This window comes from Thunnus maccoyii, chromosome 2 (genome assembly GCF_910596095.1).
Source record: "Thunnus maccoyii chromosome 2, fThuMac1.1, whole genome shotgun sequence".
Lineage (NCBI taxonomy): Eukaryota > Metazoa > Chordata > Actinopteri > Scombriformes > Scombridae > Thunnus > Thunnus maccoyii.
Window position 1 is genome coordinate 12,571,952 of NC_056534.1, and position 121,896 is coordinate 12,693,847.

The following is a 121,896-nucleotide window of genomic DNA, read 5'->3' on the forward strand; positions in this document are numbered from 1 at the left end:
AGAATAAAAAATATATATATTTTATATATAGTGCAAGGTTAAAAACCCAAAGACATTCTTAGGACAAATGTTTCCACTATTGTGTCTTAAAGTAATTGCAATTCCAGTCTCCGTTTAATAAGGAAATATGGACCATTTAACCGCCTATAAAATAAATCTCCCCTAAGAAAAGCCCCTCATTTTTTCCATCCCTTGGTGACTGGTATTGGACATCAAAGCTAAATCCAATTAAGAACTGTTGGATGAATTAAATACCATTACTTTCTTCTTCTGCCTCTCTCCCTTAATTCATACCTCTTCAGGCCTGTTTTTGAAGTTGCTCTCTTATGTCGTACTCAACTTCCAGCTTAGCTGAAGTTTCACACAACGCTAAACTTTTGCCATTTGTTCTGTTGTGGGTCTGACTTTGGCAGTACAACAACACACTTGAAACTGTTGACAGACATCGTAACTAGATGCACTACGAGAATAATACAGAAATAGTTAATCATTTGATATCTGATAGAAGACACATGCATATCCAACAAGAATAGAGCCATGAGTCCAGGTTCCCCTGACACATGCACTCCTAAAACACACTGACCCTCTGCATGCCCTGTCGCCCTTTCATTAAACTGGGCAATTGCTCTTCAATTGGCAAACGCATTATTGACAAAACTAGTGAGCCGTGCTTAATGGATAATCAGGACACCAAACCATGTGAGAAGTAATGTATAAAAGCTTTTTTGGATTTGACATCAAAGATGGAAAAATGGCGAGTAAAGGTAAGACAGTTGACTTTGTAAAATGCAACTGCTTTACAGTTAGCACAACATTAATTCCACAAAGCATTAGGCTATATGGGAAGTGTTCAATCTAATTTGAATTAACACTTGAACTAACTAACTTGATTATTTGACAGTTCAAATTTTTTGTTTATTTTTGGTTGGCCTAAAAGCAGTCAAATTTTTAAAAAATGATTTTAAAAATACTGAAATCAGTGTATAATATACCCGCCAGGTGTACATTCTTTTCAGTAACGGACAATCTCTTCCCTCTGCCTTTATATCTCTATGGGTGAATGTCTGCTATTTCTATTTCTCTTCATCACTTCTTCTTTCCCATGCCGTCAACATGCCGTTATTCACAATTCCAACCTTTTAAATATTGCTGTAATCATGTCTCTCAGACCGACGAACACAACCCCTTAAGACATTAACACAACGCATTACATGGTGGTGGCACGTAAGGTGTTTAAATTAAGAGGTTGTGGTCATTTCACATATTTCTGTGAGTTTTGGCTGGGGCCTACGCTTGGGAAACATGCATTATATAAATGGAGTCTAATTGCCAAAAATCTTTTTCTGTTGCTAACCTCAATAAATATCACTTCTTCACACTTCCAAATGATGTCTCCTTATTGAAATGTAGCTTGTGATTCTCTTTGCAGTGGTGGATTGTACTTATCTACAAAGTTGGGTTACTTACACTTTACATGAGCACTTCAGTTTCATACTGCTTTATACTCCTACTTCACTACATTTCAGTAGGAAATATTGTATTTTTATACTCTACTACATTTATTTTACAGCTTTAGATAGTAGTTACTTTTCAGATTAAGATTTTACATATAAAACATATGATGCACCCAAAAAACCTGATGCACTGTTATAGATCAAACCACCCAAGAGGATATAAAATAGCTAAAATTAGCTCCCCATCAACCAGCTGCAACAGTAAAATGTTAGTTAGACATTAATGCATCAGCAATAATAATCCAGTAAAATATAATAAAACTCACAGGGGCCATTTTTATGGATAATGAGTACTGTTGATACTTTAAGTACCTTTTTCTAATAATACATTAATATATACAATAATACATTTTACTTGTAATGGAGTGTTTTTATTTTGCAGTGTTGCTACATTAAGGATGTGAGTACTTCCTCCACTACTGTGCCCTAGGTTGCTAAAAACCACCAAATTTACAGACAAAATTTCAAGGACAAAATCTTATTTTCCAGAATGGCAGCTACGACCCTGAACATGAGGGAAACAAGGATCTTGGGGGGAAAAAATCACATACAGTATATTGTACAAATAGGAACCCATGGAAGTGGCTAGGTCGAACAGAGCATTGTGCTTAAATGTAAAAGACATCACGAAGGTGTGATAAGAGTGCACAACTCAGTACTCCACATTCTCTGACCTTGGCATGTGGTTAGTACCCTGTTACTCCCCTCTGAAAGCTTTACAGCCTTCATAGTGAAAGACAATGACATTATCAAAGTTTTATTTCACCGTAAGCAGCCCCCAGTTCTGCCTCATCTCTCCCAGTTTAACAGTACTGAAGAGACACGTTGATAAAGACTGGATTAAAAAATGTCAACAGCTGCTCATAGATGTATTACTACTGAAGGGTTTCAGCTGTATTTCAGGCCACTATATATGTTACAGTGTAGATCAGTGTAGTCTTAGGAGAGTTTTTTAATGTTAATAACTTTATGATTTTATGATTTTTTTTAACATTCCATTTCAAGTAAATGAGGCAGTGCATAAATAAAATATAGTGTACTGTCTTTACTCTCAAAGACCTCCATATTCTCTCTGTGTAACCACTGCTCAGATCACAAGCTTTAACTCTTCAATGAAAAGTAAGATCTTGAGATTTGAAGACTGGTTCATGACGTAATTTTTCTAGTTTTTTAACTTATGAATAATTCCACAGGCACAACACACAGCATAGACCACTCCTTTGTCTTTATCTATCACTGTTTACAGTGGATTTTATATCATCATCAGATCATTTGGTTGAACATTCTACTCTGCAAGGGTACACACTGAGAGAAGAACTGAGGATTTTGCAGCCATTTTTATGTGTGCGAGTTGTGGGTTTCCACTCTGACAGGGCTGCACAACTCTCCCTGGAATCTCATGAATATATTTGGGACTATTAAACCATTTTTAAAAAGCTATTTTGCATGCATACAGTCTAATCATTACAATGCAAATGAGACCAGTGGGATGGTAAATAAGGTGTGAATGAGAAAATGGAAAATGGATAAGAAAAACCACTTGGATGCACATCTGTGGGGGCAGCCATATTAGTTTGGATGCCCATTACAGTCAACCTTTGTTTGTGGTTTTGTTGTTTTGATATGAAGCTGCATATAGAGGCCCTTATCACAAGGCGTTGTAATTTTCTATAATAATGCAACTTACCTGTATATAAGTTCCTGTCACATACTGAACACTGTTGCTGACTGTCTTTGGCAAGATGCTCTGCATTTGCTATTAGCTCTATTTAAGTCTGTCATTTAGATATATTCCAATGGTTTTATGTACAAAATCAACGACTGTGGAAACGAGAAACATCCTATTAGACATCCGAGGTGACACATCTCACTGCAGCAGTCTGTGATAGCAATCTGCTGGGAGGTAAGACGGGTCTGTGAAGCGACACCTCAACTCGTCATCCTTATAAACCATCAGGGGTCCTGCCACACAACCTACACACTCAAAGAAAGATGAAGAGCTGCGAGCAAATCTTGTCATCCATCAGATTTTACAAACACGATCCACGTGTGTGTGTGGGGGGGGGGGGGGCTGCTGTGAGAATTTACAGTGCAGTTAAAAAGATGCGTGGGTGGTGTTTTATAGATGTATATGCTAATAAATTAGAATTATAGACCAATAAAACTCACAAGTAAACATCATGCAAAATATGGTGGCAATAAAGACTGAAGGGCTTTGTTATAAATTAAGTTATTTCAGCTTCCTGGTGGCACAGGTCTTTGGCTTAAATCCAGCCAGGGCCGAAGCCACTAATGACACTGAGGTCATGTCTTCTGTTTTCTTTCTGGGAATTTGGGTATTTTACTGGTTGATTCCTCTGTATGTTAAGACATTATATACTTAAAGCTGCTATAATCAACATTTATACATTAAGAATGAACCAAGTGGTTATGTGTGATGTGAAACGAGTCACTCGTAATGGTGAAATCACAAAAAATTTTCACCTGACTCTTGTTCTTTTAACTCATTGTTTTGGGTTTCTGCGCCGCAACTTTACTGTCTTGGTTCAGTCTCACCGCACTCACAAGCATCATTTTCAATGTTACAAAGCCGGAAAAATCCACAGTAAGCTACCTGTCCAGCACCAAATGGCAGACAAACAAAGTTAACGACTAACATATTGAAGCATTTAGTCGCTAGGGGTAGTAGAGGTAGTAGGGGCAGATGAAAAAATAAACACACATTTTATCCTCTGCAATTCTCAATCAATTTACAAATGACAAAAAAATATTTTTGAAGATAACAAAAACAAGAACTCGACTGTGTGTCGAAACAATAGTTTACAGTCTACTGTTTCATTTCCAAAACCCTGAGAGCTAAAAAGAGAGTTAACACTAGACTTACATTTGCAAGGTGAACAGAAACACAACTCGAAATGCAAAATACAATTGTGCTCTGTAAGTAACAAACTATTAGCACATTATCCACACCATCTAAAGGTGATAACAGGTGCTTGCTAGGAGGTTTTGAATGCTTCATTGCTGCTGTTTCTCAGTTCATTCCAGTGTGTTTAAACACTGTATTTCATTTTCTCTTTTATTGTAATTTCATTCATGATTTTATTATTTTATATCGACTAACAAGAGGTTGTGATATATCTGTCTGTATTACTTGTTATGTTGTTTGTCTGAAACTTTATGTTGCTGCCTGTCTTGGCCAGGACACTCTTGCAAAAGAGATATTAAATTTCCTTGTAAAAAAAAAAAAAAAAAAAGTCAATGATGTGTATCGACATTGATTTACAGCTTGTTGCCCCCAAGTGTCCAAAAACTAAATTAATGCAGCTTTAAATTGGGCTACTTTCAGCCAAACAAAAAAGAAAGAATGAAAGAACTAGAGCTGATATTGGTGCATATAAAGTAATAATTTACTTTTGGTGATAATTTGTGTTAAATAAAAAGCTTTGCATAATAAAATAAATAAATGTAGTCCAAAGCTAGAAATGTCTCCCGCTTCAAATCATACTTTACATTTTTCCATACACAATGCTACAGACACATTTGTACTCAGAATGTATTGAGGTTTGATACTCAGCACTGTGAAGGACTCCATATCTGTCCAGCAGAATTTTATTCCTGTTGACCTTCACATTGAGACCTTCATGGTGGGAAGTTAAAAATACAGAAAATATAACGGAACAGGTAACTGAATAAATAAAACATGAAAAATCCAAGCAGTGAAAAACAAAGTAGGGTGGGGGCTGCATTGGAGGGACATGGACTCATGACCAGTGAATTGCCCTGAATCCTTCCTGGAACAATAGTCAGAATACAACAAAATCAATATAACAATATAACTCTCTCAACTGTTCAGTGTTTATCAAACAGACAAGCCATCAATGTTAAATAGTGTAAAAGTTGGATGGGTAATACTTGGTTCTTTGTTCAAGACGTCATCCTGCTTGGAATAGAAATGGCATTGCTTGGCATTCATAACAGGAAGCTATACCCTTAGATCAGTGATATATCATATGTCAGATTGGGAACAGATACTAGTGATAACTCAGGGTGGCAAATGTTTCCAGTTCCACACGCCCAGTATGCCATTAATTAACACTCTTTTGCGTTACATCAAGCCAATGATCTTAACCTTCTTTTTTGAACACCTATTTTAATCAAGAGAGCTACTGCTGTGTGTGGAGATTAGTCACTTCACTTCCGCAACCTCTTCCATCTGTCTTACTCTATACATTGGGAGTAATTACACTGTGTTTTGGTCCATTTGTTATGATCATATTGTAAATGCCATCATCTCTCCACACTTGGACGTGTCTGTCTTTAATTTATGAACGTTTGTTCTGTTTGTTCATTTTTTAGCGTTTAACACATTGTACTGCTGTCCCATTTAATAAACCTCAGCTCATCCCATTCTTTCTTTGCAAACCGAGTTAGAAATATGTAAATGTAACCTGCGTTGTGTAGACAAGCACAGTCCCCCTTGACTCGTGACCTCGGACATGGGAGGCGGGCATGCTAGCAAGGAGTCTAAAACTCATGGGGCTCTAGCATCTGTCGGCAGCACGTCTTTAAAGGTGTCGGGGAGTGGAGTTTACTCACAGCACAGCAATGTACCCGCTGGCTACCATTACATAAACACTGTAATAAGTACATGATATTTTGCTTTTTTTTCATCTTATGAAAACCTCCAGACACATAGAGATTACCAAGATTTTTTTCAGCAGTTTAAATCATATAATGAACAATATAATAATAATAATATTATCAAAAAGAGTTTAGATTTGAACCAAGGATCTTCCTGCTGTGAGATGAGAGCAGGTCTTGTGCAGTTTTGCTGGATGTTTTGTTAATTATTTTACATGTACGCTAATTTAGCCCTTTGTACAAAGGTATGATCAGTAATTCTAAAAACATGTTAAAGCTATAATATGTAACTGTTCCACATAAAAATGTCTAAAAACGACTAGACCTATGTTACATATATTTTTTGAGTTGTGTACTTACTTTATTCCAAATGTTTGGTCAATGGTGTCATACCCCTCTACCAAATGCATCAGCGTTGTGGTTGTCCGCCACAATGGCGTCTACCAAACCATAAATAATAATAGGTCGTGTATGCATTGTGGTTGTTCACCAGAAACTGTTATAAATGGACTTTTATTCAGTTTTAAGCCACATATTAACGATGAACTGCTCAGAGTTCGGTCATTGTTAAGTTTTAACTGGGTGAAGGATTTTAGTCATCGGACATCTAGCTCTTAAGTTATCAGACAAACAAGCTGAGCAAACGTTAGCAGCAGCTCAGCTCACAACCCCTGATGTCCTATGTCTGCAAATTAGCGTTGGAGAAACACTGATTTTATACATGAAACTGCTTTATTCAGTGTTTTTACTGGTTTTAATCACCAGGTCCATTTGTTTTGGAGAGGAAAAGACCTCTGCAGATAATTCAGCTCCCAGTTAAAACCTCCTTAACGATGAACACTGAAGGAATCCCAGCCAGGAGAAGCTGGTTGTTTAACAGTGAAGACAACCCCCATGATCCCACACTATTTCACAACATCATCAAACTCCGTCTTGTTATTGTTTTGACTGAGAGACCCCTGGCAGCAGAAATTACATATTGTGCGTTTAACAAACAATCATTTAAAAATGTAATTATTTCCTTTCGTTCTGCAACAGTAAAAATGGTATTGGGTTGATTTGTAACAAGTCAGATTTCTCATTGTACTTTAAAGAGGACATATCATGCACATTTCCAGGTTTATATTTATATTCTAGGGCTGTACTGGAATATGTTTGCATGATCTACAGTTCAAAAGACTCCGTATTTAACTTATACTGGTCCTTTATGCAGCCTCTGCCTGAAACAGGTCATTTTAGCTCCTGTCTCTTTAAGGCCTCCTCCCAATTAACCCACTCTGTCCTGATTGGTTAGCTTCCAGAAGCTCCTCAGCAGACTTCCCTCAGCTCCTGAGGTTACATAAACAAACAATAGATTGATTTTGTTTCTTTTTCCTGCTCTTTACTCAAAATATAAACTTCTTGAATACATCCATACATGTTCAAGCCTGAATCGAATCTGTAATATGAGAGTGGACAACGTGAACAACTCATGGAAAAACCTTAGCAACAAACGCTACCTGAGGACATCTGTTTGTGGGCATGTGCAAACAATCTGACATCAGTTTGATGGAGAAGCATTACAAACAGTAGGTAACATTGCAAACAAAGCATTCATGGCAGACTGAAGACCTGGTTTTTGACTTGAAGGTGGCCTTTTTACATACATTCACCTCAAGTTTTTGACCATGTTTAACATAGACAACCAACATTATAAACATATAAAAAAAGTTTTGTTATAATTTAAGTTTCTAATGGTTTTCCTGAAAGGGGTCTTTAGGTAATTTAGTACTGCATGAAAGATTAAACAAAGAATGGTTAAATCGAATCACCAGAGGATCAGAGAGCAATTTCCGGACTTTTGGTTGCTATTATGAGTCAATCTCCAAAAACACTAGATTCTAAACTTTCCATATTGCAACTCATCAGGGTTTCCTGTTAGACCCTCCCTGACTGGTAAACATCCAGAGTTTTTGGAAGTCCACACCCCCATTTTCTAACACAGGCTTTCTGTTATAAATATGTTGTCTCCAAACCCAAACTGAGATAAAACCGATGAGATCACCAGGATTATTATTTCAGACTACACAAAACTCCCCCAGAGAGCAACAGAAGACATTATACAGCTGTTTTTACAGGCTGAGTAGTACTCCCCGTGATGAGTAAACCAAATTTGATGAGTAAAATCTGTGGATTGCCCTTTGATGTCCTGTGCTGCTAGTCAGCATGGTCAACCCATGGATGTATTGTAAACTGTAGCACAAAAACTGCAGTCTGAGTTTTGGGTGTGCAAGGAGTCAGAACTATGATAATTCTGGAGTCTTTATACAATTATTTGGTTTCCAGCACCTGGTAACACTGTTCTTGTGTCATTAACCACAAAGTTTTCCCAGAACAAAACAACCCATGAGGGTAGAGGCTTTGTTTTGTTTTTCCTCTCCTCCTGCAGACAGATCTCAGAGAAATGTAAAGTGTATAAATAAAACAAACAGGTAACATCCTAATGAGCTGAAACAATCATCAACTCTGTGTGAAAACAAAATCTTGTCTCCTGAAATTCATAAAATGACCCAGTGTTTCATTATGTCTCTGTATTTTCTTGTCCTTCATCACTCATTTTCTGTAGATGGACTGAATGATTATTTGAGCATTAGTAGACATGCTGAGTGATCAAACAATGTGCCGTGATGGATGTTTTCTTAGGTGTCATCCAGTTATTTTCAGACTTTATGCTCAGCTCTGAAAGGCTGTCTGATTCTCTGGGTGCACTGGGCCTGTTAGCCTGCATTAACGCATCATGTTATGGAAAAATACAAAGACAGAAATTCACTCGTTCCCACATATATCCAGGCTCTTCCCTCTCCCACACTCAGAAATGATTCCTTGTCTCTCTCCTTCAGGTCCAGCCCTCTTTAACATCTCTTCACACCAAGCAGAGCAAAATTCCTGAAATGATTTGGCCCGATCAAAGAGTTAGAATTATTCACTCTGCATCTGTAAGATTGTTCTGCATATGAGATTCACAGCGTGACTGAATTTTCCACCTACACACTCGCCTCCTCTCTAATGTCACTCACACCTCACTAAAGCAACACTGTCATCGTCTGTTAGCCAGCTCAATACTCCCCTAGAGCAGGGGTGTGAGGAAAAAAAAAACAAGGCAGGTAATATTCTCCTTGTTATTTTCTGCCAGCAGGGAAGAAAATAACAAAGCAGGGTTTTGTTTTGTTGACAGAAATACTGAGAGGCCTTTCTCTGCAGGGAGTCGACTGTCATAGCATTTTGATACAGGTACAGTCACATTACAGAGCACCATACCAAACTGTTAGCAATCATCAATTACGGTGCATCTCTCAACAACACCAGAGGCTTATTCACTCTCCTGGGAGCACTCAAAAAGAAGTGCTTGTTCAGTTAGGGTTGTTCTCTAACGACTGTACCTCCAACACATAGTTTTCTCTCTCTGACTGTGGAGTGTGGTTAAGTGTGTTTGTGTGTCTGTGCGTGGGAGGAGGTAATATGACACAAACACAGTGTTTTTAATAAAAGAGAAGTTCAAATCTATTCCAAAGACCCACCCAAGATTTATCCATTCACCTTCTCAATCCTGGCTTTAAATTCAGTCAACTACTTAGCATTTCTTGTGCACGCCATACCCTCCCCCCTTTTTTTTAAGGATTTTAATATTTTATAACTGTCCACACACACACATACACACAACTATACACATTTCAAGCATAGATTTGCAGAGATGTTCACATGTAAACATGTAATTTAACTTCATTTATATGGTACTTCAAAACAAGGTTGCAAAAGTACTTTACAAAACACAAAGCCTGGAACAAGCAAATAGACACAATGAGACACAGAAAGCATCACAACAGAAGCAGAATACACATAAAGACTTAATAAGGTAGAGTAACATAAATTAATGTGGTAAAATCATTTATTAGTTGAGAAATGCCCTGATCTCCACAGGTAGGTCCTTCCAGAGTCCAGCAACGACAAGATCACCTTTGTTGCTAAATCTTGACCTTGGAACGACCCAGAGGAAAACATCTGTAGACCTAAATAGTGTGTTGTCATAAGGGGTTAACAGCTCAGCAATATAACTGGGCATAAGTCCCAGCAGAGCTTTAAAAGTTATAATCATTTCTAAAGGCAGAATTGTAAGTCCATAGGGAAGCAAGGATCTGTCAAATATGATGTATTTTCTTTGCTAGCTATTCAAATCTTGGCAATTTAATTTTGCAAAAGCTGCAGATAGGAAAAACATTTTTTTACTAATGCCAGTGAACAACATTTTACAGTAACCAAACCCTATAGCAAGCCAACATTTACAGGAAAAACCAAGGCTTATATTACAATACCTGCCAAGCACCAAACAGCAGATTAAGTTAGCTACCAGCTGGTGAAGAACGTCAAACATATTTTTGTCAGGAGTTGACAGAGACAAAACTACAGCTAAAAGAAGAGTGAATAGTGCACTGAGATTTAACTGGTGGCCATAAAAATGGCTGCAAATGAATGATGATGTTGCTCTGTGTTTGCTCGATGTGCAATTATTTGCATGTTTGCTAATTGTAGGTGGCACTGTAATTTCTTTGGCTGTATATATAACATGCTTTTTGTTCCACATTACTGTGTAGGTGAGCTTGAAAATTTCAGTGTGCCAATAACCTCTTCTTTTTCTTTGTTTGCTGTTTTTTGTCCTGCACTTCAATTAAACTGGGGTTGGATGTGCTCACTATCCACCGTTTTTGCTTTAACGTGTAACTGTGTCTGCAGAGACAGGGTAACGAGCTTAGACATCCAGAAGGAAATCAGAGAAGAACTGCTGCTCGTTTCCATTGAAAGGAGCCAGTTGAGGTGGTTCACATGTCTGATAAAGATGCCTCAAGGAAACGTTGCTTTAGAGGTTTTCTAGGCACGTCCAACTGGGAGGAGACCTCCGGGCAGACCCAGAACATGCTGGAGGGACTACATATCCTATCGGGCCTTTGGGATCTCCCAGGAGCAGCAACTAGAGAGGGACGTCCGGGCTACCTTGTTTAACCTGCAGTTACTGTACCCCTTGCCCAGCCAAGCACCAGAGGAATGTCTCAAAATGGAAGGATGAATGGATGCGTCTGTCAGTTTCTTTTTACATTTTTTCTGCCCCGTAATGGCCAGAAAATTATTAATGCGGCTTTAAATCCTAAAAAAATCACTTGAACACCCTGGTATCCTTGTTACATCACTATATGTGTAACGTAATAATGAAGAAATTAAACAAAAATAATGATCCCAGTACAAATAAATGCTTATTTGTACAGATTATTTTTAATAGGATGTGGCTCAGACGCCTTTAATGAAATTGAACAAACACTGTTTTGAATTCAGAGCTTTTTCTTAAGGAAAGGAGTTGATACAGTGAATGTTATCAGCAGCGTTTGAACAAGTCTTTGACCTAACTTAGGGCTGTTTGGCTTTGCACCTGCAGGTTTGTCACATCTTCAAAAGGTGCCATACTGCTTCGTGTTCATAAAACACTGGCTCGAGTTTAACGTGCTCTTTGAGGGATAATACCAAGCGACGGAGAGGGCAGGGGAAATATTTCATACACACCTCAGTGCACATGCTCTTACTCTTTCACTTATGTAAAACTTTCTTTTGTTCTCTTCCTCTCTGACTCTACGCCTCTCAGCCCCTTCTGTCCTCAGCCATTTCTCTCTAGTGCTTTACTACAAACACATTTATACTTTATCTCTGTCCTCTTTACTTATTCTCACTGTCACCGTTGCCTCCTCTTCCTTTTTCTTCTTCTTCTTCTTCCTCTTCCTTCCCTCTCTCATCTCTCATCTGTGTCTGTCTAATGCCTTGCCAATCAAAGCAGCACCATCAGCATACTGAGAGGGTTCGTGAGAGACAGGAGGGAGACAAGACAAGACAGATCCAGGGAGACGCAGAAGACACGAGAAGGCAGAGGACATCTGGAGCCTGGTTGCTAATTCATTCACAGATGATAAATGAGCCATTTTGTGCTTGCTAATGGGCAAGAGAGGTGGAGACAAACAATAAATAGATTTACTAAAATACATTTAGAAAGATGGAGTGAAATCTTTCTCTGCCCTCTGAGACATTTGATCTCAAGATTGAGTTTAAAAATCACTAAGTGATTGAGGTGAATCAGAGGCTGATTCAGACTGACTGACTGAGCTAAACTTGGAGTTGGAGGAACAGTTCAATAATGTGGGGGAAAATACACTTAGAGAGTTAGAGTTAGATAAAAAAAAAAGACTACCATAGGTCTCATGTCTGTGTGTTTGTATGAAGCCAGGAGATTTAGCTTAACCTAAGCACTGAAAGCAAGTGGAAACTTCTAGCCTGGGTCTGTCCAAACTTCAAAAATCTGCCTACCAACACCTCTAAAGCTCAATAATTAACACATTGTATCTGTTTGATTTAATCTGTACAAAGACAGTATTGTTTAAATCAAAAGCTTGTAGTTTTAGGGAGAGTTCTGTGCTGTAACAATTTCTCTCCGATATTAGTAACTCATTGTCACAGGCAACCAGCAGAAACAGTAGATGGATAAACTATTGTTCATCAAGAAGTACTTACACCATGCATCACTCTCCTCCCCCTCTCTAAAACCACAAATTACTGTACCAAGAGAGGCTAATCACCTCCTGAGAAGATCAATACCACTCAACATTTTTCCTCATTCAATGTAAGGCTACAGCCAGCAGCCAGTTAGCTTAGCTTAGCATAAAGACTGGAAATCATGGATGTATAAAGAGAACTGGATATAGTGTTGGAGGCGGGACCCCCTTCTTTCCCATGAAAGTTGCTCAGTGGTGCATGAAGCCAAAAAAGCAACTTCCTGAAAACATACTGCACATCCTCTATGGGCCCAATGCGCCCATGGAGCATGCTCCCCCAGTTGAGATGGCTAGCTTCCAGTTTAGCCCTCGGGCTCACTTGAAAGGGGATAAAAGGACTGAATCGAAATGTGATCAGACCGAATGGATTCTGATTGTGAAAGCAGTCATTTTGCAGGGGTTGTGATGCTCAAAAAAAATATCAGCTGATTTACAGATGTCTCTTTCACAGTGTAAGTACATGAGAAAAAGTCATCACATGGCGTTGTAATTACGCATTGTCAAATTGCCTTCAAAGCCGGGCGCTGTTCCTGGGGGGTTGCTGGAAACGGGGGGAAACAGCTATCCTAGGTTTAGAGCCAGGGGAGCTGTTTCTCCTTTGCTTCCTGTCTTTATGCTAAGTTATGCAAACTGGCTGCTGGATGTATACTTAAAGAATATTAAACAGACAAAAGAAGGAGTGGTATCAATTTTGTCATCTAACTCTTGGCAAGACTAAGTGAATAAGCGTATTTTTCCCAAAATGTGGAACTATTCCTTTACGCACAACATGACCATGGTTTTGATTTTCACCTCTAAATCTTAGAAAGAAAAAAAAATAGGAATATTTACTAAATGTTAAGATAAGATTTTTCTGGGGCTCATCACAAAAGAAAGATCCCCTAGCGGACAATAAAGTATATCTTATCTTATTTTATCTTATCTTAAAAATTTAAGATAGTTGAACTATGACTACAAATTAAATTTTCTTCTTGCAGCTTGAAAAATAAAGACATGATTTCAGTTGTGACACCTTAAGGTCTTATACAGTTAAAAGATGTGATTCAAAATCACTTATGCTGCAAAAAACGACTCAATGTTTCAGTATGACATGTTCCATATTGATGTAAGCTTTGCTACAATCTACCACAGAGAGAAATCTTTCCTTTTAAATGCAGCAGACTTGAAGTTGTAAAGAGCAAGAAACTGCAAGGAGTATGTTACCAACTTGTGGCCCGTGTCATGCTGTCTTGCCTCAGTGGATGGTAATGGAAAATATGCCCTGCATCATAATCACCAGTGACCCTCATTCTAAGACTTGATTGGCTGCTCCGTGGCCCCATGGGTGTCCTCTGAGCAAGGTCCTGACCGGCCACTGGTCTGAACCTGATGAGAATATTCATGACTGTGTATGTTTGAAGGCTCGGAGGCTTACATTGATTTGTCTAAAATAACCTGGGGTGTGCTGCCAGGGGTTTATGCTAGGATGGAGTGAAGATATCTGATGAATGGAACATGGACTGTGACTTCTATGTGTATGTTTGAGCCTTGTTTCAAAGTCACGATCTATTGATAAACTGAGAAACTGTGAATGAAGCTTTGGTAAAAATTCAAGAAGGAAGATCTCCTCCCTCACATTATGTTTACAGTATATTCCACAATGTATGAATGTCTATTTCCCCCTGCTCTATAAATCTCTGTTATTCCACTTTCCCAATGTTGTTAAAATCCCTTCATTCACAATTCTGACGTCACCATACCTGACCAATGATCCTTCTGCCCACGTTCCTGAAGCCAATCAGTCCCCAGATGCCATTTTTTAAATATCGCTGCAATTCCGCCATTCTGCGCAATCCACCTCCACCCCATCACCACCATGACTTCCATGGTATCCAGGAAGACTCATCCAAAGGTTTTCATCAACCACCTGCTAGCTCTGATCTACCACCACTAGCATCTAGACTTCGGGGGAGGGGGTTTCCTGTTCTATCTCCTATTTTCACATAGGCTCAGGCTTTATGAACATTCTTCACATTAGTAAAGTCTAATTGCCAAAACTCTTTCTGTCACTAACATCAATACATATGTCATACCCCTCCAATTGATCCCTCCTTATTGAACTGCCATTTGTTTAACACTGTAACCCTTACCGAAGGACAGACAAATTCAGGTGAGCTACAGTTTCAATGTAAAGCTGTTTCGACCAAGATAACCTTTAAAGCTTTGTGATACTGCTGATATAATGACACCATGGTGTTGAAATGATTTGTGTAAACAGAGCCATATGGTTCTGCACACCTCCTCTTTCTGTCAGCTTGTCAGTGCCAATGAGAGTCCACCCCTACTCATCTAATAAGCTTATGTTTTGCCATTGTTCTGAATGGTGGCAAAATGACAAGCACGTATGGTAATATCACACCACCTGTGAGACGGGAAGGTTAATTGTTTTGGAGGAAAATGCTCAAAGCTCATTTTATATATTATGTTTGCTTTTTATTATGCGTCTGTTTATTAGTCGATTCGAGTAATTCATGGTATTTAAGTATGCTAATAGCAGGCAATTCATGCTGAAATAATTGTTTGTGTGTGTGTGTGTGTGACTGTAAATGTGTTTTTTCATCTATCTGTGTATTTATAACATTTATTAAGACACTCATTAATATTTCATATTGAATATGGGTCATGATCATATTTTTTAGTTGCTGATTATTTATCTCTCTTCTAATAAACATAATAGCAAGTCGCATTATTCAATATTTCTGGAGTTAAATGCAGCACCGCCATTATGAAATTCCCAGAACCACATTTGCTGCCCTGTGATGAATACAAATGTGGTGTGTCTGGTACCCATGGAGATGCTGTGAACCGTAGTATGAATCTCACATTGAAACTGCATCTGAATTTGTGTCTCTCTTTAAATTCAGAATACCAACTCAGGATCCTTTTCTATACTACAGCTTTTTAACTATGCAGGAAAGCAAGAACCACCAATATGTGTTGATTGATATAAAATCTTTAAAGAACCAATCCTCAGTGGGTCATACGTATCTTGTAATACTAAAACAGGTACCCCTTAAAAATACAGTATAAATGATTTTTAAGTTCCCAGATGGCTAATTATTTTTGTTAATTAATTATAATTAGGCTGTATGCTACGGGCTGTAACCAGCATTATCCCTGATCCTTATCAAGTGATTAAAGCTGCACTTATCAATATTTTGATGATTCAAATTACTATCGACCCTGCTATTTCCCAGCATCGATCTCAAAAAAGCAGCAATGTCATTACATTTGCTCTGCACTTTGGTACATTCCAGCTACTGTACCATGACTACTTCTTCTGTCTGTGCCATGTATCCAGTTTGTGCTACCGGTGTCGACTTACACATGTCAAACAATGTAATGCTCTGTGACCCTGGATGTATCGAGACAGCTGGATACGGCACCGCTACTAAGCCTTGCTGACAATTTTTCACACTCACGGTATTGCAGCGAAAAAAATCCCCTGTGGCCCAAAAAGCATTTTCCCCATAGACCACGGTTATAAAAGAGACGGTACATCTCGAACTGCAAACAAGGTTAATTATTACTCATTGCATTTCGACTTTTTAATCCATTAAGGTTTTATATTTGTAAAACTTTCCCAGAGCCTGGAAAAGTTTTTAAGTTTGTGTCATCCCAATGTAAAGTCTATGGGCTGAGAGGGAACAGAGCGGACAGAGCCAGAGAAACACTATTGTGCTTATTCAGGTGGCAAACCCAGAAGCTAGAAAACTCTTTTGGCTCATGCACCAGGGGAGCAATTTTGATTCGAGTGAATAGGCGCCATCTTTGAGTCCAGTATCCAGTTCCTATAATACATCCATGTCTGTGATACAGTCAGTGTGTGTTGCATTCTGACTCTGCAGTTCCCCTTAGCTTTATAGAGCCTTTTAATTCATTTTGGACTTTTTTTTGTTTTGTTTTCCAGCCTGCAAACTCCACTGTCATCAAAAAAGTTCTGATACACCCACTGTGCGCTACCTAACTAGCACCAAATGGCAGACAAAGTTAGAGACAAGCTGGTGAACACTTTGGAGCATTTAGCAGCTAAAGAGCCAGATATTTCCCTTAGGTGTTAATGGAGGCCAAAACAGAGCTAATAGGAGAGTGAATATTGGATTTACATTCATGGAGTGGCTCGAAACCTGGCTCCAAATGATTGTTAATGTTGTTCTGTGTCTGCTAGATGTGCAAAATAGGCAAACATTTGCTAACACTGTCATCACGCCAACTTTATAAGATGTCCCCACATGGCCAAAATGTCACTTAATGAAGTTTTAAATGAAAGTCAAAACTTTCTTTACTATTTTAACCTCACTTCTCAGAGATTGACCAGTCTTCATATGGACTTGCTGCCATTGTTTCACACAACAATAATGGGTGTTTAGCATCTCCAGTATATATTACCAACAGTTCACATCACATGTCAACTTCAGTAATTTTGATCAGGTATGTCATGTGGACAAGAATTGACATACCAGGAAGTGAAGTGAGGAGGGTTGTGTCTAAACAGCTCTGCTAAGCTTGTAGTGTTTTTTGTTTTTTAGTATTGTCCTCAATTATGATATTAAGCGAAATCACATCAGCATGAGATATAGATTTGTTAAGAGATGATATTTATTCATGTCAAAGGCAAAATCATTTGAAGCTCAAGCAAGCTGTAATAAACAAAAGCATGTCTGATAGTCTCACACATCATTAACTCCTGGTTACATCTACTGTGGATACAGTGTGTGCGTTAACTGTTTCAAGCTTGAAATGTAGTAATAATGGGTTTAAATGTAACACAGAATCCCAGAGGAAACCTGCCTTTCCTCTAGCAAGTGTTTCATCAAACATGCATCTTGATGAGCAACCATTGAAAGTTTATGTTATCATTAGAATTTGTATTTTCTTCAGTATATTCATGTAAATTATGTTTCAGATGTATTAAAAACTGGTAGGGTGTCACCAAGGGGTACAGGAATACGGAATACTATGCTTCACTCACTCAATTTTCTCGACGCCTCCAATGCAAATGAGTGCATTTGATCTAGTGGCTGTTGTTTAGAAGACACTGTAGAGGCAAGGAGATTGGCTACTGAGGTTGATAATTAAAAAAAAGGGAGCATCTTGCTTCTGCTTTCTACATTTATAAGCAAGAGAACAATTTTTTTTCCTTGCAAGAAATTATCTGAGCTGGCAGACAGACAGATGAGTAATGTCTGGTAGTTGAGAGGGAAAGCAACCATGCGTCGGTTCAATGTGTGTCAGAACAAGATGGTGGCTTTCTGCAAGCCTCCATTACAAGGCTTTACTAATCCAAACATGCAAATCTGTGTCTAAAAAGCGCCTTTTGTGCATAATCCTAACACAATTTCTATAGGATTAAGATGGGGTTAGAAGAAAAGGACTGGTTGCCAATATCAGTAAGTGAGCTCTGTATTTAAACACACTGTAGCAGATTTGAATTTAGTGCATGTTGTGTTGATTTAAGCTTAAAAATATGAGGTGGAAAAATTCACCTCATGGTTTTCTGAACATTATTTTAACAATCCAAGTGTACCAAACAGTTTCTAATTAGAAAATTGCCCAGGAAAAAAGTAATATTGTATTTTCACAATGATTTGATGAACATTTGGATCATTATCATAGTAAATCTCACAACTCCTGGCACGGAAAATGGTGGTTAATAAGTTCAAGAAATCTGCAAGGAATTCTGCATTGATTTTCCACTTGAACTGTGTCAGTGTAGCTGATTATTTTCGAAAAGCAGTATGTCTGATCGAGAGAACATGACATTGCCCACTCTCATCAATACTCCAGTCTTCTTTAACGAACATGCAGGAGCCTTGATTTAACCAATGAGTTCAACAGGCATCATTCATGATGATTAAAGTGAAAGTCTATGAGGTAAGGTAAGGCTTGGCAGGTTTATTTGTATAGCACATTTCATACATAAAAGCAGTTCAAGAGGTTTACATAATGCGTTAACACACAAGAAATATTGGATGCAACCAATAACCAAACTTACTGGTTTTGCCAGATTGTTTTGACAGATTGCGAGTTAACCCCAAAAACCCACAACACTAAACACAAGTAGCACCAAATGCTTTTGATTCAAGAAAGAAAAAAAATCCCTCTTTGTGTCTCGATGGGCTGTGTTTTCCTGTTCAGCTGCAGAGGAAAGATAGCAACAGAAAGAAGCAATTTGGCACTAAAAAGACTGTAACTTTGAAAGATATTGAGTTGATTTTACTAATTACGACTGCTTAAGCTTCATATTATCTTCAAATAAACTTTTAAATACATTTTTGCACAGAAGGAGGGCTGTGGATTTCGTTCCCCATCGCTTACATTGTAAGTGAATTATGAAGAGATCTCTTAATGACCAGTATGAACAGGAGGAATGATTACAGCAAGAAAAACACGTGTCAATGTTCATCTGGGCACCTGAAAAACATGACAGACATGAAAAATAGTGAACCTCTCTCTTGCTAATTCTGTCTCAAACAAATTATATTTCATTTGCAACATCACCAAATGGTAAAATTTAGTCCCAATGCAAGAAGTAATGTGACATTAATTTACCGCAGAGAAAACTAAAGGTCTGCTCGGGTGGCGGGTGGTTGTACAAAGTGTTTCAACACTTCAAGTCAATTTCAATATTTTATCGTAACTGCACCTCTAACAAATGGTTTCACTGCCTGAACATAACCATGAACATGAATATGAACTTATGAGGAATATTGTAGTGTGCCATGATTCACTTTTGATTTTGTGGCTATTTGGTGGTATATATATCATCAGCACACTGGAAGGTATTCTTGTAAATGTTTTGCAGGAAGCAATCCTGCTATTTTGTAAATTCCATAATTACTATCATGCTTGTTTGCTGTTTAATGTTTTTAATGTGAAGCACTTTGTAACATGTTTTGAAAAGTGCCATTTAAATAAAGCTTTACTTACTTACTTACTTACTTTTTTGATTAAACATAAATACCTTTATTATGCTGTGTATATATATACAGCAATATATCGGCAGAAATATTTTGCCTGTATGCACAAAATTTATATTTGACAATGCACCAAAACATTCAGCTCAGAAGAACATAAAATATTGCCTGTCTATTCAGTGCATCTTATTCTTCCTAATACATATTGCAAATGTATAAACAGAAGGCTTTATCATGAGTATTGGCGAGGGACAACAGATGAAAATTAACCTCTTGGCTAACACGAGGCACATTACAGTACAGTGATGTTGATTAATGTACATTGTCCTTGTAATAACAAATAAAGCCAAAAATGTGCATTGAATGTGCTATAAGAATATAACATTTCAAACTTAAGTTCCATTTTCATTATCATTGACAACTTTATCAAATAACACTGACATTTCCAAAGATAAATGTGAGCCAACAGCACACCACCCTTGTTTATGTGTTCGAATCTGTGTGTGTGTGTGTTTGTTTATATGATTCATTTAGATTTGTTAAAACAATCATTTACTTCCCAGAGAGCGGGAGAGGTTGTAGGGAGGTTTATGTGTGTATGTGTGCGCATTGGAAAGCAAAGCACCGACACCACCATGGTATGAACAGACCCACTGCAATATGTTAGGGAGAATACCTCGCAGAGTGCACAGCAGACAACAGTTCATTATTGCATGATTACCATATGCTTGTGAGACTGTGGGTTCAAACCTGGTTCAGATCCAGCTGGTGATTCATGTCCTATCTTCTTCCATCTTCTCTCACTTTAGTGTGTACTGTATACAGTACAGTGTCTTTAATTAAAGAGACACAGTATCTTTAAATCTTACACATTATTCAGGATGAATGATGCTGCAAAATATCCTTTCTCTGCACTGGTAATTTTTGGACCAGATTCAAAGATATGATGGACTCCTGCCAGTTTGTAACAGGTGATATCAAATTGAGTGACTCCTTTCTGTTAGAGAGACGAGAGGAAAACAAGAGGCCATATGTGCTCATGGAGGTTCAGAAGGAAATGAAACACAAGCTTACAAATCTTATTTTGTACAGATGTACGCGCGTGTGTGTGTGTGTGTGTGTGATTGTATGCATCCTAAGTATTTGCTAACAGGCAGTGATTCACCGATAAAAGCCTACCGAGATGTGCAGACACTAAAAGATTAACAGCGTGTCAGTGTCATATGATTCAAATTTCTCTGCATTATAAATGTAAGGATGAGTTTAAAAATACACAGGATTGTGAATTATTCAGCCGGTGCTTCATACTCTGAGAGGCTTTTCGACTTGATGCCACACAGCCACTGTGTGTAATAACAAAAAAAAATAACAGAAGAAATATAACAGAGGCCCATCAGAACAAATACAAGAAGCCCCTAAGTGACATTAGATATTGGAGGTGAAATGTCTGATGTGAAGCAGCATTTATATTATGCTCCAGTACTACAAAACTCTCAAGCTCTCTGCACAATTTAATTCAAAACAAAAAAGGTGCAATTAGTTAATTAAGAACAGTTGAATAATTAGGGGAGAGAATATACCACCCATGGAGTGTGTAAATATGGCAGTTAATTTGCTACCACGCAGCTAAACTCACGCTTTGCTGTCAGTTTCTCTTCTTAAAATGGCAGCAAATGTCTTAAAATGTGTTAATAAAGAAAAGCATACTCTCCTGTATACCATTTAAAATGAATTAATACCATCATTTCATGTTATTCTTTTGAATTAGATCCACTTCTTGTTAACAGAAACACTCTGAAGGCAAAATAAAATCTTACAAACTATCTCCTCAGTTCATCTAAATCATACATCTATGCATGACTCAAAAATATCTAATCTTGATTCATTATGGGAGGCTACCTAAAATTCATAAATTCATATTAGGAAAGTGCGATCAGTGGAGATCATGTCATGCTGGGCTTTAGGTGGCTTGTGTTTGATGCGCAGAGCTGTGTGTGTGTATACTGCCACCCAGTGATGATGAGCAAAACTACAAGATGAGTCATTCATGCAGCCTGACTGCCTTCCTGCCCTGCTGCAGAGGGACCCGGGTTGGGTAATAAATTAGTCTCTTTTAACATTCACAACTCAAGGAAGGCAATCTCAAGGTCTGTGAAGATGGGGTTGAAAGGACTGTGTAGACGGTGAGCACTGAGTGAAGAGACAGGAGGGAGGTGGGGGGGGGGAGTGACAGAAGGAGTGAAGCAGGGATTTGGGGTGCTCTGAAGCGAGAACGAGACTGCGTGAGCCAACAGTGCAGAGCCACAGACAGCAAGCGTTAACCACATGCTTGTCATCATTTTCAACTTGGAAAAATACATGCCTGCAACAATGCCACAGTGTTATTTCTAGCCATAAAGAAAAATTTTACCAAAAAAAAAGTTTATTTTCAGTGGCTTGCAAAATTACTGGTTTCAGAAAGTTTATAATTAGATAAAAGCCACTGTATTTTTTGAAAATCTTGGCACTAAACACAGTCATCAAGGGCAGCCGGCTGTAAAAGACTGTAACATCTCTTATTTCCTCTATAACCTTGATGAGTAACATATGTTTAAAAGAGGTCACTGATAGCATGATGGTTTATGTTTTTGGAGTCTTTATGATACAATTTCGCAGTCACAGACAGCATATTTGTAATTTCAACACATTCAGATCACACTTTGCATTATTTAGTATTCAGCACAATATTTCAAGTACATTTAGATCAAGAACATGTAAATGGATTCACACATATTTTTTAACTGTAATTCATTATATGATCAAGTCAGTATAAATTAAGCTGTATGTTTTGAAGTACCCCCTCCACTCAAAGATATGTTTTTCATCTTGTTCCTACTCTTGGATGTTTGAGCTTCACTGTGCAGAATGATGTATGTGCAGAGTTTGACACTAGAAGGCTGTTTTCACATTCATCTGCTGATGGAAGAAGGTTTCTCAGTGAAAATTTGATTTTTATCGGTGGGCGTACGAGCATGACTTGTGACATCACAACTAGTTTGGAAGTCAGTCCGTGTCCAAGCCTGCAGTGCACATATATTGAGAATAGACTTTACAGTGAAGAAGGAGACATCTTGTGTCCAACGGTTAAACTTCTAAAATGAAATATAATTGCATATTCATAGATTCTGGATTTTCCTAACAAGGGAGAAGGAGTAGATGCCATTTTAAGGATTTCAAAGTGGTAATTATACTTAAAAACCACATCAGACACTCAGCGTTGTTCCAAACAGAGTATTTTTATAAATCTTAATACATGTCTGGAGTGGATCTTTAAAGCTAACTTAGTCAAGTGAATTCACAACTAAAGTTATGGGTTAACGTGCATCTACAGTATTAAAGAAAGATTTTGAACCGAGATTTTGCTGAAAGGAAATGTCCAAGGTGTTTATCCATTCACTGAACGCCTCTCTTCCATAACCTGCAGTGAGATTGCCGCAAGACCTCTAAATGACTGTAGACTGTAGTCAATTTCCAGACCCAGAGCTCCATGAAGTCAAGTAATACGGCAGTCCAGTCCCCCATGAAAAGCATTACGGCAGGCGCTCTATTCATCTGAGGATAAATAGCTCTCCTTGCACTTCTCGAGTTAATCTTTTTAATTGTGTGTCTTTTGTTAATAAATGTTTTGTCGCCCTTCATTTAATAATACAAAAATAAATGTGCATGTTAGACACTTCCTTTTAAAAAGACCCTCACTTTTCACCCTGTGTTCAATCACAACCTGAGATGCAATATTCCATCACATAATTACCATGTGACAGGTAATTTTAGCCAAGTGAAAGTTTAATACATTGCAGAAACCTTCATTATATTATTCAAAAACTGCCATCAAGGGATGATAAATACAATTTAATAACTATCATTAAGCTCTTACATAGACCTTTATGTGCTGCTGTGATTTATTCCACACTTTATCTAAATATTGTCATCCATTTTAGTTACATTAATGAAGAACTATACATTACATACACTGAATGGCTTAAATAGGCCATACATTTAAATTCTGCACCTGTCCAACAACTCACTCTCCTCTCCAGTGTCACTCTCAGGAAATTACATCATTACACCATTTTTAACTAAGCAGCCCCAGGACACTGAGCTACTTGATCCATCTTCATCTGTCTCGCTTTCTCACATGTCGTCCACATCATAAACTTTGGCAGTCTGTACAAACACACACCATGAAAGCGGAGGAAACACATCATGAAGGAGCGGTGACATTGACAGAGTGAGAGTGCGGCCGTAGTGCAATGTAACAGCATGTCGCCACTCATGAAAACACCTGCTCCACACTGTCAGCAACTTAACCTTCTATCACCTAAATCCCCACTGGAGGATTACATGTGACAGATGTAGGACAGGAGGGGGTCAGTGGGGTGGGGGTGACAGGGGTGAGGTGGAGGGTGGGGTGACAGAAGCAACTTCATAAGTAAAAGTCTTTTAGAGAAGGGTGGAAATAGAAAGACAGCTGAAAGACACATGAGGGAATAATCAGAAAGATACAAGTTTGTGAGAGAAGTAATTGGAAAAGGCGTGAGGAGGAGAAATGAGAGTCTTCATTAGTTGCAATATAACATGAATGAGCCATTTAATATTGTGCCTTGTGTGTGATGCCAATTAAAGTCGCCTACTGTGTCTTTTTGTGTAAGTATATGCTACCTGACACCAATATGTTACCTTAATTAATGCTTTTTGTATGATTTGCATGTAATAACAAGACTAAAGCCTTGCGGGCAGCTGTGACGCAGGAGGTGAAGTGGGTTGTCCACTAATCACAGGGTTAGTGTTCCATGTGTAGACGTGTGCTTGAGCAAAACACCGAACCTCGGGTTGCTCCCGATGGTCATGTCAGCACCTTGCATGTTGTCTGAGTCTGTGTAGGTAAATGAGTGAATGAGAGGCAGAAACTGTAAAGCATTTTGTCCATTAAGGTAGAAAAACACCACATAAGTGTGTCTAAAATGTAATGGCAATCCAGAAATCCATTTGGTTGTTTTAATTATGGGATTTAATGTTTGAAAGGGGCCTTGTGAGGTTTTCTGTGAGGCAAATCTGAGGACGCCTCTGATTACAGGTAGCAACTAAGTACACCTGTTGGTAATAACTTGATTAACACTTACACATAGATGAAATGTCTGTGCATTTTTCCCCCGTGCTTGTATTGGGGAATTCAAATGAAATAAAAAAAATAATCTAATTGATTTGGGTGTGTGAACCCCCTTTTGTGCTTTGGACTCTTTGGTTACCCCAGCTCCCGAGTGTCAAGCACAATGTTTTTCACTTCAACTATGGAAATCCATCCAACTAAATTCATTAGGATTCATCCTCTTGGGACCATGAATGTCTTTACAAAATTTCATTGCAATCCATCCAATATTTGTCAAGGTTTTTCATTCTGGATAAAGTGGTGGATTAACAGACATTGCTGATCTTGTGGCTAAAAATAAGCTACTTCAAATAAAAGATCAAACTGCACTTTTTTATCATTTGTGATCCTGATTTAGGGACAAAAACAAACAAGAAGAAGATTTCACCCCAAAGAAGGAGTTTATTCCTTGTCAACACTGTTGTAGGTTTTGTACAGTATATATAAAGGATGATAAATGTGCTTTTTCACAGTTGAAAGGCAGCTAATGGAGCAGGCAGACTTGTTAGACAAAAGGCACTTTAACAAGGACATGAAAGACACAAAGGACATAGGAGTGTTCCTGAATTAACTCATCCTTCACCAGATGACAGATCTAATATTTAAACTGTCAGAGGTGTCGTACTGTTAGATTATTTGCATAAGTTTGTCTAAACGTTATGGGGAGCATTTGCAGTCACTCCATCAAAGCTTTGTGATGGCAAAGCACATGTTCTGTACAGATGACAGGAGCTGTTTTTCACTACTTATAAGAAAATTTTCCGAGGTGTCATTTTGGTTGGAATTTGTTTTAGGATGTCATTTCCACTGGTACCTTAATTTTGAATACCTAAACAATAAGCTATTTGAATATCAGCTTTGTTGCTACTGTTTTGAAGCATTGAAGCATTAAGATGTCATGTTGTTGTATTAAAGGCCTGAAATATTGGTTGCATGTCATTTTTGTTGTTATTTTTATACTGAGAGCCTGAAGTAGCACGCACAGTGCGTTACCAATTTGCTTGTCCTCGCTTGACGCTGTCTTCCTTCAGCTCTTTTTAGGTTCTTATGGGCTTAACCACTCAGCTTTTTCTGTACAAGTTATGACTGTTTAATCCTGTCAACAACAGGGATTGCTGTCAGAGTATCATTGAATTTGACAAATGACAGAACGAGTACGACTGGGATTCACTTCAGGGTAAAATGTTTCATGATTCATGACTTTAGAAACCTGACTGACTAACTTTCTTAAAGCTTACAGGACTTTTATTCTGACTAGATTAATCTTCTGCTCTCTGAACCAAACTTTTTCAAGCACAGTAACACCAGGACTCTCTCTGAGGTATTCGAGTAGTTTCTCTCCAGCATCAGTTAAGACATGGTGAGGCTGACTGGTTCCAAAGGGTTTGGGCAGCCTTCATCAGTTTTTACCACTTTTTTCTCTGCTGGATGATAAAGTTCTTACCACTTTGGTCTTACTGCAGCGGGCAGATAACACGTACTCTGTCTAATTTATTTTGCTTCTTGACAGTGTCCACAAATGATTTATTACCTCCTGTCACAGGCTCCTGATTGGGCCAATCCTGTTAAATGAGGTGACATTAACATAAACAGTTATACGAGGACGCCATCCTTCAGGTCACGCTCCACCTGCCTACCTTACTAGCTGATTGGTGTGAATATTTTTGCCTTTGACGGAAGGGTCTCCAGGGTTTAACTCAAAGAACATTTAACTTATGTGTGTGTGTGTGTGTTGGGGGGCGGGCAAGAAGTGACAACTGCCACTCCTTTAGACCTTGACCTTGATCCTGGTATATAGGAGGAAATGACAAAATGTCGATGATTTATGATCTGCCATGATTAAATCTGAAATATGACGCAAGTCTCAGTACATGATATTCAATCATGTCAGAATGATTATCCTCTTGTAGTTCATTTGACCGGATATTAGTCTAGTATGGAAATTTAAAAAACACCCAGGTTCATATTAGGACAAATCCTAAAGAGCTGTGAGAAAATAATATGGGTATGACAGTCTAAGCTATAATAAAATATTTTCACAGACAAAACACAAACACAAAGACAATATATTTTTGTGTTATTCTGATATATTTTCTTATTATTACCAAACACCAGATTATTCTGAAGATACTTTGCCATCCCAAGCATGAAATAAAAGTTACTCAAGCCATAAAAAACAATAATTCTCACTTTTTCTAGCTGATATAGGCTACAATATAGCCTGTTTAGGCACTGAGTGGATCTTTTTCTAACATATGGAAGTTTCTTGTTATAACACTTTATCATGTTATAACGACAAAAGTTTGTTTTAATGAAATCTGTTAATTTTGTGAAATAATGAAAAAGTTTTGTGATATAACAAGATAAAGTGGTATGTTGTTATTAGAAGAAAAGTTTCTTGTTAAAACAGAATAATTTAGTATCCAGTATCAAACATGACAATGCTCTTGTCATAACAAGAAACTGAGCAAATGTTTTTGTCATGGTGGTAGCAATACAGTGCTATACATATAGAGATATCCCAACAAAAGTCTGTTCAAAACCTGCGAAGAAGTAATTTATATATATGACAATAACTCAAGAACACAAACTGTGGTACCTATGGGAAATTAAATGATGTGAATTATACTGTATATTATGTGCTGGGGACACTAGTAATTCATATGGACAGGGAAGGACTAATGTTAGATGTGTGTTCTACTGTACATACACACTGAGTGATCAAAAATTACACTGTAATGCAGTCCAATACAATGCAATAGTCCTGATATAAAAAAGAACCTGTGTTAAACATATAATTTTTATTTTAATGTCTTTAAAACTTTTGTACTTTTTGAGGCACAATCCACTGTCAAAACAATCCCAGTTTTTGGTAATAGGTATATAACATTTCCTGACAGCCTGCAGTCAGATACAGGAAAACTAATGTTACTGTCTACGGCAGGTAAGAAAAAATGTATTTACTTGTGCAAACTTTGTGAGGCCTTTTCTTGGGGAAACTGAATTCAGTACTTTTTAGGTTTTTTCAAGACCTGCAGATACCCTGTATACCCTGTGAATACATGATTAATTTTGCACATTGTCCTCTTGGAAGGAAAATGTTACTCACTTCATAGTGACTAACCCACAGAGAATTATCACCTGGCTCTTCCCTCGGCCCTATGGAGCTTTTTAGCGTCTTTCAGCTCTTTGTTTTGGTTGCACACCTGCAACTTTATTGTTTTGGTTCACTCTCACAGCTCTCATCAGCCAGATATTTACCTCAGAAGTTAGTAGAGACCAAAACAGAGCTAAAAGGAGTGTGAATATTGGACTTAAAATCAAGTGGATTGAAAAATGACTCCAAATGAATGATAATGTCTGCTCGATGTGTAAATAAGCAATGGTTTGCTAACACGTTCACTATTATCAAATGTATAAAGTGATAATATAAGTTGTGTTTACAGCTAAAGCTAGCAATTTCCATTATTTCCATTATTATTAATTATCCCATTACATTGCCCCTCAAGTGACAAGAAAAAACAGCTAATACAGGTTATAATATCTGCTTTTTCAAAGCTGTCAGCAAGACACACACCAGAAAAATCTAAATTTGTTTTTGGACATTAACACTTCCTGGAAAACAATAAGTTCAATATAGTTCTTGAGGAGTTCGGCTCGGACTTTGAATGTGCCTCTGCGGCCACCGTACTTGTTTTTACAGGGAAACACAACTTCACTCAGTGCTAACCGCTAGCTTAGGTAAAGAAATGGCTGAATATTCTCACGTAAAATCATCCAAGCTGGTTTTGAAAGGTCTAAACAAAGGGTAAGTCTGTCTCTAACGTAGTAGGACTAATCACCCTTTCACCTAGGGTATTATTCACTGTTTCTGTAACCTGTGCTAAATGTAGCTGAGGCTAAAAGTGTTAGCGTTCAGTGAAACGTTTGCAACAACGATATTGTACCATGCAAAGCTTCTATTTTTGATTTATCCACCCCCTAAATCTTTAAACTTACTATCAACACAGTGACCGGGATATCCAGAAACCTTCCCGTACCATCGTATCGGCCGTGTTCCCTTCCTTCGTTAATTAATAAGGCTCTACTTTACTTCTAAAAGTAGTTTTAGCAGTAACATTAGCACACACGTTAGATAAAATAAGTATCTTGTCCTATAAAGTGTAAAACATATCATGTCAAATATCCATTACAAGATGACAGAGGCCAAAGTGATGTCTTAGAGATGCTTACTATGCTTGATCAACAGAGAAATGCATATTATTCAGCTCTTAATTATGTTAAATGGAGAAAACAAGCATAACAGTTACTGTTGCATTTATAAAAGTTAAAATCCAGCACAGTCACACAACGATTTATGACATGTTTATTAGAGCCGCATTGATTAGTCGATTAAGAGATTAGTCAATCAACAGAAATATCTGTCCATCTATCAAATATTTATCTGCAACTATTTTGATTATCGAATAATCGTTTACTAATTTTTCATGCTAAAATCCCAATCATTGGCTGCTTTCAGCTTCACCAATGTCAAAACTTCCTGCCTTTCTCTTTTTATATGATTGTAAACTGAATATCTTTGGGTTTTGGACTGTTGGTAGGTATTTTTACCTAGTATCTGCCATTTTTAGACAAAGCAATTAATCAAGACAATAACTGGCAGATGAATTAATAATGAAAAAAATCATTAGATGCAGCCCTAACATTTGTATATTTTATATAATGAAAACAACCTCCATCTTCCTCCATCAAAATCTGCAATGTCAACATGGGATCGTCAGCATATGACTCAGCGTCCAGCCGTGGCAAACTATTGATTACGGTACCAGTCAAAAGTGTGGACATACCTACTCAGTCAAGGGTTTTTCCTTGTTTTTACTTTTTTCTACATTATACAATACTGAAAACATCAAAACTATAAAATAATACATGGAATCATGTAGTAAACAAAACAGTTTTAAACAAACCAAAATATCTTTTCATATTTTAACTTCCTCAAAGTAGCCACCCTTTGTTTTAATGACTGTTTGCATTTTCTAACATGACTCCATATGTGTTATTTTTTAGTTTTGATGGTATTGTTCTACCATGTAGAAAACAGTAAAGAAAAACCCTTGAATGAGAAGGTGTGTCCAAACTTGTGACTCTTACTGTATATGTATAAAGACATAATCTATTTTTTGACAGGGTTTATCAAACAAGACCTCATGAAGTCCAAGAAACTGACAAGAACTGCCTGGAAAACACAATCAATAGAGTGTAGAAATTGCACAGGATTACTGAAAACTCTGTTATTGTGAAATGGAAAAATATATGTGGAATCTTTCTGGGCAACCGTTGATGAAGATAGAAGATAATAATGAGCCACTCAGACAGAGATACCAAACCTCAGTCCTTGTATATTATTTTTTTGTTTTTGTGTTTCATATCTATGGGTTTGCAAATAACTAAACTAACTAAACTGAAAACACTTGAATATGCTGTTAACAATATATATATATATATAGTTGTTACATAATATTTATTCTGATGTTTTTACAGGAAAAAGAAGAAAAATAAAGATAAGAAGAGAAAGGCGGCAGATGATGAAGAAAAACCTGATGTCGTTGGTATGTGTATCTGCTGTATTTCCACATTAGAAGCCAACTAAAGAAAGTTTAGATCATATCAATGTGTCCATTTAGCAGCATGTTCTATGTTGTTAAAATAATTGGAGCAAATTAGTCTAGAGGTTTAAAGGGTAATCTGATTTCATTCTTTTTTTTCTGACCATAAAAAGTTGAGATATATTTCCATTCATAATTGAAGAGATTTAATTGTTGATAGAGAATTGGCACTTCTATATCTGCAACGATGAGTTGATTAATCATTTACTCAATCAACAGAAAATTAAACGCCAAATATTTTGATAAGCAATTAATCATTTTGAGTAATTTTGAAAAGAAAAAATGCTAAAAATTATCTGGTTACAACTTCTTAAATGTGAATTTAATTATTTGATGCTGTACGGCAGTAACATCATGTGTCCAAGGCAAATTTCCCTCTGGGACAATAAAGTCTTATCTTAATATTTTCTGGCTTTTTTAGTCCTCAGTGATAGTAAATTTAATTGGGTTGTAGACTGTTGGTTGGGATAAAACAAGACATTTTTGGTTGCACCTTGGGCTTTGGGAAGCTGTGATTGACATTTTTCACCATTTTCTGACATTTTGAAGACCAAATGACGATTATTTTCTCGATTAATTGAGAAAATAATCAAAAGATAAACCGCGTTAATACATTTTTGATTTAAGCAAACCTTTCACAACTTTAGAAAACATTAATTACTGAGATGTAGTTGTTGTCAAGGATTAGTTGTGGATTAAAAGGTCAGTCAATCAATTTCAGAGTGAGAGCAAGTTCCGTTTTTCTATCTTTTTGCACATCTGGATAAAAACAGGAGTTGCCCTTAAGAATCAATGAGTAAGTTAACATAATACCATTAGTAGTCCTAATATCCTAGCACATTTTTTATCTACCGTTTACAAAAATGTCACCAGACTGAAGCTACACTGTATCTTTTTAATGTTGCTGGATAAAAAGCACAGACCTTTTGATGTGAATTTTTCTGCTCACCAGGTGGTTGGTGGTCTGTCAGTAGCTTTGGGGAAATGACTGGAACAGTTGCCATAGAGATGCAGAACAACTCGTACATCCATGCCCTGGATACTGGTCTCTTCACACTTGGTGCTCCACACAAAGGTGAGAATATGTACTAAAGTCACTTCAGAATTTGACCAAATCATTTTGGAGGAATCAGGTTTTTGTTTTTTTTTAATGCAAGATTTTTTTTTTTTTCACATGACAAATATACACTCACCGACCACTTTATTAGGAACACCTTTGCAATCTAATGCAATCCAGTATAACAGCTCTGCCACGTGTGTTTGAAAAGTGTTATTGAAAAGCGTTCCTAATATTTTGCCCCCTTCCTATATGTTAATAGGTGGACAAAATATTAGGGACACCAATCAGTATAATGCACCCAAGTACACCACCACCACCTACTACAACCTCAATAATAAATATAAAGTAGAATTATCACCTTTCTGACAATATCAGCAAAAACTGAGAATGTATAAGCTTCATAAATATAGAATTTATGGCAGAGCTGTTGTATTGGATCGCATTAGATTGCACAGGTGTACCTAATGAAGTGGCCCTTGAGTGTATATGTAGCACAGAAGAAGAGAGTTGTACTCTTCTCCTCAGAGAAATTATCAGGATTCTTATTCAAAAATAACACCATGTAAGATGTAAGCTGCTCTGTATTTCATTTTCTACTTCTCTTCATTTCAAATTGAGATGCAAATTGTTACAACAGTTCACTTATCCCACAGTTCTACACACTTGAAAACTCAATTTTGACGTTTCATTTACTGTAGGCTCCAGGCGTTTGGGGGGGGGGGGGGGGGGGGGACATTTGCCTTCAGCCCATAAAGCAGCAAGTATTTAAGTAGTAATCCAGACACCAGGCTGAAAAAGGCTGAACAGGGGTTGAGTTGAGGGGAAAGACAGAGTTAACTCCGTGTTTCCACTCACTTGTGCCTTCGGGCAGTTCTGAGGGAGTGGTTCTCGTTGAAAGAGTCTGCCCAGAAAGAGACACTTCTAGCAATGAATTCAGCCCACGTTTTGTAAGAACCAGTGAAAATAGCTGGGAGATTGAAACATCCCAATTCCCTGAGTGGGTCCTCATCCTCTGCATGCACATAAGCTCATTTCTAGGAGATGAAAGAGGATGTGAGCTTGCAGTATAGAAAGAGAGACTACAGATTTTCTTCTCTTTACTGGATTTTCTGCACAGGCAACACACTCTTCATGACACAGCCTTTTAGAAATCTGCTGAAAAATGTTCACATTCACCTGCAGGTCAGAGTAAATATGCTGATGTTCTGATAACCAACTCGGAGGGTTACAGTCTGACATATTCCAAATATAATCAGCCTTTTGAAAAAGCACCTAACGTCACATTTTCCTCTGCGTTATTAATGCTTTCCTCGTTAACGTCTACTAAGCTCTGCTCTTCCTTGACCAGATGTCTGCATGACGCACTACAAATTGCACAAAGCTTTGATTTATTGTAAAGGTCAGCAAGTGGCCCAAACACTGGGAAGTCACAGTTGTATGAAATCACGAGGAGCCCAGGAGACCTCAGTATGAAATAAAACATTTAAATGCAACACAACAGTTCTTTCCATATCTTATTCCAAATGTCTCAGTGCTGGTGAGCTGGACCCACATCAGCCCAGAACTGCGTAGCCAGAGGGTCTGCATTATTAATTACAAGAATGCATAAGTAACACACGAGGCAGGACTCATAGATAAACTTGGCATGAGAGAAAATTATGCACATTTTAATAAAAACACATGATTATTACTTATGAAACACCAAACAATTCTTTCTGCAAAAGCAAAAGCTTTTGTTCTGTTTCCTTTTGTTCTGTTTCCAAAATTTGGTTATGGGTCAAAGATCTTGTATCACAGAATATTCTGACTTGGCTGCAACATTTTGTTTGAATTGAGCCTCATTTAAAAACAATGGGCAAATTAAAGAAACAAAATAATACTCTATAAAGACTAATTTGAAGTCATTTAACAAGTCAATATAAGCAACATTAACATAATTTGAACCTTAATTTGAGCATAATTTGAACATTAACATAATTTGAACCTCGTTTAAAACGGTATGTTTCAGATGATGAAGGACCAGACCCTCCAGAGCAGTTTACCGCCATCAAGCTCTCAGACACAAGGTGAGTATACAAAGACAAACTGCACAACGTATTTGCTTCCACAGATCATCGTTCACAAACAGATTTAATTCCCCCTTCTGCATATTACATGAAGGGTTTATATTGTCTAGATGCACAACAGCAATTTATCTTTATGTTAGAAATCCTTCCTTGAGTAAGAAATGTCCCATGTGAAGATTTTCAGTTGCAGATCTCAGATTCATACTGATATAACTGTATCAAACATTATACTGTCATTAAGAAAGACATGAGGGAACGCCAGGAGAGAAAACAATATGTGCTGAACATTAGATTAGTTTTTTTTAGATTAGTAGTTTTTAGCTCGGGTGGTAGCGGAGGTCCCAAACTGCTCTTGGTTGTGTGTGTGGGGGGAAAAAATGTAAGTCGCTTTGAACAAAAGTGAAGGAAACTGATGCTGTTATGTAATTCTAACGATAATGTAGAATTTCATTTGATCATTTTGCTGTTGCAGGATAGCCTTGAAGTCCGGATATGGCAAGTACATCGGTATCAACTCGGACGGTCTGGTGGTGGGGCGGTCCGATGCTATTGGCTCCAGGGAACAATGGGAACCCGTTTTTCAGGATGTGAGTGAATCTTCTAAAGTTTCTCCTCTTAATCTTGGTGCATTTTTATCTAGATTTAACCCTGCTGGCTAACAGGTCATTAATAGTGAGTTGGGGTACTGTTGGAATCTTTTATTTTTAAGTCTGTAATGGAGGGTGATGCAAAAAAGAAATTTTCTTCCCATTTCATCCAACTTTATGTTACCTTCCCGGCCCTGTGACCTATATTGTTGCCGGTGCCCTCTCATTTTGATCCTGTTCTTTTTCCAGCTCCAAGTAATTATTTCCTATGTTCAATACTGTAAAGCTTTTACCCAAAGAACATGGTAGGTCTAAATTAAAAAAGTGTTTTTAAATGTGAAGTGCCTTTATTGGACCGAAACAGGTCAGTATATTCCATCCACAGTGCTTGTCAGATGGTTGAATAGCTTGGCCTCCCCACACCTTTACGACCTCTGATTAGGGGGGCTGTTTAGGGCCATTTTTATAACTTTCCAAAACAGACAATCTGACCTTCACACCCTTAGTGCCTCACGCCTGATTGGTCAGCTGTGCGGCGGTAATAAAGGAGCCAGGATTTGAACTTCTCTCCCTTGTTCTGGTTTGCCTTTGTTACTCAACTATTTCTGTCACTTCTAATGTGAACAACCAAGTGCAACACTATGAATGTCTTCCAGGGGGAGACTGTCTGAAAATATGCTCTGTTATCCCTTTATTTAAACAATATCACGCCCCCCCCCCCCCCCCCCCCCCCCCCCCTCTCTCTATGATGGCCGTCTTTTCACTCTGCCTTTCTAGCCATTCTGAACAACTATAAACACTTTTGATTTCTGACGTGACAAAACATGTCGTACAAACAACTTCTGAACAAGTATAAGCCGACCCTTCAAGGCATTTGATAGGATGTGAACCAATCTAACTACTGCATTCCTTCTTGATTAAAGTGACCAATTATATTTATAGATTTGCTTTTAATTACTTTTAGCTTTTAATTACCTTCAGCCCCTCCGGCAATTGTTTAATGTTGTTCTTATTTAACCAATGAAATCCTCTGGTTAAATTTGTTTTGAACAAGGTGCTGACAGAAAGGATTTTTTTTTCTTTAAGAGTAGCGGCCAAAGGCAGCAACATAACAAATCTAATGACACCACCGCAGTGAGGATTTTTATGTAATTAAAGTATATTTTAAAGTGTCAAAATTGATATTTATCTGTACATTTTTACACATCATGTAAAAAAAAAACCCCACTTTTCTACCGCTGTCCCCTGCCCTTCATGCTTTGCCTCATGGCTGATTGGAATTTAGCCCATGAGAGATAACATTTAGAGGTAGTCATGAACAACTCATTCATTATGCGGAGTGCATCTACCTTATCACAGCAGCGCACTACTCGCCTTAATGCTTTGTTGAACCTATAAACAACCTGCCCAGCACAACCTTGAGACTCTTTTACATGAAATATCAGGCAACCTTTCGCGCTTGTCACAACAACCAGTCCCACTGCAATTCTATCTAATCTACTGCCTCCTCATCTGTTTTCTTTCTGTTATGCTTCAGGGCAAAATGGCTCTCCTGGCAGCAAATAGCTGTTTCATCTCCTACAGTGACAGCGGGGACATCGAGGCCAAGAGCAAGACAGCAGGGGACGGCGAGATGGTGAAGGTGAGGTGTAAATTGTGTTCTTCCACAAGGTTGCATGTTAATCCTTTCATTTTAAGCATGCAGTCTCTGTGGGGACCTGACTGTTGAGATGGGAGGGGGGGGGGCAATGTTTGTGACCTCACTTCGAGGGGGGGGGTTCAAGGTGTTGATGTTTAATCCAGAACTTCTCGCTCTGTTTTTTCCCTCCTGAATGATGAACAGATCAGATCATGTGCGGAACGAGAGGTCAAGCGTAAAGATGACATTGCAGATGAAGACCGGGGCAACGTGAAGTCCTGTGAGGTCAATTATGTGTACGTAATTTCCATTTTGTAATGTATACTGCTGATTTAATATATCAAAAACATTTGAAGGAAGCACCGTGTTGGATTCTCTCTGCTAGGTTCAGTTCACTGCTTTGTGCTGGATTTAATGTGCAATTTTAGAGCCAGTCAGAAGTTATTTTGCTCATGTACTCACAAGTTGGAGCACTGTGAGCAGGTGGCTGCCGTTGTAAGTTAGTTTTCATGCATGTTAAAAGGGAAGTTTGACATTTTGGGAAATCCGCATATTTGCTTTCCTTCAAGGAGTTAGATGAGAGGATTGATACCATTCTCATTCTGTACGTTACATATTAAGTTATGTTAGCATAAAGACTGGAAAAAGCTGGAAACAGCTAACATGGCTCTACCCAAAGGTACCAGCAGCTCTAAAGCGCTCTAATTAACTTGTTATATCTCGTTTGTTTAATCCGTATAATAAAAAACACTAACGTTTTACGAGGGGTTGTGTGCCAGACTATATCTTGGCTCTAAGCAGTTGCCAGTTGGTTTTTGTACAGATTGAACAAATGAGATATAACGTCATGTTAATTAGTGAGCTTTAGGTGCTGGTAAGCTCGGGGGGGGGTTTACCGTTGGACAGAGCTAGGCTAGCAGTTTCTCTCTGTTTTTAGTCGTAAGGCTGATTTATCAGGTTGCTCAACAGAAATTACATATTTTCAACAAAAAAAAGTGTCACTCGACATTTTCCTTACATGTCGCTCACCTGGAGAATTTTGTTATGTCGTAGACACTGCCATATTTTGTTGCACAATCTGATTGGATAGTGTTACTTACGTTGCCATGGAGATTGTAGTTTTTGCTGAATTTCCTGACTGATATTTTGGTCTGTAACTTGTAATGTTCTTGTTTAATTAGTCCCAGTTAGGTGGATATAATGTAACTATACAAGCCGGCTGGAGGATAGTGTCAGGTTACCATGGAGACAACTGAAACCGTTCATAAATTGAAAACATTGCGCATCTTTTTAATTTCTGTTGAGTGACACTTATTAAAAGTGAAAAGAGATCTACCATAAATCAGCCATTAGTGCTAAGCTAAGCTAAGAGGCTGCTGGCTGTAACAGACCGATATGAGAGAGATATCGGTCCTCTTATCTAACTCGTCAGAAAGTGAATAAGCATATTTCACAACATGTCAAATTATTCCTTTAAACACAGAGTGACCAGGAAAATGGAACAATTCTGTACATCATGTTACAATCAAGTACCAGTCCCATAATAAATACTGTCTTTGTATAACTCCTCCATATGTGTAAATGATGTGGACAAAATATTAGAAACACCCTATAGCAGTAGTTCCAAACCTGAGAGAGTAAATCTAAGGGGTTGCAACATGACAGATAACAGGAAAAAATACTGATTTCTACTACACAAAATTGCAGCATTTTTATATTTTCAGACTTTCTTCAAATCTTTGCTTTTTCCCTTTCCCTTCCTGGGTGATTTAACCTTCCGAGTCTTATACAAATCATTTTGGTCCAAGTCGATATACAGGTTATTACCAGTTATAGTGGCAAGTAGACTTTGCTTTGTTTTTAAGGGTCACAAGCCTAAAAAAAAGTTTGAACCACTGCCAGAGCGTAAACAACTCCTCACCGACACAGTGTCAATATTCTAGGACTGTTGTACTGGATTGGATTGTTAAGAGGTTTCTGTTTTTCTGGCCACTCTGTGTACGCAATTTCTGTGAATTGTTCAGTCTGACCTCTGATAACACATTCACATTATTGCCTCAAAAAATCTATCTAGTGATTTAGATGTTTCTTAATGTATTCGTGTCCATGCACATTTATTTACACTAAAAATCATTTTCACATACTTGAAAATGTCATCTGGTGTCAGTGTGGGACATATTGCATCTCTTGGCTTTCTTGATTCTCTTGTTTCAGACTCTGAAAGTGACTTCTTTAGTGGATTATGTCTTTAAGTTTTTGTCACATTGTATCAGTAATGATACTTTAATAATGATATGTGTTTCATATCAGTTTTACAGCAATAAACCTTGCATCCTAAAACACTTGATAATGATGGAAGTAAAAGCTTTGTGTACTAATCTTTGCAGTCATTTCTTTCCAATTATCCTCGCATCCTGTTAGTGTGCTCCGACAAGATTTTGACAGCAAAATCGCATCCCTGAGTGTGAGATCAGGCCTTTTAGCTACCGCCTCATCAATCTCACATAGACATAGTTGATTGTGTGCTGTTTGGATGGGACGGGAAAGCACGGCAACACCACACTTTAGCTTCCGACATTTTATACGGCCCGTCTGTGGCCTATTAAGTTCCAGGCAATATGTCTGAAGCTGTGTTTTTTTTTTTTTGCTTGGCGTGCTTCGGCTTGTGTTCCCACTCTATTATTTGTTAGATGAATGCTGGGGAAATGGACTCATCATGTTGACATGTTGATAATGGCTGCCCTTGAGCTTGTGTCTTGATGTAGTGCTTAGCGTCTCAAATGCCTTTCAGGTGGGAGTGCAACTAGGGAATCATAAAACACGGCCTGAGCAAAGAGAAACGAAATATCAGTAGTTTCTGACAAGATGCTTTGTTTGTTTATTGCGCTTTTGTGCTAGAAATTTTTACACTGAAATGACAGATTATTTTAGGCTGTTCCAGGCACATTTATGAGGGAAAATATGCACGAGAGGATAGTTTAAGTCCCTGCAGTGCAGTGGTACCTTGATGCATTTCTGGCGGAGCTTATTTAGATGCATGTATAAAATCAGGATCTAAAAAAAGATCTTCCTCCTCAATTAGCATATTCCACTGTTATCCCCAGTAAAACTTCCTAACTTGGCTGAGCTTGCTGACAACATTTAAATACTCTGCTATAGTTAATACATGGACTCATTATCTGGATTTAATAAGGATTTAGCTCCTTAGAGCCTCAGTGTCAGCTCACAAAAGAGGATACATTGTGAAAATGACTGTAATTTTGAGGGCCAGTCTGTTTATGCGTGTCTTTTGTAATAGTCTTAATGATATTTTTGTGCGAATTACAGGAAGAAGTTTCAGAGTTTTCAAGATCGGCGGCTCAGGGTTAATGAGGACGACCCCACCAAGCTAAAGAAGGCCAGAACAGAGGGAAAGTTTCATGAAGCTTTGCTTGACAGGTATGAAAATAAGCTCATATTCTGTATATATTTTATAATCACACTACTCCAGGTGTTATTTTTACTCAAAGGAAGTAGCCGAATGTAATAAAATTGAAATTTAAATGTTGTCGTACATATTCACTTGGATTTTAGCTCATTTGCCTGTGAAATCAAAAAGCTTTATATCACTGGGGCTTCATCATAATTTATAGCTTTGAATGTGCTTTCAAATGCATCAGCTTCTTTTAATACATTTCAAAAGGGTTGTGAAATACACACGGGGAATTCAAGGCCAAGAACATGTTAAAGCAGCATGCTATGATTTCATTGACTTCCACAGTAAAGACATGACGGGCATGAAGATCACTAAAAGTTTTTATATACAATAACAGAGAAATGAGTATATCTCTATCTTGCCCTATCTTAAGGGTTATGTATTGATTTAACATTGATCTAAAGCAAAAACTGAACATCACATCCTTTAAGATACTGTCAGAAAATATTACAATGATTTTAGAAAGAAGAGCTATTTAAAATGTCAAAACTACATCTAAAATGTACAAATAAAGTTTACAGTACCAGTCAAAAGTTTAGACACACCTTCCCATTCCCTTGAATGAGAATGTGTGTTCAAACTCTTGACTGGTACTGTAGTTGACATTTGAATGCACATATATTTTAAAATGAGGTTTTGCTGCTACTAGAATATTTTACCCCAAGATAAACTTCCTGAATTCCCTTCCTACATTGATTTATAGTCAAACATGTTACATAAATCCATATTGAAATAATGTGGCACAAGAAAATGTATGAGTGCTTTTTATTTGCATATATATATATATATATATATATATATATATATATATATATATATATATATATATATACACAATATATAAAAAATGTAAAATATATCGATATTACTTTATATTGTTGTGATGCCTATCTAACTGGACATTTCTGGTTATTTACATCTTCATCCAACTAATAATAACAAGCAAGCTATGCAGGAAGGAGTTCTGTCACCTTTCACATCACATATCGCATGTGTGTCAACAGAAGCAGTAAACAGAGCTGCATATCCACTAATGTTGACTGTCAAAGTGAAAAAAAAACAAAAAAGATTTTGTTGTCTTGTTATTTACACTAGTATGATGCAATATAATAATGTAATGCAAGAAATATCTGCCACCGTTCCTTTATGGTTGGTTTTAAATTTGTGACAATAAACAATGTGTGGCGTCGACTTCCAAATTAATAAAACACATTAATGAAGCTGTTTCATCTTCTTCTGATATTACATGAAGGCAGCAGACGACCAGTAGTTTGAAACAAACAAGTAAATGAGATCAACAAAGCCATTCGACATCAAGGACAAATTTTCAAAAAAAAAAAAAGAAAAAGGCTGAAAATAACCAAAGTACCTGTGCACTGAAGTAACACTGAGTGTAACATGTTGTCAATCTCTCTTCATTACAGGAGGAGCAAAATGAAAGCAGACAGGTACTGCAAGTGAAGATCCAATTTTTGTAGATTACTGGCATGTCTTTGTAAATGTCTTGGTTCTAAAGATTTGGCCGTTTGATGTACTTTTTAGTTTGTTTTTATATTTTGAATAAACATGACGTGGTCAAATCACTTTGGTTGGTTTATTTTTTTATCTTTGTGGGGACATTTATAGAATTCGGTTTAAGTGTAAATAATTAACCATCGTTTCACTCTGCTGTGGAGCAACTGTTTGGTAAACTGTTTTAGGTTATAGCATGTCCTATGTCTGGAAATTACTCTCTCACATTTTGTAGATGTATGCAGTAAAGTAGCAGTCAGTAAAATGTTATATAAACTATAATTGAGTAGTTAATACTCATAAATAAAACAACCCCAAAAACCATCCTTTAACTAACATTTACCAAAAGATCAGAATGTATGATTTATTAAACTGTGACTTACATCAGTTTGAAATTATTTGATTAACACCGCCTGAATTTTACCCTCCACTCCTTCCTCCATCCCCCATCCAATGGATGTAACTATGTGAACACAACAGTACACCCAAATAGGATTTTTGACCATCTTATTCCAATCACTAGTTATTATAATGCTGCTCTAACAGCCTCGACTCATTTGGGAAGTCTTTTCTACAAGATGTTGGAAACCTGACTGTAAGGATTAGCTCACATCCAGCTATCAAAGCATTTGTAAGGTCGGCCACTGATGTCTGGCGATGAGGTCTGACGCACAGTTGGTGTTCCAGTTTATCCCAAAAGTATTGGATGGGGTTGAGGTCAGCGCTCTCTGCAGGTCATTCAGGTTCTTCAAATAATTTTTTAATGGACCTTGCATTGTCATGTTAATAAAGGAAAAGGTTTTCCCCAAACTGTTGCCATATAGTAAAGAATATTAAGGGCCCAAACACATGAAAAACAGCACCAGATCACAAAAGTATGAAGTAATAATTATTTGTCATTTTTTTCTAGCAAGGGTGCCAGACATTCTCTAGTTCCTGCTTCTCAGCTGTGAGGATTTGCTGCAATTTTTTTGTCTTACGACATTGTAAACTGTTGTAAACTCACTGTCTGGGTTTCGGACTGTTGGTCAATCAACACAGGCAGTCTGAAGATGTCACCCTGGGCTTTGGGAAATTGTGCCATTCATTACTGATTTGTAGACATTTTATGGAACAAATGGTTAATTAGTTGATGAAGAAAGTTATCAGATTAATTGTCAATAAAATGGTTATGAGCTGCAAGTACAAATGCATGTTTGTATATGTGCTACTGTAGGTATGTGAGTATATAAGGTATCTGGCTGGCCACATTGAGTTGTTATACCTCCAACATCAATGATTTATGTGATTTAAGGCTGCAACTAACGATTATTAACTAATCTGACAGTCATTTTCTTGATAAATCGATTAATGTTTTGTCTATAAAATATCAGACAATAGTGAAAAACACTAGTTATAATTTCTTAGAGCCCAATGTGACGTCTTTGAATGTCTTGTTTTGTCTGATCAACAGTCCAAAATCCAAAGATATTCAGTTCACTATCATGTATGACACAAACAAATCTCAAATCTTTTTTTTCCTTTGAAAAAAGGACAGTTGCCGATTCATTCTGTGTGATCAACTAATCGATGAATTGACTAATTGTTGCAGCACTTATGTGATTAGGACATTATAGCTTTATATTGTTCATCTGTTCTGTTGGCTGCTGTTTATTTTAGAAATAAAACCGAGAAGAGCATAATGTGAGACACTGGAACCAGAGAATTTCAGCATTTTTATGTGATTAGTCTATTACAGTTTCCATTATGTACAGTATATCCTTTTTTAATACAATGTGTGGGTACATCATGTATTTAAGAGCTGTAACTTCGCATCTCTTGAGTGTAAAATCCTTATAAAATAGTGTATTGAATACATTATGTAAAGTTACCCGGTGAAGCAAAACGCTGTTCCAATCGATATGTCTATATTAACACTTTTTTAAAATGGATGTAGCAGGTGTCACGGGGAGAAATAGTCAATCAACCATATGAGTAATCATGTAATTTATTCTCACTTCCCTGTGGAAACAACCACTGGTTCGTCCTGACTGTTTACAGGGGTGTTCTGTATCACTTCTATCTTTATTTTATATTACTATTGCTGTCTTTATCAAAAGCAGAAGAAGCTGAATCCATCATTTCCTAATAACATTGAAAACATGTGATTTATTACTCGTTTTTATATGCAAATGGAGTTTCATGACCTTGTGAGAACTTCCTGTTCCCCCTCTGTTGCATAAAGTCCGCTCGCTGTCACGAGGTAAACAGTAGCAGCTTCCGCAGTAAACTTTATGTAGTAAATAGGCACTGGACGGAGATCATTTTGTTTGTTGTCCTGCGAAAATGGGTCACTTTGTTTTTCTCATTTTAGCGGTTTTATTTTCCGTCACATCGACTCAGTTTATACCTCCGGTAAGCCATATTTCTGCTCCGTCATTGTGCTGTTAAACACATTATACTGACATAGTTTGAGCTGTATTAATGTTTCTACTCTGCAGTCACTTCAAAGTCTTAAACTCTGTGATTTACTGCATTGAATACACATTTGTTTACAGTATACAGAAGACTGTCGGACAGGCATGTATCCTCCAAATGGTCCCACGTAAGTATCATAAATCTGTAGTGTTGTTATTGTCAGAGAAGAAAACATTGTGACAACTAACAGTCAAAGAAACTCCGTTCATTAAATCAGCTTTGTCATCGGTGTGTTTTGTAACGCCTGTCATATCTGAGGTTACTTCACTTGTTCCTCGTAAATCTTACTATCTAAATTCTCAAATTGAAGCTTGTAGCCTAACTTCTTAATCTCAATAAATGGACTTTGTAGCTTTATTTACTTATTTTTTCTGTTTTGTAGGGCTGCACCAAATGATTACTTTCAATTTCATTATCATGTATTCATTAAAAAAATGACTCAAAACAAATCGATTATCAAAATAGTTGGCGATTACTTTTCTGTCGATCGACTAATCGTTGCAGCTCTACTGCTTTGTTCACAGCTTGTAATATATGATGCAGCAGCACAATGTTGAAAAGAAAATGTACACCAGACATTGATTGATGACATTTTAATGAATCATTTTGTTTTGCACATCCTCTGTAGAATAAATAGCTGAGTTTGTGGTATTAGGCTCTCTAAAGTGAAATCAGTACATGGAGTACCAGGAAAAGATTTGCCAGAATGATAAAAGGCGAACCAGTAACCTGACCCATAAATTGGCCTGGCAGATATATGATATAATATGATATGATGTTACTTATAATTACCAAGACATTGTCAAGTAATTTAGAAACAGTTTGACCAACATAGAGGACTTTAGTGTTTGTTTATGTCATGTGTTTGTGTTGAAATATACACATACCATTATCCAGTTTTGATAATGGTATGTGTGCCTTGAAAAGGTGTGATCTTTTTTAATTTATAGGTTCTCAAAAAGTGACCTCAGTAGTTAGGGTATGTTGCTTAAGAAATTTGTTGCAAGACCAGAAAAAAAGACAAACAGCTGTGCACGTCCATGCAAATTAGGAGGATTTGGGAGAAGGCTTAATAATCTATATGAAAGGAGAAATGTATTAATGAATATATTATTTACAATTAATGGATTTCCCCTTTAACTTCTTGTTTCATAGAAAATGACCACTCTCCTTGTTTTTTGTCTTTCCACTTGAAGGCAGCAAACCATTAAGAACATTGATTTTAAAAAGGGGGGGGGGGGGGGGGGGGGCTGCATATCTGAATGATATGATGAATCTCTGTTATTTTTAATTGATCGCTTTATTGTTCAGTCAGAAAAATGTCAGAAGACAGTGTAGAATGTGTACAGCTGACTTCTTTAAACTGCTTATTTGTCGAACCAATCGTCCAAAACACAAAGATAATCAGTTTACATAGAAATAAAACAGAGAGGCAGAAAATTCTCACATCTGAGAAGCCAGAGCTAGAAAATTTTGGTGATTTTTGCTTGATAAATGATTTCACTTATCAAAATGGTTGGCAAATATTTTGGAAATGAATTATGAATTGTTTCTGCCGTAGGTCAGATAGAATTAGTCAGCATGGCTTCAGCTGCTACATCTGAACTCCAGATGCATGAAATTTCAAGTTAATTCAAAACAGATTTTAAAAGGCATAACACAAAAATGTCCAAACGATGATGGTGTGAACGGGATGTTGTATCATTTGCATTATTATGCTTCAGTAGTTTCACAACTTTACTTTTCTAATCAGGTTCAAAGGATCTGTCCCTTGGTACACGGTGGATCTCGACTTACCGCCCAGCAAGAGATGGTCGGCTCTGATTACTGACAAAAAAACAGACGTAAGAACGTTGTCAAGTGCTTTTTTTTTTTAGCTAATTATCCAACTCTCACAGAAATATCATGTCTTTACTCATTAACTCTTTTCTTTACAGCTGGTCAACATGATCCAGGCCATCAAAGACTTGGCTAATGCTTTTGTGCCAAGTGGGAAGCTGATAGAGATGGTTGACGTTACACTGGTGAGTGTCATTTCTCTCACTTGGTTCCACTTTCCTTAAATCAACTAACTTAAAATAATTTCGATGAAAGGTTTTATGACTGCAGTGTGTTTGTTAATGTTGTTCTGCAGCCTTTGATGGTGGAAACGCTGCCGTACCCGTTCAGTGATGAAATCAAAGGAATTGCAGCTGTTTCAGGCGTTCCTCTTGGTAAGAAAACCAAAAAGGTTGTAACCCCTCAATTCTGCGATCATTTGTAAAAATAGAGGGTTGTAATTGTGTGCACATCCCGGCCTTTATTTAGGCAAGATGCGGGATCATGGGGGCCCAAAAGTGACACAGGAAATAAATAAATGACTGTATAAATTAAATGTGGGGAAAAAAGGAAATAAATAAATGAAAAAATGCAGAAAAATATATTATTATTCATTTATTGCACATTTGTGTATTTATTTGTCAACATTTTGATTTATTTATTATTTTTTAATGAATGAATTATGGTTATTTATTTCTTTTCTTTGTCACTCTTGGGCCCTCATGCAGGATAACGGATTCAGTAAAAAAAGAAAACGGGGTGGGACGTGATAGAAAACATAAAACAACAACATAATCGAACATGTAAATTGTTGCAAAAACAGTTGTAGGAATCACATGAATTATACATATTTGAATATATTGGGGTACAGCATAAAATTCAATCGACCCCACAGACTGAACACAATATTATTTTTGTCTTTTTATATTTTTATAATCCAGGTGAAGTTGTCTTGTTCAACATCTTCTATGAGGTTTTCACTGTGTGCACCTCGGTTGTTGCAGAAGACTCTAAAGGTGGGTAGGCATGCTGTAGTCTGGTCCAGAATTAATTAATTTATCAAAAAAATGATTAAAAAAATGAATACTGAAATGCTTTTGGGCTTTGCACTCTTGCAGGTAACCTCTTTCATGGTAGAAATCTGGATTTTGGATTATTTATGGGGTAAGAACATCACTTTTATTTTTAGGTTTGATGGTCTTGGCTCAGATCTAGTAAAATAACACCTCATGAGACGGACTTGTCCCTCTTCGCAGCTGGGATGCCAAAAACAAGTCATGGATCATTAGTGAGAAGCTGAAGCCTCTGGTGGTCAACACCGAGTTCAAGAGAAATAACCAGACAGTCTTCAAATCTACAAACTTTGCTGGATATGTTGGCATGCTGACTGGCATCAAGCCTGTAAGTAATTTAGTATCATAAGTGAAGACTCCATCAGCATAAAAGATAACTGAACATCAGTGACAGACGTTGTTTTGTGTACTTCTTCCAGAGTCTTTGATGTAAGAAAGATTAACCAAAGTTTCCTTGTTTTCCCCCTCAGCACATATTCACTCTGACTATGAATGAGCGCTTCAGCCTCGATGGAGGATACATTGGTGAGTGATGAGCTGTTTTGCTCAGTACTGCTTATACAGTTAGAGAGCGTGTTAGAGAGATTATGTATATTTCATGATCTCTCACCCTGCAGGAATCTTGGAGTGGATCCTGGGAAAGAGAGATGGGATGTGGATGAGCTTTCTCACTCGCTCTGTCCTAGAAAATGCAACCAGGTAGTCTTTCTCTCTAATATTTAAAGATACACTGTGTAGTTTTTGACCACTGTTGGCGCTGTAGAGCAGCGTCACTGTATGTTTTTTATATCTGGTGATCAAGCAGCACGTACATAAGGACACACATGCATGCCATAAGCACGGTGGTGATGTGATACCCATTTCTGTTGGATGGCAGTGCACCAGTATAAGAAGAAGAAAAAGGCCATAAGCTGATGTACAGAATACACGTTTCACATCATTTAAAACAGGCTTTGCAAATGTTTGAGTGGGGTAGAAAATTCACTCAACCAGGGCTGCAACTAACTGTTATTTTTGTTATTAATTAATCTGTAGATTTTATCAGATTTTATTAATCTGCTATTTTCAATTAATGGTTTGTGTCAGAAAATAGTGAAAATGACTGTTAGAGTAAAAGATGACTTATTTAAATGTCTTATTTTGTTCAAACAGCAGTCCAAAACCCAAATATATTCAGTTTACTATTATGCATGACGATGAAAAGCATTAAACAATCACATCTGAGATGCTGCAAGCTGCAAATTTTGGGCATATTTGCCTTAAAAGTGACTAAAACTAATTATTTGATTATTAAAATACTTGCAGGCTATTTTTCTGTCAATCAATTTATTGTTGGAGCTCAACAAAAGCTCCGCAGGGTACCGTATTTTTTAACATCCTGAAAAATTGCTCTAATCTGTTTCAAAAAAGTAAAATGAAGACAGGATTTTCTGTCCAAACAATGACTTTAATCATGTTGTCATCAGCTACGAGGAGGCCAAAAATCAGCTGGCTCAGACCAAGCTGCTCGCTCCAGCCTACTTCATCCTCGGGGGAAACAGCACAGGCCAGGGCTGCATCATCACCCGGTCCAGACTGCTCAGTATCGATGTCTTGGAGTAAGTACTGAATTATTTTTTGAGAGCATTAGATGTGTGAATTGAATACATTTGCATTCCTGTGTAGCATAATGTATGGAGAGTTGTGTTTCTAAATGAAGCACAGGGGATCTGTGTGTCCGGATGGAGGCAAAATGATTCAGCACTTTGAGTTGTGCATGAATTTGACTTGTTATTGTGGAATGTTGGTGTGTCCTTTTGTGCTCATAGCTTAAAACAATACTAACATGCCCATATGTACATTTAAAATGGATATATATTGCTTCAGCAGTCTGAGTTAGACAAACAAGTGGGTAACTACCTAGTTTAGTCTAAATAGTACCTGATTCATTTTTTGTTTTTGTTACTATCCTTCTGCTGCAGCTCAGTAAGGAAACAGTCTGTGAAAACAATTTCTCACCACTAATTTGATTTGTTTAACTCAGACTGCTGAAGCCTAATATTATCTTCAACTGAACTTTAAATGTCATTTTTGCACAGAATAAGGACTGTGAATTTTGTCCCCCCATCACATACATTGACATCATTTTAGGAAGGTATTTCTTTGTGCTCATTGGAAAAATTACAGCGACCAATAATCCTTTAAAATATACATGTAGACGTGCCAATATTGTTTTAAGAAAGACTTAAACTTGTGAACCTATCCTTAAAAGTCACAATGACACTGCCTTTCTTGTGAAACCATTGCCTTGCGAAACAATTACCTCTTTCTCAACTAATGGAGGAACTGGTGACAGCTTTAGTTTCATATCACCTGATATGACTGTGTTTCACAAATCAGTTGCTTAGTGTTGCTTAGTGATCACGAGTTCTTATTTAATTCTTGTTTTTCAGGATTGACCTGAAGCTGGGCCGGTGGTATGTCCTGGAGACAAACTATGACCACTGGAAGGAGCCTCTTTTCCTAGATGATCGCAGAACTCCGGGCATGAAGTGTATGAACCAGACCACACAGACTGTGAGTACAGATGTCCAGAACTGGACTCATTTCTATCTGAAAAAGAAGATGTCAATATTTGCAGATGTAGTTAAAGCTCTGTTGTGTCCGTCATGTGATTCTACGGTCTGGAGTACAACTCTGACATGTTGCATTCCTGTTTTATTGAATTGGTAAAGACACCTTTGATCTGTCATTCCTTCACAGAACGTCTCACTGAAGACCTTGTACGACGTGCTATCGACTAAACCAGTGCTGAACAAGGTGAGCTTTTTTATGGATTGTTGCTGTATATATTTGTTTTAGATCAGTTCATTGTAAATTACCTTTTTTCTCCTTTCTTATGTGCTTCTTGCAGTTGACCACGTACACAACACTGATGCAAGTGTCCAAAGGCAAACTGGAATCGTATATCCGTGACTGCCCAAACCCCTGCATGCCCTGGTGATCCTCTAAGCACTGAATCCTGATCAAAACCTGTGGCTGTTCCTTGAAATGTTTGCCCAGCAACGACTTAAATCACCTAAACCAAAGCTTGTCTCAACCATGATGTCAGTGTGACGTTTCTGTTGCATTTTTCAAACGATTAACGAATACCTAAAGCTTTGATCGAAATACTAAACACCTTTGTTGTGAGGGGAAATTGGTACAGAAGTGAATCAGCCTTTCACTTCTTCTTTTTGTTTTTACTGTAAATATGATTGTATGAGTTACAGGATGAGTCCATCAGTGGTTCTCAACATGGGCTTAGGGACCCCTGATATGAATTCTGATGTGTTTCAGTTTATGCTAAATATTGTTTCAGCACGTTTGTTAAGTTTCTAAAAATCAGAAGCCATTCTGTGCCTGCACACTGTGACACTGTTGGGTTTAGTTTGGTTCTTGTTTCTAACCAGGGTTACAAGTCAAAAAAGTTGGTTATTTAGGTTATTGGCCATCACCATGACTACTGACCATTTCACACAGTAACACTGACCAATGTACCGCATAGCTGACTGCTTCCTTTTTTTTTTTTTTTTTTAAAGATGGTTAATAAAATGATTCCCTAATTGAGTTTCTACTTTGTGTTTCTGTAATTTGCAGTGTGATCTATGTGAAACTGGTTATATTTGAATGAGATTGTGCTAGATTTCTCAAGTATTGTGCAGAAGTGTTAACTACAGTGCATGATAGTAACATTCAGTTTACAGTAGTGTAGGTTTGTCGGTGCAACACACTGGAAAGTAGCTGGAGATGAATGACACAGATTTACAAAATTTGTCAACAGCCATTTTTGAGAGTTCCAGCATTTTATTATTTAAAACTTATTACCGTAGTCAACATTTTAATTACATGAAAATCATGGGAAACTAACCGTTAACAGAACAGAACAGTATATAAAGGTGTGTCTGAGGGGATAAAAGTTAAGTCTGAGCATGGAGCTTTACGGTATATAAAGGAAAGTGTTCAAGCTGGAGAGACAATTAGCTAAAGTCAGCCAGCTACAACTAAACTTCCATTCTACTGTAATCTCTTTATAATTAGGAATCAAGTGCAGGAAAGATGAGCTGTACAACAGTAAGGCCAAGACAAATAAAACATTAAAAATCACAACTCATGTCAAACTGATCCCAGAACCAAGACTAAGGCGGATCTCAACAGGAGTTTCAGTACTTAAGATTCAAACAGGCTTAACTGTCAGTGATCAGCAGCATAGAGATAACCCCACACCACATAACACATTCAGGAAATAAAATGAGCTAAGTGTTAATTATGTGTAGAGGTTTAGTTTTTATCTGTTTTGTGTGTGTGTGTGTGCGAGAGTCACTGCTAACATGTGACCAAATTTTATGAGGCTTTACCCTTTTAAACTAACAGATTAAGAATCAACAATCATACATCCAGAACAGATTTTAGGGTGGAAAGCATAGTGTTGCTAAAAAACAGTAGATTTGGAGACGACGTCGGTATAGTTCTTCACACACTCTGGGCACCAACATTTTCTGAAAAAGACAAAAGAAAAAAAAAACAAAATTTACTCGAAAAGGGTAAAACTTTTATATATTGATGTATCCAGGCTAACATTGCCAAGGTGTTTTGGCAACTACACAAACAAAACTGTAATCCTAAATGACAAGGATTGTAATCCATACCTGGTTCCTTCAGTGCCTGCGCATTTCCAACCAGCCCAGTCAGCGATTCAGTGTTCCCATTGAGGATTTCAACAGACAGGTTGTTATTCTGCTGCTCCTCCACAATTCTCTTCTGTAGTTCCTCCTAAAGTTACAGCACATACAGTAAGTATATTGTTAGATAAAGATCTTCTCACAGGGATTTTACACCTTGACTTCTGTTTAAGTTTAGTCTTTATTGTTACCTCACACATGACTGTAAGCTGCAACGGCAAGTCGTCCACCTTGACAAAGTCTTCCTCATCGGACTTCTGGCTGGTGTTACCTGAGCCCACCTCCTGCATCAATAAAGTTTAAGGTGTTAATTCCACTGAAAAGTACAACTATTTTTGTTAAAATCTTGATAATAGGATGAATACGCTTTTTGTTAAACCAGTATCTTCAGCCTTGGACTTACATCTACATTGATCATGACGGGAGAGTCCGTGTCAGGGCTGCTAGTGGTGTTTGACTCCTTGGTGAAGTTCTGAGAGGCTTCAGTGCTTTCCTCTGAGGCAGCAACTTTACTCTCCTTCTCGGGGACCTGGTCCTCCACCGTTGCATGTTCTTCTTCTGTGGAATCCACAATCCCAGTTGACTTGTTGTTGGTCTCCGCTACACAAGGGGAAAGAAAAGTTTATGTGAGAGGACAAAGGAATAAAAGACGTACAGAGAGGCTGAAAATACCAAAAAAGTCCCTCACCATCATCTTTCTCAGACCTCTGTTCACTTTGAGTCTCCTGGATTTCATTTGTTGATGTCACCTAAAGGAGGACATAATAACACAGGTCAGACTAAATAAAAAGGTGTTTATGTAAGCGATGACTTTTCACGGAATACATCTTTCACTCTGACCTCCTGCTCCACCTGTCCGTCAGCAGTAGCCTGTAAGGAGGTTTGGACATCTACAGGTCCAGCCTCAAACTCCTCCATCTCTTCCTCCTCGTTTTCATCCTCCCCACTGCCGTAGTTTGTCAGGGCTTGAGTCTCTGCTTTGGAAAGGCCTGAAAGAAAGACAACAGGCAAGAATGAGATGTACAAGCATGTTACATAACATGCATGTATAAATAAATCTCATTTAGGCAGAACAAACACGTAGATAGGTAAAGATACATATTTTCATTTAACAGTCACTTTTTGTGTCTTATTTCCTGCATTACTGGTCATATTCTTTTTTTTTTTAATGATGCATTTGTCATTTTCTCCCGGCCTCTTCTGTTTTTCAAAGTCAATATTTTCAAATAAAAATGTCTCACTCTGACAAGGTAAAGCACTTTCTGTGAAGAATATGTTTTGTTTTAGAAAGAAAATGTGGAAACCCGGCAGGCAGAAAACAGTAATATGTCACCCTTCATGTCTCGCCTCACCTCTTGCACTGTGCATAAACATGAAATATGACTTTTATATGTCTTCTTATAAGTGAATTGTTTGATATTACATCTCAGTTTTACATCCTGACACAACTTTGCAAAACAGAATTGCCAGCTTCATGTTGACAGGGATCGACTGTCCAATCAACTCAACTAGATGTCTGCCAAAAATATGATGTCCTGACAGTACTATACATTTTTCTTTGGAACGGAGTGATGATGACAGAGGCAAGGATTTTCACTTACTGATCGACAGAGGGATTCCCTGTCCATCCCCTTCATCCTCATCTTCCTCTTCAGCCTCTGAAGCATCACTGCTCCTGCGGTTCTTCGTCTCTGTCTGCAGGTAAATCTCCTGGAAAGCAGAATCACCGTCCTGCTCGGCCTCGTCTTGGTCCTGTAAGGGAGAGAGAGAGAGACATTAATGTAACACTGATTACTGATGTAGTGAGTTGTATTGACTGTTTTATTATCAATATCAAAATTACTGACGACCTTGTCTTCATCTGAGTAGGCTGGAGAAATTGATTCATCGCCCCCGGCTTTTAGATTTTCCTAATGGGGGGCATAAACAGAGATTCAAATAAGTCTGATTAACTCATACATACTTTAACTATATTACCAAAAACACAAGCAACTAACCTTTAGACTGTGTTTGGCTTTACTAGATTGCTCAGCCTTCTTCTTGTTTTTGTGTTTGGCTGCCAAAGAGACACTGCTGCTATTGTCCAAGTCTTGCATAAGCCTAAAAAAAGCCAATTCATTGAAGAGGATCTCCGAGATCTCCACCAGGAGGTCTTCCCCACAGTCCTTCAGAGTACGGCCCACAAATTTACTGAGAGATTCCTGGAGCAAGAAAAGAGTGAGAGTCAGACATCAGATCATTTGCTGCTGATCATTTGAACTCGTTTCACCTGCATTTGAGGAAACTGCGATCGGCAGAGTTCATACCTGCAGTATGCCTCCCAGCTGTCTGTGAAAGAAGCGGACAAACTCCTTGCTCTCGTCATTCTGCTGGGTGAGAGTGAGGACCATGCGCCGCACAGATGTCAGCAGCTGGAGGGAACACACCTCGTCCATGTTCTCCTAATTAAGGGGAACATGAAAAAAGTGATTTAGCTGTTAAGGTGATGGTGCACCTATCACTGAGGGGCACCTACCTAAAAGAAATAAAATCCAATACAAGACAACTCATTTCAACATCATATTAAAGCTTAAGATTTTTCTGCTGGCACAAATGCATCACCATATCCGCCCTAGAGCTCCCTGTGTTAGTTATCATACCTTAAGGAAGGGAATGACTTCTGTCATGATATCTTTGATCTGACGATCCAACTGCTGGGTGTCAATCTGAGGGCAGCGCACATCACCGGCCGCACCTGCTGCTCACAGACAAACACAAACAACGACGTCATTTTAATCAGACATTCCGCTAAACGAAAAACAGCAAAGTGGAGGGCGGTGATCGTGTTGCTACAGGACTCAGGCGGGGTCATGTGATTGGGTACCTTCCACTGGTTCAGCAGCGTTAGCAGAAGGATGTTCAGCATTTGAGACTTCAGAGCCACCTGCACCTGCAGTGCTGGCGTTGCAGGGGTTAAACTCAACTTTAAGCTTCATGCGCTCATACTCCCTAATCCTGGCCAGAGCTTTGTCTAAATGAATCACCGTGTTGCCTATTAGAGCAGCACAGAAAGGAGAGCGAGGGGAGTCAAAAGGAGACAGAGATGGGGATACAAAAAAGTTAAAAAATCAATGAAGCAAGAGAGTGAAGACTATAATGGATATTAATGCATCTGCAACCAGGTTTACACAACAGGATCAAACAAAAGTACGCCAGGCCTCACATCTAATCTCTCACTGAAGTTCCCCAAATATGAGAAATATGAGAGACCATCTGTTCATTGCTTAACAGTCCTGAAAATATTATTTCGTTTGTCCATGCGGTATTGATCCTATGGTGTAAACCGGCTAGTAAACCAAGACAAGCCCTGTGCAGCCCTGAGTAGCTCTGCTGTAGTTAAAGGCATCAAGCAAAGCATTTCAGTTGAATACTGGGATGTGGGGAAAGGTTTCAGATGCAGTTTTTAAAAGCTTCAGCCCCTCCTTTTCCCCCCCAAAATCAAATAGTTTATACATGCATAACTAGCATGCATTACCGAGATCATCCTTAGCGAACGGATCCAGGTTGGAGGAGGTCGACACGGTGCTTTCATTGCCCACAGATTCTGCATCATCCCTCTTCTTCATTGTGTCCTGTGTGAGCCTCAAGTTCTTCTCCACCACCTCCTGAAAAAGGTGGAGATTCTGTTGTGAGGCAAACACACAGCGTGTATCTTACATTTCCTAAACCAAAGGATGTCCTAATTATAGGAGGAGATTCATCACAGATCGCATGTGAAAATAACAACAGCATAACATAGAAAATTAGACATTTCATCCATCACTCTTGAACAAAGGCATTATTTAGACATAAAAAAGGCCACAGAAGACCTTGGCCTAGAACAAAGAACACATGTCTGATCTGGAAGAAGAGACGTGGAGAGACGGGGGTCATTTCTTACAGAGAGGCGTCTGAAGTCTTGCTGTCAAGTTAAATTCAAAGACAATGAAGATGGGGAAAGGAAAAATTAAAAGCAGAATAAAGAGAGACGTGAAGCGATGAAAAGAGACAAGGCAGGGGAAGATGAAAGGAGATAAGGGTAAGAGACAAAGTGATGAAAGATGTATTGAAATGTAAAAGAGGAAAGTAAAACTGAATGAAGATGGAAAGGATGACAAGAGGGACTGAGAGAAAGACTTCATTCAGGACTTCAATACAAAAATGAGAGAAAAGAGAACAAACAAGGATGGGCAGCGTGAGAATTCCACGCTGGGAAGCAATAATGTGCCTCTTACTGCATCACTGGTAGCCAGACTCTCACTGGGTGTGAGCTCAGACTGAGAGCCTGCAGCCCACGCCACAGGGCCAAGCGGAGGCAACTGGTCCTCAGCTGCACTCTTCTCTGCCAGATGCCTGGTCACTATGTCCTGGCAGAGACAAAAAGAGAGCCTATTGTGCCACGGACTGATGTTGTCAAGGCAACATGCCATTTATATCAAAGGCCGGGCTCTTTTTTTCCCCCCCTTTTTTAATTCCCACTTGAAATCAAATTGCATCATATACATAATGTTTCACATAATATCTGCCCTCAAATCACAAACACAGATTAGAAAATAATGCTGAATCACAGACTTTAGCTCCACTAGCTTTTGCGGCTGCCATTTCCAAAGTCCCTTCTTTTCCTCCTCTTCAGCTGATTTGTCTTTTATTGTCTACTGCAGGTCTGGTCTGCTCAGAAAGCAGTGACATTCGGATTCAGATTCTTGCAAATATCAAGCAAGTCTAAAATTATCGAGGCGGCCGCTATTGTGTGTAGAAATGTACTGAGAAGTCTGAAAACCTGTCACATTACCATATTGTTCTGTCCTGAGCATTGATATGGTAGGAAATATATCAAGTAAACATAACTCGGGGGCCACTAAGGAAGTTCATAATTAACGATGTGGGAAACATATTGAATAGTCTAAATCTATGGAGAGTTTTAGGGTGCTACTGTATATGAAACTTCAGCTATAAGAAGAAAAATATGGTGTATTTTTGTTATCTCCAGGCCTAATATACAATTGCTGTGCGCTGGAAAAATGCAATTGTGATTTGAGTCTGACCAAATTGTACATTATTAGTAGTTTTCTTCTTTTCCTTTTTCGTTCTGTTTGTGTTTTTAATTTATTTTTCATTATTTTTTGTTTCTCTCCTCAATGATTATTGTGTTTTGCATGTTTGACATATATATACATAAATATAATGGTTAAAGAGGGGCAAAGCAGCATGAATATCTATTGTAAACTGAGCCTGACATAAAGGGCATAAACATATTTGATCCAGACAGCAGTGGTCACTAAGCCAGTTACATGAATCTGTATTTACCTGTAGGGAATACAGCGCTCTCTGGCGTAAGTAGTCTGTATTGAGCAGCTGCAGCTCATGGAAGAGCTCGATGAGAAAGTGGGGTCGGGACTCATTCTGGGAGATCAAAGTCGCCACCTCAGAGTAAATGGTTTCCCTCAGCGCCTCAAACAGAGAGAAGTCGCTGCTTGCATCTGCAGTTTCAAGATTTGACAGGAAGAGATTTGGATGGATACTTGCATCGTGTCATTTGTGAGTAAAAACAACACAGTAACAGATAATAATATTCAAAGCAACCGTTACGCAGGTCAGTTTTGGAAGTTTTGGGTTTAAGTTCAATAACCAACAATTGTCCATGCGTGGGATGCTTAGGTGATGTCAGAACAACCAAATGATGCTGGGATTTGCATGGTGAGTTTACCTGGTGCTTCTGTGCATGCAATTCTGTTAGAGAGGAAGGGTGTTCTCCAAGCATAGGCTGTGAGTAAGATAAATTAAAGTGACAACAAATTAAATTAACCCAAAATTAAAACATGTGGTCATGCAATATGTGCAAAAAAAAAAAAAAGAAGAAAAATCATATAAAAAGGAGATATTATATTTATGGTTAAAATATTCTGAAAAAATAAGTCAGTTGAAGTTTAATAAATGTTTAAAAAAAACAACAACATACAACAGGGTGGAGGTGGGTGCTAAAACTTTCACAAAAAGTAGTTTTAGCCGTACCAGAGGAGAGATCATTTCGTTTGTTCCCAAGCTTAGTTTTGCTGTCTAGTTTCTCTTGAGTCAACTTGTCCAACAGACTCTGATTCTGATCCTTCTGACGAGGCGGGGCTGCCCTCTCCTGGACAAAGTCTGCAGTGCTGCTAACACTGTCGCTCTCATGGCCTGAGGAATGCACCAAAAAAATAAGAATAAAAACACTAGTAGGAATTTTCTCATTAATTTGGTTAGAGTAAATACTTGGAAGGACACCAAAAAATAAACGTGTGCAATCCAATACAATCTAATACTGCCAAGCCACAAATACTACCTTTGGGTAACTAGTAAATCTTTGATGAGACAGTCAGAGAAATGTTGATTAAACTCTGCTTTTAATACCTTCACTGTTCTTGTTGTGCCCTTTGCTCCTCCTGCGGCGACTCTTGCTTGGTGTCTTGCTTCGGGAGGCCAGGTTGGCTTGAGCGGAGGCCTTGCGTCCAGCCTTGAAAGTCTTTGTGATGGTGGTGGGATCAACAGGATCAGGCATGCTGCTGAAGCTTTCTTGTGAGGCCTGGTCAAAGTCTTGAGGTCGTGAGCGGCGGCGGGCCAGGGTGGGGGAGGAAGTCGGAGACTCTTCCTCTGTTTTAGACAGGTGATGCAGGACGGTGTTGTTTGTGTAGGAGGTGTTGAGCCAGCCAGCTGTTCTGAAGGGGTCATAGGGGAAATAAATACGCAGTATGAACGGCAATGTTGACAAGAATAAATACAAATGTCTTTTTAGGGAAAAAATGATGACATACCCTCTGTCTGTAGCTGAGTTAAGAGGAGAGCGCTGCAGTGGAGGAGGGAAACTCATGTACTCTGTTTTGATAGAAGCGTTTGGGTCTAAATGCTGCTTCTGGTGGTCAGGGGTAGCCTGAGCTGCCGCGCCCTGAGGGAACTCGCCCATGGCAGTAGGGAAGAGTGGAAATAAGTTAAAGCCTGCAGAGTGAGAGAAAGAAAAAAATAATATTTCCTTAAGTTAGTGTGTTAATAGGAAAAAAAAAAATCAATTAAATCATGAAACAGCAGGGCTGTGCTCCCTTTTCTGGATGAAACTCTCCATCTTTTATACAACGAGCTACTATATCAGGTCAATGCCTTCTACTGACCAAAATGAGTGGATTTAAGATTCTGTACTTCATTACTTTGGTCCAGCCTGCCTGCGCAGCAGATAGTCTTAAAGCCACATTCATATTCATAACATATCCTATATTACTATTAGAAATGAGTTATTAGTTTGAAAAATATTAACGCAAAATTGAGAATTATTACTCATACCAGTAATAGCAGCACAGTTAAGCTACAGTAATTTTTTATTGCAGAGGATTTTTGTCAGGATTTTTAAAATCCAATGAATATATGTACCTTTATTGATTTTAGAATAACTGAGAAGGTTTTTTGCACACTACATCACATCATAATCAGAGAATGCATTTATCATTTCTTATTTAGATGTTTTAGCTCCCTGTTGCTTCTAATGCCTGCAATTCCTGACATTTTCTGTGTGAAAATCAAGCCTAAGGGCTGATAAATATGCACGTCATACTGGGAGCGAACGGGGATAAGGCAGCAGTTGACATGTTGTTGGTTGGAGGATGCAGAGTAGAGGAGAAGGGGAGGAAGACACCAGGAGAGACTGAGGGACAGGAGCTGGATTCCTGGGATGAGCCCTGGTTCTGTGTCTGCCAACCTGCTGTTGAAGATGAAGGCTGCTGCTGCTGCTGCTGCTGCTGCTGCTGTTGCTGCTGCTGCTGCTGGCGGAGGAGCTCATTCAGGACCTGTTTTAGTCTGGAAGACAGGTGTGACAGAATACAGAACATTTAAAAAAAGATGAACCACATCATAGAAAAAAGTGGTGTACTTTTTTATACTACTGCTTTCACCTTTGTACGTTGTTTTGCTGCCAAGCCAGCTGGGTGTAACACTGGTTGAGCTGGTGCATGACCAGGTGGACCTGTGGTGACGACACATTGTTGGGTAACACACTGTACTGACCCGTCAGCAGGGTTTGCAACATATAAGACAGCGTCTGTGGAAGGAGGGAGAGAGGAGAGGAATGATATTTATTGAGGCATTTGTCAATTACGACTGTCATTCAGTGTCTGTGCGTGCATGTGTTCGGTAAACCAACCTGCTGGTCCTGCAGGAGTGTCTGACACATGCTGGTGCTGAAGTCCAGCTGTCTCTGCAGCTGGCTGACCTGCTCCTGCCAGTGGCATGAACCCTCAGTGAAGGAGAGCTCAGAAGCCCAGCGCAGGTTCTCTTGCCGCCTTGTACCTCCATGTTGGCTCACGGACTGGTTCAAACTTCTGGACTGCTGCTGCTGCTGCTGTTTGGTCTTCGCCTTAGTATGAGGAGAGGGATGCCCACTACTCTCACATGAGAAGGCTGGTGGAGGCTTCAGGTTGCTGGAGACACAGACAAGTGAGCATATCATTTTAAAAGACAGATTACAGATATCAGTAATGGATATTTAGGAAAATCATTCTGCAGTCTGACCATGCTTGATTCTTCCTGTTACTGTAGGGCCGCTGGTTCCTGCTGGATGAGTAGATGTGGATGTCATCGTCAGAGCTGCTCTCTGCACAGTCGTCCTGTTCATCTTCCTCCTCTGCACCCATTTCTGAGCGATATTCTTCCTCATCGTCATCGTCCTCGTCATCAACGTCATCAAGGTGGCAGGGAGTGGAACCCCAAGTAGCCATTGTCCTAATGACAAATCAGCAAAATGGTTTAAAATTGAGCTGCTTGTGGAATAATTATTAATATGTGTATATAACTTGGACCTTCATGAGACAAGCCCCTGGAGCAATAGGTCTCCTACCTTTCATCCCTACTGACAGACTGTGAGGGTGTAGCAAGTCCCTCTTGGTCTTCAAGCCTGTCACAGAGACCACTACGCCTCTGGTGTTCAGCCATCAAGGACTCTAAGTGCTTTCTGCGCTGACGCAGTTCTTCCCGCAGGATCTGGTGGCGACGCATCTCTGACCAAAGCTGCTGGTAATGGAAGAACAGAGGGGTAGGTTAACAGATCTATGGGGTTCTCAACGCAGAGGTTTTGTTTTGATCTTGTTTATTTTGACATGTGTCACCTCGTTGTCAGTGACTGAAGAAGTAGCTGCTTCTGGAGCAGTGGGTTTGAGCACAGGTGAATTGGTTTTGTGTCCAGAGGAAGAAGACACCTGGACGGTAGCCGGAGTGGAAGCTGCAACTGGAACCTTCCTTAGCAAACCCTGCTGACTCACTGTGCTCGACACAGATGACTAGAATAGACACCGCAAGAGATAAAATGGTATATTTCAGATACATACATCTAACCATTTAAAGAAATAGCTGCTGTATATAGTTTTAATTCTTTCCTTGCACAGTTGAGACAGCCTCAACAATCGACTGTTTTAGAATGAATGCAGTGTTTGTAAAGTGGAACCTTGAGTGGATTCAAATATATTGTAATATAGCTAAAACAGAACAGCAAAGGCCAAAGACCATTACTGTATATCATAAATATTTATATTTAGTAGCATTTGGCAGCTTGCAGGGGCTATTGGGAGACCTGTTGTGCAATTTGTGTGTATTTGTGTGCATGGGTAGACTTAGATATCACTATTTTTTGTGCATACTCTGTGTTTGTGTTTTTGTGTGTGAAATACCTGCAGGTCAGGGCAAGCCCACTGCAGGTCCTGGATCTTGCCCTGGATTTCCATGAGTCTCTGGCGTTCTTCATGGAGTTGCTTCAGCTCCTGTTTCTGCTGACGCAGCTTCTCTTCATACAGCTTCTCCCTGTAAATCAACCCAGGACATAAAGATGAAAACAAGAAGATAACAAAATATTCAGAATACACTGAAAAACAAGTTTTTTGAAAAAACTTTAAATTTTGTCAGGCAGGATTTTCAGATCTTTCATACACCATACCTAGCCTTGCTAGAGAGTGTGAGGTCTCTGGGATTCTGTTTAGATCCAGTCCCCAGTGGCCCTGCCACGGTAGCTCTAGTATTATTTGGCTGTTGGTGTAAAGCTTCGTCCTCATTTGCTGTTGTGCCATCTGTGTCGTCACTCTGCAAACAGACACACACTGTTCAGCTTAAGATTGAGTCAATAGGCCTTAACCACAAAAAAGGTGCTATTCTGGATGCAGAAGGATAGACAGTGCTTCAGTTGTTAAACCAAGAATAGACCTGAAAACACTTTAATGCAGTTCAAGGGCATCTGCAGTCATGGGCCCATTTTTGTTTGTTTTTGTTTTTCTTACTCCCACAAATAAAATCACCAAACATGACGCAAGATGTTAGATCCAACAAGTGAAGTCATATTAAAGAAAATCATCATTCAGTCATCTGCCTCACCTGAACCATGGCCACCAGCTCCTGCAGCTGCCGTAGTTTCTGCTTCGCTGTCTGCCGATGAACCTTCTGGGCAAAACCTGCTTCATTCCCAAGGCTGCTTCTCCGGCTAGACCCCGAAGCCTCGCTGTCTGGAGCTACAGCCTGTGCCCCTTGATCATTATTCAGACCGTCCTCATCCTCATCATCATCCTTCACCTGATTATAGGGGGTGTCCCTATTATACTGGCACTCTAAATGGGAGCAAAGTTATAGGATTATCATCTACGTTTCGTAAAACACTCTGTAATATTATGTCATTGAAAAGTGGGTCTCTTGCCTACTGTAAACTAGATTAGACTAGATTGACTGAGATTGAATGTTGCCAAGTTTGAAAAGAATATTTGAAACCCATTTAACTTTCAAGGAAAAATTCAGTTATACAATGTGAAAACTCAAGAGAACTGTTACAATCAGGTGTAACGGTGAGCTGTTATGAGTGTGTGCATGAGTGTACCTATGGCTGAGGGGATGTTAAGGCTGCGGAGGTTGGCTGCTGACCGGTTGTTGATCTCACACTCAGTGTTGAGTCTGCCATCCCGGTTATTAGTGGCACTACTCCTGACACTGCGCCCATTGGTCAGGCTGTTCAAGTCTGTCCAGTTTCCACTGCGCTGTGGGTTTCTGAACAGATCGGCTGACTGTTACGCATACATCACAAAAGCCAGTAGTTGAATTACACACACATAATCTAATGCTGAACTTGAGCCCAAAGACGACACAGCTTTCCCCTATTTGCCCTCCCACTGACAGTGTTTCAGTATAGTTTCGCCATTTTAACAAAATCTGTTCAATCTAAATATGATTAACCTCTTGATAAAAGTCCAATCAATCCATTATTTGTTCAGAAAAACTGTCATTTTATGTATTTACACACCCACCTGATGTTAGTTACAGGCTGGCGATTCTCCTGCTCAGAGTCAAACATGGCCTCAAACATAGAGCCGTCCTCTGTCTCATCCTCCTCCTCCTCCTCATCGTCATCCTCCTTCACATTTTCATTGACTGCATCCACCATCATATCAGAAGTCTGCTCATAGTACTGAACCAACTCACGCAGCTCATTCAGACGCTTGTGAACCTCCTTTAGCTTCCTGTAGGGTGACAAAGGGAGAGTGTACAAATGTGTGAATGAAATATGAATACTCACTGGAGTTAATAATTAAAAAGGTTATGTGACACGCCAGGACACTGTCTTTCCAATTCCCCCTTCTATTAAAAGTCAAAGTGCAAGGTCACCTACAGAAAAGCACCCTTAAAACGGGTGGAGACAGGTGTTCATGAACACTTCAGCAAAGACTGATTTTAGTCCACAGAGGGATTTGTAGTAGATTTTCCTGCTGTAAAGTTATACTACACCACTCCCACTCTATTCTACAATACTCTGCTGCTGAAATCTGATCCGCCTGTTCAACTGGTTGGTGTTTTGTGTTTTTTTTGTGTACCTGAGCTTGTCTGTGGAGTTGGAACTGTCCTGGTGTTGTGTGAGAGAGGGATGAAAGGAAGTAGAGGCTGAGGCCCCATTAGAGCAGAGAGCAGATGGACAATCTGAGGATCCTCCCATACTCAGACTGCACTGTGTTGACAAGCCACGACCTGAGGGTAACCACATACAGTTTTAAAAAAAAAAAAAAAAAAACACACACACACACACAGAATATTGTAAAACAATGCATGAGAAATATTCTTACAAGAGTTATTGTTGAGTGTCTGGTCTCTGAGTGAATGTAGCTCCTGCAGGATCTTGTCCATAGTTTGCTTCTTGTCTTGGAGTTCTTGGAGCTTTGTGAGTTTGGCACTGGCAGCTGTTGCCCCAGTGTCTAGGCCAGAGTGGGGACCAGATGCAGAGTGAAGAAGGGGCCTGTGTGGAGGTGGACCAACAGCCTGGGGAGCCCTGGACCAACACACTTCTCTGGAGAGGGAAAGGCTCTCTGCCTGACGACGGTTGTCTGGCACTGCCTTAGTCTGCAGGGCATAAACAGTGGCAGCTTGAACTGAAACTTTGTTAATACATTCAACTGTTTAGATACATTTCTTGATAAAAAATAAAAAAAAGTTAATGTTGCATGTCAGATGAGTGACAAATTAGGGCTGAACATGTCAACATTATCACTTAGTCTCTCCATTTAATTGTATTGTGACAAAATTCTCACAGAGATATTGTGGTTCACAGTTTTTACATCTACATAAATTTAAAGTTACATTTTTTAGATGTCACAGCATGATATCTTAAATACTTGAGAACATACAGTAGGGTCCAAAAGTCTGAGATCAGTGGTCTCAGACTTTTGGACCCTACTGTATATTTTAAAGATTAGAAGATTTTATTTACAGTAAAACACCAAATAACATTTGATTCCATGAGACAATTCTGAGTAACATGCAATTCTTTATATTTTTAACAAAATATAACATACCAACAGTGACATTATGACACGCTTTAATAATTATTATTTATTATTATTAATTAACTGGAGTACATAAGTCAGTAGCCAGTTCATTAAAGGAAATATTCCAAAATGACATAATGTTATTATTTAAGAAGACAATGCAGATGCAGGGACTACTGTACCTGAGAGTCATGTAGCTGGTTGTGGAACCGCTGGATCAAATCGTTCAATTCATCATTCAGCTCTGATGTAATGCTCAGGCCTGACACACTGCCTGTGGTTTCTGTGACAACTAATGCAACACCAAATGCCAAAGGAATTAAACATAGTGGAGGGTTTGTTAATGTGTTTTAATCATTAAATTAAAAAATTATACATTTACCAGAAATAATTATTAACAGTTCTGTCAATTAAAAATTTTGTGAGTGACTTACCTTAAATCCACACAAAAAATACTAGTATGTGAACATGTCTGTGACTGTGTGTGTGTGTGTGTGTTTCTCACCAGTGTCCTCAATCACAGCAAGTGCCTGTTCTGCACTGTGCTGCATGGCCATCAGTGCTTCCTGTCGGCCCTGCAGGGCCCTGAGCTGTTCCTGCTGCTCCAGCATCTTCTTCAGTAGCTCGTGCTGCTTACGCAGGTTCTCCAGCTCTTCCTTCTGGTCAGCTCTCACAGTTTCTGGCCTGCCGCCCTACAGAATACACACCCACATTCCATTACCAAGACTGACTCTACCAAGACACAGCAACATCAATACTACACTGTTACTCAGCAGCAATGGTAGAAGAGGCTTGTCAGGTACTGACAAAGCAAATAAAGAATAACCTACAATGATTTTTTAAAAAAACGAAAATTGCTTAGTTTAAAGACAAAATAACATCATGATACCAATAACACTGGATACATGCAAATCAACAGAAAGCATGAACAAGGGTAAAAAGTGGCAGATTTTTTTTAAAACAGTCCTCAATAAATGTACAAACCGTTGCATTGGAGGTATCTGAAGAGCGCACCTCAATGTTAAGAGAAGTGCTCTCTGCCAATGAACCTGAGCCCACTGCAGAGTCCAGGGTCCCCACATCATCCTCCTCGGTATCCCGTGCCTATGGAAACAGTGGAGTGACATATAGGTAGCCAAATGTAAAGAAGTATGAAAAGTAGATGAAAAAAATTTGCTCATCAACTGTTTGCCATTATGAAAAGTAACAACAACAACAAGTTACTGAAAACTATTCAAAAGACAATATGCTCCCCCAGATGCTCCATACATGAGAATGCATGCACACATCAACTAATGAAATACAGAGTACAAAAACCCATCTGTTCAATAAATATTTATATTTCTTGCAAATATGACTAAATAAATGAAGGCACAATAATTCCAAAGAGAATTACACAGGAAAGGAAGGTAGCATGCTATGTCCTAATTTTATGAGAAGATGAAAGCAGATGAAACATGACCTGACTGTTGAAGTGTTTCGAGACACACAGAAAGACAGCAATTAATAATATATGTGCGGCACGCTGCCAAGATAAAAAGGCAAACAGGTTCCTTTTCAACTATGTATAAGCTAAGAAACAACCTTATATATGAAAGAACACATTTTACTGAAATTGTAAACATTTGTCTGACACAATAGGAAAAAAACAGTACTAGAAGATTAAAGAGAAGCTAAAGAAACAAATGACAGACTAACCAGCATTTTCTGCAGGAACCGTAAATAGGACTTCTCCTGCTCTTTGAGGTGGTCGATGAGATGGGAGAGGCGCTCCACGTTTGCCGGCACGTCATTCTTCTCCACCAGGTCATCCCGCATGGAGCTCGCCTTACTGATGTACTCCCGGATCTGTACTAGTTTGCTCACCACCTGAGACCATACAAAGAGAGAGGGGGGGGGTGGGATGGTGGTGTGAGGGTTTGAGTATCAGAGGTGTAAACCAAAGAGAAGACAGAGAGAGACTAAAGGAAAGGAAAGGTAAGCGAGCATCTGAAGCGATGGCTCAGACTGGGCTAAACAAGGGCAGAAAGGGGGTTGGGCGCAAAACTCACCGGGCACCAAGGGTGGCATATTTATAAATTGCCCTAAATACAGCCTAGTTTTAGCTGCACTAGCTCTCCCTCACTTTCATCCTAGTTTTGGTTTCTCAGAGCAGTCTGGAGTGCAGTGATACGTACATATGCTATGTACATACGACCAGGGAGGCAAGCTTGAAATTAAATGTAAAAAATAATCTCCAAAGCAGGGTTGTTAACTACAAAATGAAATTTAATGAAAACATTAAAAGCAATAAACACCAATATTATACTGGGTTTTTGCACAAAGTAACCAGAATATTTCAAAGGGGGTGTGCCAGTGTTGCTTATCAGTGCTTATTACTGCTGTTACATCAAGCCTTACTAACAGGCAGGCTAGTTTTCTTTGTGTATTTGCTGGTAACGCTTGTGAGAAACCACAGTATGGAATTTGCTTTTTTAAAAAGGTTGTGGAAGAGACATGTTTGCCAGTGTTGTAGTTCCCCGTGCCTTCCAAGAGATGTTACTTTTAACTTTACTGACTTCACCTTAAAATTTGTAAAAAGTAATCCCTCAAAAACAAAGTTAAGTAAAAAGATATGAGATAACGTTCAGTGCCTATTGTCTCTGTAATTTGGATGTGTTGAACAGGACTATCAATTCAATATCAAAACATATTCGAGTTCTATGCAGTTATTCATACAGCAACTTCTTTTTTAAAAAGCTGATAAAGTTATTTTCTATATTCTTTTTCGAAAAAAAAACTCTTGTCATGTACTGATTTAGCAGGGATTGGTTTACTGCAATTGAGCTCACTGCTAATTCAAGTATAGCAGAATCATTGTCATATAAGAATGACATTGTACAGAGACAACGAAGTATAGTTAAGTCTTAATTCTGACCAAAAAAACATTTACTTACAGTAACAGTCGAAAGTTTGGACACACCTTCCCATTCACTTCAATGAGAAAGTGTGTCCAAACTTTTGATTGGTACTGTACAAACCTAGGCTTCAACAGTTCAACAGACACAAAACATTAAAATATTTTATTTCTCATATGACTTGCTGTGTGTTTTCCAGAGCAAGACCTCAGACTACATGGCATCAAGTGTATGCTCAATCATGAAACAAAGGTAAAAGCTGAGAAAAACATATTGCCAATGAAACTAAACATTACCTGGCTGCTGTCTATTCTGGGATCTCCTCTCCCATATTCTCTGTGCGCCGAGGGCCCTCTCTCAATGCCACCACGGCTGAGCCTTGACGATTCCTTGGTAGGAACTACAGGGGTTAATGTATCCCTGAATCCTGGGCTCTGTTTCTTAGTTTCCTTGGCAATAGCTGGGGTGGCTGGGGCAGAGGAGGAGGGAGGGAGCAGCTCCTTGCTTTTGTTAGTATTTACATGAAGAGGTAGGAAGTTGTAGGGCTTCTTGTTCTCTCCAGCTAACTGGCGCTGGTTGTTGGCAGCTGTGACACGCCCCTGGGAGTCACTGCCGATGCTCCTCTAAGGAAAAAGAAGATGCAAGTCAGACAAATCACCACTCTAGACTTTTATTTTTAAAACTTAAGACACTGTAAGCATTGAGGTTTTAATTACTGTCCAGCCTAGAGAGGTGGAATTTTCATTGTAGAAAAACATTTTTTTTTCTGACCAAAACACATTGTATACATCCACATAAGGAGTTATTACCACCTGTGCTACACAAGTAAATGTGACAGTAGTCCAGTAAAAACTATGCCCCATCTACACTGGTACAACATCTTCTCTCTGACTTCAGCTTTGTCCACCAAGGAAGTGCCTCACCAATACAATACCAACCTTGCTTTCTCTTTACACTGTTCTCACTTTCTTCTCCTGTTTCCATGTACAGCTCTGCTATTCTATCTCCTTCAGCTCCGCTGCAGACCAAGGCCGGCCAAACAACTCCATACCAAACTATGAAAAATATTCTGCAGTTGCTTCCTCTGCTGGCTGCTGGAGCAGCACAGCAGTGCACTGGCATTTTATCGCTGAACAAGAACTGCAATTTTTTACTTTGTTTGACAGCATAATAAACCTTAAGCAGTGTTTCCCCTATAATTGTACAGGCCTGGTGGGCCACCGGGCCAACGAGAGGCCCCTCTGGGCCAAAAAATCTTTTCTCTGATGCCAAAAATAAGGCCAAATATCAAATCATTTGGAAATCAATAATCATTTGCAGTTGGGAGCCTCTGTGCGGCACTGTTCTGAAACGTGAGTCAACCTCTGCGTCATTGCCTGGGAAACTCTTGACGTGATGTGAGTGCCTCGTCTCTTTAGGGTTTTTTCGGTGTGTACCGCTGGGCCTGAAAAAATTCTAGGGGAAACACTGCTTAAGATTTTTATTTCACGTCTATGAGATTCTAAAAATGACACTAGTAAAAAGTGAGACTTAATTTCTACTGATCTGCAATCAGTAGAAATTAACATCATGCCAATGCAGTGCTTGTGTTTCCTCATACTTATGTTGGCAGGAGACTTACAATACTGCTCATCAAAACATTGCTCTATAGCACTAGTAGTGGTAAAAACTCCACAGTGTACCTTTAAAGTCAAATTTTACATCCAATGAGATCATACTAGGAGCACTACAGAGACACTACCCACTATGTGGTGTATTGTGTAACAGATCAGCAAGCCAACAACTTGTCAAACAGAAATGAACAGCACCAAATGGGACGTGTTAACAAAAACATTTAAAAACCACAAGATGAGACTTGACAAGTAGGGCCATCTGCAGTTACTAGTATATTACTGATACACTGGCAATACACTAAAGATGTTGCCTTGGCTATGGGTGGTTATTTCTCTTGAGTGTCTGACAAACCATCAGCTTTTTCAGATATCTTTGTCCACAGAAGGAGCTACTGTCTCCTCCATATCACTACCAGTTAGTCACTCAAGCCATGTTAAAAAAAATCTAGCCCTCTTCTCTTGGAACATGCATTAAGAACAACATATTGATCACATGAAACACATGGAACAATAAATGTTTCTAATGGAGCACAGCAGCTTTTCACCTCATCCAGGTCTGTGAAATTGATCCTCTGACGCAGCTTGTCCAATTCAGCCTGGTCTGGGACAGACATCTGGGTGGTGTATTTGATGTGAGGAAAGGAATGAGGAGTGCGGGCCCTCCTGCGACCAGCCCCAGGGGTTGACTCTGGAGAAATATCATTAGTCAGGCGGCTCTCCACCACCGCAGCTGACAGTTTCTTCTTGTTTTTCTCTGAGGATCGGTTGGCTTTCTTCTGCTGCACACCCCAGTCCTGATAAACAACAAAACATTTGAACTGTTAGTTATTATGTGTGCTTACTTTCGTGGGGCCAGATAAACTACTACTGTACATATCAGACATATGGTGACAAAAATAAGGTCATTTGCTATGCTTTTCACCTAGAAAGAGAGGTTTATTTTGTTGAACAGTGCATACTTTATAGTTTTAAGAGTGTCAATTACAGAATTATGGTGAAATTGGTTGTATATCATATATGCAGGAAGTGTTGCGAAGCCCCTTCAAATATAACACTATGAACAACTGTCATATTCAGCTATTCTGACCAGCCCATACCATGTTATTGAGTCTATCTTCCAGACTGCCATTTGTTACAGTCCAGTTGTGCAGCTCTTCTGCACTGTCATCAAAAGGAGTGCCTCCAGTTGCCATGTCACCCACTTGCAGCTTGCTGGAATTCACAACAAAATTCATACTGGTCATCACACAGATAGCACAACAACAAGCAAGTTACACAAGTCTTGCTACATTAAAAAAAAAAAAAAAAACATGCTACAGTTGAGGAGAATTTTAAGTTTCTTGCTAACGTTACTTTAGATATTCTTAGTCACTTGACACTGTAACGTTAGCTAGAAAGCAAACTTGACATAGTAATACATGTCTTATTTAAGCTAGTTCATCAAATTTCTCCCAGTATCTTCCTTGGCATGTTATTACTTAGCTATTAACGGTAATTCTCTGTTAATAACGCTGCTCACTTATCACTGATAACACAGATACGTTTTCAGAACCTACTGTATAGCTAACATGAAAGCATCAAATGCGTCATTTCTTACCAACAGCACGTTTAGTGAGCAGTTAACTTTAGCTAACGTTAACTTATCCAAGTCACGAACAGCTCGACAACATCAGTGCGTTGATCGTGTACCGGCTAGTGATTCTGCCCCTGTCCGTTAACGTTAGCTGCCGTTGGACTCTTGTTTACGGCCCGCTCGGATTCCCGGGGAAAAACAATGAGACCTTCCCTCCACCACGCAGCGAGTTAGCGCGATCCTTCTGTAACTACTCCCCGCAGGGACCGCAGCTTGCGTTAGCTTGGCAGGCAAAGTGTGAAGCTATAATCATTATTACAGTGCTTGTAGTCAGCTCAAACAAACGTTGATTGTCAGTGTGTGTAGCTTGTTTCTTGGTGAACTTTACTAGCTTACCATTTGTGACCTAGTTCCGTCCCAGAATCGCCATGGCAACCCCGATCTGCACCGTTAAGTTAGCTAACACGCTGAATGTCAAAAGAACATCACCTTTACATTTATTTGTGTCTATCATAAAGGCGAACAAAGCCCGATTTCAAAGAGTCACCGAGCTTGCACAGGTTGCTGGCTAATGCTATGTAGCTTGCTAACAGCGGAGCTAACTTTTAAATGCCTCGACACAAAAGTTGAAACAAACAAGCGTCTTAGCTCATGTTAACCAAGCTCAACTTCAATCAGGCATCGAGAATTGAAGCTCGGGTTTGTAAACTGACAAGTCTAGCTTACATTAACAGAAGACAGCTAACGAAATATCTGGCATTTGGGCATATTAATTAAAATGGTACTAGCCAAGTTAGTTTGCAGTTTAATACAGTGAACGTTGATGTTACCGTTCAAAGTGAAACTGAAACAGCCGTCCTAACCGAGCACTTCATATGTTGCAGATTGCTTTACAGATTCTCTAGGAGTCTGGTTAAAGCCATGTGAGAAATGATAATGTCTTGTCGGTCCCAGAAAATGCAGCAAGCCTCTTTTCACCAACAACTCCTTGAATGGACGTGACCCTGGCCTGATATAAACACTCCCGTACAGCAGGAGGCAGTATACATTTCCTAGTATTGGACCATAGGAAGTGCTTTCAAAGACGCAGTATCGTGTTGTCGTTCGCTGTTCGTTTGAGGACCTGGTCGTGTTCCTAAACTTGGCAATGATGGCTGTACTGACTTAAAGAAAACCAACAGCTTGGCTTTTTTTTATACATCTTCACCTATCGTCGGTTAATGTGGGATTTCGAGTTCAAGTCTTCATTTTTGTGTCTGCACTGAGTGAGTTAAGCCGTCCGTTAGCCACCTAGCACTGAAGCTAATGTGGGCCAGCTAACGTTTGTTAGCGAAGACAAGCTATATTCCTTCCCATTAATCCCATCCAAGAGACTGTGTGAGCGAATATATTTTAACGTTTTTGAGTTGATACCGTTGTAACCAGCCGAGGGAAACAATGGGTTCGTCCAAGAAGCATAAGGAAAAAAGCCGCGACAAGGACACGGAGGAGCGCCGTCGCGAACATAAGAAACATCGCCACAAGGACCGAGAAAGAGATGCTTCTGACCGGGATGGGACTCGGACTAAAGAGAAACGAAAACGCTCCGGGTCCAGGGAAAGGAGCGGACGAGAGGGCCGCAGCAAAGGCGAAAGGAGCAGTGGGGAGCCACGGGTGAAGAAAGAGAAAGTTGATCTCGGATATGAGGAAGGCAATACAGAGGTGGAACCTCAGTCTGCAAGCGGAGATGTATCGCTCAGCATTGAGGAGACAAACAAACTTAGAGCCAAGCTGGGTCTGAAGCCCCTGGAATTAAATGAGAACAAAAAGGAGCTTGGCACCAAAGAGGACCCAGTGGTGGCTGAGACCATCAACCCAGTTCTCATCCAGAAGCAGAAAGATATGAGAGAGAAGCTTGCAGCTATGAAAGAGAAACGCATCCAGAACCAGAAATTGGGAAAAGTCAAGTCCCTAGCAGATGATGATTGGCTGGATGACACCGCTGCTTGGGTGGAAAAAAGCAGGAAAATGGCTAAAGAAAAAGAAATGGCAGAGAAAAGAGCCAAGCTTCTGGAAGAGATGGATGAGGAGTTTGGTGTCAGCAGTCTGGTTGAGGAGGAGTTTGGACAAAGCAGGAAGGATGCCTATACATCTGGAGATCTAAAGGGACTCAAAGTACAGCACAAGGTGGAATCCTTCAATGAGGGCCAGACTGTCATCCTGACACTGCAAGACAAAGGTGTGCTTGAGGAGGAGGAAGATGTTCTTGTAAATGTGGGACTGGTGGACAAGGAAAAAGCAGAAAAGAATGTGGAGTTAAAAAAGAAAAAGCCAGATTACAAGCCCTATGAAGAAGAGGAGAGTGTGGATGACATGGTTACGTTTAAGTCCCACTCTGTACTGTCAAAGTATGATGAGGAGATTGAGGGCGAAAAGAAAAAGAGCTTCCGGCTGAATACAGGGGGCTTCGCTGATGGAGAGCGGGAGCGGGAGCTCCAGGCCATAAAAGAGGCTCTACGAAATCAGGCTCAGTCTTTGGAAATGCCCTCTCTCACTATTGCATCAGAGTACTACACGCCTGAGGAAATGGTCGGCTTTAAAAAAACAAAACGCCGTGTGAAGAAGATCAGAAAGAAGGAGAAGCAGACAGTTGGAGTTGAACATCTTGATGACACTCGGAGTTCTGATTTTGGCTCCAGGTCACGTGGCCGAGGCCGCAGACCGGTGGACGAGGACGGTGAGGAAGTTAAAGAGGAGGAGGAGAGCAGAATACCAAATGTTGTCCCCCAAATGTCTGATGACATCAGGATGGCAGAAATGGACATAAGTGAAGACGAAGACTTTACACCCCCTGAGCCTGCTGTAATTGAGGAGGACGAGGCAGAGCAGGAGCTGCAGAAACAACTGGAGAAGCAGAGGAAGCTAAAGCAAAAGCAGCTTCTCAAAGACTCTGGGGAGAAGGTGGCAGAGCAGATTAAAGTGCTTGGTAAAGATGACCATGACAATGATCCTGAGAAGAGGAACAACATCGTTTTCAACGCGACCTCTGAGTTTTGCAGAACTCTGGGTGACATTCCAACTTATGGCCTGTCAGGCAACAGAGAGGACCAAGAGGATATTATGGATTTTGAACAGGAGGAAGAGAAAGATGATGCTGGAAATTCAGATTCAGATATGGACGAGAATGTTGGGTGGAGCACAGTTAACTTGGATGAAGAGCAGAAACAACCAGACTTCTCCACAGCCTCTGCCACCATTTTGGATGAAGAGCCCATTGTCAACTCTGGGCTTGCTGCTGCCTTGCTGTTGTGCAAAAACAAAGGTCTTTTGGACACTCAAATGCAGAAGGTCGCCCGTGTCAGAGCACCAAAAGGCGCCCTGCCCAACGACAACTACTGCATCGAGGACAAGATGGGCTTCGATGACAAGTACAGTCGCCGAGAAGAATACAGAGGCTTCACCCAAGATTTCAAGGAGAAGGATAGCTATAAACCTGACGTCAAAATTGAGTATGTGGATGAGTCTGGGCGGAAGCTGACCCCAAAAGAAGCTTTCAGGCAGCTTTCACATCGCTTCCATGGGAAGGGCTCTGGAAAGATGAAAACTGAGAGGAGGATGAAAAAGCTTGAGGAGGAGGCGCTGCTGAAGAAGATGAGCAGCAGTGATACTCCTCTTGGGACGGTGGCTTTGCTTCAAGAGAAGCAGAAATCCCAGAAAACACCATATATTGTGCTTAGTGGGAGTGGGAAAAGTATGAATGCAAACACCATTACTAAATAAGTTTTGGGGAGGAATGAATCATCTGTAACACAAAAATACACATGCACAGATACACACACACACATACATACATTTAAAGGCTGTTTTAAGTATAAAAAGTACCTGCTATAATTTCATGCATAATTCATACAAGCTTCATTGTTGTAATAAAGAATTGTTCAATAAAATGAATACAAATTAGAGAAATGTTTTTTTTGCTTTTTTTTTTGTTGCAAATTTGTGAAGTGGAGAGTAACTCAAGGAAACTATCTTCAGGATTAAAAATATTGTTTTAATGTGAAATTAAATTTGTGGTTGTCAATTTTTAATGTCTTTGTTTAGCTTCATGACAGCTGTTGAATAGTTTGCAGCAAGAGGTCAGAAATGGGTCTAGTGCTAGTGAACAAGGGGAGGAGGTATTTATCAAAAGGATTTCAAACGCATTTGGGTTCTGATTTTAAGTGGCAAAACCAGAGAGAAAGCTCAGACTCAGCTTTTTTTTTTAAGTTGAATGTGGTTTACAACAGAACTAAAATGACAATAAATAAAACAATGCAACAGTTTAAACACTAATAAAGCTGTATAGAATTTTACATAAATTATTTTTATGAAAACAGAGCGAAGCAACATACTTACACAATGTGGAGGATGTTGTTTTCACAGAAAGTGGACAAGCAGTCCTGTGTTACAAATTCAAGTAATTCTCGGCCTTTGAATTTGGTTAACTTAACAGAAAATTAAACGGACTATAACCATTATATGACAATATAACTATGTATTCCACAAATGTTTACATTAAATACTGTTCAAAAACAGGTGAATTTTTACCCAATAGATGGCAGCCTTGTAAGGGTTTGTCAAAAGGCACATGACACTGGTGGGTGGTTGCCTACGGGGCGTCGCTCTCATTTTTGTTAATTATATTATAATTAAGTTATAGTTCAAACAAAAGCAGAGATTTACTTTGTCTTTCAGAAAAGTGTTGATATCGCGCATGCAACTGTTTGAAACTCTTAGACGTTTTAAGATTATTTTAATACCGCCAAAGAAATTCACACACTCGTCCAGATTACCAAATAACTATTATGACGCATAATATGAGAATGACTACAAATTATAAATCAGGTATTATCAGGTTATATATTATATTTTTGATACATAGCTACAGTACAGTGTGCCGCCTCTCCTCAGCGGAACTAACGTTCACGGTTAAGGAACTACTCGAACACTATTGGGTGCACAACCTGTAGCAAAGTAGCTTTGCTAACACTAGTGAGCTAACATCGCTTATCCGACACGACATGAACACTATTGATGGCAAAAGCCTTACACGGTAACGGTAAGTGTCATGAAAATAAGAACCTATAATGTCAACAATTATATTTAACACAGAAACGCAGAGAGAGTTGCACAGTTAAAATAATTGTAAACATCGTCTACGACGCGTCAGCTTGTTTGACAGCTTCCTGTTGTTTAAGTTAGCTAGCGAGCTTAGTGACGGACAGTTAGCTTTGATGCTTGGAAACGGTATCGTGTTCCTCGAAGTACTTCTCAGAATCCTTTACTTGGCACCTGTATGTTATCCTGGCAAAGAACTGGTGGGTTAAGATGACTTTTCAATAGCGAGCTGTGTTTTTTAGTTTCCGATAGAACGTAGTAAATGTTAGCTAAACAGATTATCAGGAGTCATGTCAGCACTCAATTATTTGTTGCTGTGTGTTATATCTTGTAGATTTCACGTTAAAGTAAATTTCAAGCTGCAAGCTAGTAAGAGGGACATGATGGAAACAGATCTTCGTGCTAATCGCCTTCCTTTACTTAGCGTTCATAGCTGTTGTCAAGTGTGGATCATCCGGCATCCATTCATATCACGGTACATTCGACCAATTTCAGCCATGATTTTGTAGGTATTTTTATGTCTGATTTCATTATAAATCATCACAAAGGATACGCAGTAGGCTGGTATCATACACTGTACACAATATTTAATTATACCTGAGGCCAAGGATTTATAAACTGAACGGTGTCATTATAGAATGACATAAAACAGTTTTGACTCTTCAGTAGTTAATAAGCGGTGACACACCAGTTTACTCTGTAATGCAAATGTCTGTAGTCACAAGACCAGTTTATTTGCTCACTTCACGTGTCATATGTACATTGAGCAGACTTAGTTTGCCCAACTATGAAGTGTCTGTGTTAATCATAATTAGATTTGTTATGTCCACAGGCTCTAACTTCACCCAGTGAGACCACAGGCTGTTGTGATGTCAGAGCCTAAGCCCCCTACTCCAACCGCTGGAGACACATACAAAGGTTGGCTCTTCAAATGGACCAACTACATAAAAGGTTACCAGAGACGCTGGTTTGTTCTAAGCAATGGACTGCTGTCTTATTACAGGTAAGTCATGTTGCATATTGGGGCTGCAAGTAATGATTATTTTTAGATTAGATTAATCTGTCTGTTATTTTTATAATTAACTGATTAATCGCCTAGTCTTAAAAATGTCTGGAAATAGTGAAAAATGCACATCACAATTATCCAGAACCTGAGGTGTCATGTTTTGTCTGACCACATGTCTTGTGCAGATTCTTTAGGCTTTTTGAAGGCCATTTTACAGAGCAGTAAATAGTTCTTAATTAAAGAACACTACTTGCATCATTATGAAAAAATAAACAGTAGCCTTACAAGAAAAAAGTTAAATGGTTAGATAATATTTCTTATAGGGCTGCAACTAATGATTGTTTTCATTATTGATTAATCTGTCAGTGATTTTCTTGATTAGTCATTTGGTTTACCAAATGTCAGAAAATGGTGAAAAATGATGATTATTGTTTCCCAAAGTGCAACCTCAAACCCCCGCAAGATATTCAGTTTACCATCATTAAGGACTAAAGAAACCAGAAAATATTCACATTTAAGAAGTTGGAACCAGGGCATTTTAGAATTTTTTCTTACAAAAATGATTAGTCAATAATCAAAATAGTTGGCAATTCATTTTCTCTTGATCAACTAATTGATTAATTGATTAATTATTGCAGTTCTAATTTCTTACTTCACAAAACAGTGATTTAGAAACTCAACATTTGACTGTCCTTCATTCTCTCTGTCTGCCTATAGGACCCAGGCAGAGATGGGTCACACATGCCGAGGCACCATCAACTTGGCCACGGCCAACATTGCCGTGGAGGACTCATGCAATTTTGTCATTTCAAATGGAGGGGCACAAACCTACCATCTGAAGGCCAACTCAGAGGTAGAGCGCCAGCGCTGGATCACTGCTCTGGAGCTCGCCAAGGCAAAGGCCGTCCACATGCAGGCCGAATCAGGTGAGCGGGTAGAAATGTTGGTAGGAGAATTCAGGAGACATAATATCAATATCCATAAAAAAGCCTAAATACCACCACCAGCAGCAGCTATGCCAGGCACAGATGTGTGTCTTTTTATATGTGCAAAGCATTTCCCTGTGACATTTTTTTGCTTTTTGGTTATCAAAAACATGTATGTTAGGTTAATTCTCCTGTCAACACCCTTGACCAACGGCACTGGCACAGAACTGCAGTTGGTCCCTGGGTGCTGCACAGTGTCTTCCCACTTTTCCTAATAGTTAGGATGGGTTAAATGCAGAAATTGAATTTCATTGTACAACTATATGTGCATCAAATAAAGTATTTTTACCTACCTTACCTTAAATTATCTTCCCTTCCCTCTCTCAGATGACTCGGGTGATGATTGTCCTGCCGTGCCCCCCACCCCAGGACAGGGTGGAGGCCGTAACTCAGAAGTCCAGACCACACTACGCACACTAAGCAGCAAGGTGGAGGACCTCAATACCTGCAATGATCTCATTGTCAAGCATGGGTCTGCCCTTCAAAGGTATCTATTATTAGATTGAGCAGTTTGACTACTCTAGAAAAAACATTATTATCCAAGAAAAAGAAGGGTGGTGGTGTTTGTTTATTTATTTGTTCCCTTATTCATTGATCCCTTTACTCCACATACAGATCTTTGTCAGAACTGGAGGGGATTCGTGTCGGAGGGGACATGGGGGAAAAGATCAGACAAGTTACAGAGAGGGCAACACTGTTCCGGATCACCTCTAATGCCATGATCAATGTAAGTCACCCACATGTCAATCATTGAGAAACGCATTATATGAACTAATGATTTATTTGCTGATTTGTTGCTCCTGTGTTTGCATGCTCCCCAAGGCATGTAGAGACTTCCTCTCCCTGGCTCAGAGCCACAGTAAGCGCTGGCAGAAGGCCTTACAGGTTGAACGAGACCAGAGGATAAGGTTGGAGGAGACTCTGGAGCAGCTGGCAAAACAACACAACCACTTGGAAAGAGCTTTCAGAGGAGCAACAGTTCTCCCTCCTTCATTCAGCAATGCTTCCTTAGGTAACAAAGGTACAGCTCTCATCCCCAAATGAGCTTTTGTCTTTGGAGCCTAGACTTTACTCAAAGCATATACGCCAAGCTACATACCAGTGCCAGTTAATTGAGGCCAGATCAAGCAGAAGCCTGCTCCAATTTACCATTTATTCTTCCACTGTCTCTCTTCGCTTTAGGTGGTGCTTCAGGAAAAGGTGATGCCAGTGATGAGGATGATGAAAATGAGTTCTTTGATGCTATGGAAGACCCAGCAGAGTTTATTACTGTCCCCGCTGATCCCAAGTATCACAGGTTAATAACTGGTTTTCTTTTTTAGATGTCAGTGATTTTATTTCTTAATCTCAATCTTGTTTTTGTTTGTTTGTTTGTTTTTTATTTTCTCTCCCCCTGTGTTCTGTTTTTCTGTTAAATCTTGACTATCATGTTTGTCTGTCTTCCAGGAGATCTGGCAGCAATGTTAGTGGGCTCAGCAGTGAGACTGGAATGGACGATCAGTCTGTAAATGTATGTCTAGTTTGTGTTTTCGAGCAATTACTAATTTGTTTTACTCTGTATTATCTTCTGCAGTAACTTAACCAGTAACACCCTTTTCCTTATCTTCCTGCAGTTTGATGAACTGTCTTTGGCATCCAATCCGGAGTCTCCACAGCCTCTTGAGCTAGAGCCAGTTAGACAAAGACGGACTCGTATCCCTGACAAGCCCAACTATTACCTCAATCTGTGGAGCATCATGAAGAACTGTATTGGAAAGGAGCTCTCAAAGATACCAATGCCTGTAAGGAAGCTGTGCACTTGTTGTTATTAATATATGGAAACCAAGTCATTAGCAGTAACTACAATACTTCTCTCTACCTACCAGGTGAATTTCAACGAGCCCCTCTCAATGCTGCAACGTCTGTCTGAAGACCTGGAATACTACGAGCTGCTGGATAAGGCTGCTAAATGTCAGAGCTCACTAGAGCAGATGTGTTATGTGGCCGCTTTCACAGTCTCTTCCTACTCCACCACCGTCCACCGCACAGGAAAACCCTTCAATCCTCTGCTGGGAGAAACTTTTGAGCTGGATCGGCTAAAAGACTGTGGCTACCGCTCCCTCTGTGAACAGGTATATTTGAGACAAACTGGAAATCATTTAAAATCTTAAACAACTCGGAAAAGACACCATCAAACATTTAGCAAGTGACTTTTTGCAGACTAAAGTTGTATCAGTTCAGGCGATTTTTATTTGTTTCAACTACACGATCGCATTCAGGTTCGACCAGTTTTGGAAAAAAAAAACATGCTCAAATTATGTTTACGCCGTCATGCTCATTGGTTTGAATGCTCTATGCCGCCACATAATGGTGATGATCACATCTTGACTTTGCTACCTGTTCTCTCTCTCCTCTCCTCTCAGGTGAGTCACCACCCACCTGCTGCCGCTCACCATGCCATCTCTGAAAAGGGCTGGAGCCTCAGACAAGAAATTACCCTGGCCAGCAAGTTTAGAGGAAAATATCTTTCTATCATGCCCTTAGGTGAGTGTGTGTGTGTTTGCATAATTGCACAACAGAAGAGATGTTACACCTGTTTTTCATTTCAACATGTGAGAAGATGCCCGTGTCAATTCTGTGGTTGATTGAAGGTTAGTTTATTAGTCAGAGCAGAGGTTACCAACATGTTTGTTGTTGTGTACATACAAAAAAATCCTTGTCCCTGTGCGGTATCTCATTTGTAAGCTCAGTGTGTAGGATATGTGGGATTCAAGTAAATTCATTTTGATTGAGCTGGTTAAAGACTGTTGTCTGTATCTCCAGGTTCTATCCAGTGCATATTTGATAAGAGTAACAATCACTACTCTTGGAAGAAAGTGACTACAACGGTACACAACATTATTGTGGGGAAACTATGGATTGATCAGGTAACTTTTATGCTGATACATTATTGGTAAAAAGCAAAATTTCTATCATTAAGCATATGACACCACTCCCAACTATTTTTGGACAAATAAATGTCATAGTTGTCTTCATAGAATATTTTGCTGATCATTCTACAATGTTAGCCCTTTAAGTTTTCAACAGCAAAACATTTAGTCTCTTTCCTTTGTTCCTTTCCAGTCAGGGGAGATAGACGTGGTGAACCACATGACAGGGGATCGTTGCCACCTCAAGTTTGCTCCCTACAGTTACTTCTCCAGAGACGTACCAAGAAAGGTGAGTTTTGATTTGTTCTTGTTAATATTGTTCACTGTATTTAAAACCAGAGCTGATTCTTTATAGAATATGAAAAGTTTAATGATTTTAATTGAGATTTGTTTTCTATCCGGAATAATACTGAATACATTTCCCAAATAAAGTTGATGCTTTCGTCCCTTGTTAGTCAGATTGTTTGGCTATGTCTGTCGTTAATTTATATGAAATTCTGTGACTAGATAGGCCAAGTAACAGCTTATTTAATTTTAGTGTTAATTTGGGATTTTCGGCATTACCAGTGTTTTTGCAGTAACTTCATGCTTTGACATAATGATGATGATCTCTGTAGGCTAAAGAACTTGCGTTTAAATTTTAATTGATAGGAATAATGTTTTTTTTGGGGGGGTGTAAAAGCAAATGGCCAAGTCTTTCTTAAGTGTAGTGAAGTGGATTTGGTTTTCTGCTTCTGGTTTAAAATGATTTTAATTTAAAATAATATGAATATTACCTACTGCAGGTTATTTGATTACATTCTTAACTGAAACCTGTGTTTTGTCTTAAAGGTAACAGGAGTTGTAACAGATAAGGAGGGGAAAGCCCATTACGTGCTGTCGGGAACCTGGGATGAGAAGATGGAGTTTTCCAGGATAATGCAGAGCAGCAAAGGCGAGAACGGCACTGAAGGCAAACAGAGAACTGTATATCAGACCCTCAAAGCCAAAGAAATCTGGAAAAAGAACCCTTTACCGTAAGTTTATGTCATATAGATATTTGATAATATCGGAAAAAGTTGAAAGTGCTTTTAAACAAATAGAGCTGCACAGGCAAGGCTGTATTGTTGCTGTAGCTTTCTTCCTCCGACCTTTTTATGATGTTGACTTTACAGAGAGGGAGCAGAGAACATGTACTACTTCTCCTCACTGGCCTTGACGCTCAATGAACCTGAAGAGGGAGTGGCGCCAACAGACAGTCGACGACGCCCTGACCAGAGATTAATGGAGGACGGCCGTTGGGATGAGGCCAACGCAGAGAAACAGAGGCTTGAAGAGAAACAGCGCACGACCCGTCGAGAACGGGAGAGGGAAGCTGTTAAAGCAGCCAGTTCACCTGAGGAAGGTAAGAAAAGGAGGAGAACGAAAATAAAGCAGGGAAAAGGAAGAAGAGATGCTGTATGTGTCTTGTGTTTCTGTCTTGCAATGTTTCTCTGTCCATTCATCTTTTGTCCACTTTGTCTGTCTCGGTATACTTTGTCTGCTTGTCTTTGTCTCAACGCTAAGCTGTCACTGAGGATTCAATCAATGACTCACCCTTGAAAAGCAAGTACTCTTCTTAGTCTTTCCCACTCGAAATCTGCACTTTACTTCGGCTTAAGTATAAAGAAATACATGTGAAATATGTCCGTGCGTGTAATAGGAAAGTGCGTAATGTCTTCTACATCCATCTTTTAAACACTCATTGACCTTTTTACCATCCCTCCATCCGTTTCTGTTCCATTTAGCTGATGCAGGGGAGACTGGCACAGAAGCAAGTGAGGTTTCTGATGAAAGCAAGTATCACCTCACAGCTTAACATATAATATGTACTTTTAAAGGTGCTTTGTGTAGCGTCTTAAGTGGGTAAATAAAAAAAATTACCCTAACATATCCATGGGAGATTGATTGGCTTGTTTTCTCAATACCAGTGACCTAACAATTACTTAAACATGTGCTGGATGACATTAGGATTTTAAAACTTTCAAAACTCAAGCTGTTTTGTAACAAGGTCACATCATTTCTTCCTTAAGTATCTTCAGTTGTTTGGTCACGGTGGTCAGAGCTACAAGTGACAAGTTGACAGAGATCATAGATGATTTAGATGCTCATTTAACATCAAATGAGACCAGCACTGATCAGATTTCCCACCTTATATCGGCCTCTAAATTGCATTTTTCCAAGTCAGATTAAATAGATAATTGTCTATTATAATAGAAGTAGTTTTTTTAGTAATTTTATGGGTAACAGTATTGCTTCACTGTGCATCATTCAGTACAAAAGTAGTAAGAAAAAAAGGAAGAAGCAAAGGTCTCTTTTCTGTACAGTCACTGCACTGAGCTGTCAGTCATTTTGACAAACATATATTACTTAAGATGCTACACGCAGCAGTTTAAAAGTGAAAATAAACAACAGATTGGTGTGGAATTTTCTGAGTTATGGATTGACTTGATTTTTTGTGTGCTGACGTTCAGCTGACACAGAGGACTCTCCCCCTCTTACGCCTGTTGCATGCAAGTAGCCCCTTAACACTTTCACTCATCCTTTGTATCATACCCCCTTCTTTTATGTCTCAAAGATTCATCCGTCATTCTTTTTTTTTTCCAGCCCCCTATGGACCATCACCCCTCCCTTATCTAAGCAAGTATTCTGATCATGATATAACATGTACAGTGTCATTACTGTATTTCAAAATTTATTTAATTTAGTTAAACCCCCCTTTTCATCTTCCATCATTTCCTCCTCACATCCTTTCTTAGTGGGAGGCAATGAAGGTCCTTATGAAGCTCCAGTGAAAAGCAAGTAACATCAGTGTTGCTCCGAGTATCCCTTGTTTTGTTTTTTTCATATTTAGATGCGTGTTTGTAGTCTTTAGTGAATCTAATAGAATATTGTAGCTGTAGAAGTGGTGCAATAAACCTAGTACTACAATAGTTTAGAATAGTATTTTATCTGTCTTTACTGTGGTCCTTGGCAGTCGTGAGCCTGGCTCTTATCACATGGTACATCATAGAGGAAGTAAGTAATTGGTGATTTCATGGAGTACTTATCTATGATTTGCCTCCTGCATTTGGTTTCTGAAGACCAAGTAATCAGTAACAATGAATATATTTATCTCTATCTTTTTAGTCAACCATCTGAGAGCATATCAGCTTAACTTAAGCATGATGCAGTATGTTTTCATGGCTCAGTGGCTTCATAACCCTCATCTAGGGCCCCTGTAAAGATTTCACTTGCTTAAAGATTCTTATCTCCTTCAGGCGCCCATCAAGACAATCATCAAGCGTTGTGGTTTGAGAAGATAGACGATCCCGTATCTGGTGAGACCCTGCATGTCTACAAAGGAGGCTACTGGGAGACTAAGGATAGCGGCAGCTGGGACATGTGCCCTGATATCTTCTGATCACAGCCCGAATCAGCCTGTTTCCATCGGTGGTGTACAACCTCAACAAATGAGAAGCCAGTGAGGAAACAAACTTGACATCAACCTCCACCTTTTCCCTATCCCAGCATAGATTTGCTCAAGCCCCTTCTCAGGACTAGGGTCTGGACTTGTTTTTTTTTCTCTTCACCCTCAACATAAACTCAATGCACATCGTAGCTGGTTAGAGTTCAGATTTCCCTCTCACTGCCACTCTAATGCTGATGTTTATCATGTTGTCATCGCTGCAGTCTTTGTTGCAGCCTTTTCATTGCATTTTGCAATGCCATTATGTATTTTCTTGAGCAGCACTATTGTGAAAGGAATAGGTTTGCTTAAATAGAAAGACCCACCACCTAAGATGTAATGTATGTGCTTGTTTATGTGGTACACTCCTGATGTGATGATTTTATTTTATTTTTTTTGCAATGAATTTATCACAACTTCAGTCAAGTCCCCAGCACAGCACCACTACAAGTCAAAGTTCATTCATACCAATTGTTTTCAGCTTACACAGAAAATATTCACTAAACCGGTTTCAGACCATGTGGATTGCACAGCTTCAACAGGCTTCACTGGTTCTGACAAAGAGGAGATAATGACTAATGTGTCAGAAACACTGAACATAATACTGAAACATAATGCAGAGTTTGCCTTGGAGTTTATCATGATTTGTGGTGCTACTTTATTCCCCGAAGTGAAACAACAACTCTGGAGGCATATTATGTCTACACAATAGCCTTCTTTTCATTTTTGCACTCAACCAGGACATTTCATTTCTTCTTTTTGATTTTTTTTTTTCCCCCCCTGAGTCAAAATTTGGGAAAATACTTTTAAAATACGTTACTGTTGAAGAGATGTGAAATCAGAAGTCGTTCATGATGGTTATGCCACCCCTCTTATATTAGCCTGATAAACTCTGGTTAGGTCATCTTGACAATCCATAATTGTGGGTCGGAAATGGCGACATACTTTATTTCATATGTCTTTTGACCGTTTTCACTACACTGTAGAAGAATGACATTTCTTTTTTCTACTTTTTAATGATATTCCTGTAGCACATTAATTTTAATTGAATACTGTATATGTTTTTTATTTAATATGATACAATATTGAATACTATATGAAATTAAATAGTGGTACCAAACAAACTTGTATTAGTACCAATGAAAACATGAAAAATACCACTGGCACTTTGGCCAGCAATGTGGTGAAAAAACATTTAAAACTTTTGTCTTTTTGTTATTTGTCACTTGTTTTTTTGTGTGTTTTCTTTCAATGATTAATTTTAAGATCCTGGTTGAATTAAATTATGTTAGATTGTATTCAGTTTACTTTAATCCTCATGTTTGAGATCAAATGTGTTAGAAACTCCACCCCACTCCCAAGTACCTGAATTTCACATTTGTATTGTAAAGTTTGTGCTCTTACTAAAACTTGGATCAAACATTTCAACATCCATCAATTCTGCTTTCAACATAAATGTTGAGGCTGAGATTAATTTACTAGCTACAGAGTCGTGGCTCCCACGTGTCACTGGGTTGTGTGCTGATTTACTCTGGTTTAACGATCAGCAAAGTGAGCGGAAATGTGAGACAAGAGTTTTTTTGTCTTCCTGGCTTCCCCTTTGAACTTACTGATTATAGCTTTAATCTTGATTAAGGTTATTTAAATCTTTGTGTGCTGCGAGTGTAGACTTTTAACTGTCAGCAATAAGAGTGCCTCGTTATGTAACATGCGGCACGAAATTAAATGTGAGGACAGTGTGAAGGAGAACGTTCAAACTGCAAAAAAAAATAACTTTGTCTTTGTATTTGTTATCTGTGATATGAGTGGAAGGACTGTATGGTTGATGAAAATCTAAATTTCATGTTATATTCAAGTGTACTTAAAATAGAACACTGACATTAAGATCACAAAACACAATGTTGCAAATATTTCTGTGTAAATATATTAAATAGTTGAAGTAATTGGGATATTAACTGGTAAAGTTGATAGAGAATCTAATTGCAGCGATGCACTTTTTTATTTAAACGTTTGGTTCTCTCTTTTCTTTCATTGTTGTTTACTCAGAACTGGATGCATTGTCATTTCCTGAGCCTGAGTGTAACATGATTTTTTTTTTTTTTTTTGAGAGTTACTATGAGATTTCATCTTAACAGCTAGGATAGCTCTATTTTGATTTATACTAATATGTTTTGGTCTAAACCATTTCTTGCTACTATCGCTTCATATATGATTCATATTGATATAAGAAGAGTGAGTGTGAGGATTGTACATCTTTATGCGACACTACATCTCTTCAGTTACCGAATGAGTTTACAAGTTTCTGTCTTGTCTTTTTTTTTTTTTTTTTCACATACATGTAATCTTGATTTTTAGCCACTGGTCTTAATTGTGTAGCCCCGTGTTTTTATTTGCTTTTCTATTTTTAAGGTTTCTGCCTTTTTATCTCTTTTCCTCCTGCTGTGTTGTTTGTTTGTTTTTGCCCTGTCACTATTCACAACGCTACAATATACCACAATTCTTAAAAAGAGACTGAAGGTGTCATTTGCACTTTAGTACAGTACATCCATTATTTAACATGCCCTACTTGATTTGACTGATAAATGGTCACCTTTTGCTGTTTGAAGAGTTTGTCATTTTGTGAGTTTGTTTTGGAAACTTAAATCATGTTCAGTAATTGCAGACATGTACATAAGTAAAAATATATACATATGTATTGACTTACAGTCCTGAGAATACTTTTCACCTTTTCTGTCCTTTACTGCAGTTTTTTAGCAGGATTGTGTTAGAGGGTGACAATATTAAAGTCTGGAATAGAAATGACGTGCATCTTTTGTTGTCATTAATTGTTTCTACATGGCCTCACAAAATGGCTTATATTGGTTAAATGGTTAAAGATGCCTCTTCATGTGGGCATAAGTAAGGAATGAAAACAAAAAAAATCAATTCAGTGAGCTTTTAAGTGCAGACAACATCCAATTTGACTGGGGTTATATTAAGCGTTCTGAAAAATATCTTACTGAAGTCTATGTGGGAATGTTGAACTCTGTAGTTATGAGATAGTAATCAGCTGTTAGGCTGCCACACCCTGTTGTTGACAGGTGTCATTTTACAAATATAGACCTGGAAAAACTACATACTACTACATTTGAAATTGTCCCAGTAAGCAATGACAGCATGACTTATTATTTACACCTGTTATATCCCTACCTTGATATCTCAAAAATGTTTTTATAAAAAGGCTTATTGCTAAAGCACAATAATGAGCTAGCATCATGTTTCCTCCTTTTGTCAACAGGTGACATTAAATGTCATTTAAAAATCCATGTGTGTCCCAAAGACGATAAACTCAATGTCTGAGTTGTTAACAGCCCCACCAAATAGTGATTTTTCCCTCTAAACTTCTCACATGCTTCCATTTCGATTAATGTTCAAATGATTCAATATTTCACCAAAAATCAAGGATTAGAGAACAAGTACAAAAATTGAAAACAGATTCCTGTATCAGAACTTATTTTTTTTCTTCTCTCCTCTCCCATTAATCATCTCACGACCCCTCAGATTTATCTGGTGACCCTTTGGAGGGGCCCGACCCCTAGGTTGGGAACCACTGGACTAAACTAGCTAACTGTATATAAAGAAGTGGAGGCTCCACCTCCAGCAGCTACAACAATAACATGCTGCTTACACACTGATGCTTCAGTATTAATAATCTAATGATATCATATTTAGTAATATATCAGTTAGAGGGACCAAACCACTTCTTTTACTGCAATACTTTAAGTACATTTTGCTGCTAATAGTTATGTATTTTTACTTAAGTAGGATCTTTCATGCAGGACTTTTACTTGTAATCGAGTATTTTTACATTGCTGTATTGGTACTTTTACTTCAGTAAAGGATCTGAGTACTTCTTCTACCACTGCTGTATACTTTTCTTCAATTGAAACCATGACCTCTGTATTTTTAAGATCCTGGTTACAGATTTAGTCGCCTCCCACGCGGCAGGCGCCGGGGAGTAAAACGAGCGCCCCTCAGCATTACATCAGCATCTTTGTTTACTAGCGAAGCGCAGCTACTTCTGTCTGAACACAACTTGCCATCGGTTTCAGTGGTTCGCAAGGTTTCCTGCTTACCGTTCAGGGCGTACAATCTTAAGCTGTGTTTTGTGATTAAATAGCTGAATCTGAACCATGTCGGTTAACAGACCCGGAGAGGACCACGCAGATGCAAGAAAACAGTGAGTAATGGTCACTTTGGCTAATTTTAATTAACGTTAGCTTTCTTTATATACAGCGGCTTATTGTTTGCATTGTTGCGGAAACTGGTCATCTCCGTTAGTTTCCAAGACTGCTGACGACCTTGTAACTAGTAAATTAATTCACCCACTGTTAACTACATATTAGCTAGTTTATATTTATATAAACCGCCGGAGCATTGAATTATTTATTATTATATGAAACAAAGCACTAAAGCTGGCCTGTAGTTAACTGATATTTTAAATGCTTCCTGTGTAATAAGTCCCCTTTCTCTCTCCGTGTGTGTCGCGCATTATTTGCTGCTTGCTCTTATATAACATTATAAACCTTGTTATGGTTTGTTGTCCTTCAGGCCGGAGGGGTCTGCTTCTTCTGCCCCTGCTCCCATGGACATGGATGTGGATGCTAAGCCCCACTCCCACAGCTTCAGATATAGCCTCAAGTTCCCCAGCATTGGCCAATGCATCATCATCAACAACAAGAACTTTGATAGAAGAACAGGTTTGTGGTTTTGGTCATTTGCTTAGGGCTTGGGGTCAGTCAGATGAAACATATTCAAATTGAAGCTGCTGTGAATAATACACAACCTGACCTGCAGTACTTAGTTGATTAATCGATTAGTCACCATCTATTTTAACAATCAATTAATCATTTTGAGTTATTTTTAAAGAAGAAAATGGAAATTCTTTGATTCCAGCTTCTTAAATATGAATATTTTCTGGTTTCTTTAGTTTTATATGACAGTAAACTGAATGTCTTTAGGTTGTGAGCTGTTGCGGACAAAACAAAATATTCAAAGACGTCACTTTGGACTTTGGGAAACAGGGATCGACGCTTTTCACAATTTTCGATTAATCGATAATGAAAATATTTGTTAGTTGTGGCCCTACACATAACCCCTGAGGTGAGAATTTCTGTGCTTTTCTTCATTCTCTATATCATTGTAAACTAAATACCCTTAGGGTTTTTGACGCTTATTTACATTTAATTCAGTAAATCAAAATATAAATTATAGTATTAGTTACAAGGTAATGGAAGTAATTACTTGCAGTCCTTCTTTGATGTCGTCATTGGAGAGAGGCCATGATCCTCCGAGTGCCAATTAGTGACACTAATCCTCTGTTTTATTTTTGCAAGAGTGAAATTGTGTTATGTAAACATAATTGCATAAACACAGGTTAAAACATAAGTTTAGTAACATGTAGGCCACTTAATAAATAAAAGATTAAATTATGGGAAAAAAAGTCAGCTACATGTTTTCACATTTTCATCTACAATTTTGTTTGCTTTTAACTTTTTTATGACATTTAAGCAGCAGCAGAGTGATGACTGACACTGACTTGATTAAGTTGTAAAATATTAAATAAAGTAATGCTGGTTAAGACAATTATCTCGTAACCACAACATCTGCAATTTGAATCTACACACCATCTAACCATGTCAGTGTCAGTTGTCATGCTGCTGCTGCTTAGATAAATAATATTTAATTATTTCATTTTTTCTTTATGAAGTAGCCTACATGTTACTACACGTATATTCACTCAATTATGTTTAAACCTGTGTTTACACAATTATGTGTACATAACACAATTTCACTCTTGCAATAATACAATGGAGGTTTAGGAAAGAGTGTATTTTTATTCCTTTTTATTTTAAATCATAACCTCCTTGGTGGAAGTAATTACATAAAATGAATGAAAAACAAGAAAGTAGAACATGGTTTCTCGACAACCATCCCAAAACAGACTTACAGCTGCTGACCTGTCATGAAAACAAACCAGGGAGTTTGGCCCCGCCCTACCTGACAGCAAGTCTTTCAACTGCTGACAAGAGTGCCACAGACTGCCACCAAGGTGCCACAGGCCACAGGCCACCACCGAGGTGCCACAGACCGCCACTGAGGTGCCACTCGGAGGGTCCTGGCCATACTGCTTCATTCTCTCTTGATATTAGGGCAGACCTGTCAACTCCCTTATTTTTCCCAGGTTTCTCCCATATTTTCAACCCATCTCCTACCATGCTCCCATTTGGTAATTTTCCCTTTTAAATCTCCCATTTTTCCCCGTTAACTAACTAGCTAAACACACATAAATGGCGTTTACACACCTCTCAAATTCTGAAGTGGCGTTTACAAATTTTCATCACTTTACAGCTGTTAGTGGTTCAGATCATGGATGTATAAAGAGAACTGGACACAGCATTGGAGGCGGGGCTCTGTACATTCCTATGAAAGTTGCTGAGTGGCACATGAAGCCAAAAAAGCCACTTCCTGCTGTTAAGAAATTACCCTGATGAAAACATTCTACACACACTCTGAATGGATCAAATTCTGACAGTGAAATGACTCATTTTGCAGGGGTTGTGATGCTCAGAAAAATGTATCTACCGTTTTAAAGCCATTCCTTTTCCCCGTCGGACCCAGAAGTAGTTATTCCACAGTTTGACCGCTATGTCAGATTGGCTTCAGAGCCTGGAGCTCTTCCCGGGGGCTCAGCTCAGACTGGCTGTATACTGCAGTTTCTAGGAGTGCTCATTTTGTTTTCCATTTGAACATTGTATCCTCCTATGAGACACAGAGACAGCTGTTACTGTTAACAAGGAACAACCAACAAACCACCAGTCACCTGTGCTATGTGGTTGTTTAAAACAAACATATCCTCTGTACTGAAGCTAGCAGGCAGATTGGAGCCGCTTTCATAGGACAAACAAATTAATCAGAGTTTAGAGGAACCTATATGACATTAACATGTGCGGCGTCTAATAATGATCTGTTAGACAAAATACAACTAAGTACTCGCTAGCAAAAACTCTTCAGTGGAGCCCAAGTTTTTTTAAATTGACATTAGTGTTGTTTTAACCATCCAGTCCAATCTAGTGCTGCTGCTTTACATTACAGTAATATTAATGTAGCTTGATAGATTGGATAGCTTGACTGCTAATTCATTCCCACTGTGTGTTGTTTGTCCACAATTACTGAAATTGACACTATACAAGTCAAAGTTCTGCTTCATGCTCTGTCAGATTTTTTAAAAGGAAGGCTTCTTACTTTTCCAGAGTGTGAATGAAGGAATTAAGAGAGAGGAGACAGAAGTGAGGAAGAATTGAAGGATGTTATGGTGTTGAAAGAAAAACAATGAGAGAGTAAAGAAGATGCAACCAATTCAAGATTGAAAGAAAAAGTTTGAGGAAAGGGAAACACATAGAAGCAGCCCAGGTGATGGAGAGACATGAACAAATTCAAAGCAGGAAAACTGGTAAGGAACTTACACCAGTATCTAGATGAATTACTGTTCTGGTAAATATTTTTAAAGGCCCAGTCTGTTTGTAAAATGTCCAAAGTGTACACTTGCAAATTCAAGTGTGCACTAAAGGTCATCCCCACTAACAAAGCACAAGATTGAAACCTGTTATAAAAGGATCTACAGATCTTTTAATACAGGTCCTAACACTACACAACAACTCTATTAACATGGTGTTTTCTTAAGCTATTAAAAGGTTGTTGACCTTAGTAACTGTCCCTTAACGAAATGGGTGAGACACCAGTAAAAGAAAAAACAAAATCTCTGTGTAAATATTTAAATACCTTGGAGACTGTTTTCCCATTTCTGACAAAAGGCATGCAAAGGAATAGTTCCCGAATGGCAGTGTTAGGAAACAACCGTGCATTTTGCAAGGTGTGTAGGATGGACGTTAGTGTTGGTCATGGTGGGAAGGATGATGTTAACCAGCATGCTAGGTCTGTTAAACATAAGTGTGCCCAAAAAGGCACAAAGAACACATCAACCATCCGTTCGATTACAGCAGGGCAGGCAATAAAGGCACCTGGTGATTAGATCTCTTGAGCCTAGAGAAGAAACCCTTCTCATCATGTAAAAGTTATGGTCAGGTGAAGTCCTGGAAAATCTCCATTATTTTCAAAGCCCAATGTCGACAAGTATGTTTTAGCACCATGGTTATTCTCCAACAATCCTCTCTTGGGCCTCCTTCAGAAAAAGCCACACTGGGAACTTAAGTGTTATTTTGAAATGCTTAGTTAATGTGGGCTAAAGCAACAAGTTAGCCTACAGTTGATGGGTCAGTTGGCTCACATGTACACTGTTGAATCTTTCATTAGTAGTTAGAAGGTTAGCTAGCGTCAGACGTGCCTGTGATATCCCTGTCATAGTGTTTCCAGTTCCCAGTTGATGTACACCTGGCCTTTGTCTGTGGATAAGTTTGTGTTTGGTAGGTGGACCTGTCTTTACTGAAACTGACATGTTGGTTTGAGACTCAAAGCTACATGTTTGTGGAGATAACAGTAGGTAAGGTTTCACCATCTCATTGTACAATATGGCAGATCAGACACCTCCATCCCCTTGCTTTCGCACCCACATGAGATGACAGGTGAGCTAGGGGACCCAATTACACTTGCTGCTGTGGATACCATTTAATGATAAACCACCACACTTCCTGCTAGTTAATTAGATGTTCAGGTTAGTTTGATTTGGTTGCCCTCTGTGGCTTTTTTAATGTTGACTTTAGAGAATGAGAATAAGCAGGCAGCCGCAATAATCCTTGTATATGTAGCCTCGCATTTGATAATAATTCATTAGATCCCTGTGCAGCGTACTGTCATTGGCACATAAGGAATTTCATGGACCCGCATGACTTGCAGTGTGATTTGACATGCATCACATTATCACATGGGTACCCACGGTTTGATTAGTTCCTCTCCCAAGTTTATTACATTTATTACATTACATTATTTACATGTATTTCTGTTGGCAAAACACAGATATTCTGGTAGTCTTGAGGTAAGAAAGACAGACACTGCAGCTGTTTTCACACAGTATACATCCTTTGTGTGTACAGGATCTGTAGGGGAGTGTTTGTTCACTTCCTTCACTGAGCATATAAAGACCTGAGGCTTATAATAAGTGGAGATACTGTATGAAACTTTACATTAACCTTAGTCCTTGTCTGCCTTTGAGGGAAACAGGACATTGTCTGATGTAAAGTATTCTGGCTGAGAAGACCTTGGATATCAATGCAAGTGGATACAGCTCCAGTCTGCGCTCCCACAGAGCATCAGAGCTGCAGTATGATAGTCTTGTTTTACTGTCAGACTCATATTTGACAAACCTGTCTAGCAGGACTAACTGAATACACATGACTGCTTGATCAACAGATGGTTCAATGCCCCGAGAGCAAGTACAGCATACAAGTGGGGTAAATATCAACAGTGGTTAAGCCTGTATTGCTAAATTCTGTGAATAGTTCCAGCTGTTCGAACAAGAAAAAAAATCCTGTTAAAGTGCATTGATGCACACATATGTTTTCAGAAAAATGCAGCATTTTGTGCAAGAGTGAATGAATATTTAGTGTATAAAATACCAGAGTAGCCTCACTCTCACAAAGAGACAAACAAAGTTGAGGCTAATAAACTTAAACCCAAAGGTTTCAGATCGGCAGTGACCGGGTGGCTAGATGGTGTAGTCTGACTGCGCGAAACATAATTGTGCTTCCTCAACTTTGTCAAAAGGTAGCATCATTCAGCTGTAAACAAAAGTCAAATCAAGTCTCCATCCAACAAGAATTAGTCAGCACACTTGGAGGGAGAAACTTGTCTGGGTGAAGTAGCTCTGAGTTGAAAAGGTTCAACAAGGTATAGCTAAGAGTTAAAAAAATAATACACTATTTTTATAGTATTGATTTAGTGGCAAGATAAAAGTTTTATTGGAAATAATTAGTCAGAATTAACATTTTAGGGAAAAGGTCAATATATCATTTGTATTAAACTGCCTACATTGTGTCCTAAAGACAAAATCTGCTTGTAAGAAAAAGAGATGTGAGTCCCTTAAAATTATTTTAGCAGTTGTGTGTTTGTTGTGTTCTTCAAATAACCACAAAAAATGTTATCTGTTCTTGTTTTTTTTAAAGGCATGAATCAACGAAATGGTACAGACGTAGATGCAGCCAACGCGATGAAAGTGTTTGGCAAGTTGGGTTATAAAGTGAAGGTTTACAATGACCAGTCAGTCAACCAGATGACACAGGTTTTAACTGCCGGTAAGTATGATTCAGAATTCATAGAAATCACCTTTACACACACACTAATGAATACTATGGCTCCAAACGATTGACTCCTTTCAATTGCTGTTTTACGTATTAGCTTGTTTAAAAAATGTAATAAAGAGTACAATTCCTTTTTTTTTCAGTGTCAAAGGAAGATCACAGCTGCTCAGCATCTTTCATCTGTGTTCTGCTGAGTCATGGAGATGAAGGTGTGTTTTTTGGTACAGATAGCTCAATAGAGCTCAAACACCTCACATCACTCTTTCGGGGCGATCGCTGCAAATCACTCGTGGGAAAGCCCAAACTTTTTTTCATCCAGGTATTGTAAGAGTTTGTCTTTTTATCCCCTCCTGCACTCACTGACCTCGGTTTTCGCTTAAAGTATCCAACCTGTAACCAGATCTTGTTTTGTTTCTGTGCGCACGGTGCAGGCTTGCAGAGGTACTGAACTGGATGCAGGCATTGAAGCAGACAGCCCGGACGATGGCAAAACCAAGATCCCAGTGGAAGCAGACTTCCTCTATGCCTTCTCCACAGCCCCAGGTTAATAGTCATACCTGCCCTCACACAGGTCTTTTTGTAAACTCATTGTTTCCTTTTTATTATTTGCACTGACACTCTCATCATTCTTTCACTTACATGTCTACAGGCTACTACTCCTGGAGGAATACTATGACCGGGTCCTGGTTCATCCAGTCACTGTGCGATATGATGAGCAAATACGGAAAAGAAGGAGTGGAGCTCCAGCACATCATGACACGAGTGAACCACAAGGTGGCGGTAGAGTTTGAGTCTGTCTCCAATTCACCCGGTTTTGATGCAAGGAAACAAATCCCATGCATTGTGTCAATGCTGACCAAAGAGATGTATTTTACTCCTTGATGCTGTCTCTACATCAGAAGAATTTAGCCTGGCAGGCCGTCATCTGCAGAAGAAAAGCTTGAGGGATTTGTACGGGGTGATGTTTTTGAATTATTTTAGTTTACACTGGTTCACGAAAGCTCAGCTTACATATTTCTGGGAGAGTAGATGTGATGTAAAACTGCTGTCACATTTCACAAGCTTCGCATTATAAGGTTCTCTCTGTGTTGACTACAGTTATGACATATCCGGCAATTAAATTTTGTAACCCAGCAGGAAAACTATTTTGTGTTCTCTTTTAAACTTTTAACCTGAAAAAGGTTTTTTTTTTTTTTTTTAAAAATAGCGACATAAAAAAAAATCACGAATCTTAGATAAAATTGGCCTTGTTATTCCAAGTTCACAATTTGTTACCAGTAGACGTCTCTTTGCTGTTTACAATACACACATTTCAGGGAAATGTATCTGGAGCCAGTTTGATAGGAAGTTTGACCTTCTGTATTTGTTTAATTATGAAACCATAGATGGGCTTCTTGCTCTCCAACACCAACATTTTTATGACTCAGCAGTTTATTTTATGCTCAGTATCTAAGCAACACAACAGTCTGTGATGAGGGATCATGTGTGTAATTTCTGTGCTTGTTTTTTCTTTTCTTTTGTATACATTCTTGTTCTTTGGTTTAAATTACTGAGAAAGTGTAAACATATAACAATTGCACAGTTTGCACAACCAAAAATAACCAATCATTTAGTGAATTTGTACACGACAATTTATGCAAATCCTAAACAAACAACACCAGTACTCAGTAAGTAAATTTAAAGGATAATGTTGTGTTGCAAATTCAGAAACATCCATAAGCTGTCTGTTTGTTAGTGATAAAGTTCAGGATTCTGTTTTTAATATTTTTCATAGCCTTCTTTATTTTCTAAACATGAATTTCTTTGTATGAACTGTTGCTTGTGAATGTAAAATTAGCCCAGTTTTTGTAGCATGCACGAGTAAAACCATTTAACCTGCAAGGTGCTATTATGTCAGGCATATTTTACAGAGGTACTCATACTTGAACACAACTTTACATTTCTTATTGGGCTGTTGCTTTTGTATTTCTTGTACTTTTTAAAGACCAGCGGAAACGTGGATTCCTTTTCAGATTGCTTCAGTAGTTACAGACTTTTGTGGAAATGTGTATGAAAATCAACAAATGTGTTATTCGTTACAGGCACACAAGCACAATATGATTGTGTACTGATCCAAGTCCAGGTCATTTTTAAGTCAACTGATTGCATTAAATATTTACAGCAAAATACATTAAATCACTTTGCTGTTGTTTGACAATCCAGTTTTTTAGTGATATCAATATGCCAGTTTGCTATTGTCACTCCTTGGATTTTTTTTTATCATGTCACTATTTTGTAAGCAGCTATCCTGTGAGGTTGGTGCAAATGTTTTTTTTCCTGAAAATAAAGACCACTTTTCATTGTTCTGTGTTGTAAAACAGTCTCATTTTGTTTTTGGCTCATAGACTGCAACAATATTAACTTCATCAAAATGTATTCCTTAAGTTAAAGTACACACATTCCCATACAACTACTTGTGTACACCGTCTGGACCCAGGTTGACACCTTTTGTCAGCAATAGTCCCAATGATATTCATATTGAGGAACTGTCTGTGTAATAAGTGGCAAGTATTAGGAGCAAGAGCTCAAGTACAATATGAATTTTGTATATGCTCACAGGTGGTGAAGTGATCAGCAGGTGTGGACTGAATGATTTTGGTCTGTATATTTAGCTGTGTTTTACCTTAACATACAGCCTTGGTAAGTAGCAGTCAACTAATTTCAAAATAAAATGTATTGCGATGAATAAATAGGTGGTAATTGTCACGGTGAACTGTGATGTGCTATATTAGTGCCACATTGAATTTTAAATGTTTTTGTACTCGTGTGATTGCAGGACAAACTATTCATTGTTTTAAGGGTGGTGGTGTTATGGCTGTATGTGTTGCCTGTGTTTCTTGTCCTCTTCCTCTCCTATCTATTGCTCTGCCCAGGTCCCCTCCACATAATCAGTCCACAATGAGGTGCACCTGGCCAGGGAGGAAGGGTTGAATGCTCCTGGTTCCAGTTGCAGAGAGAGGCTTCTTGTTTGTGGACTGCTGGTCTTGCTTCCTCTCCGCCTGGGATTTTATTTTATTTAGTGTTTCTGTATTTTGATTGTTTATAGTATTTATTTAGTGTCTTGGTTGTTTTGTATGTTTTTGTTAATAAATACCATGGTTTGGGTATTTTAAAAGGTGTTAGGGTTTTACTTTGGGTAAATGGAGTGTTGTTCGCCCCATAGGGCCGACTAAGGGTGGGGCGTAACAAGTGTAAACAGGCAGGATTACTCCAGATTTGGCATACCAGGAGGTGTGAAGAACTGGGCCACCAGATCCTGAGGCCCTGGGCCAAATAAAACTGGGCCTCAGATTCCTTCACTGCCAGCACAGAAGCACTTTACCTATACCGCTTTCACAAACAACAGGCTGCTTACTACATGTTGAATGTTCTGAACCACCCGTTTATGCCAACTAAATACAGTATATCTTCAGAATAGATGTTGATTTAACAAGTTAGACCTCAACACTGCCACCTGAAACTATCTTTATACAAACATATTGTGTATTAATCTTGTTCACCCTTGATAAGAAGATGCTATATGTGTGACTGGATCAAATCTGCAGGATTAGAAATCAAAAGTAAATCACTGCAATCTGATATGAATGTTGTAATTGTGGTTATTGTTTACATCAGGCCTCATCTTATCTTTTGTGCTGCCTACCTATGGTGACTATACGGTAGATAAACACACCAGTGTGTATTTACTGGGAGCTGACTGGTTATCTGGTTGTCCCCATGTCAGCTATAGTCCAAGCAGCCCCTTACCTAAAAGCAGTGTGAACAGAGAACCAGAGTGATATCAAATAAACACTCTTTGAATCACATATTCACTCTTACTCCTCACCTATAATGAGTTTTAAAGTTTAGAATTGCTTTCAAATTCAACACTGATGATCTTGCTCCTCAATATTACATAAGCACAGGGCATCATTTGTACAATTAATGTGCAATTAAGTTTGTATCCTTATGGGGTTGACTTGCAAACTGCATGTTAATTGCGAGTTGTTCCACATGGAGGTGCTAATGAGCAGACACACCTTTATTTAAACAACTGAATGTAGTTTGAATTCTGCCAAAAAATACTGAGTAAATACTTGAGAAACCCTTCTATCATTGCATTGTAATGCAATCCAGTACAGCAGCCATTTAATAAATAGTACCATTGTAGAACTTATTCAAAGATTTATTATTCAGCTCTGTGGCAGTTTTTGAGACTGAATTTTATTGTGTTTTTATACTGGATTGCATGATTTTGTATGGTGTTTCAAATTTGTTTGCTCTTGCACATATGTGAATAGGATGGACATAATATAATATAATATAATATAATATAATATAATATAATATAATATAATATAATATAATATAATATAATATAATATAATGTTGTCCAATACAACTACACACACCAATGGCTTAATAATGTCTAATATCAACTACGTAGCCTCAACAAAAACTGTTAAGTAAGGTATTAAATATCTGAATCTCCCTCTGGATGGAGACTACTAAAGACCAGGTCTGACAGGGTGAGGAATTCTCACGATGAATGAGCTGATGATCAGTCTTCCGTGTGATATTGGTGGTTGATGACGGTGCTCTTGTTTAAATCATTGACGACTGAACAATGATGGCATAATGTACAACAGGTTTTATGTTAAGCAGTCACTGATGTAGATTGTTTTATGTGACTTTTATAGTGTTTTAGTGGGGGAGAACAGGGTTGGTTGTCCCTTTGTTATTTTAATGGGGGAAAATAATAAATGGAGGCAATTTAAAAAAATAATTTTAAAAGTTTAATTTCATGTTGAATGTTCATGAATGTCACAACCAACCCTGAAGAGAATGTGACAAGCATTCCCAACTGGGATTTTTTTGCTACCAGCAAAGCTAACAACCATATGTTGTAGCGTAGCTAAGAAAAATCTAAACTATAGCTTTCCCCTCATACTTTTTAATGGTAACAATTGTTTTATTATAAACCCACTGTGTAAAAGCCTAGAAGAGAAACACTGAAGAGCTGGATATTTTCATTTTGACATGAAAAACTCTCACCTCAATGTCAAGTTTCGTACTCCTCAAATGACCTTGTAGGTGACCTCTGACCCCAATCCTGAAAATTTCAGTACCAACATTTTTTTCAACAGCACCCTCTAGGGAGCAACATCTAACGAATGTGACAACCAACCCTGTTCTCCCCTATAATATATTTTATAATGGGTTTTTTGGGGGGGTTTGTTTATGATTTCTGCAATGAAGTTAAAGATATATTTAAGACATATAAAATACTCTGCTTTGGATAACAATTTGTGTCTGTTATTTGTTATGGTTTTTCCAAAAAACAACAACAGTTACCTCAGTCAAAAATGTGTTTCTCTGTGCTCACCTTAAATCTGAGTTAAAGGGGCATGTCTACAGGCATGATTTGTGACATCACAACTAGTGTGGAGCCAATTGAGGGCAAGTATACATCACAACAAGTGTGATGTGGACACTTGAAGCCTCCAGAGAGGTGTAGGCTACTACAAAGTAAGTTCAACATACCCAGGCTTTCTTTGTGTGAGTTGGTTAGACAAACCCCAAACTCACAATCAGAGATAAGTGGTATCACGATGGTGGTTATGAAATGTCCTTGTTAACTCAGGCTTTCTGCTTCAGACTCTGTGCGCGTTCGCATGAAAGGGGGCATTTGGTGCATCATTTGACTCTTTTTCCGCACAAAACGGACCGATCATGTGCCGCCTGCTCCAATCAGGAGGAACAGGTCATTATAATGGAGAGCTATGAAGAATATAAATACATTTTCACAGCAAAAAGCAATGCTGTTGCTGCAAATAAGGCGAGAGAGGAATGCTGGCATAAAATTGCTGATTGCGTAAATTCGTTTATTAAAAAACTAATTCGTAATTAGTTAACATATTTATTTTACCACTCAATGCCTCCCACATCCAGAGCTCTTAAACTTTAAACTTGATGCTGCAGATTTAAACGTTATACTCAAGAAGTGCATTTAGGTCTGACTTTGTCCCATAATGAAGGATAAGTGGAAATCACTTTAGAGTTTGGCCAAATCAAAGTGAAATTAATATTATAGATTGAATAGGGGAGACCAGGGACAGTTGTAATACTTTTTGCGATTTTCCCAATAAATCAAAAACCATTGGAACTGGAACAGTCCATTTGCTATATTATAAACTGCAATGTGCCAACTACTGAAACAATGTATTTAAGTGGTTTTCTGAAATATGTACAGGTTGAAAAATTGATTTAAATACAGTCACTCCACTGTTACAACTGTCACAGTGTACAAGGACAGTTGTAACACATGCCACGGACGGCTGTAACATGTCAAAAATATACATAATTAATCGATCATATACTCAAAATGAAAAAGATTATTTATCATTCATGTTATTGTGACTATTCATTTCTTTTTTTTAATGAATAAAGGTATTAATAATGAAGACCCTTTTTCACACTTCATGACAAAAAAGAGGGGAAGCCATCAAATTATATGCAAGAAAATTATTAAATGGGTAGAACACACATCCTCAAAAAAGTTTAAACATGAAATCAAAATGGATTAGCTTGAGGACAACATTCAGTACAGAGTCACATGGCAAATGCCGTATGATTTGGCCACTGTCCTGACTGATTTGCCCTGTTTCCACTGATGTGGAACTGATTATCATTAACTTAGCATGTAATTTTATGACATTTTACAATTAATTTGCTATCTATCTATCTATCTATCTATCTATCTATCTATCTATCTATCTATCTAGTTTATGTAGGCCTTTAGGTTTTTAAAATATAAATGAAACTTGGTTCAACAAGGCGTTACAACCATCCTAGTATCACCAGCCATGTTTTCACCTCATGTGAACTAGCTTGACTGCTAGTTTGACACATGTTAGCCATTTCTATTTTTTGCTTATAAAACAGTGATTCTAATAATACTTGTTTGGATTCCTCAACATTTGATCTTAGGACAGTATCCAAAAAATACATCTGATAGACAAGTTAAATTTTTACCTCAAAAAACACTTTTGCTTGTAACTTTCTCTGGGAGTTTCAAATGTGGCTCCTTTTTTGTAAACAAGAAGACAATCTAACAGAGCACAAGCAGAGTGAGTGTAACCACTGTAGCTTGTTTCTAATTGGAAGAATTCAACGTGTTACAACCATCCCATGTTACAACTGTCCCTGGTCTCCCCTATTATCTGTGATAAATACCAATAGAATGGTCAATTTTATTTTATTTTTTTTTGTTCAAAGTATTTCTTCATTTTTTTTATTAGTTTTTTCTTCTTTTTTTGAAATACAGTTTGATATATTTTAACAAAATCCCATCCTGCAAGTAACCCTAGCTTCTTGCACCATTACAAATTTACAACATGACATATCAAATCAATGGTAAGTATGATAAAAGACTAATCAATTTTCTAACTGGTGTTCTATTAGCTGCAATACCAGCGGTGTTAAATGGACTTGGCAGCAAATCAGGTAGGTAGTGAAAGGGCAGCACTTTTTATTGCCGATTTAAGCCGAAACTCAGAACATAACCTGCTCCGGACCAGGTTAAATTTGCAGTATAAGTTACCATGGTGATGTAGCCAGGTGAAAAGAGAGCCATCTTCGTGACATTGAAAACCCTGGCTTTAGGCTCAACACACCTCGCTAACCCACTAATCTTGCTTCGTAGTACACCCCTCAGGGCACATACACTGAGAATGGACTTAAGGAGACGTTTAATATCCAGTTTCTAAATCTTTGAAATTAACAATATTTGCATATTCATAGATTGAGGATTTTTTAATCAGGAAGAAGGAGTAAATGTTATTTCAAGGACTGTCAACAAGGCAACTGAACATTTTTTGTGGAAAAACCATGTCATATACAATTTATTATTCCAAGCGTCAGATTTTTAACATGTCTGAAAACATGTCTGGAGGGGATCTTTAATATGGTGAAACTTTCCCACCTCCGCAGATGAAAGTGAAAACAGCCTCCTAGTGTCAAACTCTGCACATAAATCAGTCTGCACAGTGAAGCTCAAACATCAAAGTTAAGTAACAATAAGAAAACAGAGGGGAAACTTGATGTTGCATTGCATATTACAGGTGTTTCTATATTCCTGGCAACTTTTCATTATATTAGTGTGTGTTGAGCCACAAATTTGCTAAACTTATTTTAGTGTTCCTAGTTATACATTACATTGAATGTTAATGTTCACAATTAGATAACATTGGTAAACAACTTCAAAAAATTAGGATTTGGATGCTACTCCAAAGAGGAAATTAGGAGTTTACGAGTAGCACTTGAACGCAGCACAAGTCCTCGCCTCTTTTGTCGCTGAAAATAGGCCTTAATACTCTTTGACAGTTGGGGATAGTTGGCTCCAGTGGACGGCGTGTCAGGTTGCTGATTTCCCTGGTTTTTACATGGAGCACCTGTGCGTAAAAGTTCTTCAACATCCCGCTGCAGACTCTGGACAACAAGCGCAGTGTGTTTTCTTCCACCTTGTAGTAAACACACCTAAAAGATTATCAGCCAGTTTTTTGGATAGAAACCTAAGAGTGGATTGAACAATGCCCCACATTTAAGAAGCAGTCCGGTTTTTTGTTTTTTTTTATTTTCATGTGGACTACAGTTAACTCTGCCTGCAACAGGAATGGAGAAGTTGCTCCAAATAGCTCCGCACTCTCTGGCTCTGGTGTTGTCGCGGGTTTGCGGAGAGGATAAAGAGGATTCACCGTCATCATCATCATCATCGCAAGCCGTGCTCTCAGTAAAGTTAGAGCATCACGTCGGCTACGAGGTCTTCGCTGACTTTAAAGCCACCAACATGCAGCACTACTGGAACAAGGCGCTGACACACGCGCTGTCGGAGATTTTCTTCCTCGGCTGGATAGATGAGCATGTGCTGCTGATCCAGGGGAAAGAAGTTCACCTTCAAGTCCTCAGGAACGGGTGGACGAGACGGACCCTAAAACCACCACAGGGCTTTGACATCAAGTGCATGGGTGGGTATCCGATATGTATATATTCAGGTAATTAAAAAGTTAAGACAGTTGAGCTGCAATCATAACAACGCTGTAACAATTTACACAGCTGTACACGCCAATAGCTGCCCTGACACTGACACTGGTTGACGTGGAGACACATATAGGTGTGTTTTGGTATTTTGTTCAAGGGTGCAGTAGTGAGAGAGACAAAGCATTGAGGCATCATGAGGTTTCTGTTATTCATATATGTGTAAGCAATGTTTTCCCCTTTTTTGTGCAGTTGTAGGATAGAAGGTGCAATTGCAATAACTAACTAATCAAGGAAATAATCAATAAAACAAAAAATATTCAAGTCCTAGATTTTAAAATAAATAATAAAACTATTTAAAAAGATTAAATTTCCATTCAGTGTTTCATTTAATTAATCAGGATCCCTTTAACTTTATCAAAACAGTGGCTATACCTTTACACACACATACCGCATAAACAGATAACTCAGAACCACATTCCAACACACTATAACACCAACTCACAACATCCAAGTCTTACATAACTGCTCGCCCTTAACATCTATTTATTTGGCCCATGCATTGAAAAGAAAATATGCTTGAAAATATAAAGATCAGCCTTCAGAGACCTGAGAGACTTGTAACTGACTTGCACGTTGCTTATGAACACTTGGGGTTTTACTTTACTGTCTGTCTCACACCTGTTGGTCGGTTTCAGTTTAGGACTACTGTTACTCCTCGTCCATGTAGCTTCTCAGTGTTTGGCGTATCTTCTCATATTTTATGGTGTGCTAAATACCTTTTTGACATGATTTAGCTGCAGTTCGTGGCTCTTCAGAGCTCTGCTGATTTCATACCTCTTTTAGAGCTGGCAAATACTGCTGATTGATAACCAACTCAATATGACCCTCCTTTTTTTTGTAAGTGTGATTTAAAATACTTTTCCCAGAGGTTTTTTTATCTGAAATGATCTACTCCCTCTATGAGTCAATGCTGGATTTCTGCTGGTAGGTTGCATGAAGCCAGTAGAAGCTAGTCTAATGAGAGGAGTTTAGGGAGCATCTCAACCTTCCGACCTAAGCTTCCTCATGCCATATAGGCTTACTCATCCAGATAGAAGATTCAAGACTGAAGCCCAGTTCTTCCACTTCAACATTCCCACACTAAAACTCATCTTCCCCTGACAAGGCTATAATTTTTGTATGTGCCAGGACAGGTTTGGACGACTTGTGGTATTGTCAGCAAGTCTAACCGTTGCACCCTTCACACTGCCCTCAAAAGCTTCTATGCGTGAGTGTGCAAAGGAGAGGGAGGCGTGCAGCTTGCCATAGATGATTTAATTTATGTCCGATTCACAATAGAGCTTCAGACAAAAGAGCTTCAGTGAGCAGCATCAACCTGAAGCAGAGGAAACTGAAAAAGTTATGGAGCAGGTGGGGGGGATGATGTAGACTTAAATTTGTAATACTGTTTGGTCATCACATTGATTGCATGATACCTTTGTATCTAAATAAAAACATGGTTAACATCATTAAACTCACTTGTCACGCATTTGTACTGCAATTTTAAGGAATAAACGTAAAAATATCAGGGTGTTTCCAGTGTTTTATAGCAGAGTTGGGCCACCCATAAACACCTTTATTCTATGAACTAAAGCTTGAACCTACTGAGACAAAGAGCAGAGTGCTGATAGTAAACTGAATATCTTTGGGTTGTGGACTGTTGACTTGGACAAAACAAGACATTTGAGGGCTTGAGCTTTGGAAAACTGATCAACATTTCTCACCATTTCTGATATTAATATCAGCAAAAAATTGAGAAAATAATCGACAGATTAATCAGTAATGAAAACAATCGTTAGTTGCAGCCCTATTGTTACTGCTCTCATCAGCGTCCTCTCCAGTTGTTGCAGGCAGCTGTTTTAAGCAAAAGAGAAGCTCTGATAAACCCACCTGCACAGCAACAAACAGCAGAAAGACAAAATGACTAGCTGGGGAACATAGTCGGATGTTTAAAAACTGGATATTTTCCTTTGAGTTAGAGGTGGAGTTAGAGGAGTTGGTGGAGACCAAAACAGAGCTAGAAGGAGAGCGAAATTTGCACTCAACAGGTTACCAGAAACATGACTCCAAATAAATGCTAATGTTGATCTGCTGGACTAGGCGACTGTTTGCTAACACATTTGCGATAACAGCTTTAAAAGGTGATAATACTTTATGTTACTCTTGTGTTAATGCCTCCAATTGGCCAAAAAACAAACAATTAATGCAGGTTTAGCAGATCATTTTCAGACCTAACTTTGAGATTAGTCACTTAATGTTTATCAGAACTGAACCTGTACGCCCACTGCTGATTGAGCTGTGGATTTTAGTGTGCACTGAACACTCAAACTCCTCTCCAGCTCCTTTTGTGTTATCAGATTTCTACATTGAGCTGCCAGGTGTTGATTGTATTGAATTAAAAAGCTGTAATACTTGAAGCTATGTTGTAGTCCAAAGGTAAATCTTCAACTAGATTGTGATTGTGTGTCAGTCGGTGGTTTGTCTCTCTTTCTGCCCGTCAGAAGAGGTGTCGTAGTTTCAGTAACACTACTGAAGCAAACACTGATAAGCTGTGGAATGTTTGTCTTAAAGCTAATAACTCACCAGACTCTATAATGCTTAAACCAACAGAGCGTATATGTTATAATTTTGAGTCAGTTTTTCACAACTAAACCAGATTAGTAATAATCCATACTGGATAATAACCTGGAAAATCAATTCAGGTCAGGATCAATGATTAGAAGTCATTGTGTTGTTATCAGAATGCATGTAAAAGTGCAGGTGGTTGTGTTTTTCATACTCACCTGTGTGGCCACAATATTATTGAGCAGCGTAATCAATCTTTGGTTTAATAGTAAGCCTTTGTGAATTCGACTAGGAGTTAAATGTTAACTGTTTTGCCTCTTTCAGAGCCCCTGAAACAGCTCAACATGCAAGTTTTTTTTTAAGCTTAAAGCGTCCAGAATTCTCCCGTTTTGTGTTTTAATTCTTATGGAAAATGTCCTACAGAAATGACAATAATATGCAAACCACTGCAGTGTGAGCTGCAAGTATCTGTGTGACTCTTGGTTGTCATGTCAAGATGTCAGATGACAAGTTCAAACAAAGTTCAGACAAATTTTCACCTACAGGCCATTCATTAACTATGTGTGTAGAAGGTATTTGGCATATTGTATGCTTATTAAATGATATGACAATATGATCTTTTACTAACAGGATTTTGACTAACGAATGCATCTGAATAAGTTTTTTATGGACATATCTTTCACTGTAAGAAGGAAACTCAAACACAACCTGTGTTTGATTAGGCATTATTAAGCCTTCAGGATAACAAGGATAGAATAAAATCTCACACCACTTAGAAAATAATTAACAGTCTAAATAACTTGATTATTACAGTTCAGTGAAGTCATTGCATGCATCATGATATTGTTGTGAAATGCATTTTGAAGTCAGAGTTTTAGTGCATTCACTCATATGACTGCTACAGTTTCGCATAAAGCAGATTATCCCACAAAGTGCCTGAGAATGTTTGATCAGGGCTGACAGCCAAAAACGTAGCTGGACTAATACATTTAGACAAAAGTTGTGGATTTTCAGCTGTGTGGTAACAAAATGTTTTTTAATACTGACAATTCAATCTGATTAAGTGAGGGACTTTGTATCCGTTGACTGGCAATAAACAATGGAATGGGAGGCTCTTAAGGAAGGAAAAGTGGAGCATTTGTTCAGGAAAGGACTATTTCACCGCATTCCCTGCTGCACCAGACGCATCCATTGGAAGGAAAGGGAGGGTCGCAGCAGAGAATTGGGGGAAATGTTTGACGCAGCGGAGAGATTTGTTGCCATATATCTTTCTGTCAGATCAGGATGTGGTATGTAGGCTGTTGTGATGGAACATTATTTTGTCTCTTTATTCAATGTCTGGCCTTCTATAGAGTTGAATTTTGAAAGACATGTGTTGTCATAGATGTTCCACTGGAGGGCAGACCACTGGCAAAAATCATCCTGTTTTCAACAAGCCATACATCCTTTAGTGTCTTACAGCTAAATACATAATGGCTAACTACTATCTTAAACAGCAGGATAGTAAATCCTACTATCATTATGTAAATCTAAACACAATACAACATCAGTATCTGTTTCATCTAGGATTTGTCCTGCATGCAGGGCTCATTTAATGGTTCATTGGTTTATTATCGATTTATTGATATCATTAATAAAGAATGCTACATTTCTACTTGGTAATATGTAGCGCGACCCATTAGACACATCCAGTCTACACTAGCTTGGTGTTGTTTTACTCTGAGCTGATGCACAGGATTTTGAGACATACACAGCTGTTAACAGCTTCAATACAATGCAACTTATATCTTGATGACATTTTTAAATAAATATGGATAACAACCTTTTGTCAGATTGACCATAAAGCTTGCTAAACTAGCGAATGGACACTTCAATAATAAAAAACATATTAATCCCCTCTAGAGCTGCAAGTCTTGGCTACATACTATAGTCTTTAGGACGTACAATGTAGTACAAAGTCAAGAAGTTGTGATATGCAGCATAACAAGCTAGCAAAGCTCTGTAAATGGAACCGCATTCCTCTGCATGCACAGTGGCTTCTGCCTAACAAGGAACTACTCTCTGGAGGGTGAAAATGTGATTCAGAGCCGTTTCTAAACAAACTACCGTGACCAAAAACTCTTCATGGCGAAGGAACATGTCACCCAGTGCAACAGTGTGGCTCATTGACATGTTTTTAATAGTTTTTGGACAAGAACAGAGGTCTACAGCACAGAGGAATAAGATTTATCAGACTTTGGAAACACAAACAATACTTGTAAGTAGGATTAGTTCATTGTTGGTTTGGCTCTGCACATGAAATTTGTTGACAATAAGCAAAATATAGAAAATCACCAGCCATACCTGTTAAGCTATTGTGGGGCCCTGGTGCAAGTTGGACCCCTACCGAACACTCTCCTACCAAACTAAAATAATAAAGGTCTTAAAACTAGATTTTGACACAGGGCCCTCCTACTAAAGAGGGTCTTGGGATTAAGTAATATTGCAGGCTCGCCCTTAATTAATATATATTTAAATAATGCAGTTCCTCTAAAAAATAGCAATTAATCAAATCACAAAAAATCATTTGGCATGCAGTAACTGTTTGGCTTTTGGTGAGCTCTGGAGCTCTGGGGCAGTTGCCCGCTGTGCCCGCACCTTGCTGCAAGAAACAATTATTGATTAATTTGATGATAACTGACTAACCAGTGAATTTTTTTCTCCATATAAATGTCAGACAGTAGTGAAAAATGTCCATAATAATTTCCCCGAGTCCAAAGTAACGTCTTCAAATTGCTTTTTTTTATACAACCAACCCAAAGATGTTAAGTTTACCATAATATATGACAAAGAAAAGCATCAACTCCTCACAAGTGAGAGGCATAAACCAGTGAATTGTTGAAAAATGACTGAAACAATTAACAATTATCCTAATGAACTTTATTTTTATTTTATATTTTGTCAATATATTAACTGATTAACCAATAACTCAGCACCAGGCTTTTCCAGGGGAATTCCAGCAATAAATATAAAATCATTGTAGCCACTATAGATATTTTTCAGAAAATTTCTTTCCCCTTAGCTATCAAGACATCCTGCCATTTTTTTTCCCCTCCTCCCAGTCGGTGTAAATGTGTCCTGCAGAGCTCAATTTGTAAAGTGTTGAGGGATCTCACATTTTCAGCAGCGATGCAGGATGTTCTGTCCACATAACAGGACAGTCAGTCCTTGTCTGTGTGCTGTCTGTCTGCTTCTATCTTGAGTAACTGGCTCTTTAAGGGGACAGCACTCAAAGGTAACAGCTATGAGATCATCGGCTTGCGTCGTCATGGCAACAAAGGCTGTTGCAGCACTACTGAGAAATAAAATGGCTGGCGTGGTGTCGCTCCAACCCCACCACCACTCCTCCTACTCCTCCTCCTCCTCCTCCTCCTCCTCCTCCTCACCCCTCCTTCCCTTCCCTTCCTCTCCTCTTTCTCTTTGGTATCAGTGAACTGGAGCAGATTGGTTGTGACACTGTCCCCCTCCACCCGTGCCCCGTCCTGCCCTCTCACTTTGCTCCCTATTCTATCCCTCCAACCGTCCATACACACTCCACACATGTGAGTCAGCAGGAGTCTGAAGTGAGCAGGAGCTGCCACTCTGGACATGATTAAGGTGATGCTTGGGTTTTTCTTTTCTTTCCTTTTCTTTTTTTTTTTTTAGTGGCAGCTCTCACACATTGTAGTTACTGAATCAACCGGTGGAAACACTGATGAGAAAGACATAAATCTCCACCTTTTTTAAAATGATTCTCTTTGGTTGTCAAGTCTTCAGCTTTGGTGTTACTGTCAGGTTAGATACAAAAAGAGGATGGATGGTGGTTTCAGGGGCCCCTCATCCTTCAAGAGGGGAAGGAGGGTGAGGATGGAAATTTAGCCAAAGGTTTAGAGCTCTTGTTATTCCCCGGACATCATCTGAGGGCTAAATATTTTTTATTGTATGTGTGTGTGCGTGTGTGTGTGTGTTTCAGAGCTGTTGATATTTGCTCTCCTCTCTGCCTTATGTATGTCCTCGATCTCTCCCTCTCTCTCTCTCTCTCTCTCTCTCTCTCTCTCTCTCCCTCTCTTGCATCCTCTCCTCCCCTCCCCTCAGCCTCAATCACCCAGACACAGACGCATGCATGCTCACGCAGAATCGCGCGCAGCAGGCGGATGCGCGCATACACACTCTCTTCTCTCTCTCACACACACACACACACACACACACACACACACTCACACATACACACACACACACACACACATACTCACACACCCTTCCTGGAGGTGCTGGGAGCAGCTGCAGCATTAGCGTTGAAAGAGATTCGCCGTTGACTGGAGTTTGCATCCCCCCCTGTTAATGAATGGATGCTACGGCGATCGGCTCGGGAGCTTCTTCCTTTGGATTGCGGGGAACGGTGGATATCTATTCTTGAATTTATTTATTTATTTCTATGCTCTCCATTTTTTTCTCCCCACCCTCTCCTGGTGTGCTGTTGTCGAAAGGACGATGGGGTCTTGTGCTTGATCGGATAAAGATGGAGGTGAACGTGGCGTCTCCGGTGCTTGGCATACTATTGAGGTTTCACTGCCCGTTAGGGTGAATGGAGCTTTTATTTCAGTTTTTTTTTTAAGTGGGCTCTTTTGTTTTCCGGGGATCGGCCGAGCACTCCTGTGGTGAATTGAGCTATTGTCGAAGACTGGGCCTCTTAAGCTTTGAATCTTTGACCATCCATCCATCCCCTACCTTCCTTCCCCTGTTACTTTCTACTCAAAAGGAACAAGCGGATCCCAAAACCTCCACTGAAATCTCTCCTTACCGTCCTCCTTGCTTCCAATGCCCCATTTCCCTCATCTCTACCCCTGCCCCCCCACCTCTCTCCTGCTCCCTCCTCCCACATCAGAGCGGCTACGTAATGTGCCTCCCTACGCATGCAAATGGGGATGCTACAAATGGTGGCTGGGACTGATGCCGATGAAAGGGTGATGCCTCGCGCAATCACCTGCACCTCCACCGCCGCTGCCGTCACTCCAGATCAGCCTGGGAGAGCCCAGCAGCCGATGACAACCACCCACAGTGCGAACACAGTCGTTTGTAGCTTGCTTGTGGATGTAAATGAGACGTGTGGATGTGTGTGAAGGTGCACACTGGTTCCTGCCATGTCTGGTGTGTGATCGCTCTAGCGGGACGTTCTTACTGATGCGGGGGAGGCACTGAGCCTGAGGTTGGTCGACCTCCCCCTGCACCCCCCCTTCCCACTTCCCTCCTTCCTTCCCCTCCTCCCCATTCCTCCCCCCTCCTTATCCCAGAAGCCCCCGGGGTTGAAGGCCACCTGGTTAAAGGGGTGACGATGAAGAAGAACCGTAGCAGCAATCTGCGGCGGGCCTGGCCCAGCTCGGAGCTTACCGAACGCCCGCTGGAGCACAATCTCTCCCGTAGTGAGAAAGACATCCGTGTGCAGAAGCAGCATCTTCCTCCCCCTCCTCCTCCTCATTTCTCTCCGTCCCCGCCAAGTTATCGTGCGCCAGGTGAGTTCTGACACTCCCACCGCTAGTAACTCCACCCTCCCTACACAGAGCTGCTCAAATTTTGGGGGCAAAGGGAAGGGTTCAAACCGGGCAATATTTTCGTGTTATTCCTCCTTTTTTACTCCTCTAATATATCGCATGATGTGAAATTTTAAAAAAAAGAGAAAGTGGAGCAATATTTTGAATTATTTAATCTGAAGCTTTCTTTATCAACCACACATTTGGTTTTAAAATCCATTAAACTGTCTTAGTGGTTCAAATCGCTGTAACTTTATTCACTGACATATTTTCCCATCTGAACCCTATTTAAAAAGTTAAATAAAACCAATGGAAAAACACTGGAAAAAGGCATGTTTTGCTCAATTTAAATGGTTTTTAATGATTTATGGTATTGTCCTGACTGCCTGAAAGTTGAGTGGTTGTTGGTTACATCAGTTGCATCACCTTTGCCCTAAATATTGTGACAAATGATAATTTTGTGTTTGTGGAGATTAAAAAAACACTTCTGGGCCAACTCACCTCATGAACTAACATCCTTACCAAGGAAATCTGATAATTTTACTCCCTTTTATTATAAATATTTGCATTTTTCTGCTGTCTTTCTACAAACTCATTCCCATACATATACACTTGCAAAGGAAAATGTAAAATACTATAAATGCAAAGGACATGGTGATTTATTTTTTTTAGCCAAATCTGCGGCAGATCCAGATTTTCTCGTGTTTACTAAAAACCGAGTAAAGCCTTGTAAAGCCACATAAAGCTTAAGGGGCTGTGATACTAAGCAGAGATAACGTCATCGTGTTGCTTAACTGACCATTCAGCTAAGTGTTAGCACACTGGTGAGGAGGCAGGGCCCTGCACAGATTTCAGCACAGGTGAAAAAATTGTGGACAGCAAAACTTTTAAAACAGTTGTCAATCAGACAACATTGATTTTTTTTAAGGTTACCATGTAGACATCAGGAAACATAATGTCAGATTAAAAAAACAGAATATGGAGGTTTTGGTGTTTAGTTTGTACATCATATCGTGTGATTCTCTATTGATCGCCAGATTTAGGTCAGAGGACAGGGTCAGTTGGGATTCAGCTTGTTGCTTGTACAACCTTTCAGCAGGGCAGATGTTTGCTCTCAGAGGGGCTTGAAGCCGGGCCGCCTGGTTGTAGGATGATCTCACTACTCACGATGCCACACTGCTGACAGCAAAGCCAGCTTAATTCAACAAAGGCAACAGAGAATTTCTGTGTGTAAGCTCTCAATGTGATGTTAAAGTCAGTTATATGTTGTTTTTTACCCACTGAGATGCAGTCAGTGATCATGTAAGCTCCTTTTTCTATTTGTGAGATGTTATGAATTGAATACCGGGTTGAAAAAGATTCAGGTGATCTCATACTACGGTTACGGTTGCTGCAGCAGCTGCCTCGCTTTGCTAACCTACGAGAAACAGGAGGCTAAGGAAGCACAGAGAGGAGGGGTGGAGCCGTTCCAGGCAGCATGCAAACTGCTGCTGTTTGACCATTACATCATAGCTTCACACGCTGCGCCTGCTGTTCATTCATGATCTAACAGTTGTGCTTGTGCCTCCTCCTCCTCCTCCTCCTCCTCCTCCTTCTGCAGGTGACGTGTCTCCGATCAGTATGTCACCTATCAGCCAGTCACAGTTCATCCCGCTGGGGGAGATCTTGTGCCTGGCCATCTCTGCTATGAACTCTGCCCACAAGCCTGTCAACCAGGAGGCTCTGGTGGAGCACCTCACTGCCAGCTTCCCAGGTACACTCATCTGACCTCAGCCCAAACTACGGCTGCAGTAAAGTATGTAGATACAGATTTTTAAATGTGTGGTTGGAAAAATTACAAATTTAGGAAATATTAGGCTAGAGAAAATAAATTAAATATAGTTGTAAATTAAATATATATGTGTGTGTGTCATACTTTGGTTTGTGATCTTTGTAGGCTTTAAATATCTTTAAATATCTATTGAGGACATCCATGACATATTATTAATTGATTAATTAAGAATTGAGATATTTCAACATTTGAGATTTCACAAACAGCATTATAATGTTTCAATAGAACAATTAAATCCAGGTTTATTCTTAAACAATGTTGGACAAGCAGGCCTAAAATGTACTAAACACAGTAATCATCTTCATGTTTTTCAAATTCATCTTTACTTACTACTAAGAGTGGAAAGGAGTTGAACTTATACGTTGCATCATTTCTGTGTAAAAAAAAAATGAACACAAGGGTGATGTAATGTCAGGCAACACAAGGCTTTTCTAGACAAAGGTTATGAATGGTGGACCACTTTTAATGTTGATTTGGAAACGTATTGTAAGCCGAGCTCTTGAGGTGACTGATGGTGCTTTATATCCTGATTAAAATATCCTTAGGACTCATCCTTGAACTAAAATGTTTGGTTTATTTGGCACCATTTATTCTTAGATACAGGTTAATCTTACATTGTGGTTTTTTGTTAATATTAAAATACCCAACTCATGGGTATTCTTTACAAATATACTCAGAGTCTGTGAGTCAATTTATGAAAAGTTAGTTAAGTGAAGGGAAACTGGGAAAAAAAACGCCCCTTTCATATCATGTAAAATGTTGCTAAAGATTTTAAAAGAGGTACGCAAAAAAATACCATTCCATCTTTTTCAGGGTTTTTTTTTTTGAGGATTTAAAAAGTAGAAAAAGTAAAAAAAGGAAAAAAAAAATTTAAAAATATAAAAAGAGAAGGGAACATTTAAATAAACCTATGAACTTCTTATACTATGGGGCCATCTGTACTCAAACCAGACACTGTTCAAACCAACTGAAACTTACTTTAAATATTAGCGAGATCCCAAAATTTCCATAGATGCTGAATATGTCAGGCTGAATTCTCCAAATTCCCATGTTGGAATGGTAAATCCATAAAAACACAGCAGCTTTGGTTTAAAAATTTAACTCAAAGTAGACAGGCAAATGAAGATAGATTTATAATTTATACAGTATGTGATACTGTGATACAGTTTGGAGATTTTATCTATTTCAAAGAAATGTGAAGGGTAATTTAAAGAGAAACAGTTTTTGAGGTTAAACAATACTTCAGTTTAGTCGGTCAACAGAGGGTTTGGAAATGTGTGAATAATCAGTTGTTTGTTGGGATTATTACTATTTGTCTGTTTAGTTAATTCATGTTCTGGTTTTTAGTTATCTAACAACAGCTTTTTTCTACTCTTAAAATTCCAACTGCAGTCAGCCATAATTTCATCATAGCCTGAAAAAAAATCATGAAATAGCTCACATCATTTTCTTCCACCATCTTCCACCGCTAATTTTTTGAAAAACTTTTCTAATGGTTCATCTCACCAAGTGCAAGACAGATCTCTTTTACCGTAAATCTTAAAAAAAAAGTCCCCTATTTGATCTGTTTATGTAATACAATACACAATATTGACATATTGTCTTTACTAAAATTTTATAAAGTTGTGCTTTAACTTCATTAAATATCTGTGTTTCCTGCAGGCGTGCCTACACCCAGCTCGGAGGTTCTGCGACATACCCTGAACATGCTGGTGCGAGAGAGGAAGATCTATCCAACTCCAGAGGGCTACTTCATTGTCACTCCCCAGACCTACTTTATCACTCCCTCCCTCATCAGAACCAACAACAAGTGGTATCACCTGGATGATCGGCTGCAAGAGCGCCAACCGCAACAGCAGCAGCAGCAGCAGCAGCAGCAACCTCAGCAATGCACTTCGCCTCAGTCTGGCAACGTCACACCATCCACACCTGGCTGCTTGAGAGAGAGGCCTGCACGAAAGAATCATAATGACTCATATAATTCCTATCGCGAAGACCCGCCCAGACATCACGCCTCTGCGCTCCAAAGTAAGTCACCAAAGGAGCACAGGGGAGATTCCTATCAAAGTAAACCGCCCAAGGACCACAATGGTGGAGAACCTCCACCGAGCACGTCAGCCAAGGAGCACCGAGGAGAACCGCCGTCATACCCCTATCCCCCTCTCCCCACTTCCCCTCCTGTCCAGCAACCGCCGCCTCAAGAGCCAGCCGATAAGAGCAAAAGCATCACTTCTTTCCCTTATAAAACTGACACTCTGACCAAAAAGAAAGAAGGAAGTGGTGGCAGCGGAAGTGGTGAGAAGCAGTCCAAAAGGTTTGGGCTCAGACTCTTCAGACTGAGTTTCAAGAAGGACAAAATGAGACAGTTGGCCACCTTCTCAGCCCAGTTCCCCCCAGAGGAGTGGCCTCTTCGTGACGAGGATGTGCCAACCACACCCATCCCCCGAGAGGTGGAGATGGAGATTATCCGCCGAATCAACCCAGACCTAACAGTGGAGAATGTGGCAAGGCACACCGCTGTGATGAAGAGGCTGGAGGAAGAGCGTACGCAAAAGAACAAGGCGGGGTCTTCGGCCCAGCACAGTGCACGCAGCAGGAGGGGGAGGGGCCACAGGAGAGCGCCACATGGTAAGTCCCGCTCACACAGCAAACCCCGAACCTCCAGGGGAGACCCGTCCGAGGGTTCAAACTGGGACCTGGTGTTCATGGAAAGGGATTACCGCTTCTTTAGCCACTCGTTAGTCCGCTCGCCTCGGGAGGCCATGTACACCATGGAGCGCAGGCGAAGTGGAGGCGCAGCGTACCTGGTCCATAGTAACCCCAACATTACTGAATCGTACTGCCCTGTTACCCCTGAGTGGGATGTGTCTGGGGAGCTAGCTAAGAGGAGAACGGAGATGCCCTTCCCTGAGCCCTCACGTGGGACGTGCCAGTCCAGAGTGCAAAGAAGTCACAGTCACAATCAGGACAGGAAGTCGCGGCACGAGAGGTCAGATCAAGCTAAAGAACGCTCTCGGTCCATGGACAACTCCCTCAAGGGCCCGACACTGGGGGCGCCAGAAGACTTTGACCCCAGTCTTGAGGAGCGTAGTCATTACTACACTGATGACGGCACCCTGCGGGCCACGCAGAAGTCCTCCCACTACTCAAGGATCATGTTCTCTGCTGCTAAGTTCCACTCTGATTTTAATGTGCCTGATTTGGGGAAAGGGAGTTTGGACGAGTCAAGGATCCGGAGTACGATGGAGAGGAACAAAAGCAGAGACAGCTTGCCAACGTACAATGAGCTAATGGGACTTTCTCCTAAGCCCTCAACAGATGAGTACTTCCAGTGCAATACGTCAAATGAAACAATCCTAACTGCCCCTTCGCCTCAGGCAAAATCAGAATATGACACATTAACCTCATCAGGGGGACTCCGAAAGGGCTCTCCGGCTGACCGCCAAACGCCTCACCTCACCTCTCCTCACACGATGGAGTACAAAGAGGAATTGTCGGCAGCAAAGGGACAGAACGGCTCGGTCCGACTAACGCCAAGCCAGACGCCAGAGCCGGTGCAAAATGCCCGTTTGACGCCACACCAACACAATGTAGATCCTGGAGGGGGAGGAGGTGGTATAGTGATCAAGAGGAAAGAGATCTTCAGCAAGGACACTTTGTTCAAACCTCCACACAATGCCTTGTCCACAGGCTACGTGGACAGCAGCTACACCAAGTCCGGCACATTGCGGAAAGCCTCACATGCCAAATCAACAGAGGCCCTTGACAATCCTGAGCCCCAGCAGCCTTCCAATTCAGCCACTTCCTCAGCGTCACCTGCAGTTTTACAGGGCTGCTTAGAGCCAACAGTCCCCTCAGCCTCCTTTGACTATTATAATGTATCAGATGATGAAGAAGAAGAAGAGGCAGAGGAGGACTCGCACAAAGAGTTGGCGACGGCAGAGGACAACAAAGACCACGGGGAAGGGGGTGGTAACGGTGGAGGCAGTGGTGGCGGCGGGGAGGGAACCATGCAGTGGCTACTGGAGCGGGAGAAGGACCATGATCTGCAGCGGAAACTGGAGACCAATCTGACCTTACTCAGCCCCAAGGAGACCGAGAACAGCAGCAGCCAGAAGTCGGCCCACTCTGCCCGTTTAGACAGCATGGACAGCAGCAGTGTCACGGTGGACAGTGGATTCAACTCCCCTAGGTATGTGCAAAAATGAAGTGTGCATGTGTATTACAATCTAACACTATAAAAACTGTCAGGTTCTAAAATGTTAAGTCTGTGAGTGTGGGAGGGATACTTGGGGAGAACACAGTAGGACTCCAAATATTCCCAAATGTCAGGACTGCTGTTAAACCATATATTGACATATGTGCCCTTTATTGGATAATGTATCTAAGAGTTGAGTGACACACATGGTTGCACTCACATAGCTAAATTAAAGGTGTCATGGTAGTAAATGTACACTTTTAAGTCCAAATAACCTTTTTATTTCGACAAAAAATAATAATCTTTAGTCATCGTCCAGTCTATTTTTTTTCCCGAAGCATACAGCTGCATCTCACAGTCTTCCTCAGTGGAGGAGTGGAGCTTTGGTCACCCCATTTTTGACAGCTTCATGTTCTTATCCATTTTGATCCACCGCTATCACACACTCTCATGAATTTAAACTTTAACAGGCCATGCCACCAAACTGAATTAAATAAATATCACAAAGGACGATAGAGAGGCTGCAACATTGCATTTACAGTCCAATTCAGGTTATGCCTTCATATCTGTATCTATATTTTATCTTTATTTTGAGTGTCAATTTTCTAATATGCTCCAATGGTGCTATCTCATCTCATAAAATGTTGATGAAACTATGAGAAGTACCAGTTTTTCTCCTTTAACAACAGTACAGTGACATTTCTTACAGCAGAATCCGCTCCAAGAATAGACACGTTGTGCTGTGAAGTATCTTTATGCTCACATCTCACTGCATCAGTTTTGACCCTGAACTGTGGAGATGTTCAGGGTCAAAGATGCTAAATATGTAAATTAAAGTGTGTTCATACTTCAGACTTCTACATAACATACATGAAAATAATAAGTAATGTAGTAAATGACATATATTCATGAAATTATAAAAAATATGAATGACATTTAACTCATAAGAATGTTGAGTCCTTACACAAGCTCATATTTATTTTTTTTAATACAAATGTACAATGTAATCATCATTACTGGATGAATCAGCTGTAAACGCTTGTTGCTAAGTTTTTAAAACTTTGTAGAAATATTTGAAAAACAAGATTAGTGCTTTGAGCTAAATGCTAACATGCTCACAGTGACAATGCAAACATGCTGATGTTTAACAGGTATAATATTTAGCATATTCACCATCTTAGTTTAGCCTGTTAGCAGGCTAACATTTGCTAATTAGCACTAAACACAAGGTACAGCTGAAGTTGATGGGAATGTCATTAGTTTAGCAGGTATTTGGTCATAAACTAAAGTAATGGGCAAATTAAAACTTTACCTGCAGTTCGATGAAGATGAGGATCACCACAATCATTAGGATTAGTCCACTGGGTTGGGTGTTGAGATATTTCAGTCTGGACGAAATTTGTGAACCAACTATGGGCGGACACTGACATCCCTAGCATGGCTAAAAATCCTAACACAAGGTCCACATACTAGCCTTTTGCTGAGCTTTCAACTCAACAGTCTTAGTTTAACAATCTCAAGTTGTCACCTGACCAAAGTTTCATACTCCATCCATTGATTATAACTAGTTGAAAGCTCAGGAAGCACTGTAACTAGTAAGTGGATCTTGGTTAGATTTTTCTCATCTCAATTTTGTTCTCTCTTCATTTTTTTCATTTTTTCATTGTGTTGTTTTTACTTTTCTCAGCAACTACAATTCATCTGCTTTTTTCTTTACTAATGTTAGATTATCTATCCTCAGTCTGCAATATATGGCTTAAAACTGTGAATTTTATGTAATCCTCTTTCTCTCTCTATCCTCTTGTCAATTTTTTAATTGGATATTTTATTTCATGATGTATTTTGAAACCAAAAACATGTAACATCATGCTGTCTCTTGTGCAGGACACGTGAAAGCCTTGCATCCAACACATCCAGCATTGTGGAAAGCAATAGACGGCAGAATCCAGCACTGAGCCCTGGCCACATTGGCACCAGTAGTATCGGACTGCCATTCAGCTTTCGCGCCATCCCGGAACCCCCCACCACGCAGCCTGAGAAACTCCAGAAGTCATCGAACTGCCTGGCCTCCATCACCAGCGTCTGACAGGCAGCACAGACTGAGACCATTGAAGGTGGTGGAGGAGAGAGGACGTGAGGTGTTTCACCATTTTGACCCTCACTTTCCTCAACCAATACACACGCATACACACACACACACATCTTCAGACTCCTGAGAATCCATTTACTGGGACTGTTACAAAAACAGGCATGGCTTCAAGAGACTGTTCCCACAGCTTCAAGAACTTTACTGCAAAAAAGAGAAGAAAAACAAGAGAATATCAAGACCACTGTAGGTGAAGAAACCTACCTGAAGTACTTTGATTTTGGTGACATGGACTCTAGTTTGGCTTATATCAAGATTCTTGATTATTGGTATTGGAAAGTAGTAGACTATAGGATTCAAGTTACATTTGGAAATATCAAAAACTTTTTATATTACTTAACAATACATGTCCAATTAAATGTTCTCCTTCCTGAAATAGCGTCGGTTCTTCAGGACGATTCAATGTATCAGCACAATGTCGAGACAATAAACATTGATCCTGAGAACAACGAATGAAAGATATAAAAACATAAATCAGCTCAGATTTGTGTACCGCAATGCAAATGATGTATGTATACTCGATACTTTTGATATCCTAATTATTATAATGGTGGTATTAAAGATGCTATGTGACCAAAATGAGCTGCACCTCATCCATCACATATACACTACAGAACACTGAAGGTACTTCACAAAACAATCGATGTTCATTTAGTAGCTGCTGTGGAGCTTTTGGTTGTATCACATGATCTTCCTCAGCAGATGGAGTTTGCTCAGTTAAAATGTCCATTTATTTGAGCACTTTAACGACGTTTATTGTCCAGGTTAGATTCAAAGTTAAGATTGAAACTTCATTTTTGACCTTGGAAACAGCAGTTGACAAAATAATCTCACCACCACGTTCATTTAGTAGCTGCTCTGGAGCTTTCAGTTGTATCGCATGATCTTCTTCAGCAGATTGAGTTTGCCCAGTTCAAATTTCCATTTATTTGAGCACTTACAGGACTTTTTTCATCCATGTTAGCTGAAAGGTTGAGATTGAAACTTCATTCTTCACCATGGAAACAGCAGTTATGAAAACAATTGTACCACAAGTTCCATTAAGTAGCTCTTCTGGAGCTTTCAGTCATATGACATGATCCTCCTCAGCAGACTGAGTTTGCCCAGTTGTCATGGAATTGTAGATATTGTGGTGAGATTGTTTTGTCGACTAGTGTTTCCAAGGTCAACTTTTAATCTCATTACATGTACTTTTTTTATAAAGAGGAATTGACTTTAACATTTTAACAGGTTCCTGGAGTCTCAAGAGTGGGATTATAGAATAGTTTGGGTTTATGTTGGTAATTCTGACCTTTTCGCTTTTCTTTTATTTCTGTTATTTTTCCTTGTGTTCCAGTTTTCACCTCACTGCTTCCTGAAGGTATACACGTGGTGCACTGTGGAAAATGTAGGCAGAATGACAGATAGTGTGAATACAGCTGCTACAATGTCATTAGACTCAACTGTCATAGATGTTAAAATGGTCAGTTCACCCAGATTCCAGCATTTTCTATTTTCAGAAGAAATGGTTTTTCGATTACAAAATGTTGATAGTGCAGTATGTATCATCCAAGAGTAAGGAGGACATTGTTTCTGGAAGTTTTTTAAATGTTGTTTTCCAATGCATGTTGTTACAAACTTGGATCAGGCTTGTAACAAGAGATGGAGTCCACACACACACACAAAGGGTTCTAATGCTAATTAAGTTTATTTCACTAATAAGGTAGAGTGTGGGGATATGGAAGGAGTGAGTGGTGTAAAGCATTTCCGGATGAGTGGAGGTATGTGTGTAGTGTTGTATATGTGGTGCAAAGCAAAAGGAACTACAGAGTTGTGGAGAACATGAGATGATTTTGAGGCTGCCTGGCAAGAGTAAATCTTCATACGTGTACAAATAAGACTTCAGGTACTGATACATAGAAGCAGGAACAGTGATGACTTTATAATGAAAAGTGTTTACTGGTTGCATGATTTCTTCATGAGTCACTTGCAAAAAAAAAGCTCTGCAGGGGTTCATCAGGTTCTCTGAATTTAAAAAAAGACATTCTTAAAAATACATTTCACATTGCTCCTGCTCCTATAAGAGTGAATGCCTGAAGTTTGCTTTTTTGTACATGTCAGTGCTTTGAGCTGCACAAATAAAGTTCTATACTCAGCAAATGAAACCAAAACTGTCTGCATGGATAGATACTATCATGTGTAAGAAAATATATTTTCTTGTAATTTGGGGGAACTGACCTATAAGCGTGGTCTAGTATTGGTATAGTAATAGTTGCAGGCTGACTGCAGTGCTGTGGATGAACTGTGGGTGGAGACAAAGTAAAAACACAGGAGCAGATCTAACACTGCTGCTGCTTCACAGGGTCAGACACCATTGTGAAACAGGCTGACCCAGTTCCACATAAAGTGTTAATTCTTCTAATAAAGTTCACAGTGCAAGCAGATTTTGCACAACATAGCCTTGTTCTCACAGTAAAAGCTCAAATTACCAGTATTATTTCACCGTAAAACAAGTATTTATGAATTTTACACATGTTCAATCAGTGTTCTGTAAGCTCATACTCTTGTAAACCTACAACCATTCTTTTTGATGTAAAACCCTTATAAATTAGTGAAATGATTGTAGCAACATTTCAGTGCACTGACCTTTGAAAAGCTCAAACCGGACGCCCTCTAGTGGGTAACTGGTAATATATCAGTGGCAGACAACAGCTGGGGTGTGTGTTTCACCAAACGTGTGACAACTGAAGCTCATCAAACTGATCCTATAAAGGTAAGTGGCTTGTCCTCGCTCACCACCAAGCTGTGGTGTTTTAAATGGGTCAAAATATGTTCACAGATGGTACAAAGACCAACAAAACAAGGCG

At 39.2% G+C, this 121,896-nt stretch overlaps 7 protein-coding genes across 23 annotated transcripts; 6 read left to right on the forward strand and 1 right to left on the reverse strand.

The window, feature by feature from the left end:
- The first annotated feature begins 28,579 nt into the window (after positions 1 to 28,579).
- Positions 28,580 to 40,995, forward strand: frg1 (FSHD region gene 1). The gene is made up of 9 exons (XM_042424036.1): positions 28,580 to 28,727; positions 30,461 to 30,528; positions 31,538 to 31,660; positions 33,654 to 33,711; positions 34,184 to 34,298; positions 35,836 to 35,940; positions 36,142 to 36,233; positions 39,265 to 39,375; positions 40,837 to 40,995. The coding sequence occupies exons 1-9, from the start codon at positions 28,588 to 28,590 to the stop codon at positions 40,871 to 40,873; spliced, it is 849 nt and encodes a 282-aa protein (XP_042279970.1). The 5' UTR covers positions 28,580 to 28,587; the 3' UTR covers positions 40,874 to 40,995.
- A 2,178-nt stretch (positions 40,996 to 43,173) lies between these two features.
- asah1b (N-acylsphingosine amidohydrolase (acid ceramidase) 1b) lies at positions 43,174 to 49,865 on the forward strand. Its single transcript, XM_042435081.1, has 14 exons — positions 43,174 to 43,318; positions 43,462 to 43,508; positions 45,135 to 45,225; positions 45,319 to 45,405; positions 45,516 to 45,594; positions 46,141 to 46,215; positions 46,318 to 46,363; positions 46,456 to 46,600; positions 46,743 to 46,797; positions 46,890 to 46,971; positions 47,739 to 47,870; positions 48,705 to 48,828; positions 49,015 to 49,071; positions 49,166 to 49,865. The coding sequence occupies exons 1-14, from the start codon at positions 43,250 to 43,252 to the stop codon at positions 49,253 to 49,255; spliced, it is 1,179 nt and encodes a 392-aa protein (XP_042291015.1). The 5' UTR covers positions 43,174 to 43,249; the 3' UTR covers positions 49,256 to 49,865.
- Positions 49,866 to 50,077: 212 nt separating this feature from the next.
- Positions 50,078 to 70,892, reverse strand: pcm1 (pericentriolar material 1). 8 transcript variants are annotated; one of them, XM_042433766.1, is made up of 41 exons: positions 70,704 to 70,891; positions 70,270 to 70,340; positions 69,398 to 69,512; positions 68,846 to 69,094; positions 66,984 to 67,310; positions 65,489 to 65,659; positions 64,775 to 64,894; positions 64,296 to 64,482; positions 63,973 to 64,082; positions 63,092 to 63,365; positions 62,846 to 62,996; positions 62,282 to 62,494; positions 61,858 to 62,024; positions 61,365 to 61,594; positions 60,934 to 61,076; positions 60,671 to 60,800; positions 60,113 to 60,283; positions 59,845 to 60,017; positions 59,520 to 59,729; positions 59,152 to 59,428; positions 58,904 to 59,049; positions 58,567 to 58,808; positions 57,779 to 57,959; positions 57,378 to 57,682; positions 57,003 to 57,164; positions 56,698 to 56,754; positions 56,298 to 56,470; positions 55,226 to 55,357; positions 54,487 to 54,616; positions 53,836 to 54,003; positions 53,612 to 53,709; positions 53,279 to 53,413; positions 52,970 to 53,173; positions 52,823 to 52,882; positions 52,574 to 52,724; positions 51,813 to 51,961; positions 51,661 to 51,721; positions 51,376 to 51,572; positions 51,164 to 51,256; positions 50,940 to 51,063; positions 50,078 to 50,789 (listed from the first exon to the last, which is right to left on the reverse strand). In XM_042433766.1, the coding sequence occupies exons 3-41, from the start codon at positions 69,491 to 69,493 to the stop codon at positions 50,764 to 50,766; spliced, it is 6,393 nt and encodes a 2,130-aa protein (XP_042289700.1). In that variant the 5' UTR covers positions 69,494 to 69,512; positions 70,270 to 70,340; positions 70,704 to 70,891; the 3' UTR covers positions 50,078 to 50,763. The 8 variants fall into 8 exon arrangements, with proteins under 8 accessions (XP_042289700.1, XP_042289685.1, XP_042289709.1 ...); XM_042433751.1 differs by lacking the exon at positions 70,270 to 70,340; XM_042433775.1 differs by lacking the exon at positions 70,270 to 70,340 and having other exon boundaries at positions 59,845 to 60,014; positions 70,704 to 70,890.
- Positions 70,893 to 70,952: 60 nt separating this feature from the next.
- Positions 70,953 to 73,814, forward strand: sart1 (spliceosome associated factor 1, recruiter of U4/U6.U5 tri-snRNP). The gene has a single exon (XM_042433895.1). It carries the CDS (start codon positions 71,311 to 71,313, stop codon positions 73,630 to 73,632), a length of 2,322 nt encoding a protein of 773 aa, XP_042289829.1. The 5' UTR covers positions 70,953 to 71,310; the 3' UTR covers positions 73,633 to 73,814.
- Positions 73,815 to 73,900: 86 nt separating this feature from the next.
- LOC121911889 (oxysterol-binding protein 1-like) lies at positions 73,901 to 86,178 on the forward strand. 9 transcript variants are annotated; one of them, XM_042433852.1, is made up of 18 exons: positions 73,901 to 74,950; positions 75,842 to 76,012; positions 76,733 to 76,941; positions 77,329 to 77,488; positions 77,617 to 77,728; positions 77,824 to 78,022; positions 78,184 to 78,298; positions 78,448 to 78,511; positions 78,615 to 78,782; positions 78,867 to 79,112; positions 79,404 to 79,524; positions 79,804 to 79,907; positions 80,104 to 80,199; positions 80,742 to 80,926; positions 81,065 to 81,294; positions 81,677 to 81,724; positions 82,403 to 82,441; positions 82,536 to 83,278. In XM_042433852.1, the coding sequence occupies exons 2-18, from the start codon at positions 75,879 to 75,881 to the stop codon at positions 82,634 to 82,636; spliced, it is 2,331 nt and encodes a 776-aa protein (XP_042289786.1). In that variant the 5' UTR covers positions 73,901 to 74,950; positions 75,842 to 75,878; the 3' UTR covers positions 82,637 to 83,278. The 9 variants fall into 9 exon arrangements, with proteins under 9 accessions (XP_042289786.1, XP_042289779.1, XP_042289810.1 ...); XM_042433845.1 differs by lacking the exon at positions 82,403 to 82,441 and having other exon boundaries at positions 83,189 to 86,178; XM_042433876.1 differs by having other exon boundaries at positions 82,403 to 82,623.
- A 1,219-nt stretch (positions 86,179 to 87,397) lies between these two features.
- Positions 87,398 to 96,012, forward strand: casp3a (caspase 3, apoptosis-related cysteine peptidase a). The gene is made up of 6 exons (XM_042433907.1): positions 87,398 to 87,595; positions 87,967 to 88,115; positions 93,534 to 93,662; positions 93,812 to 93,987; positions 94,100 to 94,211; positions 94,318 to 96,012. The coding sequence occupies exons 1-6, from the start codon at positions 87,549 to 87,551 to the stop codon at positions 94,548 to 94,550; spliced, it is 846 nt and encodes a 281-aa protein (XP_042289841.1). The 5' UTR covers positions 87,398 to 87,548; the 3' UTR covers positions 94,551 to 96,012.
- Positions 96,013 to 101,514: 5,502 nt separating this feature from the next.
- stox2a (storkhead box 2a) lies at positions 101,515 to 121,113 on the forward strand. Of its 2 annotated transcripts, XM_042398893.1 has the most exons (5): positions 102,642 to 102,712; positions 109,443 to 110,857; positions 112,476 to 112,628; positions 114,369 to 116,898; positions 118,789 to 121,113. In XM_042398893.1, the coding sequence occupies exons 2-5, from the start codon at positions 110,680 to 110,682 to the stop codon at positions 118,988 to 118,990; spliced, it is 3,063 nt and encodes a 1,020-aa protein (XP_042254827.1). In that variant the 5' UTR covers positions 102,642 to 102,712; positions 109,443 to 110,679; the 3' UTR covers positions 118,991 to 121,113. The 2 variants fall into 2 exon arrangements, with proteins under 2 accessions (XP_042254821.1, XP_042254827.1); XM_042398887.1 differs by lacking the exon at positions 109,443 to 110,857 and having other exon boundaries at positions 101,515 to 102,712; positions 118,789 to 121,111.
- Positions 121,114 to 121,896: the final 783 nt, after the last annotated feature.

What these genes read in the sequence shown, in the direction of transcription:
- frg1 (XM_042424036.1), top strand. Translation starts at nt 28,588, where the DNA reads ATGTGCCTCTGCGGCCACCGTACTTGTTTTTACAGGGAAACACAACTT. An exon ending in ACTTGGTGCTCCACACAAAG is followed by an intron (nt 31,661 to 33,653) that starts GTGAGAATATGT and finishes GGTATGTTTCAG; the next exon opens with ATGATGAAGGACCAGACCCT. An exon ending in ATCAAGCTCTCAGACACAAG is followed by an intron (nt 33,712 to 34,183) that starts GTGAGTATACAA and finishes TTGCTGTTGCAG; the next exon opens with GATAGCCTTGAAGTCCGGAT.
- asah1b (XM_042435081.1), top strand. Translation starts at nt 43,250, where the DNA reads ATGGGTCACTTTGTTTTTCTCATTTTAGCGGTTTTATTTTCCGTCACA. An exon ending in TATCCTCCAAATGGTCCCAC is followed by an intron (nt 43,509 to 45,134) that starts GTAAGTATCATA and finishes TTTTCTAATCAG; the next exon opens with GTTCAAAGGATCTGTCCCTT. An exon ending in AGATGGTTGACGTTACACTG is followed by an intron (nt 45,406 to 45,515) that starts GTGAGTGTCATT and finishes GTTGTTCTGCAG; the next exon opens with CCTTTGATGGTGGAAACGCT.
- pcm1 (XM_042433751.1), bottom strand. Translation starts at nt 69,493, where the DNA reads ATGGCAACTGGAGGCACTCCTTTTGATGACAGTGCAGAAGAGCTGCAC. An exon ending in GGTTCCTGCAGAAAATGCTG is followed by an intron (nt 64,895 to 65,488) that starts GTTAGTCTGTCA and finishes CTGTTTCCATAG; the next exon opens with GCACGGGATACCGAGGAGGA. An exon ending in CAGATACCTCCAATGCAACG is followed by an intron (nt 64,483 to 64,774) that starts GTTTGTACATTT and finishes TGTATTCTGTAG; the next exon opens with GGCGGCAGGCCAGAAACTGT.
- sart1 (XM_042433895.1), top strand. Translation starts at nt 71,311, where the DNA reads ATGGGTTCGTCCAAGAAGCATAAGGAAAAAAGCCGCGACAAGGACACG.
- LOC121911889 (XM_042433823.1), top strand. Translation starts at nt 75,879, where the DNA reads ATGTCAGAGCCTAAGCCCCCTACTCCAACCGCTGGAGACACATACAAA. An exon ending in CCACATGCAGGCCGAATCAG is followed by an intron (nt 76,942 to 77,328) that starts GTGAGCGGGTAG and finishes TCCCTCTCTCAG; the next exon opens with ATGACTCGGGTGATGATTGT. An exon ending in ACCGCTCCCTCTGTGAACAG is followed by an intron (nt 79,113 to 79,403) that starts GTATATTTGAGA and finishes CTCTCCTCTCAG; the next exon opens with GTGAGTCACCACCCACCTGC.
- casp3a (XM_042433907.1), top strand. Translation starts at nt 87,549, where the DNA reads ATGTCGGTTAACAGACCCGGAGAGGACCACGCAGATGCAAGAAAACA. An exon ending in GAACTTTGATAGAAGAACAG is followed by an intron (nt 88,116 to 93,533) that starts GTTTGTGGTTTT and finishes TTTTTTTTAAAG; the next exon opens with GCATGAATCAACGAAATGGT. An exon ending in GACACAGGTTTTAACTGCCG is followed by an intron (nt 93,663 to 93,811) that starts GTAAGTATGATT and finishes TTTTTTTTTCAG; the next exon opens with TGTCAAAGGAAGATCACAGC.
- stox2a (XM_042398887.1), top strand. Translation starts at nt 102,361, where the DNA reads ATGGAGAAGTTGCTCCAAATAGCTCCGCACTCTCTGGCTCTGGTGTTG. An exon ending in CCTCACTGCCAGCTTCCCAG is followed by an intron (nt 112,629 to 114,368) that starts GTACACTCATCT and finishes TGTTTCCTGCAG; the next exon opens with GCGTGCCTACACCCAGCTCG. An exon ending in AGTGGATTCAACTCCCCTAG is followed by an intron (nt 116,899 to 118,788) that starts GTATGTGCAAAA and finishes TCTCTTGTGCAG; the next exon opens with GACACGTGAAAGCCTTGCAT.